The sequence below is a fragment of the Volvox carteri genome (assembly GCF_000143455.1).
Source record: "Volvox carteri f. nagariensis unplaced genomic scaffold VOLCAscaffold_17, whole genome shotgun sequence".
Lineage (NCBI taxonomy): Eukaryota > Viridiplantae > Chlorophyta > Chlorophyceae > Chlamydomonadales > Volvocaceae > Volvox > Volvox carteri.
Window position 1 is genome coordinate 3,115 of NW_003307560.1, and position 136,722 is coordinate 139,836.

General features: G+C 58.0%; 19 protein-coding genes across 19 annotated transcripts; 8 read left to right on the forward strand and 11 right to left on the reverse strand.

Moving 5' to 3' along the window:
- Positions 1-4,107: 4,107 nt before the first annotated feature.
- VOLCADRAFT_90441 (uncharacterized protein) lies at positions 4,108-13,112 on the reverse strand (the record flags this gene model as incomplete). Its single annotated transcript, XM_002950091.1, has 5 exons — positions 4,108-7,734; positions 9,217-10,456; positions 10,597-11,261; positions 11,510-11,792; positions 12,106-13,112. The coding sequence occupies 5 exons, from the start codon at positions 13,110-13,112 to the stop codon at positions 4,108-4,110; spliced, it is 6,822 nt and encodes a 2,273-aa protein (XP_002950137.1).
- Positions 13,113-14,087: 975 nt separating this feature from the next.
- On the reverse strand, positions 14,088-20,177 carry VOLCADRAFT_104552 (uncharacterized protein; the record flags this gene model as incomplete). The annotated part of the gene is made up of 14 exons (XM_002950092.1): positions 20,038-20,177; positions 19,887-19,954; positions 19,719-19,806; positions 19,367-19,591; positions 18,826-19,077; positions 17,992-18,382; positions 17,520-17,765; positions 17,250-17,368; positions 16,744-16,979; positions 16,365-16,503; positions 15,763-15,926; positions 15,344-15,528; positions 14,684-14,919; positions 14,088-14,207 (listed from the first exon to the last, which is right to left on the reverse strand). Exons 1-14 carry the CDS (start codon positions 20,095-20,097, stop codon positions 14,088-14,090), a joined length of 2,529 nt encoding a protein of 842 aa, XP_002950138.1. The 5' UTR covers positions 20,098-20,177.
- Positions 20,178-20,439: 262 nt separating this feature from the next.
- Positions 20,440-28,118, forward strand: VOLCADRAFT_117440 (uncharacterized protein; the record flags this gene model as incomplete). Its single annotated transcript, XM_002949977.1, has 5 exons — positions 20,440-20,528; positions 20,740-20,824; positions 20,911-23,976; positions 24,507-24,653; positions 25,188-28,118. 5 exons carry the CDS (start codon positions 20,440-20,442, stop codon positions 28,116-28,118), a joined length of 6,318 nt encoding a protein of 2,105 aa, XP_002950023.1.
- Positions 28,119-30,411: 2,293 nt separating this feature from the next.
- VOLCADRAFT_104553 (uncharacterized protein) lies at positions 30,412-36,917 on the reverse strand (the record flags this gene model as incomplete). The annotated part of the gene is made up of 9 exons (XM_002950093.1): positions 30,412-30,630; positions 30,908-31,482; positions 31,750-31,816; positions 32,229-32,408; positions 33,072-33,176; positions 33,877-34,011; positions 34,505-34,650; positions 35,396-35,622; positions 36,802-36,917. The coding sequence occupies 9 exons, from the start codon at positions 36,915-36,917 to the stop codon at positions 30,412-30,414; spliced, it is 1,770 nt and encodes a 589-aa protein (XP_002950139.1).
- Positions 36,918-38,839: 1,922 nt separating this feature from the next.
- On the forward strand, positions 38,840-42,704 carry VOLCADRAFT_117441 (uncharacterized protein; the record flags this gene model as incomplete). Its single annotated transcript, XM_002949978.1, has 7 exons — positions 38,840-38,980; positions 39,174-39,323; positions 39,616-39,720; positions 39,917-40,119; positions 40,596-40,808; positions 41,165-41,347; positions 41,810-42,704. 7 exons carry the CDS (start codon positions 38,840-38,842, stop codon positions 42,702-42,704), a joined length of 1,890 nt encoding a protein of 629 aa, XP_002950024.1.
- An 11,086-nt stretch (positions 42,705-53,790) lies between these two features.
- VOLCADRAFT_34451 (uncharacterized protein) lies at positions 53,791-54,159 on the reverse strand (the record flags this gene model as incomplete). Its single annotated transcript, XM_002950094.1, has 1 exon — positions 53,791-54,159. A coding segment is annotated over one exon (369 nt), but the record flags the coding sequence as incomplete, so codon positions are not given.
- Positions 54,160-61,204: 7,045 nt separating this feature from the next.
- On the forward strand, positions 61,205-61,804 carry VOLCADRAFT_117442 (uncharacterized protein; the record flags this gene model as incomplete). Its single annotated transcript, XM_002949979.1, has 1 exon — positions 61,205-61,804. The coding sequence occupies one exon, from the start codon at positions 61,205-61,207 to the stop codon at positions 61,802-61,804; it is 600 nt and encodes a 199-aa protein (XP_002950025.1).
- A 443-nt stretch (positions 61,805-62,247) lies between these two features.
- Positions 62,248-65,618, reverse strand: VOLCADRAFT_80899 (uncharacterized protein). Its single transcript, XM_002950095.1, has 7 exons — positions 65,313-65,618; positions 64,993-65,201; positions 64,460-64,593; positions 64,063-64,165; positions 63,624-63,789; positions 63,322-63,456; positions 62,248-62,935 (listed from the first exon to the last, which is right to left on the reverse strand). Exons 1-7 carry the CDS (start codon positions 65,509-65,511, stop codon positions 62,841-62,843), a joined length of 1,041 nt encoding a protein of 346 aa, XP_002950141.1. The 5' UTR covers positions 65,512-65,618; the 3' UTR covers positions 62,248-62,840.
- Positions 65,619-65,962: 344 nt separating this feature from the next.
- Positions 65,963-68,587, forward strand: VOLCADRAFT_90449 (uncharacterized protein; the record flags this gene model as incomplete). The annotated part of the gene is made up of 7 exons (XM_002949980.1): positions 65,963-66,082; positions 66,475-66,545; positions 66,957-67,058; positions 67,236-67,377; positions 67,673-67,844; positions 68,133-68,305; positions 68,552-68,587. 7 exons carry the CDS (start codon positions 65,963-65,965, stop codon positions 68,585-68,587), a joined length of 816 nt encoding a protein of 271 aa, XP_002950026.1.
- Positions 68,588-69,600: 1,013 nt separating this feature from the next.
- Positions 69,601-72,160, reverse strand: VOLCADRAFT_60125 (uncharacterized protein; the record flags this gene model as incomplete). Its single annotated transcript, XM_002950096.1, has 5 exons — positions 69,601-70,224; positions 70,485-70,628; positions 70,921-71,076; positions 71,560-71,700; positions 71,975-72,160. Coding segments are annotated over 5 exons (1,251 nt in total), but the record flags the coding sequence as incomplete, so codon positions are not given.
- Positions 72,161-73,469: 1,309 nt separating this feature from the next.
- On the forward strand, positions 73,470-76,088 carry VOLCADRAFT_117446 (uncharacterized protein; the record flags this gene model as incomplete). Its single annotated transcript, XM_002949981.1, has 6 exons — positions 73,470-73,494; positions 73,715-73,866; positions 74,042-74,185; positions 74,307-74,519; positions 74,779-75,309; positions 75,450-76,088. 6 exons carry the CDS (start codon positions 73,470-73,472, stop codon positions 76,086-76,088), a joined length of 1,704 nt encoding a protein of 567 aa, XP_002950027.1.
- A 92-nt stretch (positions 76,089-76,180) lies between these two features.
- On the reverse strand, positions 76,181-78,016 carry VOLCADRAFT_120831 (uncharacterized protein; the record flags this gene model as incomplete). The annotated part of the gene is made up of 5 exons (XM_002950097.1): positions 76,181-76,712; positions 76,787-76,948; positions 77,097-77,272; positions 77,368-77,538; positions 77,717-78,016. The coding sequence occupies 5 exons, from the start codon at positions 78,014-78,016 to the stop codon at positions 76,562-76,564; spliced, it is 960 nt and encodes a 319-aa protein (XP_002950143.1). The 3' UTR covers positions 76,181-76,561.
- A 3,030-nt stretch (positions 78,017-81,046) lies between these two features.
- Clasp (CLIP-associating protein) lies at positions 81,047-85,307 on the reverse strand. The gene is made up of 10 exons (XM_002950098.1): positions 85,179-85,307; positions 85,013-85,102; positions 84,833-84,925; positions 84,400-84,567; positions 84,173-84,267; positions 82,949-83,891; positions 82,557-82,782; positions 82,340-82,441; positions 81,864-82,196; positions 81,047-81,594 (listed from the first exon to the last, which is right to left on the reverse strand). Exons 1-10 carry the CDS (start codon positions 85,260-85,262, stop codon positions 81,344-81,346), a joined length of 2,385 nt encoding a protein of 794 aa, XP_002950144.1. The 5' UTR covers positions 85,263-85,307; the 3' UTR covers positions 81,047-81,343.
- A 173-nt stretch (positions 85,308-85,480) lies between these two features.
- On the forward strand, positions 85,481-89,903 carry VOLCADRAFT_120834 (uncharacterized protein; the record flags this gene model as incomplete). The annotated part of the gene is made up of 7 exons (XM_002949982.1): positions 85,481-86,320; positions 86,690-86,883; positions 87,158-87,294; positions 87,662-87,759; positions 87,930-88,166; positions 88,385-88,638; positions 89,790-89,903. Exons 1-7 carry the CDS (start codon positions 85,558-85,560, stop codon positions 89,901-89,903), a joined length of 1,797 nt encoding a protein of 598 aa, XP_002950028.1. The 5' UTR covers positions 85,481-85,557.
- Positions 89,904-96,182: 6,279 nt separating this feature from the next.
- Positions 96,183-99,630, reverse strand: VOLCADRAFT_59975 (uncharacterized protein; the record flags this gene model as incomplete). The annotated part of the gene is made up of 6 exons (XM_002950099.1): positions 96,183-96,782; positions 97,119-97,341; positions 98,157-98,227; positions 98,642-98,740; positions 99,226-99,286; positions 99,398-99,630. The coding sequence occupies 6 exons, from the start codon at positions 99,628-99,630 to the stop codon at positions 96,183-96,185; spliced, it is 1,287 nt and encodes a 428-aa protein (XP_002950145.1).
- A 540-nt stretch (positions 99,631-100,170) lies between these two features.
- Positions 100,171-104,498, forward strand: VOLCADRAFT_90455 (uncharacterized protein; the record flags this gene model as incomplete). The annotated part of the gene is made up of 9 exons (XM_002949983.1): positions 100,171-100,442; positions 100,638-100,846; positions 101,262-101,515; positions 101,833-102,016; positions 102,497-102,711; positions 102,979-103,206; positions 103,452-103,658; positions 103,926-104,144; positions 104,415-104,498. 9 exons carry the CDS (start codon positions 100,171-100,173, stop codon positions 104,496-104,498), a joined length of 1,872 nt encoding a protein of 623 aa, XP_002950029.1.
- A 1,361-nt stretch (positions 104,499-105,859) lies between these two features.
- Positions 105,860-114,464, reverse strand: VOLCADRAFT_60154 (uncharacterized protein; the record flags this gene model as incomplete). Its single annotated transcript, XM_002950100.1, has 19 exons — positions 105,860-106,135; positions 106,395-106,554; positions 106,822-107,031; positions 107,105-107,237; positions 107,597-107,694; positions 107,931-108,081; positions 108,526-108,636; positions 108,824-109,167; positions 109,429-109,550; positions 110,144-110,323; positions 110,575-110,762; positions 111,444-111,644; positions 112,005-112,206; positions 112,801-113,200; positions 113,306-113,529; positions 113,643-113,841; positions 113,915-113,994; positions 114,063-114,134; positions 114,198-114,464. 19 exons carry the CDS (start codon positions 114,462-114,464, stop codon positions 105,860-105,862), a joined length of 3,618 nt encoding a protein of 1,205 aa, XP_002950146.1.
- Positions 114,465-115,800: 1,336 nt separating this feature from the next.
- Positions 115,801-118,661, reverse strand: VOLCADRAFT_90457 (uncharacterized protein; the record flags this gene model as incomplete). The annotated part of the gene is made up of 6 exons (XM_002950101.1): positions 115,801-115,917; positions 116,147-116,191; positions 116,509-116,588; positions 116,917-116,924; positions 118,205-118,356; positions 118,482-118,661. The coding sequence occupies 6 exons, from the start codon at positions 118,659-118,661 to the stop codon at positions 115,801-115,803; spliced, it is 582 nt and encodes a 193-aa protein (XP_002950147.1).
- An 8,494-nt stretch (positions 118,662-127,155) lies between these two features.
- Positions 127,156-130,333, forward strand: VOLCADRAFT_74462 (uncharacterized protein). The gene is made up of 8 exons (XM_002949984.1): positions 127,156-127,380; positions 127,445-127,525; positions 127,599-127,662; positions 127,730-127,831; positions 128,173-128,450; positions 128,754-128,910; positions 129,179-129,324; positions 129,811-130,333. Exons 1-8 carry the CDS (start codon positions 127,348-127,350, stop codon positions 130,018-130,020), a joined length of 1,071 nt encoding a protein of 356 aa, XP_002950030.1. The 5' UTR covers positions 127,156-127,347; the 3' UTR covers positions 130,021-130,333.
- The last annotated feature ends 6,389 nt before the right edge of the window (positions 130,334-136,722 follow it).

The following is a 136,722-nucleotide window of genomic DNA, read 5'->3' on the forward strand; positions in this document are numbered from 1 at the left end:
AAGAGCGCACTTGTGTCGGTACAGCGGTGTGGTGTGTACGACACTCATGGGCTAGTTTCAGAGCGTGCGTGTACAGGAGCATGTACAGGAAGATAGGTGTTTTGTTATGATTATTTGCGGCAGCCTGTGGAAGCAGTCCCATTGGACATTTTATGGGTGTGCAAGTTAGTGTTATGTACATATGACGGGATGTCAAGCGGACGGCAGGCTGTTGTTCTTCTTCTGCATGGTTTCCGAGCATGCATACGCGAGCATGCATACGGTGGGACAGAGCGCTTGGTGCCAAGCATGTTAAGCGAACGTTGCGAAAGCTGTGCGACGTGTAACAGTCGAGGAAAGGTTGCGTCACAGATGTCACGGATACCGTTTTTGGTTAGATAACGGCACCACCGACGTGGTAAAGGAGTGCAGCGGGTAACACAAGCATATGTACAGCCTTACAGCCTTTCTATCCCTATCCTCCGGGGTATCAATCCCAATCCAGGCCCAAGGCAATCTCAATCCAACGGTAGCGTCTATCTCAATCCAACGGTACTACACTCTCAATCCAACGGTAACCCGATCTCAATCCACCTCGGTCTCAATCTCAATCCCTCCACAGTCAATCTCAATCCCCCCGTCAGTCTATCTCAATCCCCGGTTGATCTATCCCAATCCTGGCGACCACCCTACCAACTCAATCCAACCGTACTTGCCATCCCTCCTGATCGACTTATGGACGAGACGCGAATGTACGCTCGTTTGCGTATGTTTATGTATTTTACCTGTGAATTGTGCATTTCTTGTGTGAATGTTCTGTCACACGGTTATAAGGTGTTTCATTTGTGTCATTTGTGGACCATACGTCGTGGTCGTACTCGAGGCTTATCTTTTGAGGGCCTCCTGTGATCGACAGTGTGACTTCGGTATTTATAGCCCCCGAAGGGGAACACCCCAAAGTCTCGCCTTCGTCTCTTCTTCGTCTCCCCGAAGGGGAACACACCCCTTTAGTTCTTCCCCTTTGGTGTTCTTCGTCCCCTTTAGGGGAACCAAAGGGGAAACCCTTCGTCTCCCCGAAGGGGAACACCCCTTTCGGGGAACCAAAGGGGAAGAACTCCCCTACGGTGAAAACGAAGGGCATGAAGAAGGGGTTCCCCAAACGGGAAGACTTCCCCCTTCGGTTTCCCTTAAGGGGATGAAGAAGATGAACTAAAGGGGATGAACTAAAGGGGAAGAAGAAGAAGAACTAAAGGAGAACTAAAGGGGAACCCCTTTAGTTCCCCTTTAGGGGAAGAACTTTAGTGCTTTCTTCTTCTTCCCCTTCGTTTTCTTCCCCAAAGGGGAACCCCTTCGTATCCCCGAAGGGGAACACCCCAAAGTCTCGTGCAGTACTGGGATTCAGCGTTATGGTATAGTATACATTTGTGACTGCTGCGTGGCCCGGTTTCCAGAATATTCATCTCAAGCTGTTGAAAGGTTTTTTGCCTGCAGAGGCTCTAGATGAAGGTTCTCTCCTCACGGGGACAACCCTGTGGGAGCTGCTGACAGGCATTATCCGCGGAATTCAGGCAACCCACCGCCATTTCAGCACACAAGAGGTGGCATTCTAGGGGGCCACCCATGTTAAGCATGATGTTGCTTAACATGTATGGGCCCCGCGTCTTCAAGATTGCTTCGGCTAACCTGAATAGACCATCCTTGCGAAAAGACAAGCAAGACTGAGTGCCCGCCGCCTACGTCTGGCTGGACAATCTCGAGGCCAATCATCAAGGGGGTATGTGCAGGGGTAGTGGCCTAACCTAACCTCCGGCAACCACATCTCAACCATGTGTGTGCAAAGCCAGATTGCTGTTCTGAAAAGCACAAGCTTCCATGTGCTGTGCTTAAGATCTTTCCTTTAAAAGGACACAACACGCACAGCCATGCATGTTGCATGATTCTTGTTCTTATCATGCAGATTTTGTCTGCTCCACGACTCCTGTGCACCGTGTCATGCTCATGGTTACGACGCCTGCAAAACCTGGCCCTGCTGGCCAGGTACCACCTCACAGCTATGACCCAAATGGTATGTGAAGATGCAAGTGCTGCCGCATCACGGCTCGATGTGGTTTGTTGTGATGGCAAGTACCTGGTATATGGCCTATGCATGTGGTGTTGTCGGGCTGGGCAATGCTGTCTTGGTGTGTGGTCTTGCCAAGTCCCACACACGTCCTGCAAGAGTACTGTCAACAAGTAGGTTGCGAGCTGGATGAAGGAGACGTCGAGGGTGATGAGGCCGGCGGCGGGCGAAGGCGGCGAGGGTGCCTCGCCAACGCAAGCTGAAAAGGGACGGCGGTGAACGACGAACGAGGCAGGCGATTACTCGTGTGGGAGCTACGACGAGGTCGGGGCGGCTTTTCGTGTTGACAGCGGGGCGAAGGTTGCGGAGGCACAATGAGCTTGGGTTGGCGGTACCTGGCATTTATGTCGTCTTGTGCGCCCGTGCTTTTTAGGGTGGCATCCGATCAATTGACGGCCTTCGGAACGAACGGCGCCAGTTTTAAATGCGTACTACCTTCTAAACTATCATTTTGACGGTGATACTTGTCTGTTGGAGTGACACTGCACTACACCTTACGTATGGCAGATGTGAGGCTGGCATAGCCTTTGCATCAAGTCTTTCCTAACCTTACGTTTAGGATGGCGCGGCACAGATGGATGTTTGTAGGTAGGGTAAGAACTTCTTTCCTGGAAGGGGCTGTATGTTGTGCTGTGGGTTGGCGTGGGAGTGTTGGCGTGGGAGTGTTGGCGTGGGAGTGTTGGCGTGGGAGTGTTGGCGTGGGAGTGTTGGCGTGGGAGTGTTGGCGTGGGAGTGTTGGCGTGGGAGTGTTGGCGTGGGAGTGTTGGCGTGGGAGTGTTGGCGTGGGAGTGGCCTTGGACAGGTGGGCCCCTAGCGGTTACTTGCTGTTGGCAATGTGAGCTTCAACCTGGCTGTGATGATAACTTATGATATTACGGTGATGACACCAATGTTGTTCATAACTCTACGCATATGCTGGACCACTTCAGGGTCTCCGCTGCATTTGTTGTTTGGTTCTGCACGATGTACGGCAGGTGCAACAACGAACAACATTACTGTAACAGAAAAGGCATTGCAGGAAAGGATGTTCAAAAGACAGGCCTGAAGCATCAGGGTTGAGAACGTCCCCAGCAACGGCAAACAGTTTCAAGGCCATCCAGCCAGGACATGAAATTTGGAAGGTTGAGGATGACGGCGGGAGTGGGTCGCGACTGGGGGATGCGGACAGTGAGGTCAAGTCACCCCAGGGAGATGCGTCGATGCAGTCGATGGCCGGTGCCGGTGGATGCTGCGTCCCTCCTACCCGTTAGGGTCCGATCGGCCGCCCCTCCAAAGCTCCTTGATCTCTCTCTGGCCTGCAGCCCCAATCCCCTTCTGGTCATTGTGCATCATTCACAGAGAGGGAGGGCCGATCCGTACGACGTCTGCCTCCCGGGACACGTATCCGGGATACGGGTACTGCTCGCAGCGGAAACCCCCCCGACGTGGCGCATGGGACGACTGGGAGGGAAGATGAAAGGATACTCCTTACACCAGGTGCTGGGTCTTTCAGGCTAGAGCCGGGCGTCGTGTCAAACCCCCCCCACACACACACTATATTGCACCTCCCACAGAATTGGGCAACTAGTCCAGGCATGCAGGGAATGCAGCAAATATATGCAGTAGCTCAACACTTGTAGCCGTACAACTGAATGCGTCGCCCCCTATGACCATCTGCAACTCATCTGCGCCCTTATTCATGCCCAATCTAAATCATCCTCTGTGCCGTACAACCAACCCTGTCACGCCTCTGTGCTACGGCAAAGCCATCAAACTCAACACACAAGACCTCGGACCAAGCCTAGCCCCTGCCCTCTGCCCTGCCAGTGTCCCTTTGCGTTTTACTGGGCAAAGGTATTTCTACGGGCAGCCTCAGCGAACTGTTGGTCTGTTACCTATGTTTTGTGGTTTCACCCAGGCAACCGCCATTTCCGTTACCCAGCGCAACGAGACCTCGTTCGGGGCGTCCGGGACCGCTGCGGGCCGGTGGCTGCCTACTCGCCGCTCCACCCCGACAGCCGCACCATGCATCACGAACCCATGACGGCTCCAGGGCGAGTCACCACTCGCTCTGCTGACAGAACTGTCTCCCGAACCCACAACCTGTCACCGGGACGCCGTTGCGGCAGCGGCGCGTCGCCCTCGGCGCCGCTGGTGGCGGAGGCGGCAGCGGCTGCACCCCCGGCGCGGTGGCCCTCAGCGACCGGCCCTGAAGCCCCGGCGGCGGCGGGGACGGCGGCGGGGGCTGAGGGGGTAACACTGAGGAACGGTGATGCTGTTGGCGGCGGGGGCGGCGGTGCCGGCAGCACATTATCGGCCGGACTAATGACCTGAACGATAAGCATGTCGACGCTTTCGAAGCTCAGTTGGGCCTCCTGTCTTGGAGATTTCGGCCAGGCGCCAGGGCCCGGAGCCACCGTGTCATTGGCACCCCTGCCGGTCGCCGCTCCCGCTGTATGTCCCTTGCGGCTCTCTACGGCGCTGCGGAGCGCTGTCGCTGCCCGTATTGCGGCGTCGTACGCTGCTTGGCCGGCGGCAACGACAGCGCCGCCAGCGGCCGCTGCCGCCGCATCCACTGTACGATTCACTGACTTACCCGCCTGCCGTACTCCCTCGAAAGCGCCACGGGTCACCCGGCCGACGCCCTCCGCCGCGGAGCCCGCGGCGCTCCTGAACGCATGTCCAACGTCCTCCACCAATTCAGTGGCCTTCTCGCCCGCGGCACATGCGGCCGCGGCGGTCGACTTGGCCGCGGCCATGGCCGCGTCCTCGACCACTGTCCCCGCGTGTAGGGTCGCCTCCCTGGCCCGCGTGCCGGCCTCGCCGACTGCCTCGCGAACGACACGTCCGGCACCGGCGGCCTTGTGGCCTACCCTCGCACCGGCCCGCCGCCCAGCATGTACGGCCGCTGACGTGGCACCCACCACCGTGTCCGCCGCATCCACCGCGGCATACTCTGCCACCTTCGCGGCGCCCTCAACAGCCCCGTGCAACCCCTTCACCGCCGACCTCGCAGCAACATCTGCGGCGCTACGTACGGCATCGCTGGCGGCGTGGCCGGCATCGCCAACCGCCTGCGCTGTACGGTGTGCTGCGAGCGCGATGACGCCCACTGCAGTCTCTGCCGCGTGCATGGTCACGTTGGCCGCTTCACGGGCTGCACCGGCGGCCGCCCGCCCAGCGGTCCCCACGCCAATCGCTGTCTTGCGGACAGCATCTCCGGCGGCCTCACGGACTACCCCACCGATGTGCTCCACCTCACGACGACCAGCTTCCACTGTACGGCCCACAGCCGATTGAACGCCTCGCGCCGCCGCAGCCGCCGATGCCGCCGATGCCTCGGCAACGCAGCGGGCGCGATCCGCAGCCGCTAACAGGGCACACCCAGCCATACGCTCCGCGGCGACGGCGGCGTCGGAGGCTCGATGCGCTGCCATCGCTACGGCATCACGAGTGGCAGCTGCGGCCTCCGCTGCTCGGTGCGCCGCTGCTGCCGCCGTTTCCCGGGCGGCGGCTGCGGCTCCCTCCACCGTCACCTCCACGGCCTCCGCTGCTCCTTTGGCGCATGTCCGGATATCCTGCCCGACCTCGCCCGCCGCTGCCGCCCAACATGCGGCAGTGTCCACGGCAGCATGCAGTACACACCCCGCCACATCACGAGCATTTTCTGCAGTACATGCCACCGCCGCGCCGACCGCTTCAATCGCCCCTTTCGGCACCTGTGCAGGGCCAACGGTGGCCACAGCGCCTCCATCGCCGCCCGCTACCGGTGCCTCCACATTCAGATCACTCTCAGCCCCAGATAAGGGACTGCACGCACCGTGCCCCGCCGCCGCTTGGCCGCCTCGGCCGCCCAGGTCGGCGGCCAGGTCATCGGGGGGTGTGCCAGGTGCCGACGCTGGTCCTGGTCCTCGAACGCGCGCCGCTGCCGCCAGAGCCTCAAGCAACGATCCCGCCGCAGCGGCGCCGCGCCGCTCAGCCGCCGCCACCGACCTCCCGGTCCTCGTCAGCAAGGACCCCGGGTCCCCACTCACGGCGGCGGCGGCACATGACTCCTCCTGCGCAAGGCCTCCGGTGACGTCGCCGCCGTCAGCACCCGCCGGCGGCGGCAATGGCGGCAGCACCACTCGCCGTGGCCACATCAGGCGGGCAACCTGGGTCAGGCGGCTCCACACACCGCGACCGGTGCGCCGCGCCGCGGTCAGGACCCTCTGCACAGTTCTGCGCCACCCGGCGGCCGCCAGTGCTGCCGCTTCCTGTACAATGCCAGCGGCGTGTTGTACCGCCACTGCGGCGGCGGCCGCCGTATCGGCAGCTTGCTCACCGGCGGCAGCAGCGTGGTCAGCCAGCGCCGCAGCGGCGCCCGAGGCAGCGCCGGCGCCAGCTGCCGCCGTATCAACAACCCGCTCTGCGCCGTGCATCAGCGCCCCCGCCGCTGCCTTTCCAGTGTCTGCCACCGCCTCGCGAGACTGCTCCAGGGAACCCAACGTCGCGGCCGCACCCTCTCGGGCGACATCCGATACGACCCCGGCGGCGCCCTTGGCGGCATCCGCAGCCCCGAGCACGCCCTGCTGCACACCAGCGGCCACGCGGGCTAGCGTGTCGGATGTCTTCCGTACAGAGGCCTTCCCAGAGTCCGCCGCCGCCTCCAGCACCTCCTCGGTGCCGAGACGAATGGCCTCCGTCGCAACCTTGGCCGCCGCTTTGGCATGCCGTACGGCACCGCTTGCGGCGTGCCCAACATCCGCGAGCATTTGTCCAGCTGTGGCAGCTGTTTCCTCAGCTTCCTGCGCAGCCGCTTTGACGACTCCAGCGGCGCCGCCGACGGCGGCGGCAGCGGCGTCCGCGGCACCCGCGCGCGCCGCCCGGATCATGTCCGCCGCGCCCACAGCCGCGCTGCCTAAAGCGGTGGCGCCGTGTGTAAGCGTCTGCCGTGCGGCTGCCCCTCCATGCTCCAGACCACGAACACCAGACGCGACGCCGTCCCTCGCAGCGGCGGCGACCCTCTGTGCGCCCGCTGACCCCGCCGCCGCCGCCGCCTTCTTGGCCGCATGCCCCACCTCATGCAGCCTGGCACCCGTCGCATCAATGCAACCCTGCGCCGCCTGCGGCTCACGCCGCGCCGCAGCCGCAGCTGCCGCTGCCGTTGCCGTTTCCACTGGCCCGCCAACCGCTAACTCCTCCGACCCACGGGTCCGCGGCTCTAGGAAATTCGGCACGCCCAGGTGTCGTGCTGTCGCCTCCAGATACCTCGCCACCTCCGCTTGCGCCGCCTCAGCCGCCAGGATGCCCTCGAGCACCGGGGCCCTTGACCCCTGGGTCACATCCTCACCTGATACTCCTGCCCTCTCACCTGATGTTGCAACTTCCGGAGCCGCGGCCTGATTCGGTCCTCCCATGCCGCCTCGGCTGCTTGCCTGTTTAGCGGCGTCTCCCCCCAGGCCGTTGGCGGGCGTCAGGAGGGGCCGCACCGTGAGGCTTCCGGGAGCCTGGCCGGGATGGGCTTTTGCGGTGAAGGGTGCTGCTGGTGCTGCTGGTGCTGCTGGTGCTGCTGGTCTTGTTGCGGTGGCGGTGGTGGTGGTGATGGTGGTGATGTCGTGTGAGGGGAAGACGTCACCCCCCTCCGGGATACGGGCTCCAGCAGCTGGTGCGGGTCGCTGCGGTTGGTGGGGAGGAGCGTCCGGGGAGAGCAGCAGCCGCTGCGCCTCATTGAAGCTGTCGATAACGTGTACGGAATTGTGTATGGAAAGGTTGTACGGGCAAAGCGACAAGGGTGGGGAGCGGGATAGAGATATAAGACTGGATCGGCCATGGTCATGCCGCACTTTAATGCTTGGGCTTGCAAGCTATGGATGGATGCTTATGGGGGGGGGGGAGTGGCACCTTCAATTTGAAGTTTAGCCCAGCCAGTGTCGAATTACGAATCTTAAATCTGTTTTTCCAAGGATAATTCTTACATTTATTAAAACTAATAGTATAGAATTTGTTCTGAAACATTAATGCTAAAGCCGAACTGAAAGTTTTGAATCTGTTTTGAAAACAATGTCGTGTTGTCCTTTACAGCTACACCTCCCTCCAGTGCTGGACAACATCAGCAGCGTCAGGCGGGAAGTAAAGCAACGGAGAGTCTCCTCGCCAGCCCCTCGCCAGCCCCTCGCCAGCCCCTCGCCAGCCCCTCGCCAGCCCCTTCATTATTCACATGAATCCTGAACATTGCTTGAGCACTGGAGCCAGGGATAGCGGCTAGTCCAGGACATCACCCACACACCGCCTCTCTCCCGCGCTGGCACCCTCCCCCAACATTACATGTACTTTCCCTTCTTCGGCGTGCAGAGCTCGCCCTCCTAATAAACCGCAATTTCCTACTGGACCTCACCCTACTTCTACCTACTACCCTCCACCACGACAACACAACAGCCCGCCTGTGCCATCGCACAGGCATGGCACATGCCCCCATCACCTCGCATTCCCCCCATCACCTCGCTAGCTCTCCCCCCACCGGCCGGACGCGCCAGCAGAGCGCAAGAAATTAACACCCCACTCCAAACCTTCCCTGGATTTTAATAAAACTACGGCCGGTATGATGCGTACCATGCGCGTTCATCTGAAAGAGCACCAGTGGTATAGTGGTAGCATAGGTCCTTGCCACGGACCAGACCCGAATTCGATTCTCGGCTGGTGCAACGCGGTCATCCTTGCCATAGAACAGTCTGCTGTCAGAGGTTATTGCCTGACTACTGCTCTAATCTGCCTACCATCTCCTCGGGTGATTGAGGTGTGTTAAAATGGGAGGTGGGCCCCCATCTTATGGACGATGTAGGACGTGATGACATCAACTCGCGAGCTGACCAGGAACTAAAATGAGGCGCCGTTGATCCGCTAGATTTGGTTAGATGCTGGTGGTGAGTTGCTGAACCCAACGAGTACATTCTGAAGTCGGATCGGGTGAATAGATTAGGGTGCCCCTCTCGCAGGGGAGAGCAGGGAACTGCCTCGGGAAAGGGGGCCGCTGATGAAGCTATACCACCCTGTAACAACATACATACATACATACATATAAGGGAACCCGGGTTCCCTACACCCAGATACCCCCACGCTCCCTTCACTCACTCCGCCGCTGACTGCTCCAGCCGCCGCACCGCCAAGCTCCACATGCGTCGTAGTTTCTCGTCCAGCTCCGCTGCAGGGTCACACATATTGCCGTCAGCGCCGTCAGCGCCGCCGCTGTTCGCGGTCCCGTTGGCGGCAGCGCCGGAACCGCCGCCGCCGCTCGGCAGCCGCTCCTGGAGCGCCTTCAGCGGCGCCCAGAGGACGTTGACGATGCCGCTGACTCCACCCCAGGCGCGCCCGCTGTGAAGCCCAGGAGCGCCCGGAGTTCCGGAGGAGAGCGGCTCTTCATTTGCACCGGCAGCCGGTGTTGCCGCCACGTCGGCAGCCGAGGGGGCCCCGCCAACGGGAGATGTGGGTAGCCGTGGCGGCGGGGCCGGCGGTGCAGCCGGCCTGCGCTTGGCTGCATGTACGACCCTGTCTCGTGCTGCCGCAAAAGCAGATGCCATGCCAGCTAAGGCCTTCCGTACTGCAGCTTCATTCCAAGGGAGTGTTGGTGGATAGGGGCTGTACGGCGGGCTTCCTTTGCAGATGCCGTCATTGCAGTACGGGTAATCAAACCAGCTGCCGTACAGGTTGCAGTCTTCCACTTGATCCGCACTTAGAACTTCGCCGCAGGCGCCGCCGTGCGCCTGCCGCCGTCGACTGCTGCCTACAGGCAACTCGGCGGCGGCGGCGGGCCTGCCAAACCAGCTGAAGCCGCCTCCGCCACCACTGCCGCCAGCAGCCCTCTTCGCCTCCTTCGTTTCTCCCTTCAACGTCGCCGCCGCGCCTGGTGCGCCTTCGCCGCTGTGGGACCGGATACCAAGCGCGCTGGCAAAGTCCGCAACACGCGCCCAAGCGGCTTGGACTACGGGGTGGCCTGCAAGCTCCTGTGGCCATGTTGTTGGGCCGGCAGCTGTGCGGCCTGACGGCAGTGGCGGCTCCACCGCCTCCGCCTCCGCCGCTGCCGTCCGCTGCTGCGGCGTCTGCACGTGGCCGTTGCCCGCCCCGCTGCGCGGTCCCAGGTTTAGCCCTGCCAGGAAGCTTTCCGCATGGATTAGGGCCTCCCGGATTTGCACGAGCGCTTCCACGACCTCCTGACGGGCCCGTTCCATATCCAGCTCGTACTGCAGCTGCTGCAGCTGTTCCTTTAGCGGCTTCGCAGCGTGGGATAAAGCACTGGTGCCGTCCGTGCCGGCTGTGTCGGTGTCCGCGACGTGCTCGACGGCGGCGTGGAAGGCCTCCACGAGCTCTCCTGCCTCGTGGATGTGCGCAATGATCGTCTTGCGCCTAAGCATGGGGCGAGAGAGCATGGAATGGGATGACGTCGGGAAGTGGGGCTGTCACCGCCAGCGCCATTCCTCTACTCCCCGGGCACCTCACTACTAAGGACTTCGTTAGACACCCAACCGCCCCACAACAGCCCTCACCTGGCACTCGGGTCGGCAAGCGTGTCCCTCAACAGCTCCAAGGCGGCTGCACGGGCCACTTCCTCCCGACCGCCAACCCTCCCTGGCGCCACCTCCGTGAACGCCGCATGGTTCCGGAGCCGAAGCGCCCAGCTCCGCGCTTCCGCCAGCGCCTTCCGGCTCACGACCGCCAGCGTACCGTACGGCAGGCTCCGTAGCACCTGCCGCGCCTCCTCGGGGTTGGCCGACAGGTCCGCCAGCGTGGGCAGGTGCGGGCGCGGCGGCAGCCCCGTAGTGGGTACCCTCAGCTCCGCCAGGCAGCCGGGCTCCTCTTTCCTCTCACCTCCCACATGACTTGCCGCCCCAGCGCCGGCTGGAGACTCATCAACGTGGGTTGGGAGTTTCTGGGATGTCATGGCAGCGTAATGGTGGTCGGGGTGTCGAGGCGGGGCCGGCGCCTTGCGGCGCCAGGACAGCGCATCCGCGAGGGAGAGGACCCGGGCGCCCGCAGCAGCAGCAGCTGTGCCGGCGGCCGCGGCGGCGGTGAACTGCGGTGGCGGCGGTGAGGCGGCGTCTAGGAGCAGTAGCAGCGCGTCATGGACGTGTTCAGCGGCGCCGGCGACGGTGTCGTGGGCGGTTGTAGCAGCTCCGTGCTCGCTGTAGCCCAGCGCTGCGCCCACCAGCTCCTGCATGATCCAGACCAGAACACACGGACTCGCAGCGAGAAGGGGGGAGCCATTTTGAGCGAGAGGACGTGCTCGCGGGAAGCCACTTGGTGCTTGAAAAGCCACTCGCCGGTTGCCCAAATCGAACAATCCTTAATGGACCGCCAAGGTCACCAAAAGACAGGAGGATAAGCAAAGCTTGACTCCGCAACCGCAATTCCCTCCTCTCCTGACACCCTCTCCGCTTGTCGGCAAGTGACCTGGCATACCTGAGCCGCTTCCAGTTCTTCCCCCGCGCGATCCACAACGGCCTCCAACCACATGGCAATCGTAGCCGTTACTGCGCTAGACACCCGCCGCACCCCCGCGCCATGGTCCTCTGATCTGCCCTTCACGTCCTCGTCCTCATCCGCATCCACTACTTCACCCGCCTCCAGCGCCAGGGTCAGGTCTTCCAAATGACGGCGGCCGGCGGCAAGCGCATCCGCCAGGGGCTGTAGCTGCTCTGAGCTGCTGAGGTCCGCTTGCGGCAGCGCCAGGCGCGCCAGGGCGCTGTGTGAAGCACCGAGGTGTCGAGCAGCGGGACAGGGGAACGGGAGGGCCGGTGGGGGAGCGTCACTATAAGGTCGACGTGCCTAGAAGGAGGAGGGAGAAGGAAGAGGAGGACGAGAGCCGGGTCATCCACGCTTGCAGATATGGCCGGTAACCCCCAGCCGCACTGGCTTTGCGAGGTTGCGGGTGCAAACCCGTAGGATAGCAGCGAGCCCCAGTGTCTTAGGGCCACGGCTCAACGCACGCCTTGAATGTCGAGAGTCGCTCCTTGCGCTTCCGCATCACCCAAGAAGGCGCTGCCGGTACCTCGTACCTGACAATGCCACGCAGCTCCCCCACGAGGGCACGCACGCGCTTGTCCACTCCCGCTGCCGCAGCCAGACCGGCGCGTAGTGCTTCGGGGCAGGCCCTCAGCCGCTCCTCTTCTGTGTCTGAAGGACGCTGCTCATGCTGGTGCGGGTGCTGCTTCTCGGAAGGCTGTCCGCTTGCACGGTGCTGTGCGTGTACATTCTCGTGGTAATGTTGATGGTGATGGTGCTGATGCTGGGTGTCACGTTGCCCGACACCAGCCTCCGCCTCCCGCTCCTCGCGCTCCTCCCGCAGCAGCTCCTGCACCTCCTTGCGAACCCAGGGGTTCTCCTCCCAGGCCGCCGGGTCACGCATGTCAGCGCTCAAGCTCCGCACCGTGCGAGCAGCCGCGTCCTCGGCGTTGTGCGCCGCGATGCGCAGCGCAGCCAGTCGCCGCACCAGCGCCGCCGCCGCGCCATGCAACAGATCCAAGGCCGGCCCAAACGGCGCCGATGGCAGGTAGCGGCTGTGGTGCAGGTCCGAGGGACATAAGTCCATGGACGAGCCCTCGGCGACTCCCTGTGGACCGCGTCCGCTGCCAGAGTGGCCAGGACCCATGCCTTGGGCGACAGGATCGCTGCCGTGATCGTCTGCCGCATTGCTTGCATCAGGTGTACCCGAGTCCGGGACGACGTAGGGCGCGATCACGTCCCAGGAGCGTGGATCTAGAAGTCCAGCGGCGGTGGCACCCAGGTCATGTAGGGCGCTGTGCTGGTGCTCGTGGTGCGCCTGATGGTGGTGGTCATGGTGATGACCATCTGCTTGCCGATGATTTGTGCCATGGCTGGCGCTAACGCTGAAAGGCGCGCTTGCGGCATCGGGAGACGTGGCGTGTGACAAGGCGTTCGCGCTGGTTGTGTGAAAACCTGCTGAGATGCTTAACAAAAGTAGTTGCACGCTCAAGGACGAAGCCACGGCTGAAAACGTGTTGGGACATTGATTTGGCCTCGACGCCCAGCGCTTCTCGGGCATTCTTCCTGCTTAACTGAATGCTTTTTCTTGGCTATTAAGTGAACATTTTAATCTCTCTTTGCCGTGAGATAAAGACAGGACGTGAAGGAAAATAACCGTGACTTGTGGAGGTATTCATCGTTATAAGCGTTGTGTTATAGCTGTGCAGTCCGATGTCATCTATATCGTCCAGACCCGTGGGTCGCTACGCACCGAATCACTTGCCTCCCCCTCGGCCGCCTTGCGAAATTCATTCCCTTCACATCAAACGTGATGGTTGCTGATGTAGTACTATACAGATGGAAAATGGATAACTGGCTATGGAAAAAAGGTAATCGCTTCGGCCGCATCTGGATTCGTGATCCTGCCCTGCCGCGAAGAGAACACTTATGTCCTTACAGGAGGAAACGTCCACGAAAGTGCTCACGTACACGGGGACCTTCAAGCAGGGCTAGCCCGCAGCGCCGAGATCTCTTATCACACGGCAATCCACGCCTCCAAAACTCCTGACACCCGCTAGTCGCAATATGTTTCATGCACAACTAGGAACAAATGGGTTTTACTCGCTCTAAGTCGCCCACTGCACATAAGAGACACCGCGAACACACCGAGACCAACATGGGTCGAAAAGGCAAGGTCCTGACGTTAAATCAGGATCGCACAGAGCAGCAGCAATGACTATGCCCTCCCCCTTGCGCACCTTACACCTGCACGTCCCCTTGCCTTCCTGCACATATCCACATTGCATTCCTCGCGCTTTAAAAGCTGTTCCCGCTTCTATTATATACCACTCCCGCGCCCTGTCCGCGAAAATGGTCTTCAGCTGCTGGCCAGCCAACCGCCAACCCCACCCCGCGACTGACGGGACTCCGACATCAAATGGTTGCATGTATCATTCTGCACAATGCTTAGCTGCATCGAGACCGTGCCCACCCGGCACCGCTCTCATCTAGCCACCCACCAGCCCGCTGGCCCCCATGCACACTACTCCCCAACTTATCCTTCCGACTTGAGCACGTCCTTGATAGCCAGTACGTCCGCATGGTCAGGGCCCAGTGCCGCTTCCTGAATCACCAGCGCCCGCTCAAGCAGGGGACGACCGACGTCGTCGCGGCCCTAAAGCATGTGGGAGGGGGGCCCAGAAGGACACAAGACGTCACTTGGCGGTGTCAGGACGGTGGTAGCCGTTGCGTTCAAGATTGCAGCAATACATCCACACGCGGAAGATTAGTGGAGAGCCGAGGGTGAGGCAAGTTTAGGGACGGCTCTGACACGCCCAATACGCCTGGCAGCACTTTAGAAGAGGCGTCGCAGCGCGATCGGATGCTGTTCTGGCACAATGGGTAAGGCCCTTTGGGTTATGCCCTCTGGAAGTCAGGAGAGAAGCATGCTTCTCGCGCATTGGCTGGGGCCCTGCCAAGCGCAACCCCACGCCTCTCCTGCGCTCAGTGGAACCGACTCTTGAGATTACCTGTCTCCAACCAGATCGGCCTTGCTCGCCTGCACACGGATGCAGGTGGAGCTGCCCTCCAGCCCAGCTCAGTGCCACCAAGCCCGCCTGGTTATCCCCCAACCCTTGCCCCAAGTCACACCTGTTCCAAGTGCAGCACCGCCAGGTCGGTGAGCGTATGTGCCACCTCGGGGTGATCCTCGCCGTAGTGACGCTCGTAGATATCCAGTGCACGCTCATAAAGCGGCAGGGCCAGGTCACTAAGCTCCTTCGAGTTATAGAAAATGGCCAGGTTGGAACATGCCTCCGCGGTCTTGGGGTGGTTGGGGCCGAACTCCGCCTCCGCCTTCTGCAACTCCTGCTCATACACGGCGGCCTCTGTGACGGGAAAACAGGGACCGAGATGTACAGGAGTTCAGGTGCTGATGCCTCCTTGTTGGTGTTGTATGGTCTCGATGACGGACGAGGGTGTATGCAGCGCTAGAGTGATCAGAGGCAGCAAGTACCTCCTGAAAGGGAGGGGCCAGTGTGCGCCTGGTGCCAGTCAGAGACATCGGTGGCACCGGCAATTACACAATGATCCAGCTACAGGGGAAACCACGTGCCGCCAAAGGGTGTCCTACGATAGAAACAAACGGCAACGCCAGAGTCGGAGCTGGACTGAGGTATAAAACACGTTTCCGTAGGTTACCTGGCACACCGGATGATGAAGGCGGGGGTGGCGGAGGCGGGGGCGGTTGAGGAGGCGGTTGCGGAGGCGCCTTCGGAGTCGGCGCTGCTGTACCCCTGCCACCTGGCCCACCCGCCTCGCTCTTTCCGCTGACAGGACGCTTGTTCGGCGGCAGCGCCGCGGCGCGCGGCGGGGGGGCCCGTGGTGCTGCGACTGGTGGTGGCGGCGGCGGCGCGGCTGCCGGCGCGTCGCCCCCGCCGAGGACGGCATCCACCTGCTCTTTAATCTTCGCGTTGATGTCTCTGGGCATGCATTTCCTGTGACACGCAAGCCAAGTCTTACACGGCCTGACAACGTGTCCAGTGCGCCACGTCTACCTCCTATCCAACACGCCATGTTATACATCATGTTTAGTATGTCACCACTGATTTTTGTGGACGGTGTGGTTCCGTTTGACGCGGCGCCCGTGGACCGGCAGGTGCATAAAGGCTGCACGCGACCGTTAGGACGCCTTGCCTCCTTGCCCGGGGCCCCCAGCGACGCGCCCTTACCGTATGGCGGGCCCCACCAGGTCGAACACCTCCTTCGTGACGCGCACCCCCTCACTCCGCACGTCGGCGTTTGGCGAATTGTAGGCCTTGCCTACGAAGTCCATCAGCTCGCCCAACTCGAATCCATCACCGGATCGGGAGATGCCCACGAGCGGAACAAGATCCTGCAGTGGATAGCCGCACGGCACGAATAGTTGCATCACATGCGCGCGTACCTACGGGTTTGGAACCGAGAATGGCGTTAAAAAGCGACTGCGTTCTTAGAACTGATCATAAGGGCATTCCCTTCCTAGGCAAGCCTGGGTCTATAGACGCCGACGGGTTGCACACTAGAAGGCTGTGAGAACCATAGGGCACACTCATACGAATGGAAGTCAACGCGGCGGAGTGCAACCCCACATGACCAACGGGGACCAGACGCACTTGAGTGACGTGCCAGCCCCGATATCTCCTGTCTTAGCTGTGAGGACCCCAGGGTGGATAGGCACAGGTTCGACCTGTTGATAAATCCCATTAGCAGTTTTCCGATGCACAAGCCCACCATGCGTCTACTCGACAAAGCAAGGCAGTTTCTCATGCTCGTCAACCATGGGGCCCCATACCCTAAGCAGCTGCAAGATGCCAAGTACAGGTCGCCATGCGCTCTGGTTCTTGACGGGCTTGACAAAGATGCCAGTATGGGAGGCCAGCTGCGCCTCCTTGATGCTTGCAAGCAGCATAATGCTTTCCTTGCTGGCGTCTCTGCAGAGCACTCGCATTGGAGGGCATTGGCGTCCGGACGTCGAAGTCGGAAGCATGCGATGCAACATAAGGGTTAAGGTGGGTTGCAGGCACAGGGTGCGCTCAAAGACAAGTCAAGAGGCCCTGTGCGACCTGACGCCCATGGCTTGGGAGTCACTACCTCATTAGAGCATGAATTCCGCGCCGCAACTGCCCAGCCTACCCAGGACCGGGGCCAATGCACCGCAACAAACCCCTCACCTGAGCCGCGCGTTATTATCCCCCAGCTTGTCAATGAGCTGAGGCAGTACCGCTTCCGCCATGGCCTCCACCTCGCGTCCGCCGCTGGCAGCGGCCAGCCCACTGTCCACAAGCGCGGGCAGCAGCGAAAGGCAAGACAGGTAAACGTTGGCTACCTTGTCTCTCATGCCCTTTGTCACCAGGCGCACTAGCGTCCGGAAGGCGTCGCGCTTTCCCTCAAAGCCGCCGCTTGACACCTGGACCGGTGGCGCCAGCAGCAATGGCGACGACAGCTTCAGTGAGCCCAGGAGATACCGCCATACAGGTGCCCGCTATCGTAGCCATAATCACACAGCGGCGGTAGGGACCCCTCGCCAACCTATTTACCAACCATACAACCGGGCATGTCAGTATATGCACCGCGAGGCAAGCTGTCGCACATGGGCACCCGCTAGCCGTGTGCGTGTGCGATGAGAAGGTCAACGAACGGAAACCATCCCAACTGTGCCATCCCGTGTGTTGCGCACCTCCTTCACCAGCCAAACAACAGCCGCATCACGCAGTTGCCAGTTCTTGGAGAAGAAAGCTCTTGCAACATACTCGCCAGCAAGATCCTCCAACGCCTCCGCTTCCTTGGCCACAGCGCCTGGTTAAGAGGAGCGGCATAAACTGTCTAACAGCAGGGTAACATGCACACCTAACATGCAACTATATCCCAACTGTAGCATTGAGCACCACGCGATGATTGGGAGATCAGCACGCAACTACTTCCGGCAAATCGTCCTAATTCGGCGCACCTGCGACTGGCTCCGGCGCTGGGAGGTCCTCTGGCCAACCTGGAGGCGCCGGCAAACTAGTGTCTATCGGTTGATGCAAAGCCTGCCGCTGCATGGCTGCCGCGACCATTTGGTCCTCTGTGGGAGTGTAGCGCCCGCGGCCCATTGCAGGTCGCTCGTCATATTGCTGGTGGCGGTTGTTCATAGCAGAGACGGAGCTCTGGTGCGTCAGCGGGCCAGGGGCGTACTCGTCCTCTACCTCGACGACTGGGGTGGGGGTTGGGCAACAGGGGATCAGGATTGGGGAGCTACCACATTACGCATAAACCTTAGCAAATCAACCGGATGTCGAGCACTGAGCACGAAACTGAGAAAGCACTGGCGACCAGCTAGCGTGCAAGGGTGCGCCAAAAGGTACAGGATGGGAAGTTACAAGGCGATTTCTTCGTAGCCCATAGGTTGCACATTTCCCTCCCCTTTCCAACCGACTCACTTGTCGGTCCCCGATTCCCGTCCGAGTCCGCGTTCGACGCGTCGTGCGCCGATGTGGGACGTCGCGCCACTCCTGAGCTAGGCCGCCCCACTGGCTGCTCATCAAACGGAAGCTGCAGGGCGGGGACGCCGTTCGCGCCGCCGCTTGGGCTTATCCCAACAGCTGATGCCTTGTGGCCCAAAACTCGGTTAAATATTTCGTCCGGGTTCTTGCCGGCACCGGCAGCAGCTCCGGTCGCCATGGCCGCGCCCTCGCCCGCCGCCCGCAGCTTATCGATATCGGCTTTGATGGCTTTGGCTGTGTCGTAGTCCTCCTTCTCTACAGCGGCTCGCTTGCGTGCCTCGAGCTGTGCAACCTTCTGGCCAACCACCTTCAACCGCTCGATGCTGTTCTGTGCGGGCTCGGCAGATTAGTGCAGCATTGGGAAGGCGGCATGAAAGCGAACGCTGTTGCTAGTCAACGGAACCCTTGGTAGCCAACGCACTAAGGCGAGCGGTGCCAAATTGCATTCACTCCGGACCCCCTCGCCGTCCAGCACGGTAAAAGTAGCAATCCTGCTAGTTTTCAATAATTGTCATCGCACAACACCACTGACGCTCCTCGCGTAAGCTCGTGATTCAAGGACATTACCAGGGAAACCCGCTTTCAGGACGCCACCACCCCTTCTCCCCGAGGCGCATTCCTTCACTGTTCTTTAGCACAGAATCCCCTCCTTGGCCACCAGATACTTCAGACCCGCTTACACCGCGTGCAGCCCCGCTGCCGCGCGCCAGGTTCTTGCATGTGTCCCGAAACGCCTTGCACTCCAAGCAAACCAGTCTCAGGCAGGCTCACCTTGAGCGCTTTAGCCGTATCGTAATCCTCGCGCGCCACCGCCTCATCCTTTTGCCGAGCGAGCTCGCGAATCTTAATTGCTGTGACGGTGTCCACGTGTAAGTCCAGGTTCACATCAGCCATGTCCGCCGCCGCAGCATTGTAGTACGGCTGTGCTGTGGGCACCGGCGGGTGCAGCTGCAGGAAGCCCGCCGGCGCATCTGGGGGAGGAGACGCCTTCTCGCCGATGAGGTTCAGTGCTATGATGCCAACCTGTCGGTATGCAGGCAAGCCAACACTTGCATGGAAGACTCTGGGGCAGGGCGTTTGGCACATGCATAGGACCTTGCCTTCGCTTAACTGAGAATTGCGCTTCGTTCCAGTTCCAGTCCTTGTGAGGAGTGCATGTTATTGAGCTGACCTAGGACCTCTTTTTGGCATATAGCAAGGCGGCGTTACCGTGTCACGCACAGACGTTTCCAGTAAAACCCATATCAAAGGAGGCAACAGCCTGCCACACCCTAGCAGTGTCGATGCGGATGGGACTGCCCAGGCATCCCACCTGATTGTAAATGTTCAACTTGTTGACATGACATCGGTGGATGAGTAAACGGACGAGAAAGGCCTGGACATTGACGTGGACGCTTTTCAGCTCTCGTGCCTGATGGTTGCTGCGCTCGTTGCTGTCAAACGAGAGGTAGCCCAGCCGCTTGAAGACGCAGTTATTGGGGTCCGTGTCCAGTACGTTGGGTGGAGCACCAACGAATACTTCCACCCGCGTGGCAATCTGCCATACCAGTTTTGAGGGTCCGGGACAATTAGCTTGCTGCGCCGGGGCACAGCCGGACGCCTCCAGCGGCTATAAGCATGCGCATTCGGGACGCCGGGGATTCCCAGGGTTTGCACCCGCCCACCTTGTATTCGTGCGAAAGTATCTGGATTTGCTGCACCTTGCACGTCTGCTCCAGCCTGAGCACAATCTCTTGCGGATACTTGCAGAACCTGCGCCAATTGCACATCGTTATTGGGGCGTGTAACAGCGCAGGAGCGCCTGTTTCCCGCGGCCCTCCTCCAACGCGCACCTGGGTGATTGCCATCCCCGAGTCTGAGGACTATGAAATAAAAGCTCACGGACTGGGTAATCCGTATCCTGTGTGGCGTCCCAGAGCACACAGCTTGCTAGAGCGTCGGGGGGCATGGCATTGTTGCCCTTGCGCTGGCATACTAGCTTACCTCTCCCGAGAACGCGTGCACAGTGAACCGCAGTTTTTGCGGTCCGCCGGACGCCTTCATTGTCTATGCCGTGACATAAAGTCCCGCACACAGCAGGTAGAGTAAGTTGACCAAGGTATCTTAAAACTCACTATTGTGTGCGGAAATAATTCGGCTGAAATCTGCAAGGCGAATATTAGAGCAAGCTTTACAAAGTTTCGGCATTGGAACAAAATGGAAAAAGAAGCGGAGCTTGTACGGCAACATTTTGGAAGGTTTGGGAAGAATTGTGCAAGTTACCAAGTTGACGCCTACGCTGCAGCTTTTGTTACGATATTCGTATGCTTTACACGATGTTGACGTGCATCCATCGTGCCTGCGCAGCCGTCCTGCGCTATTAGCAGACTACTCTGGGAGAACTTTATGCTTCATAGATTAGAACAGATTCAACCAATGAGCATTAACTTGCGGGCATATGGTTTCCGGACGTCTTGGCGCAGGAACGTCGTTAGGTGCGAAGCCCAACTGTCATTTGTTCATGTGCTAGGTCTGTGCAAGACACGTTTTGTTGTGGCGATACGCAGGCTCATCGACGAGAGCCTGGACGGTTTGGCTCGAGGCCGGCAGGCACGTACTCGTACCTCCCTTTAGCAGCGCACGTGTGTTTTGAGACCCCATATCCAATGATGAAAGCAACGCAAGTAGCCTCGCTGGTACATGCAGGGAACTATCGCGAGAGCTCCCACATACCTGCGGTGACGCTTGCGCCATCAATGCCCCTGCACGTACGACATCAGAGTGCAGGAGGGTGAGTGTCAGCCAACGACAGCACGCGCGTAAACAACAAGTGATCTCCACGCTGTTCAGGCCACTTGAACCCCGCCGCTGTCACAGGCTTTACATGCGCAGCGCTGGACGACAGCTCCGACCCCCACGCGATACTCCAGAAGCGTAGTCCGCCAGTCCTCAACCTGCACTTTGCAGTCACCTGCGCAGCAGCAAGGTAGACTCCTGGCGCATTTTCAAAAAGGCATCAGCAGCATCAGCCCTACCAGCGATGCCCCTTCCGGTGCATCACATTTCGCCGGCTACAAGGCAGTCCAGCCCGCTTGGACACCGGAGCTTGCAGACCTCAGCTCTCTGGCCAAGGACTGGCGTTATCGTGCTCTTAGCGCTGAACCGTGCCACAGAAGCAAAGACGATGGCGCCTGCAGCAAGGGCAGTGGGAAGGACGACGCTGCCTTGGAGAACGCGATATCGACAGCAGGTCACCACAACATTCCCCTGACCCTTATCGAGCGGACCTGTAACCTGCTGGACCGGCGGCTTGGGAGTGGAGCCTTTGGTGGTGCTGTTGAGCGATCGCGGGCCCGCCACTCCTCATCCCTTGCGGAGGCCGGTGGCGGCGGGGATGCCACTTGCGCTGCTGCGACTCGTCACGCTGCGACTGACGACCTTGCCGACATCATTACCTCGGTTGCTGATTGCCTGACTGGCGATGGCCGGCTTTCGGCGCCGCCGCCGGACCTGGCACGTAGCCTCGTGTCTGCTGCCACCGCCGCAGCGCATACCGCGACCTGGTCCCAGGCCGCCAAGATGCTCGAGGGCATGGTGCGCATGAAGGCCATGGGCAAGAGGTTCTTGGATCAAATTCTGGCGCGCACACAGCGCCTCTTGGCACCGGAGCCCTCGTCGTGCATGCGCCTTGGCATGTACACGCGACAGCGAGCGCAGAAGAAGGCGGCGGGTGGGGATGTTGCTATACACATGTCACCGGACAACATGCCCAGTGCTGTAGATGCAATCAGCCTGCTATGTTCGCTATCGAAAATGCACGCCTTGCCGGCCGCAACGGCAAAGGCAAGCATTCGCGGGGCCATGCTGCGACTCATGTTCTGCCTGCAAGCACGACTACCTGCGTTGCCGGGCCCAGCACCTCTGCTGGGACTTCTGCGAGATGTGACTTCTTGCGGCTGGCGCCACGACCGTGAGCCGGAGTTCCTGCGTCGCATCGGCGACTATCTCTGCACTCGTGCACCGCTAGGAGGGCCGACAGCCGTCGCTGCGGAACTGCCGTCCAGCAGCCCGGTGGCGCATCCTGGTACAGCAGTAGCAGCACCCACAGCCGCACCTGCAGCCGGAGAATTGGGTCTGTGTGATGATGACAGCGTGCTTGCACAGCCGCCACACCTGCACTTCCTAACGCCATCGCAGGTAGTGGAGGTCCTGGATCTGTTTGCGCGTGCCGGAGTGCACCACAGCGGCCTCATGGAATGCGGGCTGGACGCGGTGGAACGCTGCCTACCAGCGTTAGCGCCCTCGCAGGCGGCACGCGTGGCGGAGGTCTGCGCGCGGTTTTCCCACCACAGGTCGTCGCTAATGCATCGCCTGGCGCTGCATGTTGCGGCGTACCTCAGCCTGCCGACGCAGCCGTCGCTGCCCGTCACCAGCGGGATGCTGGTGGCGCCTGGGGACGTGGCGGCGACGGTTGCCGCTCTGGCCAGGTGCCGCGTGCGTGATGAGCGGTTCCTGGATGCCGTGGCGGCGTACGCAGGGGACCACGCGGGAGCGCTGCTGGCGGAGGTGGAAGCGAAGGCGGAAGCGCAAGAGGCAGCGGAAGCGCAGGCGTGGCTGGAGGCGCAGCCGCAGGGACAGGTACATCCGCAGGAGCGGCCTTCACCGGAGGGGGTTGCCTCGGGTGAGGCCGCGTTGACTGCGTTACAGGGAGAGCTGCTGCCGCGGACGGGCGCCACGGCTTTGGGCCCGCTGCGCACTGCGGCGTCGCTGCGGCGGGGGCTAGATGCAGTGGTTCCGGCGGCAGCGGTCCCCCTACTACAGGAACTAGGCGCACAGGAAGGAGGGACGGGAAGCGGCTCGTGCGCGGTGGAGTCTGATATCCTCAGTGGTGCGGCGGGTTGCAGCACCACGGCTGTGGTGGAACACCTGGCCAGCAGCCCGGCACCACGGGAGCATCTGGGGGGTGTTCTGACACAAGGAGCAGAGGCTGGCTGGGGGCAGGTGGACGAAACCCGGCATGAGGGGTCGGAGAGTGCAAGCCCTGCCCGCGCACCCAATTCCCTCCCTGCTGCGGGTCCTTTGCGTGTCTGGGCTGGGGCTCTGGTTGGGGACGTTGGCGTCGACTGTGTGGCGCATGGATTACAGGTGAGCGCGGCTCAGGGCCGACTGCTACAGCCAGCGGCAGGGATAGCAGCAGAGGAGCCGATGTCGGCACCCGTTACGCGCTTGGAAAGCAGCACCGATGAGGTGGCCCTGTTGGAGGCGCTCCTTACACCGCCGGCGGCGGAACTCTCGCTGGCACCGCCCACACCTCCAGCACAGCTCAGCTACATGCGTCCAGCGGGTGAGCACTTGACAAGGGAGCCTGCAGGTAGCATGCAGCGGCGGCCGCCCATGCCGATGCAGCTGCTGGCGCTGGGGACCGTCAGTGCTTCCACGGCCAGGGCCAGGGATGCGGATGCTGGCAACAGCCGCGTAGGTGCCACGGGACATGTTGTGACTGGGCTCGCGGGGGGACATGGCCCAGTCCCCGCTCAGGCCGCACCGGGGCGGCCAGGCGCGGCGGTGGCGGCACAGCGGCACTCTGTTGTTCAGGCCGTCAGGGCAACGCCACAGCGTCCAGGCCTGCCGTTGGCAGACACGCGTGGTGGCGCCACTGGGGACAGCGCAGCACACCGAGTGAGCTTGGATTACATCGCGGCGGACCGCACCGGCCTGGTCATTCGGAGGCTGTCGCCGGCGCTACAGCCTCGTGCGCTTTTGGACGAGCTTCTAGCGATACAGGGCGTCTCGATCGACCTATACTACATGCCGTATGACTACGCTGCGGTTTCGAAGGGCAGGCCTGGCTTAGGCTGTGCTTTCGTGGGTGTGACGTCAGCGGAGGGGGTGGCAGCGCTTGCGGGAAGGCTACAGGCGGGGCCGATATGTGGTGGGGCTGAGGTACGATGATTTTCCTGGCCGTGGAGGAGGCCTCGGGGTTCTGTCCTGTGGGCTTCAGGGGCAGCGAGTGGAGGTGATCCGGCTGTGTCTTGGGCCAGAGCCTGTAGGCATGGGGATAGCTTCCTAAGAATGCAGCGGGCCAAAGATGCTGGGGACGGAGGAGGGGGACAGAGCGGCATGTCCGTCACAAGACGGCGCGTAGCCTTGCTGGAGTGGCCTAGGCGCCAAATGCCTCACCCCGCTATTTGACCTTTTTTCATGTGGGAGGCGGGAAGCAGCTCACGAGAAAATAAGCAGTGAGGTTGATGATGATGTTTCACGCGTCAGGGGGTGTTTTCACCGTTGAAAAGTAAATGGAGATGCCATGCACATGTGCATCTGCTTAATGCAGTTTGTATTTTAACTTTTACATGTCGCTGCTGCGAACCACCTTTCCACTCGCACCAACTCACCGGCGGAGCTCCCTGCAATTGTGCCGGCAGCTGAAACCCAACCGGAGACCATCCTTATCCCATGCTTCTGTTCTGCAGTTGGCGGTTCTGGAGTACCTGCCGCCAGCTAACAGCGACGCACTGCTGAGGGCGCTGCTCAACCCGTCGTCGGGCTACAGTCCCCCGCGCACAGATACGACTTCTAGGCCCGTGTTGCTGTATGTGAGCGGCTCGCTACGTGGCCAGGTATGTGTGACCGACGGGGCGTGAATTGGGCGCTGCAGCGGCGTGAGCCGGAGCAGCACCTGCGACGGGCGCTGCAGCAGCGTGTGGCCGCGGCAGCGCCTGCGGAGTATGAAACAGGCTCCATTGCAGGAGCAGGTTTGCGCGGTGTTAAATATTTATTGGGGTGATCTTTTCGCATTCATGTGTCTTGCTGCTGAAATATGGTTTGGGTTCATTCGCATATCATCCCTGGACCATTGCCCTCCTCACGGTAGGCTATGGCCTATATGCAATATGGTATGCTTCCCGTGCGGGTGCTCGGCTAGACCATCTTTAAGTCTATAGTTCTGATGCTGTCGAGCGATGTTCGAAGTAGTGACAGCACAAATACTGGCACCCATGCCTCGTGTGCTTCACCTGAAGTCTGCTGGCAAGTCCAATTGTCGTTCACCAGCCTGTTTTCGCCTTCAACTCACGAGGGCCCACTTGACGGTTTGTGGTGGGTATACGTCCTGATAGTGCGGCTCTGTGGGCCTGGCGCTTGCGTGTCCGCAGGTACAGCCGATTGAGCCTAAGGATGTGGAGATGTACGACTTGCGCCCCGTCAGCGGGAAGATCGCTTGCGATCCGCCGCAGGTGCCTCAACACAAAGAACGTCATCGCCGACATTCCGAGCAGCAACACCAACATGGGCATCCTCAGCAGCCAAATGGCTCGTCCTACGCCGCACCAAGGCGGGGGAATGTGGTGCCTCATATGGCGCCGGGGCCGGAGATGTGTTCCTTGGACAGCACGGCAATACGGGGGCATGGTCTCCCCGTCGAGACCACCCTGTCCGGTCGAGACCACACAGCCTCCGTCACCGTTGCATGGAGCGAGGTCAGCGACGCCGCCCATGGAACCCTTCAGCCAATGGACACCCTTCAGTCCGGCTGGTGTGATGCGGTGCGTTGTTGGCCGCCGGAGCATCAGGCTAGGGGGTTAGGACAGCAACAGCATCCGTACGGTGACCCTGTCCATGCGATGGCGCGGACACACGCACCCGCAACCTGCAACTCATCTACGGTGCAGTCGCCCCTAGGTACCTCACCGCGGCCGCCGCCGGAGGGTCATCTCGTCAGCGACAGCAGCAGCAGCAGCGGCAGAGAGAGCTACGGCACAGGTTCAGCAGCTCGGCGGCAAGGTCCCTACGTAGACGTGCTGTCGCGACCACACGGTCTGCTGGCTGTGTCCCAACTCGCCTTGATCGCGCACAGCATGGCCGTACTGTCGTACCACCCGCAGAGTTTGCTAGGGACCCTGAGCGACCTCATGCGGCGCCTGCTGAGGCCGGTGCTCCGCGACCCGCGCCTGGCCATCGCCATGCTCCCGCCGGCAGCGGGCGACGCCTCGGCGGAGCCTGGTGCCGGCAGAGCTGCGGCATCAGGCACCGATGATGGGGCAAGTAGTCCACACCTGTCGCTGCCACCGTCGCAGCAGCAGCTGGTGGATCTGTATCTGCTGCCGGCCAAGTCCCTCCTTCATGTGCTCCACGCCCTCGCCGCACAGCCTCGTCCCGATGCAGCCGCCTTTCACGAGCTGGCGGACGTGTGTGCGATCTCCCTGTCTGGATGGGCACCTCGCCACTGCGAGGGTGAGCCCGCAGGGCCGCATGCGATGTCCGCAGGTCCCTGCGCGCCAAGGTCCCACGGCCCTGGCCCCTGCACCGCGGACGGGGCTATGCATGCGGGACTTCTGGGCGAGGCTGCAGTTGCGGCAGCGGCGCCGCTGCCACCGCCCGACGTCTTGGACGTGCACGTGCGGCTGCTAGCGCAGGCGCTGGGTGCCGCTGCGGACCACGGTGCTGCGCTGTACCACCCGCGTCTCTGCGACGCAACCGCGTCACTGCTGCGGCATCGCCTGCAGTGCCTGCGTACGCGCGCCGCATGCGCACTGTTGCAGCCGTTGGTGCGTCTGCGGCACCCTCCGGCATGGCAACTGGTAGCGGCTGTGGCGCCGCTACTGGCGCAAGAGAGCGGCCGTCTGTCTGCCGCGTCGCTGGTGGACCTGGCATGGGCGTGCGCAAGGACGTGCCTGCATGACAGCAGCACTCCAGGCCAAGTGGTGCATGCGCTGGCTACGCGCACCCGGCAGCTGCTTCACCAGCTGCCCACCAGTGGCGTTGTACAGATGTTCTGGGCGCTTGCGGCGCTGGGCTACGACGGCGGCGGCCACAAGGACGCAGCTGCCGCTACTGCCGCACACACTGGCGATGGGCCCGACCTGTACTGGCAGCTTTTGCAGGTACTGCTGCAGCGGTACGACATTAGCGCACGCGACCTGCTACTGCTTCAGGAGGGACTGAAGCTGCGGCGCCGGCAGCGAGTTATCGCCCGGGCGGCGGCCGCAGTCGCTGATATGGCGGATGACCCGCCGTCGGGGTTATCGACGGGAACGGATGAGCACCTCATGGAGGCCTTTCTGAAGGAGCTGCTGTACCGCACAGGAGCGACGGAGGTAACGGGTGCGATGGCGGTGGCGACGAAACAGCAGGCGCAGACAGTTGTGCCTGCAGACGTGGCAGTGAGGTTTACTTGGTGCGGCGCTACCAGGGCGGTCGCTGAGAACTCACATTCTATGCTACGCCACCGGGCAGTGGTCCCGCTTGCTGCGGCAGAGCTGCTGGGCTCGAACGTTGTTGCTTTGCCCACCACCCAGCAAGTGGCGGACTCCGCACAACCTGCCAGCAGCAGAGAAGGCTTAGGCTTGGTGTTGGCGGCCACTGCGGAGGCTTGCGCTGTCTCAGAGGATGGTCGCAGGCACCCACTATGGATAACAACACCACTGCCGTCCTCGTCCTCATCCCCACCTACGCCTGTGACGTTACCCGCGGACGTCACTGTGGCGCAGATCGGAGCAGCTCGGAAACAGGCTCACCTCGCGGATGAGCCTGAAAGTTTGGAAGGCAACGGGAATGGCGCAACGCACTTGTCCGGGGAAGTGCCTCGGACGGGCGCCGAAGCGCTTCCAAAGGTGTCCACGACGAAACCGGAACTGGACTCGAAGACCACGGAGGTGCTGCCGCCCCTGCCAAGCTGGCGTTCAATAACGGGGGCTGCACCTACTGCAACGGGCAACTCGCTTAGCTCTGAACCCAGCTGTGCAGGGTCTTGTTGCGAGGAGGAGGGGGAGTCGAGCAGCAGCTTAAACACTATTAGTAGTAGCTCTAGCAGCCTTGGAAGCAGTGTCACGGATAGTCACACAGGAGACAGTCACGCGGGCGATAGCTTTAGAGAAGGTAGATACAGCCGCGATAATGCGCTAGTGTCGGGCAGCAGGCATGCGGGTGGTGATTCACTGGCGGTTGGGGGACTGGTGCGTCAGTTTCTGATTGCTCGTAGGGGCCTGCGGCTGGAAGAGGCAGACGGGGTGTTGATGCGGCTGCAGGTGCCGGACGCAGTATTGGCGAGAGCCAGTGCCAGGGCGACTTCTTCAGTGGCTTTGTGATTACGTCATTAGCTTCTTGACGGAGGAGAGTCGAGCATAACCGATTATCAGCAACAGGAGCAGCAGGATAGAGGCTTGCTTCGTCCCCGAATTACGTTTTCGGGCCCAGGGACCAACGGACGGACGAATCAGGCCATGCAGAATGAATGGAAAGTACGCGAATGGAAATAGCGATGTGTGTCTGTGTGTGTATATAGGGGTGACAGCATTGGACCTAGTTTGACGTGGGTGTGGGTGTTACCCACCTTGGAAGACGCATACCCTGAGACGCAGCGGAGGGTCATAACCCCTTTTTTTGTCGTATGACGCGCCGAGCGTGCTGCACAGTAGACAGAGACGTGCTGGACTGCAGGAGTAGAGTTGTGGCACAGTTGGCTTTAGGGTATACAAGGGGCAGTGACCGAGCCCCCGCATTGTGATATAGAGGGGTCACGCGCGGAATGTGTTTTTGGGGCACCGTGTGCAGATTGCACCCGTGTGTGCGTGCACGTGCACACGCCTTAGCTAAAAAGTTGCCTCGAGTCCGCGCAGCCGCAGGAAGTGCGTTTGCTTGGCCCCTAGCTGTGTGTTAGGGGCGCTGAGACAAGGCGGACATGTCCTGTGCGTAATGCCTGTGAGTGCGCAAGGTAGGTGCGCTTGACTGCCGGGTTGTGGAGTTCGGAGCTGCGCCGCCACGCCATGCGTTACCGGATTGTTGATAGCGGCAGTGTGGGCGCCTTGAAGACAACGCCCGGGCTCATGATTGTAGATAAACCCCTCAGGAAACGCAAACCAAAGTGCAGTACATGTCGCATTCGCAGAGGCGGCACGGGTTCATGGAAAGGGATCATGCCCTGGGTTATCGCAGCAGCACCGCAGTCAGTCCGATTTCCCCAAAAGAATGACCAGGCTCAGAAGCTTGGTAGGGCGGGACATGGCTGGTAGCTGCTCTATATGCACAGGGCAAAAGCATCTTCATCAGGCGGTGCTCTCCGAATCATGACAACAGTTTGCATGGACGGCCCCACCCTACCACCCTTCTCCCGTCGCACTCAGTCTTCGCGTTCGCCTTGAGTTTTCTTGTCCCTTTTCCAGCACCTATTGAGAAGTACCGGAGATGCCGCCTTTAAAAGGACAGAACACCTCCTCTTCAGACCGGGCACTCTCCACTTTGCAGCGGGCGGCCTCACACTGCTCGCCCGCCGCTGTTTGAAGCGCAGTGTTTAAGAGCAATTGAAATTCATTTCGAACTGAAATACGAACGACCGCATGCCGTAAGAAGCAGCGAAACGCTGTGCTCAACACCAGAAAGCTGTCCGTGGCCCTGCTACTCTGAAACATGTGCGGCATCCAGTTCTTCCCTGGAGGACAGGGGCCCTGTCCTAGTAGGCCCGAAAACCCTGGTGCAATCTCGGTGGGAAATCAGCGCCCGCTTACCACCCGCCCGGTATATCGTTGCTCTCCCGGGGGAAGGTGGGAACTGCCGCCACCTTTTAGCAACATGCAACGCCGACATAACACGTCTGACAACAGGGTTTCAGAATGTCCTGATACTCATTTTCCCATCAAACATATTCCACAACGCACGACGTTCTCCCTCTCTTTCCGCTTCCCATCCCTCTCCTCCCCGGCACCTTCCTAGCTGCCCCCAAGCAGCACACCTAGCCAGACCGGTCGGCCATTCCCCCATACCTCCATCAGCCACCTCATCAGCCTACTCAATCCATCTGACAACCAACAAACAAACCGACTTCATCCACAGCCCACAATTAAGCTCAGGCTCCATCTCATCCACCTCATCCACTCCTACCTCACGTTCCGCCCTCCGCAACCCCTCTAAATCCCTCCTCCCGTAGAACGGTAACAGCATCATCAGCCGAGTGGCTTCGGTACTTACTTTACGTTTTTTCGCTCGTCTAAAGGTCGCTAAGCGGCCCGTCCAACGGAGCCATGGGTTGACCTCCCGCAAGTACCGAGCCGCCGGCCCCTCACGTCCTCCTCCTCGTCCCACTGCTCTGCTCTGCCTCCTCTCACCGCTGTCAGCGCTGCAGTCTGCGACTTCTGTGGTCTCTTCCTCTGGCCTCCTCTTCGTCAACAGGTACCCTGATTTTATGACCCAACATGCCGCAAGGCTACATGCCCCGTGCCCTTGCCACGTGCCCACCCCGCCCATCAGGTTCGCATGTCTGCGCCTCCTCCGGGTCCCAGTGCTGCTTCCATAATCCCATCCTTTGCCCCGCCCCACTTCCCGGTCTGCAAAGTCCCATTTTCCCTCTCTCCCCCTTCCCAGCCTTCTCCCCAGCCCCGTCCCGCCTCAATCCGTCTTGCGGCCCAGTAGGCTATCCATCGTGAAGTGCCCCGCCCCCAGGCACTGCAGCAGCACCAGGCCCCCGGCCACAGCCAGGTTTGTGAAGAAATGCAGCCGCACATGTGCCGCGTAATGCCAGGACGGCCAGTACCAGGCCCAGAAGGGCCAACACGTGACCGCCTCCAGAAGCAACACAGCCACCAGGCCGCGACAGGTAAGACCCGTCTGCGCCAGCGCCAGGGTAGGGCCAGGAGCGGGGCCCCGGGGGTAGGAGCAGGGGAGGGACAGGCCAAAGAGGCGGTGGGATACGAGGTGGGACTAGATATCTGTAGTGGCAAATGGTGCGAGAGGAGGCGCAAGGTATGGGTGTGGTGGTACCGCATGCATGACAGTGAGCCGAGGAAGTGAAGTAATCCTGACGGCGTCCGTGCAGTTTGGTTTTGGCCCGCTGCCCTCCTCCGGTGCCCTCCTCACCCGCTACACCTCACCCCCTCGCTCCCACCTGCCAGCCCAGCGCCAGCGGCACGCACAGCACCATCTGCAACAACTGCCAGTTGTTGTCATGGCTGTCGGGGACGCCAAAGTGGTGACGTGCTGCGCCGGTGGCGGTGGCAGCAGCCAGGTCGGGAGCCGCGCCCGGGCCGCTGCCAATCGCCGCCGCTGCACCACCACCCACCGCGGCCGCCGCGCCCGCAGTCGCGCCGGCAGCGGCAATGCCCGGGAGCGGCGCACCCGCCGCCGCCGCGCCAGCCGCGGCGGCGCCAGCCGCCGTTACGGCGGCCTCCGCCGCTGTCATTGCTGCCTCCGCCACCGAGCCCTTCCCCCCCGATGGCGTTGCCATGTCGGGTTGCATCCGGGGACCATATGCAGCCTGTAGAGCGGCGGCGGCGGCGGCCTGTTGTCGCGGCGTCAGCGCAGCTGCCTGCCACAGGGCACCGCCGCGGGCCATGACACGCCGTACTTGCGACAGCCCCGCGAAGAGCAGCAGGCAGGCGAGCAGCAAGCGGCCCGCCAGGAGGGCAGCGGACTTCTTCCGACCGGGAGTACGGCTGCCCTGGTCATCCGTCAACAGCATGCCTGTACGCGAAGACGTTGAGCGGTGGAGCGGGGGCGAGAGCCGAGGGGCAAGGAGAAGGGGCTGCTGTTCCTAGCACACGGTTCGGATATGCGCCACGACGGCCGAATGGGACTATGCGTTAAGAGCCGGTGATACCAATTATGGGAAGCGATGCGAAGCCGTTTATTATTTTAGTTAATCAACCCAACCAACCCAACCACCACCAGGTTGCCTGGCAGTTGTCTCGCTACACGCCTACCACTTGTCACCCTCTTCCACCCACCCACCCGCGTATGTGCGCATCTTGGCTCGGTCTCTGGCGCTGTGAGCCACCACCAGTAGGGCCACCCCAATCTGGTGGGGCCAGAGGGGCAGAGGGGCAGCAACAAGGATTACGTGGCGCAGGTGCTCAGGACCCGGACCTAGTGCGTCAGGTGCCGCCCGCCATCGGTACATGCACATGAAGTACATAAGAAGGGTTCTCGCGGACGATTGACATCGCTGGAGGCTGGAGGTGACCACCGGGGGCTGCCCGCCACCAAGTTCGCTACTCGGCACTCCTGGGCTTCATCAGCACCCTCGTCATTTTCTTGACGCTCAACCACAACCACAACCACAGCAGCTTCTGTTGGAGTTCGTGCAGGCTTGGAGCGTGATGCAACCGCCGTAACCACAATCAAACGCAGCTCAACCACGTGAATCCGCAGCCCCTAAAGCCACGCCGTGCCATGCCACGCGACCAAGCACCCCGCACACTGCGACCCACCATGGCCAGCCGCTTGGCCAGAAGCTCCGTTGGCCTACTGCCGTACCGTACGATGCTGACGATCTGCCGCCATGACAGCCTGGCGTCCTCGTACAGGGTCGTCGCCAGCAGGGCGCCCCCCGTCAGCGGTACCAGCAGTCCGCCGGCGCACAAGAGTGCACAGGGCAGTAGAACCGCCACCTGGAGGGGGTAGGGGAGAGGGGGCCGGTAGGTAGGTAGGATGTTTAGGGGTGGAAGGACTGGTAAAGTTGGGGGGCAGGTAGGTAGGTAGGTAGGTAGGTAGGTAGGTAGGTGGGTAGGTAGGTAGGTAGGTGGGTAGGTAGGTAGGTAGGTAGGTAGGTAGGTAGGTAGGTAGGTAGGTAGGTAGGTAGGTAGGTAGGTAGGTAGGTAGGTAGGTAGGTAGGTAGGTAGGTAGGTAGGTAGGTAGGTAGGTAGGTAGGTAGGTAGGTAGGTAGGTAGGTAGGTAGGTAGGTAGGTAGGTAGGTAGGTAGGACCTCGCCGCATCCTGGAGCTCGCAACGCCCCCGGGGCCCAGTCCACCACCGCAACGGCGCCAAACAGTTTGACCCCCCCCTTCCCCGACAGACCCCCCTGCGATCGCCGAGTGCCCAACCCTCCACGGACCCCTGCCATCTCCTCCCCCGCACCCCGCCTATTCAGAGAATATCCCCGCACACACTGCACCAGCTTGACGGATCCACACTCCACCCCACCGCACTCCACCCCACCGCACTCCACCCCACCGCACTCCACCCCACCCCACTCCACCCCACCCCACTCCACCCCACCCCACTCCACCCCACCGCAGCCCATGCCGCAGTCCCGCTGGCTGGTCCCCACGCACCATGAATACGGGGAATGCGGGCGGCCGGGGCGGCGGTTCATCCGCCCAGCGGCGCCTGTGGGGGGCGTTCTTTAGGTGCACCCACATCTCCACCGCCTCCGCCACCTGCACCGCCGCCGCCACCAGGGAGAGAAGCCAGGAGGCTGTCAAGCCTGGCCTGGCAGGGGCGCGCTTCCTCTTGGTCCCGCATAGCTTTCCTCCCCTTCCCCCCAGGTTCGAGATTTGCCGGTAGATCGCGTTGCGTCGGTCGGCTAGCCGGACTAGGATAGTTGGGTCGGTCGGGTCGGGTGCGTGTTGGGGGGTGAGCGGAGCACTTGCATGTCACCAGCAGCTTATTACCAGCTTATCAGCCAGTCTTTGCTCCAGCCTCTTCAATGCCGCCGCCAGGCCGGCGGCTACTTTATTCCAGCTCACATCATCCCTTTCTCTTCTCAAGTCAGTTTTTATTACTCTTTCGCCGCCTTTACACCTACCTTTACTATTTCACGGCTTGGGTCTACTGCTCTTTTTCCGCTCTTATTTTAGTCTTGGCGGCTAGGTAGGTAGTTTTCCGCCATCGTCATCCCTACATCATCGCCAAGATTGCTTCTTCACAACCGCCGACTGGTTAGTTGTAATTTTCTACATCTGCAGCAGCAGCCTTTCCTTGGCATCAACCGCAGTCGCTCGCGGTTTCGTCTTTCCCCCCCTCCCCTCCCCTCCTGCAAGGGGTAGGACGCGACTGTGCGCCGTACGGTCCGTACCAGCACCAGTACCAAGCAACGGCAGAGCTCCTAGACCGCACCCCCCCCCGCACCCACCCCACCTGGTTGACGTAGAACGCACACACCAAGGCCCTAGCCACCCACTTGGCCAGAGGACCGCTATCCAGAAGCTTCACCAGCGCCCAGGACCGTCGTGCTCGCTCACTCCAGGATGCAGGCTCCGGAGCTACCACCTCCTGACGGTGCCGTACACCCGTACATGTATACGCACGTACATGGGTGGGCTCCAAAATTCAAAAATCACGGCACACGACCGTTGTGCATTTCTCATTTCTCAGAGCACCAACGGCAAAGAAGTGCATTGCACCAACCCGGATACATGGTGGTTGCTGTGGTGAATGCGATTGTAAATGGTTGGTAGTTGGTACGGACATGCCTCTCGGCATCAAAATTGCCGTACGAGCGAGCAGAGGTGCGTAAAACGGTTAATGGTCTCTCCGCGCTTCAGGTTGACTGCGGTGACATCTTGGCCTACCCGGTGCGCGCTCCTCTTCTTCTTCATCCTCCCGCTCCGTCCTCAGACAGCAAAGTCTCTTATCCATCCTACCAATTCACCAATTCACCGATTCACCAATTCACCAATTCACCAAAGCCAGATAGCCTTGATCCTCATCGAACCACCCACCCCGCGCCCCCCCCCCGTCCATAGACCTGGCCGCGCCTCCCCACCTGCGCGGCGATCTTGACCGCCGACAGGTTCTCAGCAGCGCTGCGCCACTCCTGACCCTGCTGCTCCAAGGCCCTCTCCCGCATCTCAATCATCTGCTGCTGCGCACGTACCTTGATTCGTGCCCAGTAGCCAGCCGCCGCCGGACCTTGGAAAGGGGGTCGGGGGAGATCATATGCAGAAGTGGGGCGGATGGAGTACCATGTTAAGTGTAACGAGTGACAGGGGGGCAAGGTAGCAGAGGTATGGGAACTTCCCAGTATTGAGGTGAGGGAAGGGGTTGGGAAACAGAAAGGCGCGTATCAGAACGAGGCTGGACGGGAAACGGACGTCAGTGCAGTCGGGGGCACCACCCGCCGGAAGACTGTGATATGGGTCAGGAAGGGCCAGATGATGGCATCAGAGTACGGCATTGGCGGGCAGCAGATCCTGGCTGTGTCCTGGGCTGTGTGGCGGCTGGGGTTGCTGCGACGGGCGGACCGTATGCCGGGTAGAATTATATGCAACATCAAGGAAAACATATGCCGACGTATGTCTGTTTGTGGGGTGGAGAGATCTAGGTGGGGTTCGTAAGAGTAATGGCTGGTGCGTGGGACGTATAGGTGAAAAGCATATTTGGCACTGAAGAAGGGAACGTAACAGGGAGCGCGCATCGTGGGTTCGTTTAAGGCCAAATGACCCATGGGTCGTTCATGAACTCGTGATATGCCCGAAAATTCACACGCATGAATTTGCAGGTGCGCTCTCCTAATCCGCGTTAAGCTTACAGCAATCACATCAATAAGCCGGTATTTTTCCGCCCTAGGAAGGGTAGCAATCGGAACGCGGTGGCCGCTGGGAAGGCCTACTCTGCATGCCGATCTGTCAGTTCATGGCGGGCTATCATGGCGCACCTCCTGGGCCAGGAATGGCGCGGCTGAATCCGGGCCCTGCAGGCGCATCCGCCACCGCGCCTACAGGAGGTAGCAGGGGCTGGATTTCGCTGGAAGAGCCGCCACTTATGGCCGCGGCCTCTGGTGGACGAGGAAGGTTTTGCATTTGCATCTTTTCAGACGTTTTGGAGCCTCGCTTTCCGCTTTCCAAGCTGATGCTGCACCTCAATTTGCAACTACCCAAAACGCTGTAATGAGTAGAGATCGGTGTCTTCGCTGCGGTGAGCAGGCTACCGAAAGACGCGAGGTCTGCTGAAGAGCACGATATCAGCTGTGTTCTGGTCGCTTAACCCACTTCGGACATGAACGATTAGTATGTCAGCTGAGGAAGCAATTCGTGAAGAAAGTCCTTGCCAAATGTTCTTCCTGTCGGGCAAACATTGTTACGACATTGGAGAGCCGCCATGGATGACCGGCAAATCGAATGATGGCGAACACGGCGCAACAATAGCTTCATCGAAGTGCAGCAGTAACACTCCGCACATAAAAGAGAAGTGCGGAAGCCGGGTAATGCAGGATTAGGCATTACCACAGCTGGCATCGGGTTTGCGCCTTTATGCTGACGCCCGACGATTGTGCTGGTCATGGGTGACGACCCGGATGATGAAACCTCAAGGACGCCAGGGGCCTCCTTTGGCCACCCACATCTCACATAGGGCCAGCGACCTGTGCGGCGGCTCGCATAACCTCCTCGTCGAGCAGCGGTAACCAGCAAGCCCAAGGAGGAGAAAGGGGCGAAAGTCGTGGTCATGCGGTGTGGACCGGCAATGATTCATCAGAGTCAGAATCCGTTTTGGAGAGCCGTCTCATAGAGACAAAAGGCCAAGCAGCAAGGCACTGCGTAAAATGCGGTCCTAACATGCAGGCGTATCAAGTTATCACGACTGCATTTTGTTTTTGATATCTTTGGGATTCAAGGTAACACCATCTGCTTGTAAGGGACCTAAACGCAAAGGTCCCCCCGGGACGGAGCCCCCGGGATTGCCAACCGCCGGCGTGCTCCTGCATGCGTCCCGGCCTGTTCGTTTTTCCAAAATTATTACCTTCACAACAGCATTTCATGTTATCGATTCATTAGTTATAACTTTGCGGGCCTGGATAATCGTTTCGCGACAAACACTTTTTTTGAGCATAGATCCAAACGCCCACTCTCTGACCGCAACGTTTATCGCGCCAGTCCGCTACGCCTGTACGGCGAGTGGAGGACTTGGTGTTGGTTCCCCGTGTCACATCGAACATATTATCTTGCCGCGAATGGGTGCAGTCGACAGCTCGACCTCAATTACACCAATTAAGGCCACCCCAGGATGGCCTTCAGTCCACGTGGCCGCGTCCCCACACTGGGTCATGTACGCGTAACTGCGTACCGCCTAATCGCAATGGCCAGGTGGCTTGGCAAGCTAATCTGCCGTGTTTTTTCGGGCACCAACAGCGCCTGCACGTGGAAGATCGCTACGCGGCAGTCATAACCGTGCTTGTGCATATAACAGTTACATTCTTGAGGGGCACGTGATGTTTCACGAGCCCACAGCCCCTTAGCGACTGCAGGGGGCTGAGTCCCTACACGTCCAGGCACCTTACTGGTCCTATTCAGGAAGCCGGCCGGGCGGCCCGGGCATCATCACACGGTGTGGCACCTTGTAGCTGCTTCGGAGCCTTTAAGCGGTCCTCCTCCGCAAGCCGTAACGCACCCTGACTTTATATAACCCTTGCCGCCTTGCTCCTACAAAGGCAGAACCCTCAGAAGGGATTGGGTTCACCCGGGGCGTGGCTCTCATGGCTGAGAGCTTGTTGATGCTGTTGACGCGTCTTACGGAGGCTCCCATGCCGTCTATTGTTCGATCATGCGGTTTGCCCAAGCATTTACACCTTTCTGGATGGGCCTGTTGCGCGTTTCATTCCGACGTGCATTAAGGCAGGCCCCGGCTTCTCTGCATTTTTGTGGCCCACCCCACAGCCTTGGCGTGTGTGGCGAATGACAACGACCACCAGGCGCAGTCACTCTCCACCCCTCATCGCCTATCCAAGCCCGCATATACGCCAAGCAAGATGAACATTTACTGAATGACAAAGGTAAGATAGGCATCTCTGTACACCCTGTACACCCCAAGTTGAAGGTCAGCGCCCATTTGTCATGGCACTGTGAGCCCACCAGGTGCTGTTACCTGTGTGACACGAAACCCGTACATGCACGTGAACTATTAACATTTGGATCGGTACTGGCTTGTTCAAACAATTGTGAGGCAGTTCCCTCCAATCGCCGTGACGGCAGTATCTCTCCAAAACACCGTGGCGGCTGTGCAGTCCGCTCAATGCATACACATGCAGCAACTGTTCTTCCCATGTGTATCGTGGGCCATACTGCTCGTGCGTTGGTGCTTTTACCCACTCTCCACCATAGCGCGTAAAGAAGCTTACGCGTTTGCCAAGTGCCGTTCAACGTAGCGAACTGCTATCCAAAATAGCACACCCAACGCAACGTTCAGCAATAGCAGAGGCAGCGCGCTGTACAGCGAAGACATCCACGTGCCGTCCGTGGACTTTGGCACAGCACGCTTCGCACTGACATCGACAGGTATGCCATCCTGCGGGAGAAGCCCAGTCATTATCCCCACCGACACGCCAAAAACCGTGAGGTTCGAGCGCGTGAACTCCTCCCACGTAGGCTCAAGAAAGCAGCTTTCAAGCCACTCCTGCGTGACATACACTAAGAAACCATCAAGGTCCGACGACGAGGGTTTAAGCTCATCCACAAAGGTAATGGCCACAGAGCTCTTGTTCTTGGGGCGCTGCTGCCAGGAGCTAGAATAGGGCCGCAAAATTCCTACGCTTCCCGATGGCATAGATTGGACAGCAACCACTGCCCAATACGACTGTCCTGTATGACTATGTGTGCGAACTTGCAAGCCAACAGGCACGGCCGGCCGCCTGCGCTTCAAGGACTCGGACGCCATACCACTACGTTTCTTGAAGAAGCGTCTGCTGTTAGGCTAACCAAGTCCTGTAAGTTGATAGCGCGTGCGTATGCCGATGTTCGTTAGGCCAAATCTGTTGTTTCCGGGACGAAGATTGCGTAATTCACGGCAATTCTCCACTAAAAGCTATTCTTGGGGCGGTGCATGAGATTGTTTCTTCAATAAATGTGCAAGTGCTTGTCTTCTTGTTTTCGTGGCAATACGTTTGACGCAAAGGAGAGTCTTACAACCCTGCAGTTCCCGAGTCCTCTACGGACGCTGCGGATGGTTGATGCTACGCTTCTGTATTCGTATGGCAGTTTCGTCAAAAATTTCAAGGACCTGTTCTATACTAAGCCCGGCAGTGCTCCATCAGCATGTCCTGCGGCGTCGGCTGTACACACAACATAATAGTGCTCTTTCCAGTCCCCAGTTCCCATTAGGTTTCAACATGGAACCGATTTCAAAGTCGTTCCTGCGAAGGTCTGTCTGCACTGAGGGCGAGGCTTTCGAAAGTGGAATTATACGCGGTGCCGCCGTCAAATACAATGACTCTGCCGCTCTTAGGTTGCGTCGAAGAGCTCTTATCAAGGTGGGTTGGGATGTCCTGGTGTAGCTGGTGTTGTCAGGCAACAAGCGGACAAAGTTTACATGCCTAGCTAGGTTTGGTATGCTGTAAAAAGCTTGAGGTGTTTCGTGAGAACGTTTTACGAAACAACCAGCCGTTTAACCGTGTTTTGAGTGTTTGGATTGTTCGTCCCCCGCGCAACACCCGAAACCTACAGTGGCAGCCGGGCGCACCAAGTAAGGTGCTCATTGTGAAGAAACCCAAGAACCCCGCTGCATCAACGAAACTTCACGAGATAGGAGCCTGGCTGCGTGCCCGGGGCATTGAGGTGTTCGTCGAGAGAGTTGTCTGGGCGACGGAGTTTAAGGTAGGTGAAATAATTCGGCTATGCAACATAACAGACAGTCCTTGAATGTTAGCCATGGGTATTTACGCAGGATGCGGGTTGGTGGTGCTATGCGCTGCCCTCAGCTGCAAGCGAAGCTCTTGGCGCGGCCTAATGACGACTCATCGATTTGGCATGATTGTGTATCTTTTTATTGCCAGCGCCTCGCACGGCTCTCGTTGCCATGTTCTCTGGCTCGCGCTGACATTGCAATATATCCTGACATTCATCTCAGTTTATCGCTCCGCCTCGCTATTTTCGGTCGTACTACCAGGAATTTAGCATTTTTGATCCACACGTCAATCGCCACGACATCGACTTCTGCATCTCACTTGGCGGCGATGGGACGGTGCTATACCTCACGTCGCTTTTCGAGGAGGTGGGTAAACCGGGGATTCTATTGCTGGCGGGCTACCATAACACAGTCCTTTACCTCATCACCTTTCCTTGTTTCCCACTGGGTAAATATGTCATCTTCACGTTCTTATCCTATTCGATGCTGCATTGCCAATGCCCCTCTGAAATCGTCCACCATTAAAGAAGGGCACTCATCCCCCGGTCTGGGCCCTCCACAGGATGAGCCTCTGCCGCCGGTGTTGTGTTTTGCCATGGGCACGCTGGGCTTCCTCACCCCTTTTGACGTGGCCAACTTTGAGGCCACATTGGAGCGCGTGCTGGACACAAACAGTCAGCCGCTATACTGCACGCTGCGGACCAGGAAACGCTGCGAGGTGGTGTACGACGGACGGCTGGAAGCCGTACATCACGTTCTGAACGAGTGAGATTCCGTTGTTCCTGGCCTGGCCTTAGGGCAAAAATATTGGTATGCGGAAAGCATTGCCGTGAGCGTCTACAGCATGTGTGTGTGTTGCCCCTTGAGCGTCGCGTTACCCTCAAAAAGGAGTAATGGTGTTCAGTGCGGTACCGAGCCATGTCGGCTCAGTGCGGTACCGAGCCATGTCGGCTCAGTGCGGTACCGAGCCATGTCGGCTCAGTGCGGTACCGAGCCATGTCGGCTCAGTGCGGTACCGAGCCATGTCGGCTCAGTGCGGTACCGAGCCATGTCGGCTCAGTGCGGTACCGAGCCATGTCGGCTCAGTGCGGTACCGAGCCATGTCGGCTCAGTGCGGTACCGAGCCATGTCGGCTCAGTGCGGTACCGAGCCATGTCGGCTCAGTGCGGTACCGAGCCATGTCGCAGCAACTCCCACAGCTTTACCCACATACAAAGTTCACCCTCATCACCTTTCCGCAGGTGTGTCCTGGATCGCGGCGCCTTCCCGGGAGCTGTCCTGCTGGAGATCTTCGTTGACGGCTCGTACGTTACCAACGTGGAAGCGGATGGGCTCATCATTTCCACCCCCTCGGGTTCTACCGCCTACTCCATGTCTGCCGGGGGACCGGTAGTGGCGCCGTCGGTGCCCTGCACCGTCTTTACGCCCATCGCGCCGCTGTCACTATCCTTCAGGTGAGCACCGCCGGACATGTGGAGCAATCAGCGCCTGTCCTGACCTGGCCTTAGGAAGCGAGCAAGGGGGCGGAGGTTTGTAGGGAGACATGGTAGCCTGTCGCCCTCACTGCGTTTCCAAAGCCCGCAGACGTTGTTGCGGCATGTCCAGATGCCCTCACCGGCTAAGTCGTGCCAATGAGCTTGTCTTTATAATCCAGCCCACTTGCCCCCACTTTGCTGCCATACTCAAAGCCGCCATCTTTGCACCTGTGTCCTGCAGATGTAGGTACTTAATGTACGAGACGGACCATTATCCGCCCTTCCTCGCACCTTTGACCCTGCTCCTTCTGGCTGTCCTTCCCGTCCAACTACAGGCCGGTGGTCATCCCCGAGTCGTCCTCTATCTGCGTGCATCTGCCCACGTGCGCCCGCTCCCATGCACGGGCTTCCTTTGACGGCAGGAAGCCCATGCGGGTGCGGCGGGGCACCTCGCTGTTCTTCACGACCTCGCTGTGCCCCCTGCCCGTCATCAGCCTGGGACCCATGGACACCGACTGGTGCGTGTGTGGAGGGCGGGGAGGGGGGCAACACGTGGGAGAGAATGTGACTTTGCCGCAGTCGGGATGTACTATCTAGGGAGCTGTGCGGACACATATGGGGAGGTTGCTGGGTGACGAGGACACGGAGTGGGTTAGACCTCAGGCTTGTATCGCACTGGGCGCGGATAAAGAGGAGGACACAGGCACCTGTTAGGGCCTGCGGCGCCCGTTATAAGGCCTCGAGGTTTGGGCCTGCCATTGGATGTTTCTCAGAAACTCGTTGCTTGGCCTGGATCTATGGATTGTGGCCGTACTCGTTAGACGCTTGTGGAGGGTGACCTTGCCGCATAGGTAAAGGACCTGCAAACAACACGCTCCTGATGTCATACGAGCCTCAGGAATGTTAGCCGCGCCCCATAAATCCTTTCCTAGGGTGTGTTGTTACGGCGCCATCAATTTCGCGTGTCGCTGTCGCTGTAGGTATGAGGGCATCACCAGCAAGCTCAAGTGGAACCAGGCAATCCGTCAGCTGCCCAGCTGCCCAAGTCCTGTGGGCGCCCAGCAGCAGGAGCTCTGCAGCGCGCGCCTTGCGGACCGCGCCGCGGCAGAGGTGGCGCTGGCAGCAGCGGAGGGCTGCCCCGTACCGGACGACGCGTACCTGGTTCACGCCGCGGCAGCGGCTGCTGCGGCTGCCCTGCCGCGTCATTCTTCCGAGCGCAACATCCTGGGATTGGGCAGGCCCACTGTCCAACCCCAGTCCCAGAGCTCCGGCGGCGCAACCGCGCCAATCTCCCATGGCCCGGCGCTCCCCGCCGGCGCGGCCGGCACTTCAGGTAGTTGTAGAAGTGGAAACGGAAACGGTAATGGTACGGTTGTGCGCAGCAATGGTAGCAGCACCGGTACACTTGGCAGCGTTCACAGCTTCAGTGTGGGCGGCCTCGCCGGCGGGCACCGCAGTGGCAGCGGTAGTGGCTGGTGCAGTGTCGAAGTACCAGACGATGGTAGCGCAACTGATTCAATGACCAACAGCCTAGATGATCCCAATGAAGCTGCACAGGCAGCAGAGATGTCCCGTGCGTCGGTTGCTGTCACCGTTGCGGCGGCAGCCCTTGCGGCCGCCAGCAAGCCGCTGCGTCCTGCTGTAATGCGAACCCGGCCGATTAAAATACAGCAGGCTGGTGCTTGCGCGGTCATGGATGTGCTACGTGCAGATCCCGAACGGCCGGGTTATGGTGGTGGCCGCCGGCGCGGCCGGGGCCGTCGTAACGGTGGCGGCAGTAGCGGGAACGCTGCTGCTGCCGGACCAGTCGAGGAGCCCGACAGTACCGTGATATCCGAGCGGGGCCCCGTGGACCGTGCCAGGCACCTTGCGTGAATTTGTTAGTACTGACCATGTACGCTATGGCTATGTTTTCCTGCGCCTCAGCAGGACGGTTGTTAGGAGTCTGAGCAGGGTCTGAGCGTGAGCCGATGCATCCTCTTGTGTCCTGTGTCCGCCTGTTCTCGGATCCGCCTTGTACCGCTACAGTAGGGTCTGTGACCTGTCTTGCCTGTGCGCGGCATTTGATGGCAGGTGCATGTGGATGTGTTAAATGCTATGCATGTGCTTGTTGTGCGCGTGGTTATTTGATCTGTTGGTTGGCGTGCTGACCGGAGACAGGTTATATGAAATGCCGGTGCCGGAGTCGCCTGGTCCTGGACTCCTTGCAGCTTGCACCCAGGGCCACGCACGTTTCATGCTGCTGCTGTTCTTCTTGTCTGTGGTTTCAGCTTTGCACATCGTCGTTGTTCGTCCCCGCCTTAAATACAGTTGACGCCATGCAAGAATGAGAACAAGCAAACAGACGTGGATGTACTCTTTTTTGTCATGCTTAGTGCAGCGTTTGCCTTCATTTCTGTGTACCTCCCTAGAGTAGGGTTGTCTAGTAGCCCTGTACTATTAGAGTAAGCCGGGCGTTCGAGGCCTTTGCCTCGTGCGAGAGGGTGAATGCGAATTTGTAGCGTAGGGCGGTGCTGCTGAATTCATTGTGCATGGAGCCAGCAGCTTTGGACTTGAAATTAGTGGGACAAACCGGGGGGAATTCCACGCATTGCAAGGAAATTGGAAATAAATGTGTACCCACACAGTACTATTGGAATGAGCGTTGCCAGCGAATAGCGCTGGATTTGACGAGGCCTTCAGCTGATAGCCGATTCGAGGCTTATACCGGGCTGTCGTGGGAAGATGACACATCTTCAATGTTTTACTGATTCGGCTTTTCTCGTACGGAAAGAAGGTTGCCGGCGTGCATAGTGGTTTTCCTGTCGACAGCAATGCGACGTGAGGAAGTAGGTTGTGTGGCGTATTTTCCACCGGCTCCCGAGCGAAAGGTCATGTGGTCGTACGGTGACATGTCGAACCAGGCTGATGGTCGTTACAGCCAACATGCGATGTCTTGTTTCAATGTCACTTCCTGGCATCCATCCGTATGTTAATGGGGGCTTTCCCTCTACATTGAGTTCTTACATTTGTATGTGTCTTCCCATTAGTCGGTCGGAGTTTGCCACTCGAGTGAATGTGGGGTAAGCATGGGTGAGGATAGAGGAGCCATAGAAGCAGACTCTGGCGGAATGAGGTCAGCAGAATGTCAATCAGTGGGAATGCCATTTTTGCCCATGATTTATAGTTTGGCAGGAATATTTGCAACATCAACTTGTCTGGCCCCAGCATGGGGCAAATCTGCGTTCGCGGCATGGGGTGGGCAATACACATCCTAACTCAGCCCGGCGCGGCTGAGGGTCCCACAGGCTCCACGCACTCACATTAGCGCTGCATGCGATCCTCACCATCTAATATATAACCTTTGCAGTATGTATATGCAGTATGTATGTGGTTGTTCATAAGTCTAAGCCGCAGACTATTGCAACGTACACAATATTGCTGCACGTGCAGCGTTTATCATTACCCCTGATCATTACCGGGGACATCTTTGGCCCGGTCCAAAACTCTCGACAGCCAATCGTACCCAATAGCTCTTTCAGAGCTTTTTACGTTATCAATAGTGGTATTCAATTAACTCGGCATTGCTCTGTCCACACATTAGCCAATTTCATTATCTTCCCGGTCACCACAGCAAAAGGCTTAAAAAGCGACGTCAGCACGTCAATGGAAGCAATGTAAGAGGCATTTCGTGCAGGTGCAACGTGACAGGTGCACGCCCAAGGCTACAGCGCGGCGCGTATCTTGCACCGAGGCCAGCACTTCTGCTCAGCGGAAAAGCCTCGGTCATGTCGGGGCAGGTCGGGATGTCCCACCCTAAGCCCCCATTTATATCATAGCAGCCCAGCACACGCGCCACTTAAGCTACCGCAGCAACTGGTCTGCCATGTTGGCAAGATGTGAAGACTTCCCAAAGTTTCCGTTTTGCTCACGCTTTCAGGGTCGGGACAGCCGCCCGACCGCCGAGCGCTTATGGCATGTGGAACAGTAGCTGTTTCCCATGCCACTCTATCGGTGTGCGGCATTGGCGCCGCTGGGGCGTTCCGCACTCATATGCACTGGTGGCCACTGCGGGGCCCTGGTCCGGTTCTGGCGGCTCCCATCACACGTTGAAAGCGATGAATCCCGCATCGCCGCAAGCAGGCCCCTACTCGGATATCACAAGCGCCGCGTTGGTTGAACGGAGGATCCAGACCCGGGTCCCTGCGGGATTATGGCACAGTAAGGCGCAAGGATGGCAACAGGACCGGCATAGAGACAGGGTACTAAAATGCGGCCACGCGCGCATTAGCAGTAACAAGCGTTTCGGGGCTGGGGATCCGTTCTGGGGACGAAGCCACCTAAAACTGAAGGTTTCCTGAGAGTAACGATAGAAAACCGAGGTTTTCTGTGAACTCAGAAGAGTAAGTTGTGAGTGTTGCTACTGCAGTAATGCCAGTTAAAGAAGGTAGCCCTGGTGTGCTAGAATAATTTTCGGGTTTCGTAGCCACATTAGGTCGCTGCTGTGAGGCGTTAGATATCCAGGCCTAGTGGATTGCCTCGCGGTAGCTGGAGCTGGCCTCCACCCGGCCTCTACCTACCGAAGGAAGATTTAGTTTAGTTGCTTGCAGGTACCCTTTGTAACGTTTGATGATTCCTCGTGAAAACTAGGCTTAACACCACGTATAATAAACGCTATCTGGAAGACGCGGTCATGCAGCGATCAACTAGACCGACGGAGGTCTAGGAATTCGGGAAAAGCCAAATGCCTTGCAGCTCGAGTTCGGACACGCGTGGGGCCCACCAGGCGAATACAACTGCGGTACGGCAGCTGAAAACCCGCACCTGCATCAGGCTCTCATCTGGGTGTATGGTATACGGAGCCAGTCGCAGGGTTCCGCCGCCACCGCCATATCCCCCACCATCGCCCTCCATTGAAACAGCCTCCACGGGGCAATGCCCGCCAGCTACCGGCCTAGCTCTCGGGGATACCCGTACGGAGGCCGGGGTTGATGATCGCAGACTTGGCATCGCCGCCGAAGTGGCTCCTATTAGCGATGCGGCATGCTGGCTGCCTTCAAGGAGAGTGTCACCGCCGGGGCCTCCGCTTGCAAGAGCAGCTGCTGCTGCAGTCATGTACTGCGCCCACAGGCTAGGCCCAGGGTTGCCTGGCGCAGGTAGGGACATGGTGGCCGTGCTTGGGGTGCCTCGGGCTGAGCCCCTGGCCGAGGTCGGAGGACTGGCGGCTGCTTGGCGGCTCCGCTGGCTCAGGAGGAGGTTGTCCAACTGCTTCAGCTGGTTCCTAAAGGTTTCATCAGCATGTGTCAAGGGTCCATCATGTTGGCAGGACGTGGCGGTGGCGCATGCATGAAGAAGAGCGAGGGAAAAATAGGGTTGCGTTGCTGAGGCTCTGGAAGCTTAGTGAAACCCGCAGTACCACGGGTTCCTTCACTAAAATAATAATAGTAGTGCCAGCGGAGGTATGGGCTCTTGTCAGCTGCATGCCAGCAGTGCAGCCGGGGTGTCGACTGTCGATTCCTATAATACTTCTGGCCAGCTACTCACCGCAGGTCTGTCAGGTCTTTGTCTAGCGTCGATACGCTGTTGACGGGGCCAGCAAGTGGCTGCACGTGTGGCCCGCTGCCGACCGGCGACGCCTCTGCCACCTCCACTTTCGCCTCCGCCTGGGGATCAGCTTCCCCTGCCACCTCCACCGTCGTTGTGGCTGTCCCTGGCAACCCCTTCCAGTGATTGTCGGCGCTGGCACCGCCCAGTGTGATCACCACTGCTGCTGTCGCCGAGTCTTGCCCTTCCACCGTATGTGACGATCCGCCGGCGCTTATGCCGCCAGCGGTCGGGGCGGCAGCCCCATCGTTCACGCTGCTGCGTGAGGCCCGTGACGACGTTTGATGCGACTGGTCGCCGGGCCACTCCTTTTGGGGCTGGAATCGCGGCCCGGCGTTGGGGTCGGCAATATCTTGCCTCTCATCGTTGATGCCTTCACTCCTGCCTTCGTCATCGGCCCCATCGTCGTACACGACGCTTGCGCTGTCTGTGACGTTGTACCGATGCCGGGCGCTCAAGACGCTTGCTAGGCGCCCACCATCATGGCCAGAATCAGCAGCCTGATGGCTGTCCTCCGGCTCCATGAGCGTGGAGTCACGAAGCTGCCCGTCCGCCATCGCCACCGCCGTCTCGGCCTCCAGCAGCGAGCCCATCGACAAACGGCTTTGTGATTGCCGATTGTGGCGTTGTCCAGGCAGCGAGAAGGAGGCCTCAGAATGGGCCGGAGACGTGGTTTGACCGCTGGAGCGGCGCGATAGCGGCCGCGAAGAGGTAACACCCCTTCCTTCTACCACCGTTCCCGAGCCTGCACCGCTACCGTTTCTGCTGCGAGGACCGCTATCCATTGCCGCCGCTGCAAACGCGCCGACGAGGCTTCGGACAGGTGGTGCATCCACGCTGGCCGATTTGTTGGTCCCCAGGGATGTAAAGTTGCCACGGATCGTGGCGTCGAGCCCAATGGCGGAGCTGCTGCCACGAAGGCTGCCGCCGCTGCCATGCCGGCTGCCATCCCCGCCATTGGGCCGAAGCTTCGGCAATGCAGACGGCTGCAACTGCACAAGGAGAAAGGAGGGTAAGGCAATGTGGAGCATGAAAACAGCAAAAGCGAGTCGGCTTAAGGAGCACCCGATAGCGTTTCCGGGCGCCTTGGGCACTCCTTGACTGTCTCCGCCGGCAGTCCCCAACAAGGGTATGGCCCCTCAGCAGCAGGTGCCTTGCAGCCGCATCCATAAATTCGGCACGGACATTTTAACGTCGAAGCCGCGAAAACGAAGCAACTACGCGAAAGCAAGCCGTGAAACGGAGCAAATCTCTGGTATCTTATCCCAACGCCATGCACTGCCCAAAGCCCACATTTCTACTCCGTCTATATGCAAAAGCGCTCAGAACACCTGCTGTGCAAAAAGAAGCTCACGGCCGACTGCCGTCACGCCAGCTTCGGCCAGCGCGAGCGCCTCCCCAAGCAGCTCCGCTTCAACCTGCCGGACGGCCATTTTAGGGGGAGGGTGATTATGTCACGCACCCCTTGTCCCGAGGTCCTGCTGCTCAGATGCCTACATTGCGGATGCACTGGGCCGAGGACTTGAGCGACTCAACTAGCAGGCCGCGCAAATAATTCATGTATCTGCCAAGGCAACAGCAACCCACGTACCTCATTCTCGGCCTGCTCCTGCGAGAGCCGCTCTTGCAGCCCTGCCACCTCGGCGCCCAGCTCAACCAACTGCTGCTGGAGCTGGATCTGCTGGAGCTGCAGCTGCTCTTCCTCCTCTTCCTCCTCTGCCTCCTCTACCTCTCCCTCCTCCATGGTCAACGAGCCCGGCCCCGGCTGGACGGTTTCGGAGCCGTTTCGCCGGGTGCCATCGTGCGTGCTGGTGACGCCATCACTGGATACCACTGCAGGCAGCTCATCGCTTGCTTCCATCCAGTCGATGGAGCCGGGCGCAAGGTGCGAGGGCACATCGTCGCCAAAGCTATAATGAGCAGTTGAAACCTCGCTACTGGGTTGTTGAGCTGAGGGTCTCCCATCTGAACGGCTGGCGCGTTCATTGTGCTCGGCCGCCAATGCCATTTCCTGGTGAAGGCAGAAGGCGGAATATGATCGGCGCAAGGGGAGGTGAATGATTGCAGAGGGAGAGTCGTCACGAAGCAGGTGCAAGCTTGAGGGGTGGAGGTATCCGAGCGGTGTAGCGAGGACCTGTGTACGGCGGCGTGATTTGCTCAGGAAGGGGAATTCACAGCGCTGGGTTTCCGCGCTCCGGTTTCCGGTTGGCTCCGCTTTTACCGGCTCCGCTTTTGCCTGCGTTGTCTTAGGCCGTCATGGACTTCCTTTGCAAAGCTTACTGTATGAAGAGGTACAGCGCCCGGCCTCTCTTAGGCCCTACTGTTTCCTGTCACACTCCTGGGGTATACACGTATTGATTACTCGAATGTCTGATCAAATGGAACCCCGTGGGGCAGCCGCTAGCTCGGTCCTCACCTCCAGGTCAAGCCCCAGGGAACGTGCGGCCGCCAGGGCAGTGGCGCCGAAACCAGCCGCGGATCGGCGCTGACGGAGCTCCCGCTCCAAGGACGCCACGTGGGCCTCCTGCTGAGACATGACGCTCTGCGGCACCGGGACGTCAGGGGGCACGCATTTTGACGCCAAGTAGCACGTTTTGACGCAGCGATGGGCAAGAGAGCAGCGGTATGGAGGCATAGCATACATATGATGAGCCACGATGATTGATAATGAACCAAATAAAGCTAAGATAATAGCTAATTGAGCATGCCATGAAGTTGTTAGAATTTCGTATAAACCAACGTGACCTTCACCTGTAAATTGCCCACGATGAGCTTCTAAAATTTCACGAATACTGTTGCCAATACCCCACTACTGCATAAGCACTCAGCTCTAGCGTATAACACACGAAACCAACGAACAATTTCACGGGGGTTGCGTGGTCTCAGGGGCCGCCATTGCGCCGTCGCCCGCCAAACAGCAATAAACCCGGGCAGGGCCATCCCGAGGCCGGATCAGTCAGTACTCAGTAACGGGCCTCCCTTGGAACGCGGTGACGTGCCCTCTACTGTCGACATTCTTGCCGCCGGACGCCAGAAAACGCAAGCAAGGATAGCCAACTTCCCCTGCCGCACCACACCTGCGCAGCTGCAAGGCGCTTCTCCACGCTGGCCAGCTGATCAATGGGGCTGCCCCTTGCCGCAGCTTCGCTGTGACTGGCCTTGCGCCCAAAGCCGGAATCGGAGCCGTGCACATCAACCGCGGAGTCGTACCGAACTCCCTCCACGCTAGCAACTAAGGGCGCATCGTCGACTAGCTCACTCTTGGTAGTCAAGTAGTCCTCGAGCGCCAAAATCTACGAAAGTATTACAGGGAGGGATCATACGAAAAGACTCCGCGGGGTTCGCAATGAAACACCGGCTGGAGATATGCGGCTAAGGGGCATTGGGTCACAGGATGCCAAGAACTCGAAGCACCCGCCACCCATGGAATCACTTCTGGCGTTGTGGCGCACCATAGGACGAATCCCGTCAGCAGATACATACACCTTGTTCATGGCCAGGCTCGTTCATATGGCAGAAAACAAGGCATCACACGGGTACGGTCAATGCATCAAGGTAACGCTTCCCGTCACCAGACCAGCAGATGCGGTGCCCTTACCCTCTGCCTGGCCACCATGAGCGCGGTTCGCAGGTGCTGATGCGAAGGGAAGACGGGGCTGATGCTGCCGCCGCCGCCGCTCTTGCGCAAGGACCCCGGGCTGTGAACGTCTGGAGTCAGTCCAGAACTTCGGCGGGCCATTCCACCACCGCTACCGCCGCCAGATGCTGGGCGCACAATGCTGGGGGCCTCTCCATTGATCATCCTCTGCAGCCCTGAAATCACATGATGCTGTACCTGTTCATACGCGCGTAACTCTCCCTGCACGGCCACAACGCATGGTACACCAACACGTACACAAAGGACATAGCTTAGGCTTCTGGGCCAGGTTGACGTGTCATCCCAATCAGAGAGCTCCACTACGCCTCGACCTCAAGGCCAGTCATCCACAGTCAGGCATAGCCCTTTCGGGTTCCTGCAAGACTTCATCCAAGACTACCACGAAAGGGGTTTCCCTTTGGTTCTTCCCCTTTGGGGAACTAAGAGGCATGTTCAGGATTCAGTAAACCAGACGCAAAGAACAAATCCTGGACACACCATGTTTCCTTGTTAATCCTCTCCACCTATCCTTCTTTGCGCAGAGAAACAATACCCACTAGCACCTGCAGGGCCGCAATAGTCGCCGCCTGCTCAGTCGCCTGGTGGACAGTTTCGTCCAGTGTTCGAGACATCTGCTCCTCCCGGCTGCGCATCTCTTCCAAGCTTTGCTCCAGCTCCGCCACATGCGCCGACGTCGCCGCCGCCGTATCCGCCCGCAGCGCTGCCGCCGCAGCTGCCTCCGTTAGGGCCTCTGATCGTGCCGCCTCCGCTGCCGCCGCCCGTTTCCGCAGCTCTGCCGATCGAAGACGCGCCCCATCAAGCTGCTGCCGCAGTTCCTCAACCAGCCCCTCCAGTTTCATGCGCGCCTCGCGCTCCGCGTCCAGTGCATCTACAAGTTGCGCTTCCTCGCTGACGTCGCCGCCCTGGCGCGCCTGCTCCGCAGCCTCACGAGCCACGCGCTCCGCGCGCTGTGCTTCATCCAGCTGCCGCCGCAGTCCCACATTTTCCTGGATCAGCTGCTGGCTGCGGCTCGCAAGGGCTGTCAGGGACCTATGCACCTCCTCGAGCTGGCGCTGCAGCGCTGCCACACGCACCTGCTGCTCCACCGCTTGTTCCGCCAGCACCTGCGCCTGGCGAGCCAGCGCCTGCTTTGCGGGGTGCTCTTGGTAGGCCCGCGCCTGCTCGTCGATCAGCTGCTGCTGGTGGTGATGCTGTTGCTCCCCATCCGCAAGCCGCTGCCGCAGTTGATCCGCTTCGCGGACCGCCGCCTCCACGGCCACGTGCGCCTCGTCCATCTGCTGGCATAACTCATCCGCCTGCCGGATCGCGACCGCTGCCTCTGACTGTGCTTCCGCAAGGTGCAGCATCAGGTCATCCACCTCCTTGCTACCCGCCGCTGCAGCCTCGCGCGCTCGTGCCAGCTGTCGCCGAAGCGTCTTCACCTCCTTGTTTCCCGCCGCCACCTGATCCTGTGACAAGGCCAGTTGCTGGCGTAGGCTCTTCACCTCGCGTTCCAATGCCTCCACGGCATCCTGGGATGCCGCAAACTGCTCCCGCACACGGTCCGACTCGCCGCTCAAGAGCCGTGCTTCATCCTGGGCCCTGGCAAGCTGCTCCCGGAGTTGCGCGCAGAACTTGTTCGAGTCGTGTGTAACGATTTCCGCCACCTCCTCCGCGGCCTTGAGCCGTTGTGAAAGCTCATCGACCTCCATGTTGGCTGCCGCGGCAGCCCGCCGCACCTCAGCCAGCTGCTTGCAGATGTGCCGGGTTTAGCGTAGTGTATGGTGTGGGATGGGTCGGGATAGGAATGGTAACAGAGTTTTTGGAATCGTACAGTTCGGGAGATGCGAGGTGTGGCTGACAAGAGCGGCGCTCTGAGTAAGACCCAAACTGTAGGACGTTGAAATGCTTGTCAAGATCAAAATCATGGGACTCAACAGTAAGGCCGGTAACGTTCAGTTTGGTTAATTTACTGCCGCTGGCTTCAATGTTATGCTGCCGCACCCACCTCCTCCTTCGCCGCCGCGAGCCGCTGTGACAACTCTGCGGCCTCCATTCGACTAGCCGCAGCCAAGTCACGGCTTGCCCCTTCGGCCACTGCCACCGCCGCGGCGTACTCCCGCCGCAGCTCCTCTGTTGCCCGGTCTTTGGCATCCACCAAAGCCTGCAGCTCGGCTTTTTGCCACCGCAGCTCCTCCGCCTTCTGCTCTCGCTCTTCCACCGCCCGCACCGCCTCTGCAAGCTGGCCGCGCAACTCCTGCAGCTTACGGCCAGATGCCTCCACTTCCGCATGCTTATCTGCAAGCTGCTGCCGCAAATTATCAAGGTCTCGACCGCGATCTTCCACCGCCTGCTTCGCCACAAGCACACGGTGATGCAGCTCGCCAAGTCGTTCTTCGTTCGATTTCAACCCAGCCTGCAGCTTGGCTTTCTCCTCACGCAATGCGTCCGCTTCCCGGGTCTGCGCGTCCAGAGCCGCAGTTGTGGTCGCCCATCGCTGTCGCAGCTCATCCAGATCCTTGTCCGCCTGATTCGCAAGCTGCTGTGAGTCGATCAGCCGTGCGTGAAGCGATGCCGCCTCGGATTTGCTGGCACCAAGTGCCGCATGAGCTTCCGCTAGCTGTTGTTGTAACTCCGCCTCGACAGCGGCCGTCTGCTCACGCTGCAACTGCAGCTCTGCCACCTGACTCTGCAGGTCCGCAAACTCGTCGTGCACCGCCGCGAAATCAGCGCTGAGAGCCTCGTGGTTACGAAGTAACTGTCCGTTTTCAACCACCAACGCCTCGTTTTGAACGATTAACGCCTCTTTAGCGGAGGTTACGCGGGACACCTCAGCCTCGGCCTATGTTACGGAGTGGATGTGTGGGTTAGGAGTCAAAACACATGCCTCAGTACAGAAGTCCAGGAAGGGGAGAAGAGGGTAGGGAGGGACGAAGGGTAGAAGCCGGATGGCGAAGCAAGACCGGAGGCTGAGTAGGTATAGCGCTAAATGTTTTCACGAAGGGAAATGGTGCAGGGGATAGGGTTACGCGTCCAGCCGCTTTGTATGCCGTATGCACCACCTTATGCTCAACCCGGAACCTCCTTTGTCGTTGGTCTTATAACACAGGCGCTCCTTGACGAATAGGACGAACATAGCTGCTTAGGCCGCCGCATCCGCAATGGCCCGCTTATCATACACCCTGGAACCCCGTTTGAACCCACCTCATCCAAGGCGGCCTGTTTAGTTCCCAGCTCTGCCGTCAGCCTGGCGTTCCGCGCCATAGTGCTCTGGAGGACCCAACAGGAGGGAAGAAAGGAAACCATTTGAACAAAAGGAGTATGGCGATGGTACAGATGGCATGCGTGAAGAAAAGAACGAAAGAAGCCAAGGGGCAGCGAAGAGAAAGCGCCACGTCGGCTTGGTGCTAACGAAAGCTGCCAACATGGGCCGTGAGTTATTCCCCTATGCCAGTAAGGCGTGCTCAGCCTCCGGTGCACGACACCGCCACGCTTCTTGGAAACTATTTAGCCATACTCTGAAGGGTGAAGGGGACGGCAGAAGGACGAAAGTTCCCACCCGAAGCGTTGGGTGCGACTGGCAATGAATTTCCCACGTACCTGCACGTCCCTCTGCAAATTTTCCATCTGCGCACGGAGTTCAGAGATCGTGTGGTTTGCACAGGTGAGCGTCTTGACATGTTCCTCAAGCTTGCAGTGATGATCCTTGAGCTCCCTGTATTCCTTGTCCAGCTTGTTATGCTGATCCTGTAGTTCGTCGCTCTCCTGCTGCAGCGTGTGGAACTCGTCCCTAAGGCCGTCCCGTTCCTGTCGCAGCATGTCATGCTGGTCCTTGAGCTCATCTCGTTCCTTCTGGAGTGACTGGTATCGATCCTTCAGTGCGTCCCGTTCCTGCTGCAGCATTCTGTACTGGATTTGGAGTTCGTCCTGCTCTTGCTGTGCTGTGCCGTGACGCTCCATAAGGTCATCTCGTACCTGTTGCAGAGTTCCGTACCTATCCTTGAGTTCATCCCGTGCTTGCTGCAGCATGCTATATTGCCCCTTGAGCTTGTCATTTTCCTGCTGTAATTCATCGTACCGGTCCATGAGCTCATCTCGTACTTGCTGCAGCATAGCGTACTGGTCTTTTAAATCGGTCCACTCTTGTTGCAGCATGCTATACCGGTCTTTCAGCTTGTCCCGCTCCTGCTGCAAAGTGTCGTATCGGTCCATGAGCTCATCCCGTATCAGCTGTGCTGCGCCGTACTGCTCCTTGAACTCATTCCGTTCCTGCTGCAGCCTGCCGTACTGGTCCTTGAACTCATCCCGTTCTTGTTGTAGCTTGCCGTACTGGTCCTTGAGGTCGTCCCGTTCTTGCTGCAGCCTGCCGTACTGCTCCTTAAGCTTGTCCTGTTCCTGATGCAGCTTGCTGTACCGCTCTTTAAGCATATCGTGCTCCTGATACAGCTTGCTGTACTGTTGCTTAAGTGCGTCCCGCTCCTGTTGCAGTCTGTCACATCGTCCTGCCAATTCCTCCCTATCCAGCCGCAGGTTATCGTACTTTGCCCTGATCTCGTTCCATTCATGCTGCAGTCTAAGGCAGCGGTCAGCCAATTGGTCGCGCTCCTCCTCCAGCGCACTCTGTTTTACCAGTAATTCATTCACCCTGTGCAGTTGATGGTTTGGCGGGGCTCGGCGTAAATAACTATCAACGCACAACCCTGGTAACAGGCATGCGTTGAGGCCGCTTTTCGGATGGCTGCAGTCGAACCTGCCTGCCTACCACCCTGCTAACGCTCCCAGAGAGTCATCCCCCTTGCCATTCAGCCCCCCAACGCGAGGCCTTCCATTATTTGCAGGCTCACCAACGCCAGCGCTTTTAATTACCCTACATTGCTTAGGGCCCCTGCCCGCTAGTCCAGAGCCCCTTCTACAGAAGGACCCATTCGCCAAGAGCGCCTGGCACCATTCATCACTGCACTTCCCACCCCTTTCACGAGCGTAGACCTTCTTCCACACCCTCGGAATTCTCAAAGGACCTATACCTGTGCACCTCCACAGCCTGGTGTTCCTGGGCTACTCGCAGCCTCCGCCTCAGCTCCTCCGCTTCCGCCTCCAGCTTCAGCCGGCCATCCTCAGCTCGCTCCGCCATGTTAGCGGCGGCCGCATCCATGGCGACCAAAGCCTGCGGCGCGTGACAAGGCAGGTGGGGAGACTTGCAGGAACAGCGATTATCCAGGGTCCGCCTGGTGATCGCATGCACGGGACAGGTCGAAAAGGGATGGCGCAGACACACACACACACACCTTGCCGAACTCCGTCCCCGGTGGACTGTTGTTGTGCCCTAACCCCGGATTGTGGCTCCGCCTTCCCCCCCGCGCACAGCATTACTTATTCAGTAGCATTGCTCTTTTACCCACTATATGTAAATATCTATACATCTATGCATATGCGTACATCGCCCTATTTCGTCCCGATCACACCTCGAGCCGGCTCCGCATAGCCTCCGCTTCCTGGCTGGATGTCTGTGCTGCACCCTGTGCCTGCTCCAGCAGGCCCCGCAAGCGGTCCAGCTCCTGGATCCGTGTCTCTGCCTCCGCCTCAGAGTCCGCGAGCCGATCCAGCAGCTCCTGCTGCCCTTGGCGCGCAGCCTCCAAGTCTGCTTCCGCCTCATCCAACCTTTGGCGCAGCTCTTCCACCTCCCGGCTGCCATCCGCAATGGACTTCTCGGACGCTTCCAGCTGCTGGCGCAGCCGGCCCACCTCCGACCGCAGCGCCGCCACCGCCGCTCCTGCATCTGTAAGCTGCTGCCGCAAGGCCTCTTTGTCCATGTCGGTGGCAGCACGAGCTTCCTCCAGCTGGTCCTGGAGCCGCTGCAACTCCTCTTCGTGCGCCTGGGTCTGCGCCTCGCGCTCCTCTAGGGCTGCAGCCAGTGCCGCTGCCAACTGCCGACGCAGCTCCTCGACCTCCCGCAGCGCACCGCTCAAATGGTCTGCACGAATCGGGCTCGGCGGCTCCTGCAGGGAGAAGGTTTACATGGTTGTAGTGATGACACAAATAGCCACCGTGCAAGCAAGCTCCGTGGTGTAACCTATGCATTCCCAAATTAGATATCAGCATACAGGCAGATCGCATGCTAGGCAGCTCCCGCGCAGGGTTCTGTTTCCCGGTGAATGTACAGAAACACGTCTTGGCAGTTCCAAAAGGAATGGCGCCAAGCTATAGTACCTGTGCGTTCTCGCCGGAACCTTGTTCATACTGCCGCCTCTGGGGTCGCTGCTCGTCGAGCAGCAAACGTTGGCACTCATCAAGCGCCACTTGAAGCCTCTCCAGACGGAGGCGAAGGGTCTCTGAGACTTCAAACGATGCGCGCACGTCGCCCGCCAGGTCAGGAAGGGGTGTCATGAGGACCTGCTGCAGCCGGCGCAGCTCTTCTCGTGTTGCGGCTAGCTCCGCACTCAGCCGCTCACGCTCAGACTGGGGCTGGGTCTAGGGTGGCAGAAGAGAGGGGACGGACGGCAGATGGAGGCGACGCCAGCACTATCAGCCTATCTAACACTGCATTGCCGCAACTATACATGATGAAGTTGCTGTGCAAGGTCTTCCTGTTTGGAAGCCGAGGCCTGCTCCAGGGGCAATAGGGAACTGTGAGTGTCATAAGGGATATTTGACTTAAGTGTGCATCCAGGTAGTCCCGCGCACCTAGGAGGTCCGCATGTGCCAACCAACACGTCCCAGTCAACCTTGCAACTCGCTCACCCCCATTGCGGCGCTGCGTAGCTCCGTAACCTGCTGCGTGGCCATCGCTAACTCCGATGTCCGGGCGGCAAGCCGCGCACCCAGCTCCTTTGCCTCCGCATCCTTAGCTGCGATCTCGGCTTGGCACAGCGCCAAGTCCGACAGCGCTTGAGATAGCTGCTGTCGCACAACCGCCGCCTGCACCGAGCATAACCACAGCACTGATAGATGCAAGCATGATATCGTCTTTCGATAGACCCAGTAATGTGCTTAGGATCGGCCTGGGTCTGCACGCAGACAGAAACCTGACCCACATGCCCAAGTCTGCAGCCAGGAATCTGACCCAAGCCCTGTCCACATGTCTCTGTTTCGGGCCCGTTGTCTCGTCCAGACCTGCCACAGTCGCATGACCTCCTTGAGTGCTTACCACTGCTGTTGTCTTGCCTCTTTCCGCCTCCAGGTCCGAAACCAGCCGAGCATTGCTGGCGCGCAGCGCTGCGACCTCCTCCTCAGTCTGCGCCAGACATCGAAATACCCATGACACATCTTGTAGTAGGAAATTAGATGGTGGTCCCACAACCTCCGTGTGAAGTACCAGCAGCAGACAAGGCTAGCTCCTTAACATTTCCTCTCATGCCATGGGGGCTCCTCTGCCAGGAGGCCTACCTGCGTCAGCTGCTTACGTGCCGCATCACCCACCACCGCAGCCTGCTGCAGCTCAATCTCCGCGTCCAGCAAAGCACGACGAAGCCGCTGTGCCTCTTCGCTTGCGGTCGTAGCCTGGTTATGCCACATGGCGTGGATTCGAGTGAGGCCGATCTAAGGCTGTCAAGGATAATTGAGACAGAATACTTGGAAAACTTTGTATCGTATCAAACGGAGGACTTACAATCCAGTTCTACGGATCACACGCACTGTAGATACAATCGAACAAATCTGTGGTTCATGGACTAAAACGACTTCAGCCCAAGCTGACGTCATTACCTGAGCGCCCCGCTCGGCAACAGCGACGCGTGCCACCTCGAGCTCCGCACGCAATGCGTCCACAAGGGCGGCCTGCTGTTGGTCCTGCTGCGCCTGTGGAGCCTGCTCGTTGGGAAAAACACGGGGTTGAGACATAAGGGCATCTTGAGGCCAGGGAGCCGTGTGGCCTGTCTCACAATCCCAGCAAAACGTGGCGCCTCATTTCACGTCGCTGCATCGCGCCGTATCCCGCCAATGCCACCAGATGAGCAAAGGTTTCAAATCCTCAAACGTCCGTCACGCCACAAGGGGAGGAGCGTGCTCGCATCTACCACTATAACGGTCTGTTTCAGTATCCCGTTCACGCAGCATACCTTGGGCACTAGCGCCACTTGTACCATTGCGGATGTGGCAAGCGAATGATCGTGCTCGCTGGTATGCAATCCGGCGGAGGGTGTCCTGGCGGGGCTCCCGGAATGCCGCCCTGCGACCGGAGCACCGTCGCTGCCATCCGCGGCTGCCTGAGCATTCTGATGACGGGTTGCCGCGCCACCTGCACGCTCCCAGGCGAGCTCCGCACGCAGGCGCATGACCTGACAGTGAGCAATAAGCGTGAAGCATGGAATGGGCAATCAGTGTGTTTCCCACTGGCAGGAGGCTGGAGAATGCAAGATGAAATCAATGTTCGTCCCATGTCCCTGTCCGTCAGAGTGCCCTTTGCCGAGGACAAAACCAGCGCTTCTCGACAGCGAGATTGATGGACTCCTTGCTAAAGTGCAGTAAGCGGTATTCTGCTGCTTGCTGCAGAACGCTGCAGTTCCTGCTGCTTGTTGCAGAAGACTGTATTGATCGAAAATCTACACCGCAACCTGAATTCCGATGCGCTCACCTCCTGTCGCAGCTGCAATACTTCCACCGACTTGTATTCGACCGGCTGCTGCTGCCCGTCGTCCTGGCCACCGCCGTTGCGCTGGGGACCATGTGGTGTGGACATGGCACCCGCTGAGGCGCTATCGCTGAAGAGGTGTGGCTGGGATGGCTGCTGCAACTTAGGGTGGTGATGGTGGTGCACAGTGGGTGTGTCAAGTGAGTTTCCGCTTCCTCCCGGTAGCGGTTGCGGTGCAGCCACGCGCCGCACCGCGCTCGGCGTCTCATCCGCCCGGTCATAGTTTAGCGTCTGTTGCTGCTGCTCCAGCACGAAGGATGTAATAACGGACTTGATGGCACTCAGCGTGGCGGGATCTGCATGGATGGCCGCAGCCAGCACCGAGTTAGTGGAGGGTATGACCGATTGTGCAGAGCTTTCCATCCGGGTTTTCTCACCCGGGTAATGGGCACGCGCACAAAACGTGAGAACAACAGGAGAATCGTTGCCGTTGCCGTGGGCTGACTCAGGCCGTTCACCCGGCGGCGCACGACTTATAGCAAGCAACAAGCGCACCTGGCTTGCCACCGCTTGGGCTTGTCACTGCGCCCCGGGAAGCCCGGAGCTCCGAGATCATGGCGAACAGCTCCATCGCCACCTCCGACCTGCAACACAAGCACAGGCATTACAGCAGATTACAGGAAAACCAAGCAAAACTACTGGTAAGGTGCATGCACTAGATTGTGCACCTGAACAAGGCCTAGAGCATGTTTCGCCTAGAACCAGTCTGCGGCTATAATCCAGAGATTAAGCTGTCGCCTGGGGTTATGCGGCTTTTGCGAGCCCAGCAATGATCAGTTCCATGCCGGTCCTCTCGTTATGGACACCTCGTTAAGCCACAGTGCAAGGCAACGCGTCAAACTGCATTACTTATTCCTCCTGTCGCCGGCGAAAGCGACGCGCCTTCCATGTACCCCTGACATGCACGCACCATTGTCTCAGTTTCTCCTGCAGCACTGAGCGCGCCTCCTCGTCCTCGTACAGCCGCTCTGCCACACGGGACTCTACCTCCAGGGAGTCGGGGTCATCCCCCAGCGGCAAGCTAAGAAGGAACGCCTCCACAGACAGCTGAGGTGAGGCCACGCGTTGGAAGCGTGCCAGGATAGGAGGGGTACAAGTACAGCAGTACCCATGTTTCGTTGCGTGAGGTTGTCAAAGTCCTAGGGCTAAACCCCAAACGGTTTCGATAAAACAGAGAGTGCTCCGTTCCGTTCCTTACCATGCACCCTGGACCACTTCATAGCTCAATTCACCTGAATCTAATTGCAAACCAGGTGTGGTGCTGGCCCACCTGCAATGAAGAGTTTTGACGGGTCTGTCGTAGGAACCCTGGCGATGAAGCAGGAGAGTTAGCCGTAAGATATTCCCTTGGCGGGCGCTGGCGTGGCTGCTGTCGCTGTAATCTGAGCATCTCAGGTGTCGTGCGCCAGGCATCACGGGCGCCCGACGCCCATGGGATTGAGCCGGCTTCATTACGGGTAGCGTACGACCGGGCGGGGCTGAGGCCAGGACTCAACCGACCTGTAGAGTTTTGTGGATGGGCTTCAGAGATAGGTTCCATGGTAAAGTACATGCGCGGGACAGGGGAGGTGATTTTGATTTCGGAATTTTGGTGCTGAACAGATGGGCTAGATGGCCTGACAAGGCGTCAACTTTATGCCACACGCATAACCAGCATATTTTATTCTACGCTTTGTTTGACGAAGTAAACATGCGTTCTATAGATCCATGACACCGTTGCCATGCAAAGTTCCATTTGATAGCTGCTGGTCAAACCGTTGGAACCCATCCTCCCCCAGTGGACCCAGGTTCAGAACCCATGTACGCACCGTCTTCTTCGCCAGGTATCCATGGGCCTCTATACGCCATGGGGTGATGGAAGAAATACTTAACAGGTTGTCACGCCGGACATCGTGTCCAACTGCTACGCTCTGCGGAAACTATAATGAAAAGGTCTGATACTGTTACGCAAGTGTACATATCCTTATCAAACCCGAACCTAGGTGTTGCACCTTGCTCGATTTTGACCTGGTTTCGGGTGCTCGTACATGTGTGCTATCCGCAAAGAACCCTTGCCCGTAGGTCGCGTCCAAACAAACATTTTTTTATCTGTAGCTCCGATTTTTTGAGGGCCAGCGCATTTATTGTTAAGGGCTGTGGTGCGTTACCCACATCAACGTTTTCCGTTCACCTAAATTTGGGAAGACGACAAAGACACAGAAATTAAGGACAATGCGGAAACAAGTCCTGTCGTTCTGGTTAAAGGGACGGCATTCAGTGTTAACGCTTCTGCGTGATGGGCACGCCGTGACTGGCCAATCAGCATCATCGTGTCAGATGCTATCAACGTCATGTTCCGATCAGACTCTTCTTCCCAGTACGTCTGCACCGTCACTGCCCCCTTCCTTGCGGGAGCTACAAGGCAGTGTCCGTGCACCCCGCAGCCCTATCGTATCTGCAATAGATAGACAACTTAGTGCCGAACAAGGTGATGCGTCAGCATGCGAGGACGTTGACACCACTTTGCTCGACGACGGGATATCTCGCCTCATGCTTCGTTCAAACAGTGTGTCCCGTGAGCACCTTGACACGCTGCGCCTGCTTCGCCGGTATAACAGCGGCATGCCGGGTCTTCGGGGCCAGACAATCCTTGCAAAAGTTCTCAACGTTAACGCGAAGCGGGTGCTCGTGGACACCGGCTTCACGGGGCTTTCTGAGGTGCCGCGCGACGACGTCACCATTGCACACGTCTATACCGACGATGGCCAGCTGCCCGCACGGATGTCCACTGCAGACATTCGGCCGGGGGACCTGCTGCGCCTCCGTGTGGACTGCGTATACACGCCCTACGGAGACATGCAACTCACCGCGGTGAAGGGAGACCGTGAGCAACAGCGGAGAGTCGTTTGGGGTGAGCTGCAGCGCAGGATGGAGCAGCAGACGCTGGTCAGCGGCAGGGTGCTGAACGAATGCCCTGGCGGCTTCGCGGTCGGCGTTGCGGGCTTCGTCGCTATCCTGCCGGCAGCACTGGCGGCTACCTCAACATCCAGGCTCGTAGGTGTCCGGCAGGATTTTCGGATCATCGCCATGGATAACGTGCGGCAACGAATTACGCTACAGGACCCCAAGCTGCAGCGCATGAAGCGATGACCGGAGCTGGACCGCTCGCATTGGCCCCGCTTGTACGATACTGGGACTGCTAGGACTGAAGGTGGTCTTTGCAGGTGTGCGTGCAAGATTGGCGGGCACGGCATGAGTCCTTAGGCGTGCGATTGGCACACAAGACACCTACAGGCGGTATGGGCGCAAGGTTTGAAGCGTGCGTCATGGGCGCGTACGGTCGTGGTGCTTATGATTTTCTCTGTGGGGCAGGACTTGTACAGTGATGACAGCGCAGGCCGTTCAAACTGTAACGTAAAAGCCGTAGGTTGACCGCCTTCCCAGCAGTTACCAAGTTATCAAGGATCTGCTGGGATCGATCTTGGGTGCAACAGTGCTGTGCTCATTTAAGCTTAGGCTGTACAATTTTTTTCCCATCACATGCGGCCGGTCATGTTGACATCAGTCGCCGTTCATATGTCAGGAAGGCTGTGCGGCACGTGGTGTGTTACAAACTATGAATGACGAGCATCATGCGAGCTCTAATACTACATGCCTTTCCATACACCAGTAACGCTTTAGCGCCACTACCAAGTACACCATCCCGCAGTTATGCAGGTTTAGTCCCGGAAACCCCATTTCCTTTGTACGCACAGAAGCATCCGAGATCCGAAAACTACACCCCACCCTCTCGGGCGAGAAGACCTTCCGGTTGACAGCTTGAATCCGGGAAGAAGCATTAAGCCGCAGACACATCACGCATCTTAAACGTCAGCCCGCCCATTCAGTCCAAGTTTCCAATGGCACACATGCAACGAGGTGCGGAGCTCAATCAGCAAATTTATGATAGACGATAATGAGCAACTACGTTTGGCGTTACGCATTGAGGGAAGCTACCAGGAGCTACCTCAACATTAGTCCAAACCATAAAACGAATCGCTACTGCTCCGTGCAACGTGCATATGCAACGCAGTTCGTTCAAACAGTGGTTCTGTTTGCCCGATAATATGACGGTAGCTCTCAGCAGCGCACAAATCCACTGGTTGGCGCTCGCGTCGTCCGCGGTTTCCCGTCCGCCACAGCATCATCACATCTTGGACAGTTGGTTGGCTCGTTCTGTTGCCGCAACTACAGCGCTCATGAATGCCGCACGCACACCCGCCTTCTCAAGCTCGTGCACACCTGCCGGCACCAGCCAAGAAATTGTGTGCGAGTTATTGGGAGGTTAAGAAAAAACACGGCAGACCCAAACACCGCGAAGCGGGTGGTGAGACAAAGACGCCCAGCTCATCTGAAGAGGACAGAGCGCTGGAAACCGAGTGCAGAGGACGGAAGATGGAAGACCCAACCATGTCAGGGACGCAAAGGCCTATTGCCCACGAGAAGATTGCCACACTCGATTGTACATCATCTTACAGGTCCAACGCTGCCCCAATGTAACCTAACGAAGCTGCCGAGTGTGCGAAACCTCGAAATTTCCAACGCTCTAGGCACCGGCCGCCGATAAGCCTCCTGCGGCAGCACTGCCGCTCGCGTCCCGCATCTGCTCTCCAATCAACCTCACCCACCTGCAATTGTCGTGCCGGCCGGCGAAGTCACCATGTCCTTGAGCGCTCCCGGGTGCGTGCCCGTCTCAAGGACCATCTTTGCGCTGCCCAGCACTGTCTGAGCGGCCAGTGCCTGCGCAATATCCCGCGGCAGGCCTACAAAGGGACGCCGAAGGGCCACAGAACGTCAGGAGCCCCAAGACGCGCATGCACATGCCACGACAGACCAGGGATGCTGCGGGCCGCGGTATGAGAAGCCCAGGAATCCTGGTGCACCATCTACATCCACTCCGCCCCTTGCAGCCTGCACTGCAAGATCTCACCCGCACGCACGCCACCATCTGCTAGGGCCTCCACCATCATGAACACATAGGCGGGGCCGCTGCCACTCAGGCCCGTCACCGCGGCAAGAAGCTTCTCATCCACCGTATAGATCTTGCCCACCGCCTCGAAGATTGTGCGGACCAGAGCCTCGTCCTCAGCCGATGCCTGGCGCAACCCACGGCGCGGGAGGAGAAGGCATCAGGTAAAGCATTAGGCAACATGAACCACACCTGACGCTCTGGCAGGCAGCTTCACGGGGACCATGTCCTGCATGTGTGCTTTCACGACCCCGACCCTGGACGCGCACAGGGTCGCATCCACGCGAGTGCATCTCACAGCAAAGGGGCATCTACTTCAGTAGCACCAGCCCCGGCCGCGCTGCTCACTTGGGAGCTGCGCTGGGCAGCGGCCCTGTCATTGAAACGTGACGGTTCTCACCTTGCCACCTAGGCACATGGCCGCGGCTGTCTCTCCCACCAGGCAGGGCGTGTTGGGCATCACACGGACAACATGTGCATCCGGGCCGGCCGCCTCCACAAGCCTGAGGACATATCGCAGTGAGGAAGCAGGTGTACCAGCAAGTACGAGGACCTTAACTGAGATACCTTCCCGTTGTTGAGGTCAAAGTCGCGACTGGTACCTTCACGGACCATGCAGAAGGTTCTGAGGGCACTGAGGGCGGCTGCTATGTCGCGCGCAATATCGTTCCAGAACTGGAACCCGCAAAAGCTACTTTCTGCACCTATACTACCCCACAAGCCCACATGCTTGTGGACCCTGCGCAGCTGCTAAAGTCCCGTACGCCCACAACCCCAAGTCACCGCTCCTCACTCACTTCTCCACCGTGATGCCCGCCGCGATGGAGACGACTGTATGGGCTTCCGTTAGGACGGGCCGTACCTCCGACAGTACCTGCGCCACGTGTTGCGGCTTCACAGCCACAAACAGCACGTCGGCATTGCGAGCAACCTGCAGCAGCAGCGCGGGGAAGTTGGTCAGAGGTTGGCGTTGCGGTCACACACTGGCGGGTTCGATGGGAGCGTGTGTAGGTGTTGAAGGGGTACCCAGTCCGTGTGGTGGCAGCGTGTGCGGCAGTGTCTAAGGACTACACGTAATCGCTTTTGCATTCTTGGCCGTCCCCACAAGGACATCCTAATGCATTGCGCAGGGATGCGGAAAGGGGGCCAACAGTCCTTCTTTGCAGCTGGGAATGCTGGGAGGAGAGCTGATGAAGCCCAAGTTTTCGGCAAGTGAGGCTCGGACTGAATGGCAAGTTGCCGTCCCTGCTAGCCAGATTGCATATTGACAGTCTTCGACAGGCACATGAGCAAAAGACTGTCTTGTGATCCCGCGCGATCATAGGCTTACGTCCATGTTGGAATCGTACGGCGTGGCGCCGAAGCTCTTGAATAGCTCCTTGCGCACGGGATTCGGATCATTGCACGCAATGCGCTCAGCTGTTACAAGGCCACGCTTGATGAGACCCCGTGCAAGGGCTTCGGCCATTTGTCCGCTGCCCAAGAAGCCAATTCGCTTGTCGAGCACAGCTGTTGCGGACGCCATTGGGACTGGGGAAACTGCAGTCGACCCAAATCATAATCTGTTAATAGAGTTTTCAGTTCCTTCAAGGAGATGATTCCACACTGATGCTCGGGGCGAGCTACAGGAATGCCAAGCATGTCCCTTACCTGTAGCCGCCGGAACGATGATCACGCTTTTGATATGATCCCTAGTTTTAGCTTGATCAGCTGTTAGCTTCACTGAAGGCACGGGGGCCCAGCACGTTGCTGCACTGAAGCCAAGGAGCGCCGCCGAGTTAGGCAAATTCAGAGGCGAAAAGCTCTGCCGGAATCCGTTCCTTGCAAATACACGGCAAATTTGTAACATGCGACCCAGGGTAAGAGCAGGCCTCCTTGCTCCTGCTGGCCGGAGAAACAAGTACAGCTCTTCCTGGCAACGCTGTATCGAGACTTTCCTTAATCACAAAAATATTGCTGTTGCATCAATAACTTGCAGGATCGTGCCCATTAGGTTAAGTTGGTTCAGTCGTAACTCGTCCCAACAGTTCCGTTGGCCGTAGATCGCGGCCTACGCCCACCATTCACAAGGGATGTTCCCTCGGTTGTGCTTAAAATTTTCCCGCTAATCGATTTTAATGATGTGGTGTCAACCACTTACTGAAATTCAACGAAAACTCAACCCAACCATGCGTGCACAGCTATCCCTGCGTAAACATGTGGAGGTTCGTTCAAGATGTCCAGGAATGTTGCGGAAGAAATATAATCGCGTTGTTGTAACGGCACACGGTTGTCAGGACCGGCAACGTGCTGACACGCTGATGACGGGACTGCGCTGCACGGTCGCTGCGGCGCTGAGTAGCCTCTGCATGATGGCTGGTGGAGCTGCAATGCCTCTTGTGGCGTGGGCGGACCCCACGCTTACCCGGAGTACCTATGTGGTAAGGATGACAGCACTCAGTACGCTAGGGTTAGTTAGGACCACGGAAAGGCAGATGCGAAAGCTTTGTACGGTTTTATATCTATGTCATGTGAACTCACTCAGATAGGCAATAAGGAGCCGCACAATCCACGCTATACGCTACTTGTATTGGGGCACAAAGCCGTTGGGCGTTGGGACGTCAGTGCTGTGTCCTTAGGCAGGTGGGAAGTACCCACACATTAAACCATCTCCAATTAAATATCCCATCGCCGCATTCATTTGAAAACAGTACCTAAATATCTATGACCGGCCCCCGAAGTCGCTCACGGATCACCCCAGTACCTTGCGGTGCCACAGTACCTCTCCCGTCCCAACCTGTCGCATAACATTGCGCCCCGCCCCTCCCAACAGTATGATGCCGGACGACTCTTGGGGTCCGAGAAGCGGGACCGCCTGGACTCGGAGCTGGCGGAATTCTCACGGTTAGTGCCGAACATTTCGTACATTACCTCCCGCCCGCCCTGTGCTGTGCTACGATACGACAAGGGAGTACAGCAAATTCGCTGCCGCGATAGGTGTCCCTGCTTCCTGCAGTATGTTTAGGAGCCAAGCAACAGTTGTGTGCATGGCCCAGCGCAGGTGCCTCTTGTTCGCGGACAGTGCTCCGTAGAGCTCATGTACACTGTCCGCAGTGCCCGGTCCTCTCAACAGCAGTGTGTGCCACTCATCCACAGTTCCGGCGCTGGCTGAGCTCGCCCTCTTCCCGCTGCCAATCTGCTCCTCTCTCTGACCTGGGCATTACGTCGCGCTCGGCTCTCCCTTTCTTCGAACGCACGCTGAAAGGTACCTCTACTACCTTTGCCCTGGCCCCAAAAGCTTCTGCTACGCTCCAGACGCACTGGCTGGAATGTCCGGGTGGTAACCAGCTATGGCCCTGGCACCCGGCCGGACGAGACGGAGATACGGGCGGCTTGGGGTCCACTGGACAAGCGCAGGTGAGAGTGAGGGTCGGCAGGGCGGATCGCTGGTCCGCCAGCGCAGGTGCCGATCCACATCATTGCCGTTGGAGCTGTTACATAGTTGCGCGGACCGGGTTCATTAAGACGTGGTACGAGGGCTGCCGGCAAGTTACCCGCACCGGTGCGCCGCCCGCCGTTCACTTTGCATGGCAGTGTCATCGTGGAGTACGACGCAACGGCACCCTCGCTCATCAACCTGCCGTACATCGGCGACGAGGCAGTGGTGCTCCTCAGGCGACCTTGGTGGTTTGAGTTCAAGGGCCGCTTCGGTAATTTGTTTTACGTCCGAGAGCAGGTAAAAAAGGGCGTGCCTGCAGAGCGCTGTTAATGGTTCTTTCCTCCCAGCGGTCTTGTAACCCTAGAGTTACACCTGCAGCGTTTGCTTCAAGGAAATTCACGACACCTCTATTGCTCACGCATCTCATCGGGACCAATGGTAACCATGTTGCCGGGCAGCCGCCTGGCGCACGCCCTTTTCTCTTCTGCCCCTCCTCCCCGCTCCTTTCGTCCGCGGCACCCAGCCTCGACCAACCCCCGCCTGCTCACTCACTTCTGCTGACTGCTGGCCGATGCTGCTGCTACCCCCTCAGGGCGAGCAAACTGCCATCCTGGCCAGCACGCAGGTTCTCATGGGCTGCCTGGCCCGGCCGGGCGGCTGCGCAGTTGTCCCCGGGCTGCCGGAGGAGCAATACTATTTCACGCTGGTTACCAGCATCGGAGGCGGACTGGTGGCCGGCTTCGTGTCCAAACTAGAACCGCAAGGTGGGTGAGTGGGCTATTGAGGCGCATGCAGAGGAGAGGTGTTCTGGGGTTATGGTGCAGCGGGTGCAGACACAGGCCCTGGCGTCGGACCCTAACAGTGCCGCTTGGAGGTGTTTCTTAGACCTGCCGGCGGTCTGACGGGCAGTGGCTGATGGCTGGACGGCTAGATGCACGACAACGTGGCCCCCTGCCACGTCTCCTTTGTGGAACAAGCTTCAGCCGCGTTAGGATGCGGGTCACAGAAGTCACGAGAGCGTTGAGGCTCAATCGGTGACATGGCATGTGCAGGTTTTGTGCAGCGGCGATGGGTGTGGCTGCTGATCTTCTCGCCGCTGTGGGCAAGTCTGTTCATCAATTTTGGGTTGGGCCCCGTGGTCAGCCGCACTGATGATAAGCTGCCGGTGATCGGTAACTGCTTGGGATTCGCGCTGGGAGCCGCCTCACCATACCTGGTGCAGCGGGTAAGTTGGACAGGGCTGGTCTCAGCTGGCGGGCACTGGGGACTCCCGCACTCCGAAGGGCTGTGGAAAAATGTAAGGTTGCAAAGCGTTGGATAGTCATGAACCATGACTGTACAGGGCATGACCATACCGGGCCACGGTATGGGGCTACCTGCCGGGCTAGTAGCCCTGAGTGGACCCAACAATCGCACACGCCAGTCCACGGGCAATGGCCACAACTTCTCTGTTGGAAACCCTGTCCTGCAGATACTTGCTCCACCGCCACTTAAGGACCAGCAGTAACGTGGCGACCAGGTGCCCACCGGATGGATCGGGGGATGGGGTCTAGTAGCGGTGGGGAGGGAGACGTGACATGCAAATGTTTTCCCGTAACCACCGGTGTGCCTTTACTAGGCCCATTAACTAGGCTGGGAGTGGGTTTGGATGCAGTTCAACATGGCACTGCGACTGTGCAGTGCGTGCGGTCGGTGAGTGTGGGGACCACCTGGGGCTGCCAGCATACCATACATACACAGGGGCGGCGACCCGGATGCACTCTCAAGTCAGCATGCGGTTATCTATAGTGGCGGTGCTGTAAGTCATGGATGCTGAGCTGTTCAAGTGGGAAAGATCCAGGAGGCGACGAGGGTGTAAGGAAGAAATACTTAACATGAGTGTGGTCCGTAAGTAGTTAGCCCTTCCACTCTTGGACGTGGGCAGAGGACGAACTGCTAAAGGGCTGACGGCCGCTGCATCACGGTAGAGGGCCTTGCTGGCCATCTTAATCGGACCAAGAATTGGTTCTCTAAGGGCGTCGGACAGTGCTGATGGCCACCGTCTATCGCGCCCTGCCAATACTGTATGTGCCGGTTGCGGAAGGATGTACAAGAACATCTCTCGGCATTATTCGCCCCCATATCGCACGTCTGGAACCCCCACACAGAAACCCCCATTGACGATCTGCACATGTTCGCCCCCAGTCGCTTGCGTGGCTCATCTCTGCCAAACAACCCATACTCAGTACAGCTGCATCGCACGCTGTACCACAAAATTAGGCTGTCGACGACTGCATCTCCTTGCATACATTTGTAGCCCAACCGTCGCCCGGCGCCACTGCATTTCCCCGCAACCTTTCAGAACGAATCCGTCAAAAAAGGCCATTCTGAGTTTGTAGGTGTATCAGAAGCAGTTTACGATGTATAAGTAAATTCGCAGGGCATGTACTCCTTATGCGTAGAATATATGGCTGTAGGAAAGGTGTGAACTCCACCAAACAGCTCCACTTCATGGGGCTTATCTTTATCTGACCCAACCTATCACGGCATCAGCATGACGTCCTGGTAAGCCACCAAGAAATCCGCCACCATTCCTCGATCCGGCGTCACGTTCGCCATGCCGTACAAAGGTGCCGACCCGTGCCGTGCTGCGTCCGCTGCAGCCCGCGGATTCGCTAGCTGCTCGTTCACGCCCTGCTTCAGCGCCGACACCAGCGCTGGCGCCGCCGCAGCGTTCATGGCCGTGAAGCAGAAATGCAGCGCCGGCGGCGCCTGTAGCGCATTTAGGTGCCAGCCGCGTGCTGCCAGCCAATCGTTCAGCACGTAAATATTGATGACGCGACTGCGGAACGCCACTACACCCATCTCCGGCTCACCAATGACTTCCAGCTGGGGAACTTGCGAGCCGATGCCGGCAATGAGAGTATCGCGTGCAGCCATGATGCGGCGGGTGGCCTCCATAAGGCCCTCTTCGCCCAGGTGCACCAGCGATGCCCAAGCGGTGGCGATGAGCGCACCTGGGCGGCTGCCGGCCAGGCCTGGGGAGATGTATAGGCCGCCGGTCCAGTCGGTAATGCGTGTGTACTGGTGCGCACGCAGCTCGGGGCTGCAGTAGAGCACGACGCTGGTGCCCTTGTGTGCCTGCCCAAATTTGTGTGTGTCCACCTGCGCGGTAAGGAGAGGTAGCGAGAGCATGGGCGAGGAGGTGAGGACTTCAACGCTTATAAACACATTACGACGATGGCGACACCGAAACAAAAGGCGACATGGAAAGCCGAGCCAAGCCTGAGGGAGGGGGAAGCAGTGACGAGGCAGAGAAGGTTAAGACGGGACAAGTTCATGTGGGCCAGCATGTTAGCGCGCTTCAATCTCAACCTAGTGAGCTTTGCTTAGCACAACCCCCACACACACACTACCGCTCTCACCGACATGGAGGTTACGCCCGGCACACTGAAGTCAAATGGAGGCACTCGGCCTCCCAGACGTCGGACGAAGGGCAAGCAGTAGCCGCCCAGGCAAGCGTCCACATGGCAGCAGATGCCCGCACGCGCGGCGAGCTTGGCAATCCCCTGAAGGTGGATGCGTCGCCGACACCAACAGCCGACTTTGCTTGCTTAGGGCGACTGTCGAAAAAAGTCGTGCAATGGCGTCGAGTGTGGTTAACACAAGTTACACGGACTCGTAACAGGACCCCTGTCATTCAGATAATCAGTCCTCGAGGAAATATGTCATGAAGAGTAAACCTTGGGGCCAGGTTCTGCACAGACCTGGCTTGGCTTGCGACATTACCCCTACACGTGCTTCCAGCGCATATAAAGGGCCCACGACCGCGGAGACCTCTGGGAACGGTGAAACACTCACCTTAACATCGTCCACCAGGCCATGTGGAAAGCCCGGCGCGGAGGCCACTAGGATGGCAGTGTTGCGGTTCATGTAGCGGCGGACGGTGGCAGCGGAAAGGCGAAAGTCATGGCGCACCGGCACCACGTGCAGCTTGATTTTGAAGTACTCTGCGGCCTGCGCCACATACCCAAGGCAGCCACACACGCTCGTTGCACAAGGGTACGTGCGCCACGGCCTCGAGCTCGGAGACATGACAGACCGGGAACACCATGATGGCCCACTGAGCGACATCGCGAAGAAAGGCTATCCTCCGGGGTCGATGAGTTTGCTGACGCGAATTTTTCCGTGAGGCAGACTTTTACAATGTATGATATTACACGAACTTACGCGCGGCAGAATATCACGTAACCTCTGACCTGTGGCCCTCTCCGTACTTTCCAAAACCGGGTGTCCACCAGAGCTCGACTTCAAAGGAACTCATGTATTCCCGTATCGGTCGTCACAATTTAATTCCCAGCACCGTAATGCCACAAAGCATCGCTACCAGTTTCCACTTCCCTCCGGCGCACTGTCGTATCATGTGTCGCACATTGCGGTTCACGCATACGTCTTGGCACAGTTGCCGCTTTAGGGGTTGCGCTTGGTCCGCTGACCCACCTTCCAGTACGCTGCATGTGCCGAAACGCCAATGATCATTTCTGGATCCCTGATCCCCTTCTGCTCCGCCATGTAATCCCGGCTGGCCTTCACGGCGGATAGAATGCTCTCCGTGCCGCCAGAGGTCATGGCGCCGCACACCTGCGCACGGCCAAGCAGGTGCCGGTGGGGCTGCTGAATGTCAACACCTTACCTTCTCCATAGCTCCTCCCCTGCCGCTGGCCCTTCCTTTGATAACCCCATCAAGGCTACCTCCGGCTTTTGCAGCGCCTGCCGCCCGCTCCCCCCTGGCCCCTGCAGTCGCCCCGCTCCCAACATGTGGTAGCCTGCGCAGATAGCTCGTCCGTCGCTGGTATTTGCGTCCATGAGGTGCTGGCACCCCGCAGACCTGTCATGTATGGCCCCCGATCTCTACCTTGGGGTTAGATCCGTTCGGCCCGCCCCCCAACAGGTCGGCCGTGATTGCCACCACCTCAGCTTCCATTTGGCGGACGCTTGGAAAGGCGTCGGCGTGCAGAGGGTTGGCGAGACTGAACAACCTGTAAGCGTCATCCAACAGGGTGCGGTGCTCGCCTTCTGCCGGCATGTACACGGCTCCGCTGAGGGCCGATTCGCTGTCGCCCCGGAGCTGGGACCGGTGGAAGGGAATCACAGCGCACGCGTGTCAGCGCCCTAGCGGTGTTTCAGTCCAACGCAATGCATGCGTGGAGGTAATATGGGAGCTCATAGTGGCATGTACGCTGTAAGCAATTGTTTCAGCCCGTGTACGACAACAGGGATTCGCTGGAAGGGCTTGGGGAGTGGCGTAGCACCATGTGTCGTAGTAGAAGGAAGGCCCCCCATTGGTATGTGCGCCAATCGCAACTAACGGAAACAATCGCAACTAACTGTAGTCAGCAATTGTATGGCCAGGCAGCCGGTTAGATAGGCAGCGATGACAGTAAGTTCGTTTGGTACGCCCAAGAGTGGTAAAGCGATACTGCCTATGCGGTACTGCCTATGCTAGCTTGTAACATCCATCAATCATACTGCCTATGCTAGCTTGTAACATCCATCCATCCAACTGACAGCAGGACCCCTTGCATGCTAATCTTACTACCTTCCTAAAGCTGGTCACCTTGAAAGCCTCATAGCCTTTACTGCGTATTGCACTATGTCAGGCCGCGGGCATACATTTAGTCCTTACGCAGGCATAGTGGCGTATTGCATGCGAAACTGCCGTTCGTACCTTCACGTCTGACTCGGAACGCTGCTGCAGCCGTCCCAGGACCTCCCTCGCCGTCGACCCGGTTTGCGGAAGCTTAGTCAGCCGGTCGCTGCTGTGGGCAGCACGCGCTGACAATATCTGGTTGCGTAGCTTTGTCTTTTCCCGCGCGATGATCGATGCCAAAGGTGGCAGACAGCGGAGGACGTCGAAGGCAGCTGGCAAAATGCCCCGCTCCAAGAAAGGCCGCATTAACCTTCGCCCGATGGTTACGGTCTGAATAACGAAGAAGCACAGTGCCACCGTCAGTAGGACAACTGTCGCGGGGTCGCACCCCAGGAGCTGCTGGTTAACCCAGGAGCGTGCTGAGCTAACGTGCAAAACGGCGCGGTTTGCCATGGGAGAAAAATAGGGTTGAAGTGAATGAATGAGATCCCCTCCATAACTGGAGAACTGAGCAACAAGCTCAGGAGCCAAACGTTCTTTGAACCCTTGAAGGATACCGTGAAAATTTCCCATTCTTTGCATCAACACTTGACATGCAATATCCGTGTGTTGTATCTTCCTGGCCTTCCCTTTCACTGAGTAAATTTGCACACTGTACGAATTTTTTGGATCTTTTTGGTACAACAAAAATTGGGGCATCCTTGACAGGATTCCTTGCTAGTTTCGAGACTACGATAGCTTACCTTGTCCATCCGACTGCATGTCACCCTTTTGCATGAACAGACGTGAGTGAGGTCAGTCTGTTGTAGGCTGACGCGCTTGACATAAATGTTTGGTTTTGGCCGGCGTCATCGGGATGGCGAGACACGGCGTCTTCAAGCGCTGTCACAAGAACTTGAGCAGGCATGGTCGTCCGGCCGAACCTCTGGCGCGTTCTGTATCGCAATTATGTAAATTGGAAGCTGTCCCATATTCGCTGTCTTGCCCTTTGCCAATCTATTATAGACGCGTTACTTGCTTCCCTGTATACTTATCATTATTTGCCTCAATTGTTTTCGCAGGTTCAGCACACGCTCCTTGAGGCTACACAGCGGGCCGAAAAGGCTGAATCAGAAGCTGCTAATTTTGCTACACAAAATCGGGCATTAGCGGCCAAGGTAGGGCAGCAATGGCGTAACCAAGCCTTTAGCACTTAGGTGGGTTATCCTATGTTGGCAGTGTGCGAAGGGTTTGGCGATCCAGCGCGATCCAGTTCATAGACAGGCCGCGAGGTCTCCCTTCCCACCTCATAACCCCTGGGTACGTGTTCCATGCCGGTCGGTATGTGCACAGGTGCACCGCCTTGCGCTCCAGCGCGTGGAGTTGCTTAACGACAAAGATCGCGTGGAGCGCGAGAACAGAGATTTGCAAATTGCAAATCTGCAGCTGAGCAATGAGGCGCGTATGGCAAAGGCAGCTAAGGCAGATGCATGGCAGGTGAGAGGGAAGAGACGATGCCGACGACGGAGTGTTTGGCATAGCGCTGTCATGCTTGTGCAAATCCTGGCATTCGGGTTTTCTGTTGACTCCATGAGATATTCTGCTTTTCCTGTCGTAGCTCACCAATCTTAAACTGGCATTGCGTCAGCAAGCCGCTCAGCACGAAAAGAAGATGGAGAGTTTAAAGCGGCGCACCAAGGCGCTACTCTCAGTCATTTTGCCTGGAGGGCACAGCAAGGCCGACGACAGCCTTCTTGCTGCTCCCGGCTCACCAACCTCTGACAGCGGTGGAATAGAAGTTGAGGATCTCTGGGACGCTCCGCTCGCGCTGGTATGGTTTATCCTGGGCGCCGGAGGGAGTCGGGGTTTGTTTCTATACCGCAAGCCGAAGGAACATGTATTTGGATCGCAAACTCCCGCTTTTTGGAAAGCGTCAAGTTCTGGCTTAAGTGGCGTGGAAGGGCGCGAAGGCTGTCACTGTACGTGCTTACAAGCCACACAATCGGTAGTGCGTAGATGGGGTTCGGACTAAGTAATTACACATAGACTCCATTTGAGAAAATATGCTGTTTGACATTCCCATTTCACAGGCAACACCCAGCACGCCAGATGTCAATTTACGCATACGGAGCATTGTTGGCTGCCTGTACGACGACACGATTACGGAAGATGACGCGCTAGCGCAGATGACAGCGCTTACACAATCGCTGGTTACACGGCCTGGGACAGCCACCACCACGTCGCGCGGCTGCAGCCCGCTTCCGGTGCCCAAATTAGGCGAAGATGGGGTTATCTCGACTAATAAGGTCGACGCAGGGACTGACGCGCAGACTACACGTGTGAAGCTCGTCGTCGACGTAGCAACTGAGACTCCCGCCGAAATGTCTTACAACGGCACGCCATGCGATCTTTCGGCAGCGCCGTCGCAGGGGCCAGCGTCCCCCCGGCGGTTGGTGGCGGGTCCAGTCCCGGTGCTCGACCTTGCTGCTCTTGTTGCGCAGGCCATGGAAGAAGCGCCCCTCAGTGGCCGGAGCACTGCAAGCACGTCTGTAAACGCTACCGGAGGGCCCTCATTTTCAAGCATCAGCCAGTTTGTCTTGGCCCAGCCGGAGAAGTTGCAGGTTGGTAAGAGAGGACGCAGGTTAACGGGATTGCAAACTGCTATACGCCAGGTGCTTAGCATGCGATTTCATGTCTGGATCGTTGCCTTCCGTGCCGTACCCCGCTGCCTAGCTTATGAATGTCCACGCATACAATGCAGAGGCTCATCCTGCGTCACGCTGCCGCGACGGGTGCAAAGCCCGGGCAGTCAGGATTTGGTCAACCACGCGTGCCGCAATCACCTTATGGTTCCGGATTACCACCGTCTGCGACCGGGATCAGCAAAAACGACATCTTCGCGGGCAGCAGTTCTACCAACTTAATGGATCCCCTAGCGCACCTTAACAGCGGGGGGCCGCTAGCCACACGCCCTAGCTTTACCAGCAGGTTCCTAGGCCTGGGCGGCAGCAACGCCGCCAACCGTGCATCCTCGACAGCAGCGGCACCACAGCCCAGGGCAGGCAACAACGACACAAGCAGTATAATTTCAGCTTCGGGTGTGACCGTCAGCCCTGCCAAACCTACGAAGCGATGGGGCGGGACTGCTCCACCCAAATTTGCAATATTGGAGGGCCCTGAAAAGGCAACAAAGCCAACACAGCCCGGGACCCCGGCAATGTCATTGGCAGGGGTCAAGTTGCTTTCCGGTGGAGACGACAATAGCAACAGCAGTAGCAACTTCAGCTTCAATAGTGGTTTTTCCTTCCAGGGAGCAGCTGACCTTGACTCGGATTTAAAGGAGCTGTCCCTAGGCAGCACCGCCCTGAGCTTCTTCCAATCCGGTGCAAGCCGCCGCTAAATGATTCATTCGCGGACAGACATGTACACTATTACGTCAGTGAAGATCTATACCTGCATGGAACAGATGAGACGCTTGTGCCTCTGTGCTGTCTTGCGTTACAGTTACAAAACGACGTGGTGTGAGACCGTTGGCCATGAGATAGACGTCTTCTGGGATGTCCGATAGTGGATTATTTTTCACGCAACGATTGCATATGTGGTCCATGTAATCACCACGACTCGTAAGCAACTGCGCCTGCATAACACCTCACATGAAGGCATACAAATATTGCCCCAGAAGTACAGCCGCCCATGAACAAGGGACGCAAATCTGTGTTAGACTGCCAGGACCAAGAGACTAAGGTGCTATTACACGATCGAGTAGCACACCACCATTACTGCCCCGGTGCACACCACCATTACTGCCCCGATCTTAAGCGTCATAGGCAAAACGCAACCTGCTCATCCCGCGCGGCCTTCCCGGACATTGCACTATTCCCTTGCGCCGCTAGGCCCCTGTATCAATGGATGCTGGGAAACGTCCTGCTGTCCGGCATCGACCGCAACCCCGTGAAGCTTCAGGTAATAAATGCAGAGCAGGTTAAATGATGATGCGGCCAGCACCTGAATGACGTCGCGCACCCTGCGCAAGGATCCAAGGCGAGGGTAAATGTGAAATTAGGGGCTTATTTAATAGGCTGCAGGTGCATTACTAACCTGTGGCCCAATCGGTACCAGAGCCCCGACGTGGTAAGTACTGCACTTCTCCGCACACATGTTTCCGGATCCGACAGATTTGCTACCAGGGCCTCTAGCAGCGAAGTGCGGGTCTCAGGATGCGGCTGGAAAGCGAGGCGTTGCAGCTCAGTACGGTCAAGCCTGCAGCGGACATGCACGTTAAACCTAGGCGTGTCACAGCGTTTCCGTGTAGCAGGACGCAAGGTCCATAACTGCAACCGTTTGGATGGGGAAACCAACATGACTTCCATATGCGGGTCGGAAATTTACCTACCACAGCAAAGCATACCTGGTTATCAATTGTCGCGTGCCATCCAGAACTGCAACCAAGCGCGCTCCTTTGTCACGCGAGCGCAGGTGCGAATCCCGTTCACGTTGCACAAGGTGCTGCAGCAGTGTCATAGCGTGGTGCTCATTGCAGATTGACAATAAGATCTGAAGCGCCTGGCTAGCTGTCATCACAACCTGGGTAAGCGTAGGCAAGCGTTAGCCAAGGCACAATGGCATGGTGCGACAATGACCATGCATCCAAACCAAAACACTTTATGATGCCAACTCACATCACGATGGGGATCTCCACAACCCTGCAGCAAGAGGTTGAGCTGGCTCTCCAGGTTGTTATCTGTGAAAAGGTGAGACTGGCGCAACAGTAACTCCTTAAGTAGCCAAAATGCCCATGTGCGGACACCGCAAGCAGGTTGCTGAATCCACGAGCTGACCTCCACCATCAGCTGCGGAATAAGGAGAGGCGGGACGTTGGCTGAAAAACCATCCGTGCGATAAGAGGAGCGTCCTGGATTATTCAAACAATAACTTCGAAATCGTGTTCCTGCATGCCAGCTCCTCTGAAGTTGCCTTCCTAAATCATCCGACACACCTAAAGGCTTTTACCCGACCTACGCAACCCACCAGTGGAAAAGTGCGCACCCAGGCGTCCCTGTTGCACTGCTGAATCGCGTCGGCGAGGTCCTCCATGGCTGCAGCCTGCTGGTCCTTACTAATCCCTAGGACGGCCGCTCCGGAAGCACCTTGGCCGGAACCGACAGCAGCACGGGCGGCGTCCACCAGTCGCGCAAGGAACACCAGCTGAGCGTTTGGCTCAGCAGGTACTTGGAGAGGCCGCCGGGGGCCTGGAGACGGGCTGTTCGGGTGAACATACTGGGCACTGGTGGTGCTGCAGGAGCCCGCGTAGTTCGCAGAAAGGCTCATTCCAAGTGCCATTTGCCCCGGCGTCCCGGGAGTGCGCGCTCCCGGTGGGCTAGGCTGGACCTGGATGCGTTGGGTTACGTTGGCTTGCTGTGGGCTAGGCGCAGCACTATTCCAGAACCCTGCGTTGCCACGCATGACACGACAAGAGATGATGAAACGGGCAAAGACTGGTCAATAAGGAGTGACCAAAGCGATAAGTATGAACCGCGCAAAGAAATAGCGCATGTGGCACAGCCCGCACCTGTGGCAGCCGAACCTGGGGCTGGGATTTGCGAAGGGCTGCTCGCCCAAGCCTGGCGGCTGCCAACAGTACCGACTGGTTCCGGCCTCGAATCCTCGGGCGGAAGCATCTGAGCACGTGGGTGAAGATTGACCATGCTCGGGACCAGCTGTGGCTGAGGGCCCGATTGCGGAGCAGCCATCGTAGCGGAAGGCAGTTGACGTCGGGGATCACTGGTTGTCACAGGCGGACCTCCAGTAACAGATAATCCGGAAATGCCACCGTGCTGAAAGTGCAAAGTGGAGGCGCCACTGTCGCTCCCTCTGCCGCTTTTTGGCTGAGGTGATAGTCCACCAGCGTGCAGGGCCGCCAGGTACTTGCGAAGTGGGCCCTGGAGGACACCAAAAGGAGTGAGGCACTTCAGCTGGCATGCCCCCTTCACATTTATGTTGTGCCGGTCGGTAAGCGTATAAATTTAAATTTAATTGAACCAATGTGACAGCCATTGCAGGCTAAAGATGAAGAGCTTCTCACAACGCATCCATACCGGGTTCGTGAGGTAAGTATATGCGTGTACGCACCAAAGGAAGGTAAAATGATACGCATGGCCAGCTCTACACGCCCTGACAAGTGCACGGCCCTGACAAGTGGAAATGCAAGCTTTAATTTGACACATAAGCTGGTGCGTAGTTGATTACAGATGCCGTCGCAAATAAAACAAGGTATCCACAGTACTGATTGTGCAACCTGTATGGAAAGATGGATTGAAAACCAGGCGCCCGCAGTCCCTGGTACCTAAAATTGAGAGCTAGCAGTACAGGAAGCGGACGGCGAGACCTGCAGACACGTCCTTACCACATCGGGGCTGTTGTGTTGATACGCTACATGGTTAATGGGCTCGCGGGCCCACGCCGTCCCCAGCAAGGCATCAAGCACATCGGCGGCGCGCTTGCGCAGCTCGGGGGTGCGGTCGTCTAATAGTGGTGCCAACCGTACAAGCCAGTGCCTGCAGGAATAGCAATTCCAGTGTCAACTGAGGTGTTGTCCAAAGCCTTGAGGACTCGAATGAGGGGAACGCGATTATCGCAGATTAGGCACCTCTTAGTGTCGGTACAAATACAGCTACCCGGACATATAAGCCAGCATCTGGATGCCCGCAGATGAGCCCTATCTGCCACTTAGTATTCGCGAAACATATCCTTAGATCAACCAGGCCACTAACCCCCTGGCCTCACTTCAGTTGTGTGGGGTTGATTGCGCCCCACTGATCGAGATGCGCCTTGAAAAACTCAAGCGCCATTTGCCTCCCACGTGGCAGCTTCACAACATCCAGGCACTTGCTCAGCGCCGGCACCAGGATGTCAGCGCGATAAGCCTGGCCGCACCCTGCGTAGTAAACCGGTCAGCAAGTTAGCACCTGTCATTCCCACTGTTTGCCGTACTTCGAACAGTAGCTCGACGTTTTCAGTTCGCGCTTAAGAATGCAACAAAAAGCACAGAACCGGCCGCCCCAAACTAACCGTCGAGAACGTCGGAACACAAGGCTCGCGCTTGCTCCTTGTTCTCCGCGGCCTTGCTCAACAGCAGTGTCAGCAGCCGGTCAAGCTGGCCCTCCATCACACGTCCGTAATGCAGCACTACCTCGCGCAGCAACGACAACGCCGCCGCGAAGACCTATTGTTCGCAGGTTTCAGGCTGAGAGTTGGTCCAGATGGCGGTTCAGTAAAGCGTATCCCAGTCACAGCTCACACTTGCGAAGGCGCCCGCTTGTACAACGCGTACAATAGATGAGATCAAGGCAAACACAGGGCCCCGCAGACTTACCAAACCGTTACATGGCCGTGTCGTAAACTTTCCTACCTTGTGATGCGGATCTTCAAGCGCCTCCAGAAGGACCTCACGAACACGCACAAGTGCCTGTGATACTTTTTCGGGATCCGCAAAAGACCCCACTTGTTGCAACGCCGCGTGCGATGCATTCACTCCACCGCCAGGCGCCAATGTCACGCCAGGGGCGCTAGCCCGCGCATGAAGCGCCAACGCCGAAAGGGCATCCACCTGGCAGAATGTTGCAACGCACGGCTCGTGAAGTTATCATTCCGCACGAAAATAAAATACCGTGCTTGCAAAATGGTAAAGCACTAGGGGAAAACCTCGATATCCCAATAGAAGTACATATGACATTTCCCGTGGTTGATTGCACTGAGGCTCGCACAAGCTTGTTTACCGGGCGAGCATTCGTCTACACTGCCATAGCTGTGGCTGATTGGGGTTTATTCGATTCTGTGGAGGCTGTCCTTGGGTTGGCTGTCTTCTGGTAACTTTGGGAATGTGGAAGCCTGTAAGTCGTAGAATCGCGGTTCGGTAGACCTGTTCCACATCGCATCGACAAAAGCTCCCTTAATACTACTTCATTGAACGGGCGTCCCTAACATTAGGCCTTATAACCTATAGCATGTAAATAGCACTTTGATCCCTCATTCGCAAACTTTAGCTGCACAACAGTACCCCCTACCTTGTCACTCCAACTCCGAAGGCCCCCCATGATGGTCGATACCACGCGCGTAAGTGGCACCAAACCATCACCACCGGCAGCTGCAACACTTCCGGAGTCCACGCTAATGGCGCCCCGGTCCTGCTGCGATGACGCGGATACGCGTGCATGCGACGGTAACGCTGATGCGGCTGCAGCATGGGGAAGGGCAGCGCGTGATACAAATCAGGAAATGAACCCCTGCCCTGAGACTGCCATTAGATGCTACTCTTCACGAGTCAGATGCCGCGTGAGACTTTGGAAAGTGGTCTGGAATGGACTTCAGGCAGTTACACACCATGCCCAATCCTCAGTTGAGGCATGAGAGTCATGCACGTTGTGAACCACACCGGCCAACTGGGTCAAACCACCACGGGCACACTTGACACTCGTATACTTAGGACTAACCAAAAAGCCACTCGTTTATCATCGCCACTCACGAAAATCCTGCATGTCGCGAATAGCCATGCAAGAGTTAAAAGTTGGGAAATCCTGCCTGTCCCATGCGTACATAGCCTGCCATACTCAGTCGGCAGAGAAAACAGCCACAATATTGTTCCCAAAGACGACCATGCTAACAGCTACGTGGGCCCTCCAACTGCTCGTCTTCAGTCAGCTGACCTGGCACGACGGGGCCCCGGCTCGGTGCCTGCTCAGGCGTCTGCGCAACCGAGTAATGGACTGCGCCCGGCATTTCCGCGCCAGGGCGCAGAGCGGGCGTAACTGGGGGTCCTGTGGGAAGCTGGATGCGTTGTGCCAGATCATACGGCACCGCTGACATCCGTGGCCGGCGCAGCGCGGCAATACGTGCTTGCGCGGTAAGATCTGCAAGGGTAGTTAATGGACAGGAAGGAAAAAGTCAGCTCAACCGACCCTTGTAGCTTAACCGCATGTAAATGGCCCTAGCAATTACAAAGCCTAACGACAATCCAACGCACGTATCCCTGGGAAGACGAAAAATGTCTTCTGCACCGGAACACCTTTTACCCTTTTTAAAGGCTGACTCATGAACAGGTGAACCAAAGCACATAAAAGGCCGTATGCTGGCAGTCCAGCACAACAAACATCGCGTCTACGGACAAGGCCCAGCTTACCCGTGCTAGAGCTCTCCCCCAGAAGGGCCGTAAGATCCGCTGAGCCTCCGGGGATTCGCCCTGGTGGAAGCCCTAAAGACTTCCGGCTATTGCGGCCTAAAGTTCCAGATAAGGAGCGAGTCGCCGACTCTGTCGCCGCGGACATGGCGTCGCAAGATGTACTCGGTACTCCCGTAGACGGATTGGGCCCGACAAGGGTGTTACTCACACGCATTGCCGGGCGCGGCCGGACATCCGAATCACTGTTTGCGGATTGCTCCGGCACTTTTTGAGCTGGCTCTGGTGCTTGCTCTGCCTTAGCTCCCCCTGGGACCATGACCAGGATGCCCGACCCTACATGTGAACGCAGAGGAATACGATTTGCAGAGCTAATATCTTTTTGTGCGGTGACCTAACATCCTCCCTTGGCCTTCGCCTATCCATGCAAACATAACTAACCAAAACAAAGGCAGCTTTGCAGCCGATTTCATTCGCACCTGCTGTATCAGCCGCCGTGGTACCTCGACGAGCCAGTCGCTTTGTGGCCGCAATGGCGGCGGTTAGGGACTGACGCGATGACGTTCCAGTCGCTGCTTTAACTGCAGGAGACAAAATGACAGGATATCAGTCAACTGCATACTTGAGGCAACTTGCGAACACTACGTTCATGCTTTGCATTAGCTTGAGCATGGCAATGCAGCATGCAAATCGCACCTGGCTTCGCGCCCGCCAAGCCCACGGCCAATTTCTCCTGCAGCGAGTTGTCAAGGCGCCTGAGGAAAGCCTGCGCACGGTCAGGCTGCGCGCCACTGTAGAGCGCCATCGCAGTCCGGGCTGACTGCCGCGTGTCGGCTAGAGAATCCTGCGCTGCGGCACGTATGGCCGCCTCCACCAGCTCGGCTTGCCGGCTCCACACGCCAACGTCCCAATCCCCCAAAATCTGAGGTTGTTGATGTTACGGACAAGGCCAATATAATATCTTTGGATATTCAATAAAGAGGCCAAAGCTGCAAGTCCAACTGGCAGTAAAAAACACTCGGCATGCTGCACGCGCGCATGGCCACTACGACGCAATACCTATAAATGGCATCGCCGTCTGTACCAACCTGGGTGAGATAACATGCGCAAAACTGCCTCGTCTTTGGGTTCTTCTCACGGCAAACGCCGTCGGAGATGGCCTGAAGCAGTCGTCCAGTCTGGCAGTGCTGCAGAATACCGCGTACGCCCACGTCTGCCGACTCAGCCATGACGGCCACCGTAATCACGAGCACGCCAAACAACGTCGGCAGTAGGGTCAGCGCATAAGGCTCGAAGCGTGGGCCCAAGGCTTGAGCTAGGACGCCGATAAGGTGGCACGTCTGCCGAGCGATGGTTGACCGACGCTCCTTAAATTGCTGGGAAAGCGCCTGCGCAAGACCCTTCATGGCCTCGTGGAAGCATTCCCAATCGACAGCGCCACCAAGCACAAGCCCCTCCACCCGCTGCATGGCTGACATGCGCGCCTGCCAATCGGCGTTCGGAGCCTGTGCGAGTGTCGCAGTGGCAGCCTCCAGTTCCATGCGCAATTCACGCTCCGACATGATGGGAATTGGGGTAGCAAGTGGCAGTTCCCCATCAAGCGTAACGCCGCCCCCGTCTTTGAAACCACCGCGCTTAGCTGCCGCCGTGGTTGTTGCCTGCGAAGGTCCAGCGGCTGCAGTACCCGGTCGGCGAGTCTCGGCTGCCCAGGATGATGCTGCACCGCCGACAGGGCCGCGATTGGCGTCCAAGACAACTGGTGCTGTCAAGTCGGGCGTCAGATAACACCCTCCACTGCTACTACTAGATGCACCAGCATCGCTGACGTACGTGCCTGTGGCTCCTTGAACGTGCTTGCTGCCAACTTCCGTTCCGGTGGCGTCGGAAACTGTGCCAGCTATCCCAAGCCTCGCGAACACCTCTTTCTGCTGTGCAGGACGTAAGTTGGACGCCTGGACGGTGCTGATTACAGCAGCTGGTGCCTGACGGTGAATTTCACCAAGACAGCCGAGTGCCGCTTCCCGAACAATCCTATAAGGCAAAAGGGACACAAGCAAACTCCTCGCGCTGTGCTGTCTTAGCCGGAATTAGCAAAGTAACACGCGTCGTAGGGTGGACATCGCTTTTGCCGGTTGGATCGACTTGGGTGATAAATTCCCTGTCTGCTAATCCCGTTTGACCAAGGTATGCAACGGGGAGTGGCAGCTCCCCATCAAGCGTAACGCCGCCCCCGCCCATGAGCAAATGATGGCCATGAGGTGGGTCAGAAAATGCCGGCCGTCCATGATATCGATCAACAAACCCCGCCTCACATGTCAGGCTCCTCCATCATGCGCACAATTTGCTTCAAGACGGCGTTGTTCTGGTCTCTGCCGCCCAAGAACGAGGCCCCGGCTGTGCTCACAACCTGTGGCAGAAGGTACTCCGTTGATACGTTAAGGTTACGGGCATGGGATCAAATCAAAGCATCAGAGGTGCCCAGTCCACCATGCACTAGAGTGCCATATTCGCTGAGGGTCTGATTCAGATGTGTACACACCTCTGCAATGACCTCAAGGAGGCCCTGCTTAACCTTCCAGCTTTTGTGTTGCCAAAGGTGCGCTAGCTTCTCAAGCACAAGTTCTGGCTTAAGGGCCTTGAACAGAGAGGTCAGAAGATGCAGAGCTTGCTCTCGTACAGGCTGCCTGCTGTCGCCCAGGCGTTCAGCCTGTAGTACAGGCAGTAGGCACGCCATCCGTGAGCCGTTAAAATTTCCCCTGGTTGAGGTACTTCGTCACACATAAGGCGCTCCTGCCGTAAATCCATTCAGCCCGGCAGCCACGAGCGGTCAAAAACACAGTCTAGTCGCCTCTTGACAGGCATCCTCACCACCTCACGCAATGGTGACGCAAAGGTAGTGAAACAAAACGAGACATTGGGATCCAAGCCTCATAGGAGCGCCCTAGCTGCGCTGTGCAGTAACACCGCCTCACCACCGATGGCACCAATGAGCTTGCGTAGGAACTAATAGGAGCGTCTGCACGAGAAACAGCAGTCTCCAAGGCCTCGAGCGTTTGTAAAGCAACCTGAAAGCATGCATTTCAGCTGTAAATGCGTCCCAGATGCGCTGGGCAGCCTAACAGACATCTGGTAGACCGGACAGCTGCTCTCACCTTCGAATTGGCGTCAGATAGCAAGCTTGGCGAAAGGTCGATCAGCTCTGTAAGCTCTGTCTTTCCAAGAGAAGTCCGTTTGAGCAACGCCTAGAACAGGGACAGACCAAAAGTCAATCGGCGTCACAAGCTTGTTATTCTGCCAGAAGAAGCTCCGTGGACGTACCTCCAATCCCTCCAAGCCGGAAAGCCGTTGCTTGGAGGAAGCCTGGAGGTCCTCCTTGATATTGTTCCAAACGGAGCCGCTCATGTTGAGACCGGAGTTGCGCAACCCATGCCCCTGAGCAAGTACAGAATAATACTGTAAGCATAAAATTAGAAACGTAAGTGACTGGGAGTGGCGAAGTTTAGCTTTCACTTCAAATCATGCCGTATCGGTACTGCCAACCGGCGCTCAAAGGCTTACTCCAGAAGAGACAGGTCAAGGGTCATCATGCATGTTCACGTCATGTTAGGAAGGTATAGTAGGCCAGGTTTCTTTGCTTTGTCTGTTTCTAGGACGAGGAGGTGATCATTAGCTCCTGTTCCGGTATCGCACACTCAGGATGGATCCAGATGAACCCGTTTTAAGTGCAGCGTTCTTTGCTTCCTCTGTATCGTCCGCACCGGCGGCACAGCTCATCGTAGGGGACACGGAACCCGTCACTACCGAAGATGAGGCACGGCCTGTGGATGCCTATGACGAAGAGGACGATGAAGATGGCGCTGCAAGCGTAGGACGAGCTGCGGCTGAGGAGGATGAGCATGGGTCTGCAGAAACCCCTTCCGACGCGCTGACGGCAGCGGAGTTTACAGTTGCGGACGCACCAGCCCCTACACGGTTGGCTGACGCACATGCCAATGGAGAAAGTGTGGAGGCGATAGAAGCTGCAGTTGCAAACCTAGCTCTCAAGCACGCAGCAGGCGGGAGCAGCACTGATCCGCCTACGGATGTGCTCCCTTCACGAACCGGTGCACCGACCGATTCCGCGGAGGCCTCCACATCGGATGCCGATGACGAGGGAACTCTGTGGCATACGTATCCCAAGCATTTCTTTATTTTAAGCTCCGCTGGCAAGCCAATTTACAGCTATTGCGGCGAGGATAAGTCTCTCGTAGGCATGACAGCCCTCATCTCGGCGCTTGTATCCGTCGTGCAAAGTCAGGGCGATACCGTGCAGCACATCCGGTCAGGCTCGACCCTCATCGTTTTCATGCTGCACGGCCCGCTCTACTTCGTTGTCGCTTCCAGCGTGGGTGAACCAGCAACCGCCCTGAAGAAGCAGCTAGAGTTGCTGTATGGCCAGCTGGTGCTTATCGTAACGACAGGTGCGTGAAAAGATGACACGTTCTGATGCATGACCTCAGACTTCCACTGGCCCAGAAGTTACACCGGACCTTTTGTGATGCATTTAACGTGCAAGCCATGAAGGGACGGGCGCGAGTCCCCATTCTGGGTGGCGTTAGCCGATTATAGTCGTCTCCCGCTCAGCTACCTAGGAATGGACGCGATGCACAGAGCGGCGTCTGGTCTTCGCGGTCTTACTGCCCTTTCATGCTGCCCCGCGGCGTCCTTACTGCGTGGCCTATATGGTTTGCTATCAGCGGTTCTCGTCACGGCGGACGTACAAGCTGACACCGAACCCTGAAGCGCACAGTTTGAGGATATGTTTTTTTATTTGTTTTTGTTCGCTGCAGGGCTTGAACGCATCATCCAGCGGAACCCATCTTATGATGTACGCTCCTTGCTCGACGGGGTTGGCGGGGTGCTGTCAGCGCTTGTGGGCATGCTAAGTGCGGACGCGTCTTACCTGCTAGGAGCGTACAAGCCCCTCCCTGTGCCAGCTGCGGATCGCACCGCCATCACAGAACTGCTGTCGGACGCAGTACGGGTGAGTCGGGAGACTGGCACGCAAGTCGAGCGGGCAGGCGGTTCTGAAAGGGTTTTTTTTCTAGAGAAGGGAAATTAGAGAAGGGAAATTAAAACGCTCAGTCTGGAGGAAGGCAGTTTTGAAGTTATCCTGGAAGTCGAACCATGGGCAATGGGAAGGAGGCCATGCCGTCACTCTTAATCATCCTTGCACGCAAGCCATGTATCACGTGGCAAGTGTGATTGCCAAACACAGGGTTACGCTGCTCCGCTGTAACTATTGTCGTGTACGGCAGGCATCAGGGGCGGTGTACGGTCTGCTCATGGCGGATACATATATTGTTGCCATGTCGCGCGCCAAGCAGCAGCCTGCACTGCATCCAGATGACCTCCTCTTGCTGGCGAACTTCGTTATGTGCAATAACGCATACAGGTGAAGCATGTGACATGGACATTCTGTCCAGATTACGGTTTTGCTTGTAGTGGCATGTTTCAAAAGTCCAAAGGGCAAAGCGAAAGAGACCGGCTGGCTAAAGAATGAGGGCTTTAGTTACTCAGCTTTATGGCGACACACTGTGTCTGTGACTACGACGAGCATGCGATCCCGAGGGTCAGGGCGCAGCATCAAAGCACAACACTCATTCATGTGGCATCTTTTACGGCGGCGTGGCATGAAAGCCACCTTCTTGCATAACCCCTGCATGTGTCCTTCGCCAATCAACAGCTCCCCAAAACGCACCTTAAGTTTGGAGGCGAGCAAGTGAACGCCGCAGCTATATGGTTCCCCCATAATGCCACAGACATGGCCATGGCGAGGCTTTCTCGCCTGTCTGCGTGCCGCACTACAACTCGGACGCCTTCCTGCATGCCTACATCCACTACTTAGACGCGTCATCGGGTGAGTCAGTAGCCTGGCAAGAGGGCAGGCCGACGAGGTTATTGCATTCATCTCCTTGTCCATCGAAGCCCGCCTCCGTGTGGAGCTCAGGGCCGGGCCATTGTAGATATGTCGTGTTTGGGTGTCTGTGTTTCAACCACTGTTACCCTGTTTACCTTCCAATATTTAAGGTCTTTACCTGGTGCTACTGTCCGGGAGCGCGGAGGCCTTCCACCAGCTGTCGGCGGCCCGACTGTGGTTTGAGGATCAGGCGTCGGCTAGAGGCCTGATGCCCCGCATGCGCTCTCTTTGTCCGTTGCAACATGCGGGCAACAGCAACGGCAGCACCAGCAGCAGCGGGGTCGCCAGGCGGCAGCAACAGCAGCAGCTCAACGTGTTGTCCGTGGAGAACCTCCCGCGGCCTCTGGGTGCGTTTGCGCGTCTAGGCAGCGCATTTCTTGTAGACCTCAGCAGTGCGCAAAACGCATGGTCACGCCACCGTTCGGCACATTAGCTCCATATTGCGGGAACAGCTCCTATTCTAACTTACGGCAGACGAAAACTGGCCTTAGTTGGAGCTGGTCCCAGCATCCTTCCTCCACCGTCGTGCTGCATGTCGCCTTCGTTCCCCCTGCTCCTTCCCCAGGCGGCAAGTTCGGCCACACTCCGTTGTGGAGCTACGTTGTCCGCTTCCAGCAGCTGCAGCAGGCCATCATCTCGCCACCCTGCCCGCTGCACCGGTCGCCAGCCGGCGCGGCTCGCCTGGCCGCCTCCTACACGCAACTCCACAGCCTACTCCACTCGCCAGCCGCTCCTGGTCGGCCCAACAAGATGGCCTGGTTCGCGAGCTCGGCGTCGGTGCTTGTGGCGGCACGCGACCGCGACATGGAGCTGTATTTGGTGTGCGACCCGTTAACAGACAAACCCACAGCCATGACATTACTGGATGCAATGCGACGGCACTTCGGCGACCGGGGCATTTTGGCGGACGTCACGTTAGCGCCGCCTGTATGATGCAGAAGGGCAAAAGCAGCCGGATTTGCGCGCCCAAATGATGCTTAAGGCCACAGGTCTGAGGCATGCGACACCCCCCAAAGCGGGGCCGCCCGGTCGGCTACTGATGCAGTTCCACGATGAGGGGGATGTTGAGCCGGGAGGATGTTGCCCGCGTGCGCTGGAGTGATGCGCGCTCAGAGCTCATTTGCAGCTGCATGATAGTTGCTGATACGGCGCTGTAGATACGACGGACGTGCGGCATCCGCCTGTGCAAGTTAGGCACGTGGATCCGATTTTTGTTGCTGTTGGCGTCGTTATCGAAACATGGGGTAGGGGCGCTGCAACAGTGTGTAATGGGCTCGCGCTGAATGCTGGACTACATCGGATCCCTTTCCGAGAGCTGGCTTCCTCTTGATATGTGAGGGTGACATCGGGCCGATGTTCGCAGAGCTTGGTGCATGTGAGCGTGCCTCCTTACTAATGTTGAACGTCATTATCAAAGCCGCAGTCGCTGCATGGGGCTGCGATGACTTTTACAGACGACTTACACGCGTCTAACAACGAACTGATATCCTTAAGCTTCCACACAGGTCTACCCCGCAATCTTCGCACGAAGAGAATGAAAATAGCATCTCGCGTCGTCGCGTGAGAAAAGGTTGGGGAAGCGACGTGGCAGTGAGCCTCCCAACTAGCAACTTACAGGCATGCACATGAGTAGACGTGTTTCAGCCATAACGAACTTTTGAGATAGTAATTGACCACGATGGCCACGTGGCCATGGCGCTCCGCTATGTAAAAGCACTGACATGCGCCAACTTCCGTCCCCGGACGCATGTCGGGGACCTCAACTCTGATACTCGCTGCCCAGTGGTCACTGCGACATCGTGACCTGGCGGCGGCCGCGGTGATGCTGTAAAGCCCGGCCCCAGCGGAACTGCCCGCTGTCGGTAGAAGCTGCAGCAGCGATGTCAGCTTCTCAAGCAGACATGGATGTACTACAGGACGAAGGAAGGGAGCCTGTGCAAACATCGCCATCTATCCTATACCCCGCCCAGGACCACCTTTGTATTGTCTGCGAACTGTACAGCCGTGATAAGGTCCGGGTCATTCGGCTATGCCCACCCCACATTAGTAACCAGCAGAGCAATGCCTGCAATGTGAACAAGTAGAGAAGGCGCGCCAGTGGATAGCCCTGCCGAACCAGATATGCGAACTGCCTCCATACGCACCGGCCTAAATTCGTGCCCATTCACCAGATAGAGCGACTGAATTTGTGTCAGCTAACAAGCGCCGGGCCCAGACAAGCAGGCCTTCTCTTGCTCCCATTGGCTCCATCGTCCCAAACAAGAAATCACGGTTAAGGGAGTCATACGCCTTAGCTACATCCAGAAAGGCAACCACATAGGTAATTAGGGAAAGTCCTCAGTCCCGCTAAGGTGATGTCCGACGCATGTGGTGGTTTGTGGTGGGGTTGCAGGGTGGCGGCAAACTGGCAGTCGGGCCGGTACGGCATCCCCCCTAACTGCCCAAACTGATGAGTAATCACGAGCTCGCCATTTTGGCAAGTTCCATGCCATGGGCAATGAGTTCCACGCGGAGCCAAGCAAACAAATACTAAAGTCCCAACGCCAAGAGGTTACCTTGCTTTCTGAAGCATAGCGCGGCAACTCCAAGCCCACCTCAGCTCCTTGCTCCTAATTAGCAACAATATCCTCGCATTATTGCTGCTGTGTATTTGCAAGTAGCAATTGAGTCCGCGGACTATTTCATCACTGCGACATCCCTGACGCAACCGTAACCTGCAAAGACAATGAAGAACTCCGACAGCTCCGACCACAATTAAAGGCGCACTACAGCGCCATCGCCGCTCGTAGTTAGACACGTTTGAATTTAAGCGTTAGCTTGTTCTTTGCATGCAAAATGATTAAATACACGCGCCCACGACAGAAGGGGAAAAAGGGGAGTCATATGGATCAACATACTTAAACAAAAGATATGTACAATATATGTTCTATGGCTTATTGCCGTCATTTATAATGGACCCCAGAATCTAGTCACAATAACTCTCTTGGAGCGTCCTGGGAGCTGCCGGCTGTGAGGTTTGGTGGCTAAGTCACTGGCAGTACGCATCACTCGTACAGCTGTTGTACCTAAGCAAATGCAGCCGGGGCTGGCATGCCACGATACTGTAGCTCTCGTGCTTCTTGGCACAACGCACATACGGGACACCTGCAGTTCGCGGTGAAACGACGTGTCTGTTGCTAAAAGTTGCAATTGACATGACGAAGTACGAACACATTACCAGATATGCACGCAGATATCGCTGCACGGAGCTTCTTGGATAGCATATTTTAGGCGTAATGTCCTCCTTGTATTCGCCGCAAAGCAACACCGGAAACAGCAACAGCAGAACGTGTACAGATAGCATCGTGACCAGAAGCCCTCCCCGAACAATCTCTGATATGAATCACCATAAAGCGCACAAGGAAGGAACAAACCAAGGCAACAAATGTGGCAGCTGTCGCCGCAGCGGCAGAGCCCTGCCTGAAAATCCGACACCCTATCAATTGGCACCGGTGTCGCCATGGCTGTTGAGACGAAAGCACTGCTGATAAGTACTGCTTATCCAAACAAAGCATGCTGGACTTTTGCTTTAGCCACGAGGTACAGTTTTTTCGCAGAAGTACGACGTTCATGAAACATGAAATAAATGGCGTAGGAATTTGGGTGCCGTTGATGCATACGCGATGAGTGGCAGGTGTGCGTCTCTTCGGTAAAGATTCCATGATTCTTGCGTTCACCCTGCTACCCCGTGCTACGGCCCCGAATTTCTTCCACTGGAGCCTTGAATACCCGCCATATACCTGCTTTCTGGTGGTTCAAAATTCCTTTGCTCAAGTTGCAGCACAGCACCTGGGCGCCGCGTTTAATAGATAACATTTCTCGATGCCAAAGATCATTAAAAGCGCACTGGCCTGGACTGCATGGCACATGGAATGCACCCCCGTCACCCTTACGGATTCCCCGGTCTAGACGTACGGCTGTAATCCTGTGTAGCGGTCAATTATCTGGGCCATCTGCAGGGACATTCCAAAGGCCATGGAGGCACCAAGAGCCCGCGCTCCGAGGCACGCAGACGCGCCCATTCACGTGACATACCACTCACACATCCGGCTTTTTGCCTGCGGCCAAGCCATGCTGCGGGCCCCGGCGATTGGCGCATTGTCTGGCCGATATCCTGGGAGTGCTAAGGGGATACCGGACATGGTGGCCATTTCCCATGATCGGCTGAAGCGTGTTAGGCCCCCGAGCGTGACAATCCTGCGCCTGCGCAGCATATTCACGCCGAAAACTAGCGCCTCCTTCCTGTCCATGTACGCAAACGTGAAGTAATTAATTTTGCCGTTCTCGCCATACGTATCTCGTCTTGACGCGCGCGTGAAGTTGACACCGCCATCCGGAGGACGCGCTGGTTTGATCAGCCAAAGGAACGAAGTCCTAGCCTTACCTCATTCGCCTGCCGCCTTTCCGCTTCTAGCTGCCAGTAAGCCCTCTCAACGCACACACCGTATGGCGCTCACGGTTTAACCCTCCTTTGCGGAACGCGTCTTCGCCTTCGTGCCCCCATGCCTTCACGCTCTCCACGCTTCCTACGCCCCCACGCCCGCCACGCCTTCGCCTTCCACTCCACTTCTTTCACCACCGAGAGGCCGAGACTGCCAGCAGCAGCCGTGCCGCCAGGCCAGGGCTGTCCTCCGCCAGCCGCTGCAGGGCCGCCGCCGTCGGTGCCGCCGCCGCCATGCGTCTTGAGTTCTCCGCATAGTACATCACCAGCCCCTCCAGCAGCGCTCCCAGGTTGTGCCGCTCCGCCCATACCAAATCCTCCACCACTGTTTCCGGACATGCCACCGCCAGCAGCCGCTGCTGCAGCTCCGCGCGTGCATCCACCATCAGCAGCCGACCTGCAAGCTCTGTGGCAGGGCGCAGCAACCGCTCCGGAACCTCTAGGCTGCCGGTGTACAGGTAACACAGCAGCGCCGTGACGGCATCGGGATCAGCCTCCGGCAGCTCCACCGTCACGGCCACCTCAGCAACTCCGTCGGTGGCTGCCCTCCAGGGAGCGGACTCCTTGAAGCCCCCCTCAAGCAGCTGCTGAAAGTAGTCTGACCCAGCGCACAGTACAGCCCGGTGCACCACTAGCCGCAGCTCACCCACACGCACGACCACCATTGCCGACCCCGGGCCCCTATCGGCACCGATGCAGCTGTCGGCACCGTCGCCAGGCGATAACATAAGCATTTCCCAGCGCAGCCTCGGCCGCACGGAGTGCAGGTCGTTGACTCCTCGCGCCAGGCCTGACCTCAGAGGTCGCAATGCCCCCACCGCTGTCTGCCGGAAACCGATTCCGAGGAAGAGCAGTGTGTTGGGATTGTAGGCGGTGTTGCCCACCGCCAGGCAACCTTGCGGCAGGACCGCTAAGCAGGAGGGCTCGTAGGGGACAGTGCCCTCCGGCAATGCCGTACGCACGTCTCCTGTCTGTACACCCAACTGACGAATGCCGGTGCCGTCCGCGATCAAGACGACACCATCGCCTGTGGGCAAAAGCGCGGAGATGGAGTGGAAGCGTGCAGTAGAGCCGCGGCTGTCCGCGTGACCGCGGATGTCCTCATTACCCGCAATCAGCTGTAGCGCTGCTGACGGCGCCGCTGCCGGTGCTACGGCGACGGTGGCGGCAGCTTGTAAGCGGGTCGCTCCGCGATTAACGACACCGCTGTGAGCGACTGCAGCCGGCATGCCTTCGTACGCCAGCTGCCGCTGCGGAAGCCCAAAAACCGCGGTGTCGGTGGCAGCAAGCAGGCAATCCGTGGCGTGGTCGTACATCAGTGCGTACCACCGATCCCTCGGCGGTGCAGATCCGGGCAGAGTTAAGACTGTTGTACAAGTTAAAGTCCCCTCGCCGGCGATGGCTCCGCCGCCACCTCCACCACCATCGTCCCCAAGGCCGTCGTTGCCACCAGCCGTGGCGTCCAGGTTCACATCCGCATCTTCGGCCCCAGCCCATGACGTGGCTGTGCTCCCATTGGAACTGCCGCCGCTGCTATTCCTGCTGAGGCTGCCGCCACCGTTAACTGCTGCCGGCGTCACCGCCACCATCACCGTCAGCTTGCGAATGCAATGCGTCTCTGCCACGTACACGTTGCCGCGGCCGTCGGTCGCCATGGCGCGGATGTGTTGGAAGCGCGCCAGACGCGGCGGCCCGTCGGCCCGCGCGCAGTCCGCGCTGCTGCCCGCCAGCAAGGACACGACGTTGCGGGCGTCGAGGCGCATGATGGCATAGCCCTCCACGAACAGCACGCTGCCGGAGAGCGGCTCGTAGATAGCGCAGGGTGTGCTGTCACACAGGCGGTGCAGAGTGCGGCTGCTGGCGTCCGTCAGCTGCAGCTGCGGGCCCAGCCGGAACGGCCGGGGTCCGAAACCGCCCTCGAGGACGTGAATCCGGTCGGCGAAGAAGACAAGCGTCTCAGTGGCGGCAGCGGCGTATTCGCCCTGCACCACGGCATCCTGGCCTGACCGTGTCGCTGCTGGTGATCGTGCTGGTGCTATTGGTGGAGTAATGGGTGGTGGTGATGGTAATGGCGGTGATGGCGCTGGTAACTCTGCAGGTGCCGATGGCGAGAAGGCCGCATGGCAAGCGGGTATCTCCCGGACCACCAGTCCGGTGACGCGGGACGGCAGGGTGAGCTCGCAGCGCAACATCAGGCAGCACACTCTTGCATATGGGTTCCCAGGTTGGCTGGATGTGCGGCTAAAAGGTATAGCGGGATGCTGAATGCTGCAGCTGCACTTGGCTAGAGAATGTGAGGCAGCTGATGCTATCGACAGCGGGTGAGGAGTGGCTACGGCATTCGGTTTCACTGCGGGCGACCTGTGGGGTTGCGCAGCAGGTCAGGGAGCCAGGCCCGTGGCATGGACATTGGCAGTGTGGGAGTTCAAGGGGGGGCGATTTGCTTCTTGCGTAAGCCTGGGCTACGAATATGACTGAGGTTTGCGCCGCAAAAGGATTTTTTCGATACTGTTTGGTCATTAAGGATTGTATTATAGCGAATTGTGGAGTGTGGTGTTATTTAAGACACAAGGGCGGACAAGGAGACATGCAGCCGCAATCCGCGCGCCGTACTTGCGCCGTACAATCATACAGTACGTGTGAGATGCTGTCAACTCGGTGTGCAGATGGGTTGCCGTGCGGTGGCAAACTGTCTTGGTATATGACTATTAATTGGCTCCTTTTGGATTTAGATCTCATGGCAGGAAAAGGAAACGGACAGTTGATAACACCAACTGTTTTCAGTTGCAAGCGGCCCACGGCGAGGCCAATCCGTCACGTCATTAGCAAATTGCGTCGCACAAATGATAAAAAAACATAATTGGCCTGTACAGCTCTAACAAAAGTTGTAAGAAGGCCTTGCAAAATTTCTGTGGTCGCACCTCAATGCAAATATGTGTCGCCGCGCGACAAAGGTAAGCCAAGCAACAGGCAGGATTTCGCACTTTGCGCGAATTGCGTCCCAGCTGAGCGCCCACTGGCCTGCAACTGTCTTGAGAGCTAACTGTCCGTACCTCGCCACACAGCCTGTCCCGGGCACCTGGTTAGCACAAGCCCAATACATGCCCCATGCCTCCATGCCGCATGCAACGGCCTCATCAACTCTCAGGAAGACTGGTACCCTACACCTGACAACTTGACGAACTTTAACGTCAACGGTATTGTGCAATATTGCGCCATAGACCGTAGGTCAGCCTTCCCGCGCGGCAGGGTATCCGCTCCTGTATGGTGTGCCAGAAAACCACATATCCAGTTTGAGTCTCCTAATCTTGTGTACAAACGCGAGAGGGCATACAGTGCCTCCCACCTTACACTACGCGCGTGAGAATCTCAGCCAACCGTCGCATCCAGTCACTTGCCTCCACATGGCAACCTTCAATTAGGCGACCTTTTACAGAACCGGAGCCCCAGGAAGGGGCCAGGCAATGACAAACGCTTCAGCACTTGCGTAACCACTCCATCAGCCTGTGTTTCTGCGAGTTACATACGGACATACAGCACATGGAACTCCAATGCCAAGCACCCAAACAGTTTTCATTACCCATGCAGATTGCTATACAGGCGTTCCACCGACACCGCAGGCGCATGACGACCTCGCGCCTGTCAGAACCCGTCCGGCGGCGGTTTCCACACACGGAGCGCGTCCGTGTCGAAGCAAATCACGGGCCCTGAACGAGTGCGAGCTTAGGCCTCCTCTTTCTTTCATCACTGATACACCCCGGTTCATGTCCTCGTCGCATGCCCTCGTCCCGGCGCTCACAGCAGTCCTCAGCCGCACAGTCGTTCCCAATGCCCAACCACTCAGTATATCGTGGCTGATTGCGCATGACTCACTCACCCACCCTTAGTTCGATACCGGCCCCGCATCTGCTGCGTTCGCTTGCACCTCTACTTTCTCGCCCCACATCCCACCCTGCATCTCTAAGCCCCCTGCCGTTGCTGGTGTCCCCGCACCACCCTTATCCCCGTCTTCCCCCGGGCCCGCTGGCGCGACCGCCTGCGATGCCTCCACCGTGCTGCCGCCGCTCCCGGCCGCCACGTCATCCACCCCCAGACCGAACTTCTCAAACAGGTTCCTGATGGACGCCGTGATGACCCCCGCCGACTCACGCGTGTAGCCGCCACTGAGCGCCATGACCACGGGGGCACGAGCCATGTCACGGCACCAGCGCCACACCACCTCATCCCGCTGCACCACACCCGCCGCAGTCATGCCCAGTCGACCCAGCGGGTCGCCTGCCAACACGTCGGTGCCTGCATTGTAGATAACGAGGTCGGGGCGCGGCAGGGTTCTGGCGGCAACTGCCAGCGCGGCGTGCAGACGCCCCAGGATTTCGTCGTCATCGGCTCCGAAGCGCAGCTCCACGGGGATGTCGATAGCGGGTTTGGCTTCGTCATCCAGTGGGAAGATGCGCGCGTTGTAAAAATCGATGATGTAGAAATCCTCCATTGGCAGCTGCAGCTTATCCTGCGAGGGCAGGTTACCGGAGGGCGAGGGGGCATAGGCGCGTTTAACAGTATGGGCGGGTTGAGGGGAATGCACAGCTCGATCATGTAAGAATAGAGAGAACTCCAGACGGCCGCAATGCAGGTCTTGATGCCCCCGAATTGCCACATAACCCTCTGTTCTGCTTCCCGGCTCAGCTCAAAGGCGCGCACGTGACTCCCTGCCGTACAGCCGCCTCGCCTATTGCCACACTCACTCACCCTTGTTTTCCTCTTAACTAATCATTTTAATCCTTTAACCTCACATACGACCCTACCCGCCCACCCCACACACCCGCTCCACTCCATTGCCCTGGTGTGCGTCCAGGTCGATGTACAGGACCACCAGCCGCCCCGCCGCTTTCCGTACGCGCCTGACCGCCAGCACGATGTCGTCAAAGGGGCACCAGCCCATGCCCCGGCTGGAGCTGGCGTGGTGCATGCCACCCCCTATATTGATGGCCCAGCCTCGCTCCAGAGCCAGACCAGTAGCCAACATGGTACCACCGACATGAAGCCTGTGGCGGGGGCAAGGAAATGGGGAGGGTTAAGCAACGCACATGTCTGCAAGCCCAGTCCTTACCCGAACGTGAACGCCCAGGAGTGGCAAGTACAGCGCTAATGGAAACGACGAGAGAACCCGTACTTGCGGATAACAAGAACGTGGTTATGACAGACCGGTACTGGGGAGGAGGAAAGCCGGTCGGGCGTAGTAGGTCGGTGGTCCAGTTAGTGCTGTTAGTCTGTGCCAGTCCGGGTAGTCCAGGGCCTAATGTGCGGGTTCTCGCTGGCAGGTTGGGTGGCTGGCCGGAGTGCGCCGCCCTAGCCTAGCCACTTGGCCGAGCAGAAAAGGACAAATCCAGGTGGTGGAGGCGGTGGTGGTAGCGGTGGTGGTGGTGATGGGAGGCCTTTGTACTTCCTGTCCTCTGTCCTTAGCTTGGTATAGTGTCGCAAGCGGACGGAAGAGCCCGGCTGGGGACGTCGCAGTGGAGTAAAGGAGGAACGGTCGGCTGTGGGCTGATGCGCCCGTTGCTGCCGTTGCTGCTGTGTTTGGCCAGCTGGAATACTTAGGGGGCTGCTGCTCGCTCCTGCCCGCGACATGCCTTAGTTAATTCGGCTAGGCCGGCTGGGCTCTGACTGGGTTTTGAACTGCCTTAAAGCCCTGCTGCAGCATGTGACGTGACATCCTGCGTGCACGGGGCCCGGTTGCGCCGCCAAGGTATACGACGCGCTATGCAAGCTGAACCAACCCAGCCCTCGAGGCCTTCCCATCCCATGCCAAGCAATATATTGCAGACCAGGGCCCTCCATTCTCCCGAGGCAGCCGCCTTACTTCATGGGTGCCACAATGCGCCACTGCAGCAGCTTGTTGGGTAACAGCGATAAAGCCGCCAGCTCGGTTACCTATTGGGGTCGAGGTGTGTGTGCCAGAGAAATACATAGCACACGTCACGGTGTAAGGTGATTAGTATACAAGCTCACGCAAAATAACGTTGTGATGAACTCGAGATGTATGCGTGTGTGTATCGATACATGGCAGGCTAACGTAGCAGCAATGACCACTGGGCTTGAGCCGGTGCGAGGGTCAGCGGTCACGGACTGACGGCGCCAGCCAGTAAGCCAGCCGGTAAGGAGCCAAGCCACGGGCTGAGGGCAACAAGTGTCCCATCCAGAGGCGTGCAGGCGGTGACATCACTGCGTCAGCTACATGGGGATTGGATTCCGGCTAGAGCACCGAAGCGAGGCCACGGCCGAGCTCCGACCCACGGGTCATCAACCCACCCACCCCTGGCAGGCGATAGCCAGCTAGTCACCCACCTGCACTATGGTGAAGTTGTGGTAGTGTATCCGGTACAGGTAGTCCTGCGTGTGCACATCAGCTAGAACCTCCAGGGAAGCCTCCCGCGGCTGTACCGTCTGAGGGCGGTAAAAGAAGCGGGAACGGAAAGAGATGGGGGTTAAGGAGAGATTGCCACGCGGTGTCCCACTCGGACAGATTAGGAGGGAGGGTCAACATGGTGGTTGCGTGGCCCCACGTTTGAACACGAGGCCTCATCCACTTCACTGCTGCCGCAAAGGTGAGGCCAGAACACCACACACCCAGGACACCCAAACGAGCGCCTCCGACTGTAGTACCGTACCCGGCACCGGCCCCTTCGCACCAGCACCCTCCTACTCCGCATCAGGCCCCAATTGAGGCCCAGCGGTTCGGCCGATTACATGTTACCACTTCCCGCCAGCAAACTGGGAATCAGGCAGGCGCCCTATGTTCTGCGCCTCTGCCCTATGCGCTCTTCCGGTCACACCGCATAAGAATTGGGCCTGCCGTAACCTGGCCAAGTGGGCCGTATATCCGTAGCCCTGCACTTGCTAGCCGACAGCGCGAATCTGTGGGAACCTACCTGACCCTCCCGCAGCACGTGCTGCTTCTTCAGTGCAGACATCACTTTGCCGTATTTGCAACTGTGGAGCACGCCGGATACGTTAGCCAATCAGCACTACGCGTATGGTAATACGCAAAGTCGACGACGACGATAGTGTTATGAGGTCCTTAGTCGCTTTGTAACAACTTACGAGTCAAATGGGTGCAGCTTTTCCACGCCAAAGAAGCTAATGTTGTAAGACGGATGATACACCACCGGCAGCTGGCAGGGACCTGGCCAGGGGCCGCTGCAGAGGTCCGCGTAGGCGGAGCTCAGGGAGCCAGGGGGAAGGCGAGCTAGGGAGGAGAACCGAGTAGGCAGCTTGGGCGGCCCCGCAGCCCCGTCGGGTGCTGGACCGTAGTTGGCATCTGCCGTTGAACTCATTTTGGCTGTGGACTGGACTGTTGCGTTAAACCGCTGGTCTACTCTCTGAGGGATGTGTCGTGGCAAGTCCCGGCTTGGCTGTAAGCTGGGCGATTTCGGGCGAGGTGCTGCGAACCGGGACCTATGCATCGACGCTATAAGGCATGTACACCGAAACAACGTGATGTGTTGCTGGGGTAGGTCTGGTGCTAGGTGACATCTGCAAATCCAAATTGCAACTTCACAGGTTTGAACCAAGAATTACGATAAGAAAGTACATTACGCATGTACATAATGTCATAACCATAGTTCTGGCCCATAGCGGGTTGAAGCTCTCAAACATATCCCTAACCACTTCAGTTTCGCCGTGTTTCGCAAACGGCTAATCAAGCTGCTATTCCTAGGTACAGAGGTACTAAGACTCCTGTCAAATAGCAATGTTTTCACTAGTTAAGTGTATAATAGACACTTGCTCTAGCCCGCTTTTGGAGGTCCTGAACGTAGGAGCGTTGACTTAGCTCCGATTCCCTTCCAAATCTTGTCTTCTACATGGCTTCTACAATGTCAGCGCTGCTACCAAGTCCTACCATGCCTTTTCCTGGCAGGAGTCGCTCGTGCCTTCGCACAATTTGCACGTCTGCATCGTTAGGGGCTCAGCGCTGGCGTGAACGGGGCATCTATACGTCCGACCTGCTGTGTCAGTACCATCGCAAGCAACAGCTACCTGGTCATCGGCACCATAGCCAACGGAGATTACGCACGTCAGAAGCTGGCGGCGGAGCTTCGAAAGATCAGCCGCTTGTTTGCCAGGCTATGAACTCGGCCAGCTTTGGGTGAGCAACCTGCTGGGTGCCTTCTGCCTTCTGCATGGGTCCCCTGAGCAGCCCCGGCTGTGGGCAGTTTTGGCTCCAGCGTAAAGAAGCACCCCCGCGAAGCCTCCGCATAAGCCTCAACCCCCGTTTCGCAGCCACCCACCTGACTCAAACCCCCATGTAACCCTATCTTCACACATATCTGTAAACCCGCAGGCCGCAGCCGGGTTCCTTCCCTGCCTGGGTTTGGGGTTGGGGTGGAGGATGGCTGGGGAACCTGGCACGCTTCTACTATTATTACCGCGAGATCCTCACGCGGGCTGTGCTGACTGTGGGCCTGTTGGCAATCATCCGCTGCGGCCACTTCATTCCAATGCCAGGAATTGATCTGGCACTCGTGTCTACCGCAGGGGCGAGCACAGCAGGTGGGTGCGGTCTAGTGGCTGCAGGGGGTGGGGCATGGAGGGCTTCCTGGCAAAGCATGGGGGCATCTGGGCTGGGAGGCTTTGTTTACACGTCACGTGTACATAGGCAAGCTGAGATGGAATGGCGTGACAAAGTCATCCATCAGCTTTGTGCCTTCGGGGTAGCCTCTTCCCATCATTCCACCATTCTGTAATTCCCCCACGAACACCTTTGACCTCGTCCTCTCTCCGCTTTAGGCAATTTACATGATCTCACACCATGGTCTACATGGTGTCGCCTCCGTCCCTAGCCGTTTGCCAGTTGCCCAGCGCGAGCACAGCAATTGCTCCCGCATCAAGCCTATCATTGCATAGAACCTGAACCGTGCATGCCTAAGCTCTGCCCCCTTCCCGCCGTCACTTCACTCCGCCCCAGGTGAGCGGCTGATCAAGGCGCTCTATGGTCAGGCTCAAGACATTCCCGCCTCCCTGTTCGATCTGGGCATATCTCCCTTTGTAAACGCGTCCATCCTGCTGGCGGTCGCGCTGGTGCTACCCCAGGAGATGGCCACACTGCCGGGCCTGAGCTGGCTTAGTCGGCTGCGGGAGGCCCGGAAGGAGGGACGCACGGGCGAGGCGCTCATTAACTCCACCACCAACCTCGTCGCTCTGTGTTTTGCGGTGTATCTTGTAGGTGGTTGGAAGCCTGATAGGAAGGAAAGGCAAGGAGGGTGGGAGGGCTGTCCGGCCAGCTTTGCATCGGGATTTACAGGAGGGTGCATCCTAGAAGAACGTTCTACCTTTTTTGCACCTCCTGATTGTCCTGGGCTGTTTTTCCCTTGAGCTTATCCCGGGTATCTATCTATCCTTGCATTAACATATGCAATTTCTCGCATCTGCGTAATTGTTGACAGTTCTCATCCCAGGCCCCCTCGCTACTTTCCAATAGACTCGTGACCACATCCCGTCCTAACCTCCGGCCTCAAATGCCGTGCTCGGATGAGCAGGGCCTTGTACGCGCTTTTGAGCTGGAGCCTTGCGCGGTGCTCGGCGGTGGCGGCATGTTTGTGCCACAGACCGTCCTGGCGCTGGTGGCGGGCAGTGCCTGCATCCACATGTGCGCCTCCACCATTACGGCCTTTGGTCTGGGGAATGGCTCCTCGCTGGTCATCTGCTCCAGCATTATCACGGGTGAGCGCATACACCATCGCACCGCGGCATTCACCCCTCAGCGCTCGTCACACATACCGCAATGATAGGGTGAATGGCTTCAAGCGAGAGAGGGTCCTGGATTTGTAGGGATTCTGTGGCCGACTTTGAAGTGATTGGATATTTACGGTGGGCCAGCCCCTGTGTCGTGTGCGACAGGACAAGGGTGTGTACTAACGGATGGTCGGCGGTAAGGGTGGGCAGCTATGTCTCCGCGGCTGGCCTGGCCTGGCCGCTGCCTGTTATTCATTTCCTTAATAGGATTAGCTACTTCGGCTGGTGCTATTCTTGCCACACCTTTGCAACGGAGCGGCTCTAATCCGGCCCATCTTAGTCTGCCATCCTCGTTTTGCTGCCTGCTTCGACTCGATTGTTCCTAGTCCATCACATTTTTTCAAAAAACCTCGTTCAATGGATCCTGTCTCCGGTAATCCCGCGCCCTTCATCTCGGCTGCGGCACAGAATACGCGTCCACATTGCACACGGTGCTGTGCTCGCTGGACACGAGCCTACTATCCCCCGCCCGCCTGGCGGCCATGCTGGGGGGCTACCTGGCGCTTGTGCTGACCTCCGTGTGGCTCTCCACTGCGGAGCTGAGGCTGCCGCTGGTGCAGTATGCAACCAGCGCACCTCCGCCCCCCGAGCCGCGCGGTGGTGGTGGCGGAGGCGGCGGACTGGTAGGTGGCGTGATGGAGATGGTATGTGCGAATGAGTGTGCTGGATCGGTGCAAATTCCAGCGCACGTGGGTGCAGGGCAGCGTAGCGCGGAGGGTTTTAGCCTTTTCCTATCCGATTGAAATATGTTGGCAGTTGTTATATCTCCATCTGGGGGCCTCGAGAGCGGTTGCAGCGCTATATTCGGGAGGTAGCCATGGCTGGGGTTCCCTCTTTATAGGTGCTGTTCGTTCGTTCCGCCCTCTTCCGGGCGCTTCACTTGCCCGCAGCAAGACCTCATCGCTCAGGCACGGATTCTGGCACAGAAGAAGAGCAGCGAGCGGTCGCAGCGAGGAGTAGCGGGTGGAGGGGTACCCCTATCCTTGCCTGGAGTTGGCACCGCCTCGGGTGCGGGATCCGGGGTCGCAGGAACCAGGACCGTGGGTTCAGGCTCTAATGCTGGGGGCGCTCGCCCGTCTGAGTACTTCCCCATCCAACTCAACTCCAATGGCATGATGGTGAGGTGGCAAGGGATGGGCAATTTAGGGGGATAGCAGAGGATTAATAGGACTAGGCTGAAGGTTAAAGGAGAACGACATGCCTGTGCCATCTGCCAGGCGACTGTTGCTCTCGATATACGCGTGCAACACCCCAGGATATGCTTAAATGCCTTGTCAGTCCTGATGAAACACTCTCTTACCGATGGACACTGCTCGGTGATAAGCGCCTTCCTCCGTAACCGACAATGCTGACTACTTCGCAGTCCATCGTGCTCGGTGGCGCAGCATACTTTGGTTTTCTTCCCAAGTTAGTGGAGTTGCTCGGCGGCGGCGCGGGTGCGGCGGCGGCCTTGTCCTCAGCTCTAGTAAGCCCGTTGGGCCTTGTCGGCTACGGCCTCACTGTAGCTGCGCTGGAGTTCCTGCCTCTGGGGGCCATCAACCCCAAGGAGATGGCCGAGTACTTCAACATGGTGCGCATTCGTTCATGGGGGCTACCGGGGGTATGCGTGCCAGGCGCAATGCGCAAATTATGGCATGAGAAGCTGAATATTAGCACGGCACCTTCAGTCTTTACGACGCCTGGGACGTGCCACAGTCCTATTATAATTATAAACCCTCGCCCGAACACCTTTTCTGTGTTCTTTTACACCGTTTACGGTCGAGCGGAAAGCCCGGAGATCTGACTGCTTACTCTGTTTCTTGTCCCAACGGGAAACTTTGACACTCGGCCGTACCAGATGAACGTGGGCCTTAAGGGTGTTGTCCCTGGGGAGCCCACCGAGTGGGAGTTGCGCAACAAGCTGCTGCAATGCAAGTTCTGGGGTGGTGCATGCCTGGGCGCCCTAGCGGTGGCAGCGCAGCTATACGACAGTGCATGTGTGCAGATCCTGGGTACTAGCCTGGGCACGACCAGCCTCCTCATCATCGTCGGTGCGGTGCTGCAGACGGCTCGACAGGTGAGGCAGTCGTGCGGATGTGCCACAACGGCGGGTGGTGACCTTTCGGGAAGAAGAGCAGAAATGTTGTCTCGGCGCCGTGGGGTGGCTTTGGACGTTCCTTCCACCCAACACCCAAAGTCCACCCTAAAAGGAACCTTCTCGTGCCGTGTTAGGAAAGGCCTTTCATGAGCATGCGCTTGGGGAGGGCGGCTACTGGATAGATGGGGACTCATGAGAGGCGCTCTGTGCCCATCGACCTACCTCGCCCACCGCGCCGCCATCATGCAGGTGGAAGGCTTGTTGGAAGGTCCCAAGCTGCAGCGGAAGCTAGACCAGGAGCGGGCAGCCATCCAATCGCTGTCGCTGCTGTAGTACCTGCGCTGTGCAGTTCGCGTAGCAGGAGTGTAACCAGTTGTATGCCTTGGGCATTTTCGAATGGGCATTTTCGAAAGCAGCTGAATTCTCATGCACGTTAGGTGTGATGGTCAAGGGACCGGACGGCGTTTTTTGTTGGAGCGTGGCTTCTTGGATTGTGCTGGATTTTCACGTTTTCAGTTTCTTCTTGGTTGGCACCCAGGTGGGGTAGGATAATGCGGTGTGACGATCCGATGCAGAAGTGGTAGTAGGGGCAGGTAAGTTGCAAGCATGGGTTTGTAATCTTTACGCGTGACCTGGTTTACATAGTAATATGGTTTAATAAGGTTATCACCATTGTTCACTGTATATTCCTTACATTCCTTAAAATACATGCTAGCACGTCCTATGACGTGGTGAAAACACAACGGCCTCGAAATTTGCAATGTTGGCTTGGAGATTCGCAAAACAGTATGTAGGTGTGCACGTTTCCTAATGCGCACTTCCCACTCATAAAACGTGTAACTACAACCACCAGGAGCTATTGCTACAAGGTGCTCTCTCGGCCACCGTGCACCGCGCTCTGACAAGTACCTCGTGTGGAACGTCGCAATATGCATCTCCAGAGCATGCCTCCTCTATTGCTCTCAACACGTACCAGGACATCATGTGTATAATAATATCCATAACAACTGGTAACAATTCACTATAACATCAATCATTCAACTGATTCCAGTGATAGAAGTGACCATCAAATCAAATCCATGCTGGCTAACCAGGAAGTACGCCGTGTCCACCGCGAAACCTGCTGGACTGCCCCAAAGCCACAAAATCATGCATACATTTCAAGCAGAATTAAAACTACAATCTAGTGTACCTTGCATCTTCCCATTGAACGCCGAATCCTCAGCCATGCCCGCCTTATTGCAGTATCCGCGGGCCACATCCATGCATACAATACCAAACTCGCTTTCCAAATGCCACCATTCCCATAATGAAGATGCCTAGCCATCGAAAGCCGTCGTAACGCAAAACGTGGGGAATCCGAAAGACGCCTCTACGCATTGTGCCCTGGCAAGAAACGGCGTCCACTCACGGTTTACTCGGCAAAAACTGTATGGGGGCAACGCGCACCGGAAAGCCAGATCTGTACATACCCACAAAACTTCCTTTATCAGAACTATGCAAAAAACGTGAACACGTCGGGCGTACCTTGCGAGCGTACACCCGCAAACAATTAGCCAAAAGCACCGCGACAAGCCCCTCATCACACCTTTGTGCTCTCACATTCAAACGAAATATTCTTGGTGGCCATCCATAACTCCTCGGCAGCCTGTTATTGGACAGGACGGGCGCCAAAGCGCTCGGCTGCAGCCTTATTACAACACGCGTGTGTTGTAGGAGCGGCAATGCGGACAGGAATGGTACACGAAATGGAAAGGCGCAAAGCCCATCTTGCCGCAGTCGTTGCAGAGCACCTGCTGCATGCGGCCTGAGTACTCTGGCGGCAGCCTCTCCGAAGCCAGCAGCGAGTCCAACATCTGAAAGTACACCGACATGTCGCCGACGGACTTGCAGCACAGTGGGCAGGTGTAGTTGTATCGAGTGTACGTGAGAAAGCAGCTGCTGTGCATAAAGTGCCCGCAAGGCAGCTCCTGCGAACGGAAAAGCCAAGCTGTAAGGCACGACCAGAAGGCGCAGAGTGCGGCACTTCTCTCCTGTCAAAAAGAAAGGTGGAGATGAATTGGACCACCCTAACACGGAAAACTCAAGCGGTAAGGTAGTGGAAAGGTGTTGACCGGATCCCGCGTCGACACGTGCAAGGACAAACGGCATCTGTGCCAAAACTGCTGCGGAAACACCTGTGCAGTGACGCACGGCATCCGGTCCTCGGCCTGCAACCCCTCGTCGTACCTTGATTGGCTGGCTGCTATCAAACAGCGCCTCATGGCAGACGGGGCAGTTGCCCTCAATGCACTTCTCGCGGCATTTATGGCTGCTGAACAGCGTTAGGCTCATGCAGGCGTTGCAGTTCATGCAGTGAAAGAAGTCCACGCCAAGCCCGCGCCCGCGCCTGCGTGCAGCGCAAAGCGCGCATTGTGGAAAGCACCCATAGAAATGCGCATGACAAGCACATCACCAAGCGCTCGAGACAGTCCCTTGGCACTGAAACACTCAAGGCACGCCCCACGACAGCAAAAGCAGTGCGGCATGCGAACGCGCGGGGGGCGGTTGGGCGCTTCCATAACCCGTACACATTGCCGCCACAGGAACCCAGCTACCAGTGCAGTTCCCAGCAGGCAAAGGCCCCCAAAATCCCAAGTGTGTACCAGGAACGTACCGGCAGACGTTACAGAAGGGGCAGTGGTAGATATCCTTGCCCGGCTCGTCATCAAAAAGGTGGCAAATGTTGCACACGTAACGCGCCATTGTTGTGCTACAGCAGCGGCAGACGGCCCCAACCGGCTGCCGTGTGCCGCACATCATGCAGCGCATCTCGGTGACGGCATAGCGGTCCATTCGATGGTCGGACGCCGCATCATGGCACAACCTGTGGACGCGGGGTGCGTGCAATGTCATCTGCGGCATTGCAGCACAACCATTAGCACTCACTCTCAACGTACCGGCAAGTGAAGATCTTCCCGCAGCAGGGCGCGACAAGCTGGCATTTTCGCTGGTAGTGCTGGCAGCCCAGGATGCCGGCCGCAGCATCGTGACACGTGCGGTGGATAATGGCGTCCACAGCCGGACATTTTGCTGTGACCACTGGCGTAGTGGAACCTTGCACGTCATCTGTCCATGGCAGGCAGAACCATATGAGGAGGGGTACGGGGAATATGGCCTCTGGTGCATAGCCTGTAATTCATATTGCTATTCTGTCTGGAACCCAAAAAAACGCATTGCGGGTCACCGGAGCCGCAAGCTTCTCTCCAAGCAAAGGCCTACAATCCCGTTCCCTAGCCCAGTCCCCATCCATCACCCTTTTCAATAGCTGGCCATACACAAATTCCCACCTGTGCAAGTCGCCGTTGCCGCACCACCCGTGGTGGTGATGCGCCCGGGTGCCCAGACAGGGCTCTGCTGCTGCTGTCGTTCCGTGGCTGCATCGGAGAGACCCATCCTGCGCTGCTGTGCAACGATGTACTTTGACACCATGATGTTTTGCATGAGGTATGCCTTGCGCTCGGGCTCCAGGGACGGGTCATTGGACACCCTGCACATCACCGACAAAGGAGCACCGTTACACGGGCGGTGATCAGGATGCCATGAACGGCGTTGCAAAAACGCATTGCGGCCTCATGGTGCACGCAGGAGCCCCAACCCACGTTTCCTATGCACAGCGGGGCAGGAAATGACACCGTTTCTCAGGCTTCCCCTATCCCTATAGAGCTTTTGCGCGATAAGTGACCTCTGTTACTGCTTCACGCAGCGCACACATCGCACCCACACCTGTGGATAGCCGCCTCGAGCTGCTGCTGGTTCATCCGGAAGATGTCCTCCCAGCCAGGGCGGAAAGACGTGTTGTCCGCCACAGCTCCCTGGCCGTGGCTGCTTGTCCCGGCAGAGGGCGCGTTGGAGGGGCCCCCTGCGCTCGACCCGTCTGCAGCCCCGGCTTGGGCGCCTGCTGAACAAAGGCCAATAGTGCGTCGCCATTACTTGTTAGCATACCCCCTGAGTACCAGTGAGGCGGCTCCGCGCAGTTCCCCCCAGTAACCGTCGTACAGAGCCAGCGAGAGTGATGTCCAAATCGCAGATAACTGCACGCTTTACAATGTAACTCCGCCATATATGGCCACCTCAGTAACAAGCAGCTTAGGCTGCATTTGGACTACCTGACTTCCACGACCACCATCTACCGCCACCCGACCGCGCTACTAAGGTGCAAGCTCCCGTGGCCCGCTGCGCCCACCTGCGAGGTACTCCGCCACCTCCTGCAGCGGCTGCTGGCTCGTGTGCGTGGCGCCCATGTCGCCCATCCCGATAGAGCTGGCCCTGCTGGGGGCGCCGCTGTCCACACTGCTTCCCGTGGAGCCTGAGCTGGCACCCGCCCCCGCGCCCCCCTGTACCGCCTCCAGCCACTGGTCGAACATGGTGTTGCGGGTAGCTGCGCGCAGAGAGTCCATCATCGCATCGCGCTCCTCCTCGCTGAACGTCTCTGCGGCGGACAATAACAAAAGGCAAGGAGGCGACGAGCAGGGTGTGGACGTAGGAGACGAGTGGATATCTCCAAAGCCCGCCAGGCACCTAACCGATCCAGCCATTAACCTATGCCTCAATCCCTTCCAACCTGGCTGAACCTAAGGTCGTGTCCGCTCTCAGCAGCAGTCCACACACGGACCCACCTGACACCCAGGGCAGCAGCGCCTGCAGCACCTGCGCGCCCGTGCGGCCAATGATGACCCCGACCAGGTACTGCTGCTCCTCGCGGCTAAAATGTTCCGTGAAAAGTGGCCACAGCTCACTCTCCTCCGACCTGATGTGGGTCTCCAGGGAGGCCCGGATGGCGGCACACATGCGCCGTACGCCCATCACTTGCCGGGACAGCTCCTCCTCGTGGCCGGGCTTCAGCAGGTCCACCGCGCGGAACTGGTCAATGGCCTGACGGCGTGAGGAGGGGCCATTGGAGTGGTAGAAGGCAATGTTGGTTGAAGTGGGAGATTTGTCGGGCGGCATGGCGTCAGGGAGACTTGGGCTGTTGGCAGAGGGGAGGAAAGAGCTTATCACGAGTGAACGAGGACAGCGAAGATTGCGCTTTACATTGTCCAAGCCGGGTCAAATCTTGGCGCACGGCAACCCTCACGATGGTCGGGCATGATGCGTTTGTGCATGCAGCACCCCGCGCAATCCATTGGCACGGCCAGCAGTTCCCACCGGGTTACATCCCCGTACCCAGCCCCGTACCAGCCCCTAGGTGGCCCCTTCCCTCACCGCCTCCAGGTCTGCAAACAGCTGCTCCTCCTGCCTGTGATCTAGCGTGTAGGCGTGGCTGACATTGCGCAAAGCCTGTTTGGCCTCCAGCGCGGGGAACACGATCTCGTCCTCGGACTTGCTGTGGGCCCGGTAGATGCCCTGACAGCCCGACAAGCAACGGGGTTGGAGGCGCAAGGTATGGATGGGCCGCAGGGTAGCCAGCCTCAGATGGAGGCTCCTTTCCATACACCCATCCCACAAAGTAATAGGTGCCCATCCACGGGGAATAAACGAATTTCATAACTGCGAGCCACTGGGCCCAGAGCTCGGAGACCGGGACCAAGTTATACCCACACTACTCAGGTGACACATAGATGCCAACCGCAGCTTTCCGCCTTAGCTTGCTCCTGCAACTCTCCACACGTACATACCTGCAGGAATTGAAAGCGCCCGTGGAAGTTCTGCAGCACCGGCAGCAGGCGACCGCGAGCCACAGCCGCCACGCCACCACCGAAGTCCGCCAGCCCTGTGACCCCGGGTTCCAGAGGGACTGGCGTTGGGGTGCGCCGCATCAAAGTCAGCGCCCCTTGCTCCGCCAGCCCCTGCTGCTGTTGCTGCTGCACACACGCACCGGCAGCATCCGACGCAGCTGGGCGAGGCACGGCTGCACCATCCTCAGCTGACGTTGACCCAGGTCCCGAGAGTGCAAGCACTGGCGGAGTTTGGAGCTGCTGTTGCTGCTGTTGCCGCACCCACGCCAGCACCAAGTGCTCGAGGCGCATCGCATCAGCTTCCATCTGCTTCAGCTCCTGGCGAAGGGCCTTATGGAACTGGAATATGTGATCAATCGGGTTGTAGCCGCCTCCACTCCCGCCGCGGCCCGCCCCGTCGTCGCAGGCGCAATCGCATTGACCTCCGGCGACCTGACCATCCTGGTGCATCCAGGCAGACCCTGGGGACCGTGCATGACCAAATGCCGACGGGTTAAAGATCATGGCCCGTTCCCTTCACAAATGGAATCGGATTGAACTGATGGCCAGAAGGCATGACAACAACATTTGCTCTCTCCAACACCGCCTAACCATGCTGTGTCTGCCCACTTTGTGCGAGGGCCTGAGATGTCATTCTATTTGCAGATTTTGCAGATGTAAACACTCCCTAGTCTCCCGCCTGTCCCATGCACGTCCAATTTACGCTGCTTGGACACACAACACGCACCAGAAGGGGGTGTGGCGCCAACTGTCGGTCCGTCCTGGGATTCGCGCCTTTGATTCCGCAACAGCGCCCGTGGTGCAGTGCTCAGCTCCATCTCGGCAAGGCCGTACGTCCCGTACGAATCGCATTCCATGCCGCACGCCCCAGCACCAGCAGCTACGCCAAACCGCGGATCCCCATCCTGCGCACCCGGGCCCTGCGCGAGAACGTGGTCATTCGACAGCCTCTGCCGTTTGCTCGCAGCCCCGTCCTCATCCATGGCAGTGACCAGGGAGCGGCAGGAGGAGGCCCCCGGAAACGAGTCCCGGCAGAAGACGGGTTTGTAGACATCCATGCATTGCTGTGGGTCCCTACCGGCACCTGCAGCTGGCATAGGGAAAGAATGACCAAAATGACGAGGTTACACTCTGGATCAACCTTGCGCAGACATAATCTTCAAAGAGAGAACAGCACGGCAACAGAGAAACAGAGAATAGCACGACAGAAGCTAACCCCAAGTGTTTGCATGACCTGCAAATCGCATGTGGCCTGAAATTCAGGAAGTGGGGACAAACGGCTCTCACAGTGCTGCCTGCCTACACAACATGCGGCGCCCGCACAGCAGGCTGTTCCAGCGACAGTCACGCATGCCCGCCATTCCAGCAACCTCACGTGTCCCTCAATTTCCTATGGTTTCACAACGCGGCACAAGCGACGCAGGCCCGACCCCAAGCTCAATACGCCACAGCATCATCATTTCTGCTCCGTTCCCAGCTGAAATTCACGCACCAGCGGCTTCTGAAGTATGAAGAACTCCTCCGCTATCTCCAGCCCCCGGGGCCTCGGCCATCGAGACACCCGCTGTCCTCTTTTCCCCTGGAGCCGCCAGTGGGCCAATACATGCGCGTGGCCCTGTCTCCGGGGCCCCCAGCGGTACCGTGCTTGGCCGGCCGCGTCGCGCCCAGCGCGACAGCAGCTCCACCAAGGGCAAGTCACCGGGGGGGGCCCCCAGCCGGATGTTGGAAAGCAGCGAAGCCGCAGCGACGTCGTCCAGGCCGCCTGACACAACAGCGCCAAAAGGGATCATCGAGATCCCCCCACCAAAAAGCAGCTAGGAAAGTCATGGATTGCATTCTTATCGCATTGCCAGCAATATTACTTTGGCCCCGTAGCTAAACATAGCTTAGGTTTACTTCATGCTGCCATACACCAATGCACCGTAAGGACAGCATCACAAGACTTCAGCCAGTTTGTCCTTGATTCGTTACGCGTCCGGTATCCCACGTTGATGATGCCAATCCTCATCCCTGATCGGGTACGTACAACCTTTTTTATCACCATCCATTTCCTAAGGAAGGTTGACTACCGCCTTCCACTCTTGCAGGGCCCAGACCCCGTCTGGGGTTTTCCCTCACTCACTCACGACCCAGGGCATCACCCTCTCCAGCAGCCGCAGCGGCATTGCACGGATGGTGCGGTACACCAGCATCCTCTGCTGCGCCTCGCACAGGTGCATCTCAAGCAGCGGAAACACATCCGTCTCCTCGCGCTGCATGTGATGCTGAATGGACGCGTGGACAGCCTCCGCGCTACAGCACAGCTTCTCCAGCATAGAGGCAACCTCCTAAGAGGGTCGGGAGGGTCGTAGCAGCAGGATGAATATAGCCTCCACAAGGAGGTGCCTATGTAGGATCTCATACCGCCCTCCGCGTACACCTGAAGGCTGTGTTGGTGTCTACCTATTGGGTACCAGTTCGGTTACGGCGGGGGTACCGAACTCCTTGAGCCCGTTTCCAGCAATAATTCTAACCTGAGGACAGACGGCGACTTCAGGGGCACGGTCCATACAGAGAGACTTCCATGCGCTAAGTCTTCGACAGGGCTTCACGATTTGGGTTGTTGTATATGCGGCACGAATTATCGAGCGCCCTAGGCTGGAAAGCCTGTGCTGGGCCCATGGGAGCACGCGACTGAGAACCTCGAGCTCCTTTTCCATTGCAGTCAATTGGATCCCAACGTTCTCTGGCTGCCCACTGCTGAGCTGCCGTTGCCACTGAGTGGCACAGCGCCGACGCACATCGCCAAGTGACTCCTGATGCCACCAAAGCCCCAACACACAGCCAACGATATGGCAAGCCCCGCCGCCGCAGACGCCTTCCCGGCTCTAGCATCAACTCCCTTTTCACTCGGTCCCCATCCGGCCGCAACATTTCACCTTGCGGCCGCGCCTGGCGAAGGAGCGCACGTCCGCCAGCATGCGTCCCAGATCCTCAAAGCTGGACAGCTCCGCCTGGTGGTCCTTCTCGCACTGATGCGCTGCCCGGCCGCCCACATTTGCCGCCAGGCGCTGCACCTCTGGAAACAGCACCTCTTCCTCGCTGATGGAATGAAACACGTACACGGAGCGCAGGAAGCGGTGGCGCTCCAGCAGTGCCGACAGGTGCGCGGCCGTGACGTCCCGTCCTAGCTGCAATGCACGTGCCTCCCGGGCGAAATCAGCGAGCGAAGAACAGATGATGCGGTGAAAATGTATAATATCTTGCAGAGGTGCGCGACGTGCGGCACCGCTGCTGCTGCTGCTGCTCGCTGGGTGAGATGTATTTGTAGCACGGTCACTGCAGATGGCGCCGGAGCTGACACCGGTGCGGTCCGCTGCATACGCCTGTGAATCTCCTAGCTGCTGGGCTGCCTGCACTTGTGCCATCGCCCCGCCGTGGGACCTGTCAGGCATCATGGCGGCTGGAAGGGCGCGAGAGGAGGACATGTACATGCAAGCGCTCCGATTGCCACAGCAAACGAAGTCTGCAGGCCGTTCCTGTCTGCTAACGTTCGTATGCGGCAGGTTCATTTCCGCCGCAGGCCGCAGCCAAGTCATCAGAAGCTGGGAAAGTAGGTTGTCGGGTATAACGTTCCTGATTTCGACTAGAAGGTGCTCTTGCTCGTCCTGCGGGGCAAAGGGATGTGCCATGGTACAGCACTATGATGGTTTCGGGTACAGGTCGCGGCAGGAGAGGGTACAACATGGGAGCCGGGAGGGGGTTGTTCACCCTAACTCACCCTAGGGATGCGGGGCTTCAGCTGTGACAATACTCGCTCCACAGTCTCGAGGGGAATGCTGTAGAGAAATTGTGCGACCAACTCTGCCTGTTCAGCAAACGAGAAGTGCTGCAGCAAAAGCGGCAATAGCTGCTCCTCCTCCTTTGCCAAGTGCTTCCTGAGCGTCGTGTGGATCTCTTCGACCTTGCAGATCAGCGCCCTGCAGGTTGCTGCGTTTAAGACCCGAGGTACCTCGCGGCGTGGTGTCCTACCTCCAGCGATCAAAGACCTACCTTATTGTTCCCTTCCGTTTGCTCTCGGACTCCTCAAGAGCGGTTGTTAGCAGCTGACTTAGCTGCTCAAAGAGAATCTCCTGGACTCACGGGCGAAAAAGATTATCCTCTAATTTGCTCAACCATACTGCACGTTAAATTAACGCACCTCATCCTGGTGTTCAATGCTGTAAGCCAGGGTGACATTCCGGACCTTGGCATCCAGCGCTGGGTATAACACCTGCACAGAGCCCGCGCAAAGCTCAGGGTAGCCCCTCGCCGCCCAGGTGGATATGCATCATACCTCATCCTCCACTGTGCTATGATACTTATAAACTTGCTCAAGAAACTTGTAGCGCTCGCGCAGGTCGCTGAGCATTAACTCCACGCCTTCAGCCGGGACCTCCAAGGACCGAACCCTATCCGCCAGGAGATGGAGTTCGGCCCGAATAGAATTGTGGAAGTGGCCATAGATAAAGTTAATGGGCGGAAAGCACGCTTGGGTAGCGACGCAGACTGATGACGACACGTGGGCTGAAATAGGTACAAGGTGCGCTGTTGCGCTAGACATAACAGCAGAAAGTAATAATTGGAAATCAAGATGATGGCGCGATGAAAGGCATACTGTTTCTCATTTCCCGGTAACAATACGTAGGTTGCCTGTTGGTTTGATTGCGGATTAATCCAAGGTTTAACTCGCAGAAAATGAAACAAGCATTCGGCGTAGTAGTATACGAAGGGCGCGGATGGGAGAATCTGAGGAATACGCACTGTTGTCAGGGAGTATGAAAGATTATTTCACCTAGGCTGAGCTCTGTTTACTATTTAGCGGACAATCGAAAGCTGCGTGCAACGTGTGTTACTTTTGATTCTGTTCGGTTCAACGACCATCGTATCTCGGTCGACCCCCCGACATCACTCCCGTCGAGCGTTGCGACATAAAGTAAACTATGTCCAACTTATTCAAGGTGTTAGCTGTTCATGCCTAGATGCATTCAAGCACAGCAGCTGTATGGCTACCAGGCCTGTGGCTCCGGCGTGGTCCCAACCGTCCCTGCACGTGCAAATAGGTACAAGCGCGTGCCATACATACCACGCCGTAGAGTTTACGCGCTTCCGGTTTATCGGTTCACTAATAAACCAATGCGTCGCTACGATAACCGATGTCAGCTTGGCGGGCTTCGATGGTCCGTCATGTACACATAACTGTTTTGAGGACAGTCATGGCCTTGACAAAACTTAGTATAAATTGTGCTAGGATTGTGACTTCCTAAAGACCAGGCAGGCCAGGAGGATTATGCTAAGCGAGCCAGAATCGAACAGACCCTCCAGAGACTACAGTGTCCGCTCTTACATGCACTGCCTTGCCACCCATGATCATCCACAAAACACGGAGACGGACACTTTTGTCAGCATGGATCATCAAATGTGTCATCCGACGCTATGGAAAGCACCAGGCACCAGTCTTTGTGGGGCCTACGGCACGAGGGCACCCACATCACACCAGCAGTAAACGCCTGATCAATCACTAGTGAATGTCCAGGAAACAAGACGGCGAGATCTCTGGTCAAGTGCCACTCAATTGGGAGGGAGCTAAGTTACAGGCACCCTTGCCGATTACCACCTTCACTCGGGCCCTGGCAGCCCTGTTGGATGCTTAATGCCTAAAGCTTGCAATCAGAAGCCGCCTTGCGGCACTTCGTTATCACTGCCACAGTATAACAATCTCCTTGTAAATGTGTGCTGCACAGGCGATAACAGAGGCACCAGGCTCCAAGCGCAAGGCTTGCTCAGACATGTCAGCTCTCCGCGACAAGATGCGGCCGCAGGTGCAGGTCAGGTACAAAGCTGTGGGTGCGCTTGCTGGATAAAGTGGCCCGCTCTACCACGTCCCTTCATCGAGCCTCCTACTGCTGTAGCTTAGCTTCGAAGCCCAAGCTGTTGATCGTATCGACAAGTGCAGCAGCAGCAGCCTGCGCTTCTGTGCTGTCTGTGGCTCCCTTGGCAAGCTGAACCACAGCCACCTGTTGCAGCACCACCAGGGAGCACGTAAGTAACGACGGCATTGGGTTCGCGGTCATTGTAGTGCCAGTAATCAGGTTCAGATGGCCACCCAGCATTTTGGCTTCCGACCAGGGAAGTCAGTACTGAATCCCACACACAGATCGCAGCGAGGAGTGATAAAGTTAGCGGTCCCGAGCATCACCGACTCTGCATGCATGACCGTTTCCATCTCCATCCCCATCACCTTACCTTGCCCTCGAGTGAAACATTTACAGTCTTGACAGCCTCCATGCCCTGTGGGGAACCGAAGCAACCGCAGGGAGGCCAAATGCGGCTCGAGAACCCAAGCGGATGTGGAACCATATCCACGCGACATTAAGCTCGTGCTGTGCCCAGATATGCGCGAGGTGGATGCCTCACGCATCTGCTTGCAGAGGTGACGGTGCTGCATCGCCGTGGCGAATGGGCGATTGAGGCATTTAAGCATTCACGCCGGGCATGCCTAGGGCCGGGCTTCGTCCTTCACACTGTATTTCTACGTCGACTATATGGCGCACGTTAAGGAAAGAGGGCAGGCTTGCACGGTCAGAGAAGCTCGCGAAAGAGCCCACCTTCAACACCGTCTCAATACGTGAGCTGCAGCCATCGCACATCATTCCTTCGATATTAATCTTAAGCTCTGGTTTAGCGCCTGCGGCAGGTTATTATGCTAATGTATGTAAGACAATGCGGCCCAAGCGGGCAGTCCTATGCGGTGGTATGAATGTGTACGACAGAGGCTGTATAGCTCACACCTGAAAAATGCACTCTTCTTCCACACATCCTGTTCATCTCCGAAACCTGTGCCCTATGTTAAAGGTTTTTTTTGCGCACACACGCTTCCCTTGCATCGCACCCGCAGCCGGGGACAAGGTACCCGTGAAAATACTGTTAATTCGGTAGCCGCTACTTATCGATACCGCCTTGCTCATACAGCGTAAACATGAACATGAAAGGATGTGCCACTTAGCAAGCCTCACCTCCCGTACTGCAGACGGAAACCCGGGAACGGCCTTGAAACCCAATTGGCACACGTTTTACAGAACCGCCCATTGCCAGGGATTTCGGTCCGCGCTGTGCAGTGAGCGCCCTGGGAGCTTTGTTTGCAAGCATTTCTTTGAAGGTTAGCATGGCCCTGCTTCAGAAATTGATACTGTTAGGTAGATCTGTTAATAATTGAATGATGCAACTGTTTTTATGATCTCGAGCTGAAATCCTGCTTGATTATTCATCACGGGGCCTTACGCCCCCATTATTTTTCTCGCAAATCATCGAACAAGTAGCCATTCCTTTGAACCAGTATGTACAGCAACGAGAGGAAATCTGGCCTCATCAAAATTGTGATTCGTTTGTGTGTGGTGAAAACTCCGCTCTAGGTGACATCCACAGGCAGCGCTTTTTGCAGGGTAGAATGGCCTGACCTCGTAACTGATCAAATGTGTTAGGGTATAACGCAGTGCTGTGCTGTAGACAACCTGATATGCTGCAAGAGCTGGGTCACTTGTCGGTTGCGGTGGGCGTTTTCTCCTTTCTGTCTCTCGGGAATTGATCTTACTATATTATGATGTTCTCTATCCAATTTGTAATGGCCATGAAGCCCCATTCTTTGACATGATGGAGTTCAACTGCCGATGTCGTTAGTTTCCGGTTGCAGCCCAGCTGACGCTCTGGGGAGCCTTCGGCCACATCGCATCGGCCAAATGGAATCCTCAAATGTAACGGCACACATTTATCCAGTCTGCAAAAGTCGACAGGCCTCCAAGGCTCCCGGAGGCGGGCATGCAGGTGCCGCTCAACCACATCAAGTGGTCACCCCGGACCCCGGACCCCGGATCCCGGAACCCGGAACCCGGATCCCGGAACCCGGACCATTGAGGCAAAGCCGGCAGGTACCATCGATGGAACCATCACACATGAGCTCCAAGACTGGATCGACAGGTGTTATGCTGGCTTTTTTAACGAACACTGCAAGCTACATACCGCCCACCCAGCGACCTACATGCACGATGATTCACACGCAGAGCGTCTGAACCCCGAGCCATAGCATAACTGCATGTCGCTGACGTTCCACAGCAGAACCAGGAGATCCTCCTTGCAGGAAATATACCCCAGCACAGGAGCATCATAGGGCAGGGGTATCTCCTGGCCGTACACATACAGGTGCACGGACAGGTCCATGTGCACCACCAGACGTGTCTGGTTTGCATGGTGTGGCCCATCGCGCCACACAAAGGAAATGCTGCTCCCGGTCTGCCCAGCTCTCTGGACCTCAAGAGCATGTCCTTCTGGGACAACTCCGACAGGATGACGGCCAGCCATGATGAGTCGGGCAGCCAATCGAATCCCCCATGGCCCACGGCTAGCACTGAGAGGGTCGCCATCACAAGACACAAGAACTCCACGTCCACACATATCTTTCCCTACATTGCAAGCATGGACGAACAATGGGAGGCCATAGGATTTAACTACTAGAACTCAATTGCAAACATCATGCAACTTCCAAAATGATCAAACAGGAAACCCAAGGTACACTACACATCCTCACCTGGGCCAAACTCGTGACCACCCTGCTGTAAAGCAACTGAGTATGAACGTACCCACGACCCAACATGGTTCTTACCTTTCCGTCCAGCAAGACATGCAGCTGGGCCGCACAGTCACATGCTCCAAATGCGTTGACACTGGCAGCTGCAGCGTTGTGGCGCTCCTGCCTATTGGTGACCATGTATAAGCCCTCCTTGCAGGTGACCTCCCAGAAATGCCGGAGTGAGGACGGGGTAAATCTCCACCTCGGCTAGGATCAGTCACCTCGGCTAGGATCTTGCTGACATGCTCCCAAAAGACATCATCCCGCGAGAAACTTCTCGGATAGGCGTTTAAGACGCAAGTCCCTGATTGCACCCAGTCCAGCAAGCCAACAAGACAGGATCTCCACGGGACCCTGGTGTCCCGCTGAAGGCATTGTTCAATGACTCGGTCTGAAGGCCAGCCTCCACAAACCTGCAGTCACCAGAGGCCTCAAAGCTGAGGTCCACTGACAGATATTGATACTTCTGACGAGCCGGGACTTCAGCGGCCTGCTCATGAAACTCCGGGGTTGTGTCAACCAGTGAAGGCCCGGGGTCAGGCGAGGGCAGTGGCACCGGCTGTGGAGGAAGTGAAGCTGAACATGAAGGCGGGGACGATGGAGGGGGTCACGATACACAGGCCCTGCAGCAGTGGCAGCTCCATGGGAGAGCGGCACAAGCTTTCTACACGGCCCTGTGCATGGCATCCTCTGGGATGGGCTGCACTGCATGACTGGCTTCATCGTGATTAAGTGGCATAAGTGCGTGCCGGGCTGTGACGTGCGCGTTGACGCCAGTGGAATGAGCAGTGACACTTGTAAAACTTGGAGTCAGCAGTGACAGGTCTCATGCCCAGGGCCAGCGCTACGGGAGCGGTGCTGGGCACGGTGACTGCACCAATCGGAAGGGGGCAAGCTGCAGTCTGCAGAGCTTTGACATGCTTCACGCGTGCGTGGCAAACATTGCGCCCCTGGTCCTTCTTGTTGGGGTGAAGCTTCCAGCCGGGGAATATATCCGGAGAAAAGCACCATTGCTGTCGGTAATTAGAGATGAAGCCGGTGTGTTGTAACGCGTTATAGCGTTTCAGAGGTAAATCGCAAATCGATTAAGACATGACTTGATTAAGACTGATCTATGAACAGCCTACGAATGTCTCGGAATGACCATCTCGGAATGACACTTGCGTTGGAACAACCGTTTGGGTGATCCGAAGGGACACCGTACGATAGAAGTTGTTGCGGCCTCCTAAGCAACTTCTCGGGAGGAGCCTGGGTTGGAGTGGAGGCAGGAACATTTTATAATGTTCTTCAGCCATAGTGATTACCACACGAATGTCAAAAAATTGCTCTGCTGTCCTGCTCCTAATCCTGTATGAGTACGGCACGACCTATAGCAAGCAGGGGTCGGCAAACGCCGCTGGTACAGCGGGTCCGATGTACCCGTTGCAGAAAATCATCATCGCTGGTACGGCAGCCATACGGCAGGGTGCAGAAATTCCCCCCAAAAGGCAGGTTTGCGCAGTAATTGGGCGCAACAAGACAACTGTGGCTTTAACAGCGATGGTGTAACGTAGTAAGTTTGGTACATCGGCCCGCAGACGCTCTTTCCTCGGCTTTTACCAAAAAAAATTTCCATACAGTTATTCGACCCTGGCACCAGTACCCGTGACAGTTATTCAGGGTTTGCCGACCTCTGATAGCAAGCAATTGTGCTATGACTCTGGTTGCCATGCAGCAATAGGCGCTAATGAACGTAATCCCCTAAACGTAATCTTTCCTCACATTTCATGCACCGCATGTACGGCAGCTCACCGAGAAGGAGTCTGGGGGCGGGCATGAGAAGTTATCCAGTCAAAATGCAATGTCGCAAAGGCTCTTTTCCGGAACTAGCCCCGGCTGAGCAGTAGGCATGGCGAAAAATCGCTATCAACGACAACTTGGCGAGTTAGGACCTTTGTTCCTAACACAGCAGCAACTATGCGAATACTATAAATTAATCGAAAGCAGTGTGCTGGAGGAGGAAATGGCCATCGTTATGACAACCATTTTCAATGGAGCGGACGAGGTCGGGCTGTGGTGGATGTCTGTCACAGCCAGCACCTTAAGTGACAAACGACATACTGCCCATTGTAATACCAAAGAGACGTTCTAATGCTCGCTGGTGTAAAAGCTGTCAACCAAGGCAACCTCTTGTTTATTTGATCTCAAAAGCAGCAATGAGGCTTGCTCGCTGGAACGTTCTCTGAATAGACATATCCTTTACCACTTCGCTATCGGTTGGCCGCCATCTTGTTTGCAGAACCTCGGGTCGTTCTTCCGCGGGTTCCTTGTCAAGGCATTTAACAAGGACATGAATGCTTTCATTCTTGTCCCCATACACACAGTGCAGCCAGCGGGTGAGGATGGCCAGCTGGTGAGACCCTGGATGCTATATGACCGAAGTGCGCGTGTAGCGGGAACAACCCCTTGTCCCATGCTCAGATACACGACCGGCACACTTATGGTGTGGCACATTTGGTTCATGACATGCTTGCGTTTGGATGGCGACGTGATCATCGCAGTTGGTCTTTCCACTTCATGCTACTGTTGCGTCCCACCCCAACAGCAGGTGGAGATACGGCTGCATGAACGCAACGGTTCGGTTAAGGGCTCCTGGTTGGCGCTGAACGACATATGGCCCACACACCCGTCGTTTCAGGAGCGGGCCCGCAAGGAACCCACCAGGACCCTCGGCGACGGGTACGCTGCCTGGCACGTGTGCAGCACCGCAAGCGTACGGTGGGCCTTGGGGAATGGCTTGGAGGCTCCACGCTTAAGTTGCCGCCCCATACCTTTTCCCATTGGCTGGGAGTTTCCCATTGGCTGGGAGTTGGTAACAGAAATTTACCCTCATTCTAACGCTGACGCCCATTACCACGGCCCTGCTGACACGGGGAAACGTCTTCGCCCAACGCAGTGATGTCATCTATGTCATCGCCATTACGGAGCTGCGGGGAGACCAGTACCTGTTCCCGATCATCCCAAAGGCAACGCGCATTCGGAAAAAGCTGCTCCGGCGTTTGCACGAGCTGCAGGAATTGCGACACAAGCACGAAAGGTGTGTGGAGCTTGCGCAGCGGGCAGCAGACGTGTACGAGAAGATCGGTGAAGCCAATCGAGATTTGCAGCTCATCAACGTCGATGGCCACTATCGGCCACCCAGTCAGTCCGAGAAGGACGCCATCTGGGCGCGGAAGGACCGACTAGAGGCCGAGCACACACGGCACATCGAGGCTATGAACGCAATAGGCTTTGACGAGAATACCATGGAGGAGGTGCGGCGCCGAGTGCAATGCCTGGTTGACGAGCTGCGCGCTGCCCTCCAGGAACCGCGCAAAGAGGCAGAAGAAGAAGCCGCAAAGCTCCGGTGCGCGGCGGCAGGCTGTGGGCCGGCAGCACCGCAACCGCTGCCCCAGGATCCGCGGCGGCAGGACCCTTGTCCGATAGGAGCAGCGCCACGACGGTCCAGGGAAGGGCAGGGGCCCACGACTGATAGCCACGACAGCCTGCGGGCTGCCAAGCGCTCCTGCACGCCTGGCGAAAACGGGGCTCATGCGGTTCAGGAGGGCTTGCCTCCCCGGCCCACCCAGCTGCAGGTCGGTGGCGTTGGCAGCAGCAGCGGCTGGGAATGCAAAGAGGGTTCAGCTCCGGAAAGGTTGCGGCGTATGCAGCATTATGCTGACTGCCAATGCACAGCATACAGGCGGCATGTTGCGATTGCAGGCTTAAGGATTTGTTATGAGACTGAAAGGCCAAAGATTAGGCGCGCTGCTATCTTCCGTTGTGCAAAACACGGCAGCTGCGGCGGCATCCTGACGCCATGCGTGTAAATCCTCCTGCGCTTTTTCACTCTCCTGCACTGCAGCTCCAGTTCTTACAAGCGCATGCCGAGCTGCTGCAGCTGCTGTGTGAGCATGGCGCGGTGGGTACCGATGGAGTTGAGGACTGGAGCAAATTGGGCGACACGGCGCAAGAGCAGGCGGACCAACTTGAGCACCGCTGCCAGGTGAGAACCCTTGGTAGGCTGCAGGCTTGAAGGCTGAAGCATTCGGGATTCGGTGTCGCGTTGGCGAAAGCAATGCACGGCAGGCCAACTTCCGTGCATCCTCGCCTTGAAATGTGCCCAGACGGTGCGTACCCACTGACGCAGCGCGACATAAATGCAAAGGTTCTGTAGGACATGCTCCGAGCCGGGGCCCAGGTCTGGCCGCTCCCGCGCAGGATTTACAATGTTTAGAACAGCGTCACGAGACTTTGAGCAGCTTGGGGCTCATGGGCGCATGGAATTGCGTCGAGGCGTATTCGTCCCGTCCCCCTATTTTCCAGGAATTAGAGGCGCAGCTGCGGGCGGAAGAACAGGCTGTGCCCGACCAAATCGAGGTGGCGCGCCATTACGCTGCAGTGGTGCAGGGACAGTCCCGGCAGAAGCCGGTTCAGAATCCCGAACGGCAGGGGCGGCCAGCTGTAAAGCAGGACTCGAGCAAGGATCTGCATCTCGGCGCACAGCTGCAGGGGTTGCCCGCTCAAGCAGAGGAGTTGCAGCATCAGGGCTGTTACAAGAGCCGGCAGCAGCAGTTTGTGCAGGGGCAGCACGCCAATTCGCAGCAACTCCCCCAGCAGTCGATGCCGAAGCTGCGAGGACGTTCCGTGAAGGTGCGTCGATGCCGCAGGGAGACGCGTTCGGCGCGGTTTCTTGTGCATTTTGTGCGGCCCTTCCTACGTCTGCTCTGCTGCTTGCCCGGCTCTGCTTCTGCTTACACAGCTTGTGGCCCTGACTGACTGCTCCATGCGTATTTCTCCTGCAGTGGGAGGGAACCATTGTGCTTGGACAGAATGGAGAGGTCAAGAAGGAAATATTTTCCGGCAGCATCTGGGCTGAGCCCATGCGAACCTCCGGTTCCTCCGCGTCATCCATCTCTGACCTGAAAAACACCTGGATTCCCATGGTGTTCCCTGTGGTGGGTATTTCAGTGTCGTCAGGGTCATCTTGGCAGCCCACCGCAATCCATGCCATTTGACCACGTCTGCTTGTTGCTCTTGTCTTGCAGCCAAATGCTTATCCAAGCGCATGTTGGTTTGATCTGACGCTATTTTTGACGCGGGCCACCTGCTGGCATATGCATATCGCTGTCCAGCCTTGGGGCATCGTCGCGCTTCCTGCCTGTTGAGCCGTCTTGCACATGTATGAAGAAATTCCCGCACTGCTGTGCGTCCGTGCTGGGGGCACAGCTACGCCTCGACTTGGGTGCGTGATTGTTAAGAGCTGTACGGAGAGTAAAACTGTGCCCGGTCTTATGGTGTTCTCACGGGCTGCCGTCGTCTGCATTGCAGGTTGAGCCAATACCAGACTTAAAGGACCTTATTTCTGAGGTGGGCGTGCTGAGCTTTGAGAACCCTGGAGAACTTGCCAGGCAAGACCTGCGTCATTATCGAACTTCTTTTAGCGATTCTCCCTCCTGAACTAATTTCGACAAGGCAAGGCGGGTGGCACATCGATGCTGCCCTGGGCTAGGCTGCTTGACTGAACTTGTCCTAAGGGAAGGCACCACCGCGGGGCCGTGCGTGGCTGGGTGCATATGGTCTGAGAGCTTTGGTGCCTTGGATGACCCACCGACACCTGACTTCACACGCACTTCTTCCGCGCCTGTGGGAGCTGCTGCCCCGCCTGTATCTCCCCTTCGTGGTTGCGTTGCTCACACTTCTCTTCTTTGGCTTGGCTGGCGATGCATTACAGCATGGTCGAGTTCGCACACAAGCAGGGCTGGTACGCGGACTCGGTGTCGAAGGGCATCGCCTGCGGTAAATCGTCCGTTTTGTTCAAGCACGGCTACCTGGCCCGTCAGGAGATGACTGTGTACATCTTCACCTACAAAAGCTCGTGGGCACAGGAGGTAAGGGGATTGGGCCGTGTGTCGCTAAACATCTGACGCCTCTTTTCAACCCTGTGCAGATAGCAAAGGGCCAATCGTTGGTAATTTTATGGATGAGCGTTTGGCGCCAGGTCGTGTAGCTGTACTGCGGCCCGGTGGCCATGATGGCCGGAAAGTCGTCTAAAGGCGCGGGCCAGCTTCGCAGTGAAAGCGCAAAGGTTCCATGGTGCAGTAGGCTGCTGGCGCTATCTAATGTGGACTTTGCGCTTGTTAGTATTGTTTCTTGCCTTGTAGCTACCCTTCTGCCCGGAGTTCTTTCGAGCAGCCATGCGGATTCCTGTCACCGAACCACGTTGCAGACACTCGTTGGCAAGCTGCATGACACGCAGCGGCAGCTCTTCCTGTCGAACCGTGCCTTCCTGGTGCTGTTTCGCTTGGGCTCGCCAAAGCGTCTCGATGCTGCCCTGCCAACACGCGGTGTGGATGGCCGCGAACGCCCTCAGGCGACTACTACAGCACCAACAGCACCGCTAACGAAAAGGGTCCTGCCTGTCGAGAGCAGCGGTGCAAGACATACGATTGCTGCCGAGTCGGCAGAAGCTTCGTCATCGACTGCAGCGCCTGTTGCGGCTCTGGGCATGCGGCCTGTGATCCTCATTCCTTCGGAGGCCGCGCCTATGCCAGCAGCTGGGGCCGCGCAGATGCAGGCTGAGCCTCTGCCATCACCCGACGCGCCAGCATATTTCAATCCAACAGCGTCGCAGTCTGCAGCGCCTTGTGCCGGTCCTGCAATTTCGCAACAGCCCAAGAGCGAGGCAGCGGCTGCGCTACAGATAGGCGGTGGGCCAGCTCCGGAGGCGGCAGCCGCCTCCATGGCGGCTGCCGCCTCCATGGTTGCGCCCACTGGGCCTGGAGTACTGCAGCCGGCAAGCGCCGCGCAGCTAGAGCCGTACACAGGAGCAACGGCCTACCCTCACTCGCCATTAGTCTACGGTGCATGGGATGCAGGTGGCCAGCCGGCGCACAGCTGGCACCAAGCGTACCCAGACTATGGTGCTTGTCGGGCATCCTACGATGCGGCTGCGTATCAGACACATCACTCCTACTATTCCCAGCACGTCGACCCGGGGTGGTCCTCGTGGCAAGGCTGGCAAACAGCATGCGGGACAGGTGGCTACGGCCATTGGGCTGCGGAGGCGCCTGCAGTGCAGGGCGCGTATGCTGCCCCCTCGCAAGCCGCTGCAGCAGCTCGGGCGGTTGTCCAGGGTTCCGCAGCTACAGAAGCATCGGAACAGGGCCTTGCACAGGATGCGCAGTTGTCAGCAGTGACTGCAAATCCACCCTGGCGCGTCCTGGGCAGCGAGAGCGCTGCCAAGCAGCAGCCAGTAGACCCAGCAACTATTGCATCAGCACCGTGGCGAGTCCTTGGCGCGTCCAGTGAACCCGGCGAGAGAAGCATGAGTATGAGTGAGGAGAGCAATGGGTCCGGGGAGGCTGTCGATGGGGTTTCCAGCAGGAGCCCGGAGAGGTGAGGGAGATGCCTGGTAGCTAGGGAGCCCTGGATTACAACGTGCACGGACACCGGGGCAGGGTCATCAGCCTGGCCATGACGCCTCCCAGCTGTGGCCTGCTATTGACAGGGTCGCCGGCCGCCGGGACCGTGTTGCTGCCGCCACTGCCTTGTTGCGGTGTGGCAAAACGATGGGCTGGCCGGTTACCCCCATTCAAGTTCCATAGCCACCATACCTGTTAAAGACATGCGGAGCGGCTCCAATTTTTCACCGTTCGTCCGACTCTTGTGGCGACCCTCATGACGGTTTTGTTGGTAGGAGCAGAATGAATGTGGAACATGGAAGCAGCTTTTACGGCTTGGCAAGACGTGCTTAATTTAATGCGGCGATGTGCGCGGACAGGACATTGCATTACCGCATAGGATGTCCAGCTAGGAGTCTCCTTGCTCGTTTCATTGCAACTTGTGCAGGTTGCTCCACCCGGTTGTCAACTCTCTGGTCGTGTAATCATAGTTATCGTGGCCAAAGTGCCACGTCCAAGCGGCCCTAACAGGCAACGTCGGGTACTCTTTCCTATTGGTGCATGCATAAACGGGTATGGTGAAATACTTTGCGTGTTTGCATGTGCCACGGAGCGGAACCTTATACACGTAGCGTGGTATGGCCATTCGCTGCTGTAGCTGCAGGTGTGCTTCTTTGTAAGCAAGTGATGAGAGTGTTCGCCTCCTCAGGTGCTTGACGCACAACAGTCCAAGGGATGTATAGCTCACCCTGTTATTGGCTACCAAAATTCCATCAGTGTTCTATACAGAGAATATAGTCTGCAGCAAAATTTACAACGGATGTGACCTCTTACCAGGGTGCGTGTCATCGAGGGTTGTGGTTACAGCCTGCCAACGGGGCGCACTGGTTTCGGATTATGGCGAGGCTTCATGACAACAACCTTGGCCAGTGCTTCCTGTGCTTCTACGCTTCCATGAAAGCACGGGGTGCGCGTGGGAATGGAGAGCAGCGGAAATTGGTGAAACAGCGAAGGCAAGTGACCCGCCGGGAGTAATGCAGCATTGTCAGTCTATGAGGCACGCGTTATGCACATAACGGCATTGGGCACATTAATAGATACGTCTCAACCTCTCCAGCCCTGGCAATTTGCAGGGCTGCTTGCCGTATTTCTGTAGTACGATTACTACACCGATCAAGTTACTGAAGCTTGCTAATCTTCACCTATAGCAACTTGTGGTAAGATGCCATGGAAAGAGACAAATTAAGTAACTAGCTTTGCAAGCAACTATCCTTTCCGAAGCTGCTTCCTTGCGACGGTTATGCACCAATAGCTTGTTAAATATATTATCTTATTGCTAGAGCCGTAGAGGGTAGTGCCTGTGGCCTGGAACGCACAGTCCGCAGTTCCTTGGTCAGGGTCTAATGGACGACTCCTTCTACCGCGAAGATGATGGGGTGAGCATGTTATGCTTTATTTATATCTTGGTTCATTTTGTGACAGCTTGTGCTGGGGCTGCAGTTTTCGGGAGAGCTCGGAGATGGAGAGCAATTTCAGGGGACGGCAAGGTCAACAGTAGTTCAGAACCAACCACATGATGAGGTAGGAATAGTTGTATTACCGTTGGCACGCATTATGCATGTCGCCAAGGCCCCGGCGGACGACATGTGCACAGGAGGTGAACCTCAGTGAATCTGAGAGCTTCGCTGGCGCAGACGAACCTCCAGCGGTGCCTAGAGGTAGGTATTTGGGGGATCACAGCATTTCGGTTATTACGTCTAAGATGCGCTGATGTGCGCCGAGCAGATGCGTCGTTGATAGAGTCCCACGACATGGACGAGGGGCCCGCTGCGCCAGCGCGGACGATCTCCCCGGAGGCATATGACACCTCCTCCGCCAAACACGGAGGTAAGCGGCTTCCCAAACCCCGCGTGGGGATGCCGCCACATCAAGCAAGGATGCAGCATATGGACAATGGCGATGAGCGACGGGTTTTGGACCTGTACAGCCAACCGGTAACAGGTCGCCGCATGAGCTGCGCTGACCACCAAGCACGAGGAAACCCGGAGAAAACAGGATCGTACCCTCCTTGTGTTCAACAATGTCTGATACCGCTGAAGCCCTGGCTAACTCCCCTGAATCCAAAAGCGTAACACGGTTCCTAATCCGCAATCCAAGATGGTGAGCCACGCGGCCTACTGTATAGCGATCAACGATGTTTTGTTTTGCAAACTGTGTGCTCTGAGCAGCTCCCTTGGCGGCTCTGGCCTCAGGACAAGGAGGCGCTGGTGGAGGGGACGACAGTGCCCCCGTGGGGGCGTACAACGCGCAGGAGTATAAGCACTTAAACGTGCCGGATGACGTGCGGGAGCTGTTCCAGTACATTGGCAGGTACAAGCCGCAGACAGTGGAGCTGGAGACTAAGCTCAAACCCTTTATTCCCGATTACATACCAGCGGTGGGCGGGATCGATGAGTTCATCAAGGTGCCGCGGCCCGACGGAAAGCCCGATTACTTGGGCCTCAAGGTACAAGCCATCATCTCTGTTTCGGAAAAGCGTGCCTTAGACAGCTAGATGTCGGGGCGCAATGTTGCTTGTGGATTATACTGCCGGGACATAGCAGCCGCCCGTACGTCTGCTGCTGAGGTTCAGAACTAGCCGAAAGGAGGAAGTACCGGTGTGCCATGCCTTTCATAACGGTCTCATAAAAGGCAACCCAGTTGCGACCTTCCGGGATGCCGCTGGAGGACGTCCCTTCCATACTTCCTCTAACCCGCTTGTCTAATTTTCTCACGCAAGAAAGAAGCTCAATGTGGCCTAAATTTGCAGGTGCTGGATGAGCCGGCTGCCAAGCAGTCAGATCCCACCGTACTTACACTTCAACTGCGGCAGCTCTCTAAGGAAGCGCCGGGTGCGAAGGCTGACATGGTGGGCCGATTGGAGCACGCGGACGAGAACAAGGCAAAAAAGATTCAGCAATGGATTGGTGAGCTAACGTCAGCCCGGCTTGCAAACCACCTGCCAATGTGCCCCAACAAGCCTGGTGTCCTAATCCAAACCAGTACTTCGGGCCTTGCCACGACCGTCTTGCAAAACTAGCTTTGTGCGCTTGGCAACATCAATCGCCTGTCTGTCCTTTCAGTCAGTGCCTGGGGAACATTTCGGGCACCCTGGCGATCTGTTCGTGCCTGGAAGCCAGACCGAGGACCTTGCGGTATTTCGGTACCCTTAACGTGTACCTTCTCACGGCGCAGGTTCGATTCTGGACATCCACAAAGCCAAGCCACCGGCCAGCGTGTCGTACAGCAAACGGATGCCCGAAATCGAGGCGCTAATGCAGGAGTGGCCGCCGGAGGTGGAAACTTTCTTGAAGACCATGAAAATGCCGTCGGGCGATGTGGTCAGTAATGGGTTTGGGTTTTTGGTCATGGGTGCTCCTTATGCCTTTCTGTTTTCTAGGCTGCAATCTCTAGGGCAAGCTGTAAATCATGCAGAGATGTGCGGGCACTCCCCAGGGCATCTCAGTATGATTCCGCATTCGATCGTCTTAATATAGCAATGCGCCGCGGGTGTAAGAAGCCTTGACAAACGGGTCCACCTGTGGGAGTCATCACGGCAGATACCGCAGCGGTGGACGGCTGACACCACCTACTTTTTGACAGGCAACCAGGATTGAATGAAAGGACGGGAGAAACACACCTGGATTTGCGTTAGCTGTCATCGTGCTAAAGAAGTTTGCACCATGACAATAGTTATTCAGTCCGTGGTGGAGTTGCAACTACCTCATGTGCATGCGTTATAGAGTTACGCGCTTGACTGATGCGTAGGCATGTCGGCTTGTACTTGGGCCGTGCGTAACATTTTTTCCATGCCATATCGTCCTCAGGAATTGGACATCAAGACGTACGCCAAGCTGGTTTGCACCTTGCTGGATATCCCTGTGTACGACGACCCAATCGAGTCACTGCATGTTCTCTTTACGCTGTACCTAGAATTCAAGAACAACCCCATCTTCCGGCAGCACATGGAGATGGAGAACAAGCTAGATGGCATGGCGACCGTGGGGCCCGGCACCGCAGACGTGCTTGGGCTGTGAGCAGGCCCAGGAGAAGACGAGTTGTGTTGGCGTTCTGTGCAAGCATAGCGTTCTGTGCATTATATGGTTTGTGTGCCCCGCGGCTTTGGGTGTCGGAAATGGTGGAGGGACTTGAAGGGCCTGGTGTTCAAGTAGCTAGGCATGTACATACACTCGGGTTCTCTCCCCACACGGCGTTGGTGGCGTATATGGCTGACTTGCTTCGTTACATATGCTTATGCTTAATTACTGTATAAAAGTGGAAATGATAAGTGTGGCGTTGTACGCCGAGCTGCGATCAAGGCACGTCCCATGCTATGCAACCATGACACTTATGCATAAATACGAGACATTCAGAGAGGCCCATTTTCTCCTCACATCAGTGCAGAAAGAAAGGAAATGCTACTGTACGGCATCACCTGTAGATCAGGACCGGCCTAACTCCTGTGTCTGCTGTGGCCCATTAGTCCACTCGCAGCCTGACCGCAATTATTGGTTATTCTGCTTAGGTCACTTGCAATATGGCACGCTGTGTAAATTAGTGGTGTAGATGCTATGTTACGGTGATTCAGCACCCAATTTGAGTCTGATGGAGGCACCTTGCTCACTTGAACAGTCTTGTAAATTGGAACAAGCTGGGAAGGGCGGGGCAGCCGACGATGCTCTGAACTCAAGCTTTTTGGAATTCTTGACAGACGACCTTGTCTTTGGGTCAGAGGCCTTGGATTCTACGACCCTACAAGCGATCTGTCAGGTTGCGGACGCCCAACGTGAGCTTGCAGGTGTAAGTGGTGCCGCAGTTAGCGCAGCTACGCAACCCGGGCCGCTGGCAGCCTCCGCCCAAGGAATGAAGCGGCCGTTAGATGACGCTGGATTCTCAGAATCCGATGAAGAGGATGAAGCCGGCAGAGGCGAGAAGTCGGCAGGCAAGCGGACGAAAGGGGGAGAGATGTCCGCAGCGGCGACCAAAAAGGCTTGCCGCGAGAAAGCAAGGCGTGAAAAGCTAAACGAGCGGTAAGCACTGGGCATCGTATTAGGTCACGTCGAGTCCTATGGTTGTGACGCCGTTTCGGCTCTTCAGGTTCCTTGATTTAGCACGGCTCGTGGACCCCGGGAATGAGCCCAAAACGGACAAAAGCACTATCCTAACGGACGCTATCAAGTACGTGCAGCAAATTACTGTCGAAAATCACCAGCTCAAGCAGCTGAATAAGTTCTTGGAGGTACGTCGTGGCAACTCAAAGCCCGGCTTAAGCGCTTGCATGTTCCCTGAAGTAGGTTGGAGCCTGACCTTGTTTTCCACGTTGGAGCAGGAACGGGTATCATCACTTGAGCGTGAACGCGGCCAGCAGCTCTACCAACACAGCCTGATGATGATGGGCCAGGGGCAGATGATGCCGGCTGGGCAGGCGATGTTGGTTGGCGGGCCAGCAGGCATGATGGCATGCCCAGTCATTGCAGGTAGGTTAACGAAGGGGGGTCATCTTGGGTTAACTCGAAATCCAAGTCAACTGTAACTTGGCGATGCCGTCCTCCCTTGATCGTTTTGCAGGGGCACCGATGGGTCATCCGCATCTGCAAATGCCGACAGCCATGGCTGCTTCGGCCGGCAACCCGCTGCTAAGCGCGGCAAGCTTGCCATCTGCATCGACACCTCCTCTCCCAACAATGTCGAACCAGCAGCAGCAGGCAGGGCAGGCGAGCGTGCTAGCGCAGGCGCAGGGGGGTCTGCTAGCGCAGGCGCAAGGCGCCATGATGACGCAGATGCCTTTGCCCGCGGCCACGGGAACGGCTCTGGGGCCTGTTGGGGCATCTGTGAGCACCGCTGGGGTTAGTTTTAACGTCGCTGGAGCGAACGCTGGGGCTGGGCCGAGCAAGCCAATTATGGTGAACACGGTCCAGGGGATGATGCCGTATCAGGGCATGTACTGGTTGCCGCCGCAGATGATGGACAGTACCCAGGACTCACTACTGCGGCCCCCCGCGGCATGATGTGCGCGCTGGCTTCCATGCTTTAGCGGGCCTGATGAGCCTGCATTTTCCGGGATCTCGAACATCGGAACGACGACTTTGCGGGGATACCTGGTGACACGTTTGCTGTATGCGCAAGCCGGGATGCGGGATGCGAGGACACAGACGGCAACAGGCCCTTGACGTGGCGTGGAAGATATATATATCTTCCAGCGGTTGCTTGAGGGGGCCGCGGCCCTGGCTTCTCCTGGCGTGCTTGGTGGGTTTCAGTCCTGCATGCTGTGAGTTTGCACCTGGGATGATATGGCAAATTAATTTTTTTACCTTTTTCCAGGAGGGTAACTTCAATAGCGGTTATCCGAGGACGGCCCAATGCAATTGCCTGTACAGCTTATGACGTTTAGGGCCGGGACGCAATTGGCGGGACAGTGTCGTTGTGAGTCACGCCCTTGAGCATATCAGCCGGATTTGGGTCCGGTGAAGCTTGCTTGTTTGGAGCGAAAGTGTGCTGTATGTTTGTTACTGTTGCTACGGTGGTGCTTTGGCGTGTGGGCGAGGGTGTGGTGGATTGTTGCGACCTCGAGTGGTCCATTGTTGAGGGTCTGGGAGGTGGCATTTGGAGCGCGTCTTGTATTGACGGTGTAGATTAGGGCATATGACGATTTAGTTCAAAACTGCTGCAGGGTGCTGTTCGATTCTATCCTCCTCTTTGTACAATCCACAGTATACCGGGGAGTGTTACGTCGATGAAATAATTCTTTCACCGTACCTGTGCATTTAGCACAGTCCACCTGCGCATTTTACTGAATAGCGCAGCTTAACCCTCTGGTCAGGCGTGTTTTTTGAGGGAGGTTGCCGTTTACCTAGCAGCTTTTGCGCCAGGTTGACATGATGCTGCTACCCTCGTGGGGCTATCCTTGAGCCGGGCATTACGGCATGATTTTGTAACTTTCGCACGTGCACAGCCAACACGCCGTAGGTCTGATCCGCAATTAGCGGAAATGCTTTGGTGTGCACTATCTTTTTGATTCTGCCCTGTCCCCACCATTGCGCTCTCAAGCCGACCCGTGGGATGTCCAGCATTGCTTACTAATCCTAGAGGACATTCTATACAACAGATATGGCACTGCGTCGCTATGGAATGACACGGTCACGCCAAAAGGTTGGTGTTGTCGGCCATTTGTACGGAGCTTGATGTTCCCCTTCCGTTTCGGGAGCGGTGGAAGAGGAGACGTCTTCTTCAATCCCAACATGTCCGTGCACCGCAAAACCAAGTTTTTTGGGCACATCGCCCGCCCCACTCCTGCTGCCCTCCTGTAGTGCTTGTTGAGCACTCCATCAGGACACGAACGAAACGGAGCAATGACTGCGACACTTTGAGCGCAAACTACGTGCTTATATATACCACTGCTAGGGCTGCTTCGCTCGTAAGTATGTACAGGCCTTCCTAGATATCATCTACTGCTACAGCACACCCTAGTTATTTTTCTGATATGACTCTGACATCAGGCTGACGCAGAGAGCAGCCACACAGCCCAACCAACACCTCCAGGTCTCACCAATACGGTACGGCCTGGAGTGAACCCAAACAGCCGCACTTCCATGCCACTGAAATAGGGGCGGTGAAAAGGTTGGAACCAAATGGCGCTGGCTACGGATCACCAATCAGCGAGCACACAACCCTTCGCATCCCAGCCGTGTGCTGCTGCTAACGCACCGCACGGTGCACAACCAGAACGACACCCCAAATTTGATCCCATGCGGTGGACGGTCGGTCCATTGCGGCAGCCTGCATTATGTCCACACTCTTCCACATGAAGCGCCGGTCCTGAAGCAGGTAGCAGGTAGCAGGCGCTCCTCTCCTGCCCCTACCGTGCCGCTATTATGGTATCCCCAATTCCCCATAGCAACCCCACCAGCCCGTGCTTTCCAGCTCTCCACGCACTCCACAGGAACCACGTATGCGTCCCCGCTGCCGCACTCTCCTTCCGTAGCGCCAAGCTGCGGCTCTCTGGTCACTGTGGATGGAGTGACGCGTCGGCGTGTGTGAGCTTTGTGAGCTGCAATCTTCTGAACGCCGCGCAAACTTCAATGTCCGAATTACACACGTCAGTCGTTACTCTCGCCCACACATCCGCTTTGCACCAGTTGTGCACCAGTTGCGCAACGCAAGTCCGCTGCCCCTTCCAGCCACACCACGATACGCCACAGCAAAAGCTTATCGCTCCTCCCACCGGTGTGCGGCCGGACGTGAGCGTCGCGCCAGGTTCAAAAACGCGGATGCGCTCTCAACCTTTAAGCGCAGGAACGCTGCGAACATAATCCTCAAGGGCCCCGGAAGAGGGCCGACCGGTGCTGCCGATACGGCCGATGGGACCGCCACAGGTAATGCGGTTAGGCGCCGCCGGCGGTGCATCCAGCCTGGCGTCGCCCACCGGCGCCGCCGCCGTCACAAAGGGAGTCGCCACCGCCGCCACCGCTGGCGACAGATCCACAGAAACAAGTCCCGCTGCCGCCGCCATCGCCGCGTGCTCTGATTCCCCTGCCGCCTGCGGCTCCGCTGTCATTGCTGCCGCCGCCTCCGCCTCCGCGGGTATCTTCTTCTGTCCCGCCGCCGTTTCCGCGTCCAGTCTCCCAGCACCCGCACCCGCAATAGACGCTGTTGCCTGTGTCTGTGGGGGATCAGGCAGCCGCTCAGAGTCCAGCTGCGCCGCCGGCATGTGCCCCAGCCTACCCACCGGCCGTTCCGTCCTTCCAGGCGAGGCGGCTGCGGAGCCAGATCCGCCGCTGGCAACGGCCGTCCCTCCACCCACTCCTGCTGGCAGCGCACTGGCACTAGCAGCACCTGCTGCAGAGGAGGGGAGGCCTCCTAGGCCCGGCGGCGGCGGCTGCTGTGGCGGCACAGCGGTTGATGGCCCTTTCACTGAGTGAATCGCGGCGTTGGCGGTTGCATCAATGCTGGTCTTAGCGTCGGCGGCGGGAGCGGCGCGATCATGAGGTGTGAGCGGGCTGGCGGCGGCGGCGGCGGTTCGGCCATTTTGCCCTCGTCGGCTTCCTCCGCCACGCGCTCCGCTGGCGCCTCCCGCAGCCCTCTGCGCCGTCTCCGTGACAACAGCACGGCCTCCGGCCGCCTGGCTCACGTGCCCGACGGCATCAACTACGACCTTCATTACTTCCGCGACAACGACGACGCTTACCCCCGCTTCAACTTGGCCGCCGTCATTGTCACCACCGTCGCCACCGCCGCCGTTGTCGCCACCTCGGGCACCTTCCCGCGAGATGTGCGACGTAGACGCCAACCCCGGCGGCGTTGACGGCCCCCGCGGTGGTGCCGTGGTTCCTGGCGGCAGAGCCGCTGCTGCTGCTGCCGCTGCCGCTGTTTGTGCAGCGCCACGTAACCGTATCGCGGCCGACCGGGTCAGCATCCGGGGCCCATGCCGTACAGCCGCCTCGGCCTCCAGCCGCTGCGTCTGTTGCTGCGTCTGTTGCTGCGGATGTACTGGTGATGCCAACGACGACTGTGGCGCCACTCCTTCCGCCGCCCCGTAATCTAGACGCACCGCCACACGCCCGCCGCTAAATCCCCGTCCAGCTGGCGCTGCTCCCCGTGCACCTCCACTCCCGTCCGCACCGAGAGACGGCTTCTTCGCACTGAGGGGCTCCGCGGACATCGCGGCCAGCCTCCCCGGGGTGCCCCACCGGCGCTTGCCCGTGACCGGCGAGTGCGGTAAGGGGGTGAAGCCCTTTGCCGGCGAAATAACTCCAGCAGCGGCGGCGGCGGCAACAATGGTTTCAGAGCCCCGGCGAGGTTGGGCCTCGGAGACTTGTGGCGGTGGCTCGGAAGGGCGCTGGTTCCGGAGCGCCGGCGGTGGCCGCGGCGGCGCTGGGGGATGTGCTGAGAGGCTCATAGCGGCCGCAGGCTGCGCCCCGCTGCGCACCTGGTTGGGATCGAACAGGAGATCTTCATCGTGCTGCGCAACGTCAGCACCCAGAGCCACCCAATGGCGGCCCCCCACCTCACGCACCCTGTCGCCGCCGCCGGCTGCTCCCGCGCTGGTGGGGCTGGCAGCAGCACCGTGGGCGGCTGCCGCTCCTACGCCTCCGCCCAAGCCTCCACTGCCGCTGGTCTCATCGTTGGGCGGCAGATCGCGATAGGTCGCGTCCATGGCGACCATGCCCTCCGTCGCGCCACCGCCACCACCATCGCCGGCTACTGCCTTGTCCGCCGCCGCCCGGCGTTGGTCGGCCCCACTTGCAGCAGCGAGCTGCTCAACGTAACGTCCGCGGCCGCCGGCGGCCCTGCCGGAGCCCCGTACCCCGTCGCCGACGGTGCGCTTAGTGGCTGCAGATGATGCCGGCTCCTCTACCAGGGGTTGCAACGTGGGCCGAACAGCCCCGTCGCCGCCACCGCCGCCGTCAGAGATTACGGATACGTGTAGCTGCGATGGCGGCTGCTCTGACGCCGGCCGGCCGCCGTCGCCGACCCGCCTGCGCCGCGCGCTATGCCCCGCAGCTGCGTCGGCATCGCCGGCCCCGGCCCCACGCCCCGTTCCGCCGCGCCTATCCTCGGAAGCCCCGCCCTCAGCGGGCCTGGAGACCCGAGCCACCTCCGAAACAACCACGACGGGCTCCGTTGGCACTCCGATTGGCCCTGATGGGGCAGCTCCGGCGGCAGCGCCCGATCCGGCGGTTTTCAAGCCCCCCCCCCACGGCGCACGGCGGGCTGCCACCCCCGCACGTGGTCTAGCAGTC

What these genes read in the sequence shown, in the direction of transcription:
- VOLCADRAFT_80899 (XM_002950095.1), bottom strand. Translation starts at nt 65,511, where the DNA reads ATGTTACAAATTTGCCGTGTATTTGCAAGGAACGGATTCCGGCAGAGC. An exon ending in CGTACGATTCCAACATGGAC is followed by an intron (nt 64,594 to 64,992) that starts GTAAGCCTATGA and finishes CTGCTGCTGCAG; the next exon opens with GTTGCTCGCAATGCCGACGT. An exon ending in GGCCGGCACGACAATTGCAG is followed by an intron (nt 62,936 to 63,321) that starts GTGGGTGAGGTT and finishes TGGTGCCGGCAG; the next exon opens with GTGTGCACGAGCTTGAGAAG.
- Clasp (XM_002950098.1), bottom strand. Translation starts at nt 85,262, where the DNA reads ATGAGCGGCTCCGTTTGGAACAATATCAAGGAGGACCTCCAGGCTTCC. An exon ending in TATCTGACGCCAATTCGAAG is followed by an intron (nt 84,926 to 85,012) that starts GTGAGAGCAGCT and finishes GCATGCTTTCAG; the next exon opens with GTTGCTTTACAAACGCTCGA. An exon ending in CTTGGCGGGCGCGAAGCCAG is followed by an intron (nt 82,442 to 82,556) that starts GTGCGATTTGCA and finishes TGTCTCCTGCAG; the next exon opens with TTAAAGCAGCGACTGGAACG.
- VOLCADRAFT_74462 (XM_002949984.1), top strand. Translation starts at nt 127,348, where the DNA reads ATGGACGACTCCTTCTACCGCGAAGATGATGGG. An exon ending in ACCTCCAGCGGTGCCTAGAG is followed by an intron (nt 127,663 to 127,729) that starts GTAGGTATTTGG and finishes TGCGCCGAGCAG; the next exon opens with ATGCGTCGTTGATAGAGTCC. An exon ending in CTCCTCCGCCAAACACGGAG is followed by an intron (nt 127,832 to 128,172) that starts GTAAGCGGCTTC and finishes TGCTCTGAGCAG; the next exon opens with CTCCCTTGGCGGCTCTGGCC.